This window comes from Carcharodon carcharias, chromosome 5 (genome assembly GCF_017639515.1).
Source record: "Carcharodon carcharias isolate sCarCar2 chromosome 5, sCarCar2.pri, whole genome shotgun sequence".
Taxonomy (NCBI): Eukaryota; Metazoa; Chordata; class Chondrichthyes; order Lamniformes; family Lamnidae; genus Carcharodon; species Carcharodon carcharias.
In genome coordinates this window covers 200,270,816-200,414,994 of record NC_054471.1, presented here as the reverse complement: position 1 = coordinate 200,414,994, position 144,179 = coordinate 200,270,816, and the positions used below count along the sequence as shown (strand labels likewise).

The 144,179-nt window shown below is 45.6% G+C and overlaps 1 protein-coding gene across 3 annotated transcripts; it reads left to right on the top strand.

Annotated features, from left to right (window-relative positions):
* The first annotated feature begins 37,979 nt into the window (after positions 1-37,979).
* On the top strand, positions 37,980-125,544 carry mtmr9 (myotubularin related protein 9). Of its 3 annotated transcripts, XM_041188062.1 has the most exons (11): positions 37,981-38,240; positions 45,530-45,638; positions 54,551-54,676; positions 67,938-68,111; positions 84,750-84,967; positions 99,886-100,047; positions 107,628-107,769; positions 108,607-108,827; positions 112,228-112,379; positions 122,182-122,347; positions 125,157-125,544. In XM_041188062.1, exons 1-10 carry the CDS (start codon positions 38,059-38,061, stop codon positions 122,343-122,345), a joined length of 1,650 nt encoding a protein of 549 aa, XP_041043996.1. In that variant the 5' UTR covers positions 37,981-38,058; the 3' UTR covers positions 122,346-122,347; positions 125,157-125,544. The 3 variants fall into 3 exon arrangements, with proteins under 3 accessions (XP_041043997.1, XP_041043996.1, XP_041043995.1); XM_041188061.1 differs by having other exon boundaries at positions 122,182-125,544; XM_041188063.1 differs by lacking the exon at positions 54,551-54,676 and having other exon boundaries at positions 37,980-38,240; positions 122,182-125,544.
* The last annotated feature ends 18,635 nt before the right edge of the window (positions 125,545-144,179 follow it).

Sequence of the window (144,179 nt, the reverse complement as noted above, 5' to 3'; positions counted from 1 at the left end):
ACTTTGCACACAGCGAGAGTCATCCTGCACTCACATGATACTTTGCACACAGCGAGAGTCATCCTGCACTCACATGATACTTTGCACACAGCGAGAGTCATCCTGCACTCACATGATACTTTGCACACAGCGAGAGTCATCCTGCACTCACATGATACTTTGCACACAGCGAGAGTCATCCTGCACTCACATGATACTTTGCACACAGCGAGAGTCATCCTGCACTCACATGATACTTTGCACACAGCGAGAGTCATCCTGCACTCACATGATACTTTGCACACAGCGAGAGTCATCCTGCACTCACATGATACTTTGCACACAGCGAGAGTCATCCTGCACTCACATGATACTTTGCACACAGCGAGAGTCATCCTGCACTCACATGATACTTTGGTCGGCGGGCGCGACCCACCAGCAATTAAAGGGCCATTAACCAAGATTTCATGTTGCCGGTGCGATTTTGCGCTCATCACATGGGCAAAGTGGGCAGGTGGGCAGCTGACATTTTGCAAAACCTCATCCAAGGGCAGGATAAAAAGGGTCAGCAGCATTGCCATTGTGAGCCATGAGGAGTTTTGGAGATAGTTTGCTGCTGGTTGCTTATTGACAGCTTCATCTGTGTTCAGGGCTTCATTCTTAGCATTTCTAAGCTGTATGTGAGGACTCATTGGTGTCTTTAAGACCCTTGGGGGAATTTGACCATGTGGACCCTTCAGGTATAAGATAGCCTTCTGTGACTCTGGTAATGGAATTGTGGTCTCTGCTGGAGGCATCTCCTCTGAGGAGGAAGAGAGGGACAGAAGGGAGAGGAGGCCAAGTGTCCCATTGTAGCTTCCAGGGGAGGGACCTGTGGGAGGAGAGATGCAGGTACAAGGGGAGCAGGGCCAGCAGGTAGTCCAAGGTGGAAGGGGCTGCAGAAGACATCACTATCCTGCTGCCAGGGTTTACAGGTGGCGAAGCAGCTACTTCAACATGTCCAAGGTGCAATGCCGAAGGAGCCTTCGCCTCTCTCTAGGGAGACAGTGACCTCCATTTGTCATATGATTGGGCCTGAGATCACTTCCAACTATGTGGGTAGACAGCCCATGCTAGTGGCTCTGAAGTGGCCCTCAACTTCTATGCTTCCGGCTCTTTCCAGGGCTCAGTGGGGGATCTGTGTGGTGTCTCCCAATCAGCTGTCCACAGTTTTGTCAAGCTGGTGACAGAAGCTCTGTTCAGGCAGGTACTGACATTTATTCTTTACCGTACGGTCGAGGCCAGCCAGGTTGAGCGAGCCAGAGGCTTTGCGGCCATTGCTGGCTTCCCCCTTGTCCAGGGTGCTATAGACTGTACACATCAAGGCACCAGCGGGTCAGCAGATGCCTTTATCAACAGGAAGGGCTTCCACTCCATGAACATACAGATAGTTTGTGACTACAAGATGCGTATTCTACAAGTCTGTGCAAGGTACCCTGGCAGCTTCCATGATGCTTATATCCTCAGGCACTCCCAGGTGCCAAGGCTCTTCAGTGCTCCAGCCCGGCTGGATGGATGGCTGCTGGGTGACAAGGACTATCCATTGAAAAGGTGGCGAATGATGGTCTCTGCCACCCAAGAACAGAGGCAGAGCAGCGCTATAATAGAAGTCATGCCACCACAAGGGCGGTAATAGAGAGAACCATAGCTCTTCTGAAGATGCGATTCTGATGGCTGGACTGTTTAGGGGGACCACTACAATATCCCCCAGAGTGGGTGTCACTGATCATGGTTGCATGCTGTGCTCTCCGCAATCTGGCTCTGACAAGGGGGGGACCCCTGGAGGAAGAGGATCTTGGGGCAGCTGCACAGCCCACAGAGGGTGAATCCAGTAGTGAGTCAGAAGAGGAGCACAGTGAGGAGAATGATGAAGAGGCGGAGGCAGACCTCTGTAACCTCAAGGGAGACAGGGACACCAGGACACCACTTCATGCCGCCTCCATCCCGGATGTCTGAAATGCCACTGTCATGTGAACCCAAAGTTCACTCAGTGCCTGTGCGATAAAGTTTAGAGCCACTCATGGCCAGCGTTACATACTGACATACCCTGCACCAAAAATAAAAGGTGTATCATACTCAGGCCATCACAACAAAAGCAAATTTAACGTTATTGTCACATTCAAATCACACTGACATGACCATTACTGGTGCTGATGCCCACACCAGTAGGCATATAAACCAAACATAACTGGACAGAAAATCATTCGTGAACAGTCTCATGGTGCCTTAAACTTACGTTTGTGAGTGTGCCCTCACCCTCCTCGCTGGCAGTGGCATTGCAGACAGCCTGCTGACTCTGGTGTCTTGTTGGCCTTGATGACCTTGACGCTTGTCCTCCGGCTAGTGGAGCCTGTGCTGGGCCCGCCAGGAAGGGAGCAGCCAATGCTATGGCTGACTTCTCCCCAATCATTGCAGCCCCATCAGATGCCACAGTCACTGGCAGAGGAGCTGCTGCCATCATCCGGAGCGCCGAGAGGAGCCCGCAGAGACGACAAGCAGGTTGTGTGCCAACATGAGGCTTCTCTGGACCTCCCTACTTGCCATGGATGGATGGGCAGCTAGCTGGGAAACTGGGTGCCTCATCCATTTCCCACATCCCTGTGTGAGGGCTGCAGGTTCAAGCACAACCCAGGAACCCCTGATTCCATCCCTGGAGCTGCTTCTCCATGATAGTCGCCAATCTCTTAATGGAGGAGGCAGTGCGCTCGGCTATGAGGGTCAACACAGTGCTTATGCTCTGCATGGACTCCTCCACAACAGAGACCATGGCACGCAAACCCTCATGGACCTTCGCCAGATCCTCCCACATCTCTTGCTGGATGTCCAGCATCTGCTGCCTAATGGACGACTCCAGAGGATCATCATCTGCCTTCGACCCAGCATCACCCTGGTCTCCAACAGTCCTTCGATAGCCGGCACCCTGGGCACTGTCTGCCTCTGCCTGCTCCTCAAGCGAGTGTAAGGTTCCCTTACCAAAGTGCACCGACAATGTAGCTGACGATCTAACACCGAGGTGCTGGTATCTGCAGAGACCGGGTGTGACACAGGTGCAGATGAAGCCCCATGGTCCTCTGGCATCAGGGGGCGTCCCTTCTAGGTCCTGAGAGTGAGTGCGTGCTGGCGAATCTAAGTGAGAACAAGGACATGTTATTAGTTAAAGTCATTACTCTGTCACTGTGCATGCCAGGCACCCTGGTGAGACAACGGAGATCTGCATTATGGTGCCATTGTCTTTCAATGATCAACGGGGACTCTAGGTTTGAGGCTCCCTTCAATTAAGAGACTACACTAGAATGGCTGCACAAGCCGAAAGTCTCACCTCAGTGCATTGCACTCTTACCTTCGTCTGACACCCCAGCCTCTCCATGACCAGTTGCACAGGGAGCGTGCAGGCTCTCCAGCTCCAGGGTGTTATGCTCAAACCAGCTGAGCAGCAGCAGGTTGGGCAGGTCTCCTCCTGTACATGACCACTCCAACTGGTTATGGCTTGTCTTCTCCTGAAAGGACAGAGGAGCATTGATTAGTCCACTCTCTACCTGCAGCGCCATTGCAGCCTGGCCAACCCCATCTGAGGAACATCTTGCAGGGCACATTCAAGTCGTGGCCCATGAGCCACATGGCACTCAGTCCAAGCAGCCAGGGCTCACCCCCTTGGCCAGCTCCAGCATCATTGACAGTTGGCACTCAGACTCTAACACCCCTGAGCTCCATGGGTGGACAGCCAGCCCTTAACACTTCAACACACTGATCCATGCCAACACAGTACTCACGTTTTCCAGATCGTTGAACCTCTTGCAGCACTGCACCCATGTGAGCCGCATGTCACGGCTGCTGACCTGTGCTACCACCTGCTCCCAGGCTTTCTTCGTCAGGTGTGATGGTCTCCTTCTTCCGTCTCTTGTTACAAGGGTGTCCCTCCTTGCAGTCACCTTCTCCAGGAGGACCGCCAGGCACTCATTCGAAAAACAGTGGGGGGCCAAGTGCCCACCCGACCTGCCTTCCTGCCTGGCATTTCCAGCCGCTGCTGAGGCTGTAAGTACCGCCTCCACAATGTAGACTGTATGCTTCTCACCGGCAACTTTCAAGGGGCTGCCTGAACTGGACGCCAAGTCACCACTGGACCGGGTGACGGACAAGCCCCAGCCTGGCCCTTCCCACAATTGGGAAGCCGTGTTTCACTCTGGGCGGATCTTAATTGGCCGGCCAGTGTGAAATCGCAGTCGTGGGCTGACCGTGGTCGGGGGCTTGTTGCTCAGCTGCTCCCCGGACCCACCGATTGTGCCCACCTGCCAGGTTGAAAATTCAGGCCCATGTGACTACCTTCCTTTATGTAGGTCTAATCCAGTTCGTTCTTGAAGCAGAACATGATCAGTGAGAGCAGAAAAATATGGGAGTGATGTCAGAAGTGAGAATGAGATTAGAGAGACAGTTTCTGCTTAAGAATAGGAGTTTCGTATTGTCTTTGCTATTGGAGAATAGTAGAGCAGCACAGCAAAGAGAGTGACAGGTAATAGGGCTAGAACTGGATAAATCAGGATTTGTCAATGGACTATAAGCCAGTGTTTATCTGTATGTGGTCATGTCAGAGGCTGTATTGAGTAACTCACCTTCTGACTCCCCAAAGCCTGTCCACCATCTACAAGGCATAAGACAGGCATGTGATGGAATAATCTCCATTTGCCTTGATGAGTGTGGCTGCAAAGACATTCAAGAAGCCTGACACCATACAAGACAAAGCAGACTGCTTGATTGGCACACCATCCACCAACTTAAATATTCACTCTCTCAGCTGCCGGCTCGTAGTGACAGCAGCGTTTGTATCATCTACAAGATACACTGCAGCAACTCGCAAAGGCACCTTTGACTGCAACTGCCACGTGGGAACAAGTTTCCCTCCAAGTCACACACCATCCTGACCTGGAACTATATCTCTGTTCCTTCACTGTCACTTGATCAAAATCCTAGAAATTCTATTGTTACAGGTCTGTGGATATACCTACACTAGACAGACTGCAGAGGTTCAATAAGGTGGCTCACCATGCACTACCTCCTCAAGAGCATTTTGGGATGGGCAACAAATACTGGCTTTGCCAGATTCACAGGAATTAATTTTTTAAATGTTGCAAAAATGGCTGTTTCAGGATTTTGTCCGTGTAGTGTAGGTACACCCACTGTGCTGTTAGGGATGGAGTTCCAGGATATTGTCCGTGTAGTGTAGGTACACCCACTGTGCTGTTAGGGAGGGAGTTCCAGGATATTGTCCGTGTGGCGTAGGTACACCTACTGTGCTGTTAGGGATGGAGTTCCAGGATTTTGTCCGTGTGGTGTAGGTACACCCACAGCGCTGTTAGGGAGGGAGTTCCAGGATTTTGTCCGTGTGGTGTAGGTACACCCACAGCGCTGTTAGGGATGGAGTTCCAGGATATTGTCCGTGTGGTGTAGGTACACCCACAGCGCTGTTAGGGAGGGAGTTCCAGGATTTTGTCCGTGTGGTGTAGGTACACCCACTGTGCTGTTAGGGTGGGAGTTCCAGGATATTGTCCGTGTGGTGTAGGTACACCCACTGTGCTGTGAGGGAGGGAGTTCCAGGATATTGTCCGTGTAGTGTAGGTACACCCACTGTGCTGTTAGGGATGGAGTTCCAGGATTGTGTCCGTGTGGTGTAGGTACACCCACTGTGCTGTTAGGGATGGAGTTCCAGGATATTGTCCGTGTAGTGTAGGTACACCCACTGTGCTGTTAGGGAGGGAGTTCCAGGATATTGTCCGTGTAGTGTAGGTACACCCACTGTGCTGTTAGGGAGGGAGTTCCAGGATTTTGTCCGTGTGGTGTAGGTACACCCACAGCGCTGTTAGGGATGGAGTTCCAGGATATTGTCCGTGTGGTGTAGGTACACCCACAGCGCTGTTAGGGAGGGAGTTCCAGGATTTTGTCCGTGTGGTGTAGGTACACCCACTGTGCTGTTAGGGTGGGAGTTCCAGGATATTGTCCGTGTGGTGTAGGTACACCCACTGTGCTGTGAGGGAGGGAGTTCCAGGATATTGTCCGTGTAGTGTAGGTACACCCACTGTGCTGTTAGGGATGGAGTTCCAGGATTGTGTCCGTGTGGTGTAGGTACACCCACTGTGCTGTTAGGGAGGGAGTTCCAGGATTGTGTCCGTGTGGTGTAGGTACACCCACGGCGCTGTTAGGGAGGGAGTTCCAGGATTTTGTCCCCTGTGGTGTAGGTACACCCACCGTGCTGTTAGGGAGTTCCAGGATTTCGTCCCTGTGGTGTAGGTACACCCACGGCGCTGTTAGGGATGGAGTTCCAGGATTTTGTCCATGTGGTGTAGGTACACCCACGGCGCTGTTAGGGAGGGAGTTCCAGGATTTTGTCCCCTGTGGTGTAGGTACACCCACCGTGCTGTTAGGGAGTTCCAGGATTTCGTCCCTGTGGTGTAGGTACACCCACGGCGCTGTTAGGGATGGAGTTCCAGGATATTGTCCGTGTGGTGTAGGTACACCCGCGGCGCTGTTAGGGAGGGAGTTCCAGGATTTTGTCCCTGTGGTGTAGGTACACCCACGGCGCTGTTAGGGAGGGAGTTCCAGGATTTTGTCCCTGTGGTGTAGGTACACCCACTGTGCTGTTAGGGAGGGAGTTCCAGGATATTGTCCGTGTGGTGTAGGTACACCTACTGTGCTGTTAGGGAGGGAGTTCCAGGATATTGTACCCTGTGGTGTAGGTACACCCACTGTGCTGTTAGGGAGGGAGTTCCAGGATATTGTCCGTGTGGTGTAGGTACACCCACTGTGTTGTTAGGGAGGGAGTTCCAGGATTTTGTCCCCTGTGGTGTAGGTACACCCACTGTGCTGTTAGGGAGGGAGTTCCAGGATTTTGTCCCCTGTGGTGTAGGTACACCCACTGTGCTGTTAGGGAGGGAGTTCCAGGATTTTGTCCCCTGTGGTGTAGGTACACCCACTGTGCTGTTAGGGAGGGAGTTGCAGGATATTGTCCGTGTGGTGTAGGTACACCCACTGTGCTGTTAGGGAGGGGGTTCCAGGATATTGTCCGTGTGGTGTAGGTACACCCACAGCGCTGTTAGGGAGGGAGTTCCAGTATTTTGTCCCCTGTGGTGTAGGTACACCCACAGCGCTGTTAGGGAGGGAGTTCCAGGATATTGTCCCCTGTGGTGTAGGTACACCCACAGCGCTGTTAGGGAGGGAGTTCCAGGATATTGTCCCCTGTGGTGTAGGTACGCCCACAGTGCTGTTAGGGAGGGGGTTCCAGGATATTGTCCGTGTGGTGTAGGTACACCCACCGTGCTGTTAGGGAGGGGGTTCCAGGATATTGTCCGTGTGGTGTAGGTACACCCACAGCGCTGTTAGGGAGGGAGTTCCAGGATTTTGTCCCCTGTGGTGTAGGTACACCCACAGCGCTGTTAGGGAGGGAGTTCCAGGATTTTGTCCGTGTGGTGTAGGTACACCCACTGTGCTGTTAGGGAGGGAGTTCCAGGATATTGTCCCCTGTGGTGTAGGTACACCCACTGTGCTGTTAGGGAGGGAGATCCAGGATTTTGTCCCTGTGGTGTAGGTACACCCACTGTGCTGTTAGGGAGGGAGTTCCAGGATTTTGTCCCTGTGGTGTAGGTACACCCACTGTGCTGTTAGGGATGGAGTTCCAGGATTTTGTCCCTGTGGTGTAGGTACACCCACTGCGCTGTTAGGGAGGGAATTCCAGGATTTTGTCCCTGTGGTGTAGGTACACCCACTGTGCTGTTAGGGAGGGAGTTCCAGGATATTGTCCCCTGTGGTGTAGGTACACCCACCGTGCTGTTAGGGAGGGAGTTCCAGGATATTGTCCCTGTGGTGTAGGTGCACCCACTGCGCTGTTAGGGAGGGAATTCCAGGAGTTTGTCCGTGTGGTGTAGGTAAACCCACGGCGCTGTTAGGGAGGGAGTTCCAGGATTTTGTCCGTGTGGTGTAGGTACACCCACAGTGCTGTTAGGGAGTGAGTTCCAGGATATTGTCCGTGTGGTGTAGGTACACCCACTGCGCTGTTAGGGAGGGAATTCCAGTATTTTGTCCGTGTGGTGTAGGTACACCCACTGTGCTGTTAGGGAGGGAGTTCCAGGATTTTGTCCCTGTGGTGTAGGTACACCCACTGTGCTGTTAGGGAGGGAGTTCCAGGATATTGTCCCCTGTGGTGTAGGTACACCCACTGTGCTGTTAGGGAGGGAGTTCCAGGATATTGTCCCTGTGGTGTAGGTACACCCACTGCGCTGTTAGGGAGGGAATTCCAGGATTTTGTCCGTGTGGTGTAGGTACACCCACTGCGCTGTTAGGGAGGGAGTTCCAGGATATTGTCCCTGTGGTGTAGGTACACCCACTGCGCTGTTAGGGAGGGAATTCCAGGATTTTGTCCGTGTGGTGTAGGTACACCCACGGCGCTGTTAGGGAGGGAGTTCCAGGATTTTGTCCGTGTGGTGTAGGTACACCCACGGCGCTGTTAGGGAGGGAGTTCCAGGATTTTGTCCGTGTGGAGTAGGTACACCCACTGCGCTGTTAGGGAGGGAATTCCAGGATATTGTCCCCTGTGGTGTAGGTACACCCACAGTGCTGTTAGGGAGTGAGTTCCAGGATATTGTCCGTGTGGTGTAGGTACACCCACTGTGCTGTTAGGGAGGGAGTTCCAGGATATTGTCCCCTGTGGTGTAGGTACACCCACTGTGCTGTTAGGGAGGGAGTTCCAGGATATTGTCCCCTGTGGTGTAGGTACACCCACAGTGCTGTTAGGGAGTGAGTTCCAGGATATTGTCCCCTGTGGTGTAGGTACACCCATGGCGCTGTTAGGGAGGGAGTTCCAGGATATTGTCCCCTGTGGTGTAGGTACACCCACGGCGCTGTTAGGGAGGGAGTTCCAGGATATTGTCCCCTGTGGTGTAGGTACACCCACAGCGCTGTTAGGGAGGGAGTTCCAGGAATTTGTCCGTGTGGTGTAGGTACACCCACAGTGCTGTTAGGGAGGGAGTTCCAGGATATTGTCCCCTGTGGTGTAGGTACACCTACTGTGCTGTTAGGGAGGGAGTTCCAGGATATTGTCCCTGTGGTGTAGGTACACCCACTGTGCTGTTAGGGAGGGAGTTCCAGGATATTGTCCGTGTGGTGTAGGTACACCCACTGTGCTGTTAGGGAGGGAGATCCAGGATATTGTCCCCTGTGGTGTAGGTACACCCACTGTGCTGTTAGGGAGGGAGTTCCAGGATATTGTCCGTGTGGTGTAGGTACACCCACTGTGCTGTTAGGGAGGGAGATCCAGGATATTGTCCCCTGTGGTGTAGGTACACCCACTGTGCTGTTAGGGAGGGAGATCCAGGATATTGTCCCCTGTGGTGTAGGTACACCCACTGTGCTGTTAGGGAGGGAGATCCAGGATATTGTCCCCTGTGGTGTAGGTACACCCACTGTGCTGTTAGGGAGGGAGTTCCAGGATATTGTCCGTGTGGTGTAGGTACACCTACTGTGCTGTTAGGGAGGGAGTTCCAGGATATTGTCCGTGTGGTGTAGGTACACCCACTGTGCTGTTAGGGAGGGAGTTCCAGGATATTGTCCGTGAGGTGTAGGTACACCTACTGTGCTGTTAGGGAGGGAGTTCGGGATATTGTCCGTGTGGTGTAGGTACACCCACTGTGCTGTTAGGGAGGGAGTTCCAGGATTTTGTCCCCTGTGGTGTAGGTACACCCACTGTGCTGTTAGGGAGGGAGTTCCAGGATTTTGTCCCCTGTGGTGTAGGTACACCCACTGTGCTGTTAGGGAGGGAGTTCCAGGATATTGTCCCCTGTGGTGTAGGTACACCCACTGTACTGTTAGGGAGGTAGTTCCAGGATATTGTCCCCTGTGGTGTAGGTACACCCACAGCGCTGTTAGGGAGGGAGTTCCAGGATATTGTCCCCTGTGGTGTAGGTACACCCACTGTGCTGTTTGGGTGGGAGTTCCAGGATATTGTCCGTGTGGTGTAGGTACACCCACTGTGCTGTTAGGGAGGGAGTTCCAGGATTTTGTCCCCTGTGGTGTAGGTACACCCACTGTGCTGTTAGGGAGGGAGTTCCAGGATATTGTCCCCTGTGGTGTAGGTACACCCACAGCGCTGTTAGGGAGTTCCAGGATATTGTCCGTGTGGTGTAGGTACACCCACTGTGCTGTGAGGGAGGGAGTTCCAGGATATTGTCCGTGTGGTGTAGGTACACCCACAGCGCTGTTAGGGAGGGAGTTCCAGGATTTTGTCCATGTGGTGTAGGTACACCCACAGTGCTGTTAGGGAGGGAGTTCCAGGATATTGTCCCCTGTGGTGTAGGTACACCCACAGTGCTGTTAGGGAGGGAGTTCCAGGATATTGTCCCCTGTGGTGTAGGTACACCCACTGTGCTGTTAGGGAGGGAGTTCCAGGATTTTGTCCCTGTGGTGTAGGTACACCCACTGTGCTGTTAGGGAGGGAGTTCCAGGATATTGTCCCCTGTGGTGTAGGTACACCCACTGTGCTGTTAGGGAGGGAGTTCCAGGATATTGTCCCCTGTGGTGTAGGTACACCCACTGTGCTGTTAGGGAGGGAGTTCCAGGATATTGTCCGTGTGGTGTAGGTACACCCACTGTGCTGTTAGGGAGGGAGTTCCAGGATTTTGTCCCCTGTGGTGTAGGTACACCCACTGTGCTGTTAGGGAGGGAGTTCCAGGATATTGTCCGTGTGGTGTAGGTACACCCACAGTGCTGTTAGGGAGGGAGTTCCAGGATTTTGTCCCCTGTGGTGTAGGTACACCCACTGTGCTGTTAGGGAGGGAGTTCCAGGATATTGTCCGTGTGGTGTAGGTACACCCACTGTGCTGTTAGGGAGGGAGTTCCAGGATTTTGTCCCCTGTGGTGTAGGTACACCCACTGTGCTGTTAGGGAGGGAGTTCCAGGATTTTGTCCCCTGTGGTGTAGGTACACCCACTGTGCTGTTAGGGAGGGAGTTCCAGGATATTGTCCGTGTGGTGTAGGTACACCCACTGTGCTGTTAGGGAGGGAGTTCCAGGATTTTGTCCCCTGTGGTGTAGGTACACCCACTGTGCTGTTAGGGAGTTCCAGGATTTTGTCCGTGTGGTGTAGGTACGCCCACAGTGCTGTTAGGGAGGGAATTCCAGGATTTTGTCCCCTGTGGTGTAGGTACACCCACTGTGCTGTTAGGGAGGGAGTTCCAGGATATTGTCCGTGTGGTGTAGGTACACCCACAGCGCTGTTAGGGAGGGAGTTCCAGTATTTTGTCCCCTGTGGTGTAGGTACACCCACAGCGCTGTTAGGGAGGGAGTTCCAGGATATTGTCCCCTGTGGTGTAGGTACACCCACAGCGCTGTTAGGGAGGGAGTTCCAGGATTTTGTCCGTGTGGTGTAGGTACACCCACTGTGCTGTTAGGGAGGGAGTTCCAGGATATTGTCCGTGTGGTGTAGGTACACCCACTGTGCTGTTAGGGAGGGAGTTCCAGGATATTGTCCCCTGTGGTGTAGGTACACCCACTGTGCTGTTAGGGAGGGAGTTCCAGGATATTGTCCCCTGTGGTGTAGGTACACCCACAGCGCTGTTAGGGAGGGAGTTCCAGGATTTTGTCCGTGTGGTGTAGGTACACCCACTGTGCTGTTAGGGAGGGAGTTCCAGGATTTTGTCCGTGTGGTGTAGGTACACCCACAGTGCTGTTAGGGAGGGAGTTCCAGGATATTGTCCGTGTGGTGTAGGTACACCCACTGTGCTGTTAGGGAGGGAGTTCCAGGATTTTGTCCCCTGTGGTGTGGGTACACCCACTGTGCTGTTAGGGAGGGAGTTCCAGGATATTGTCCCTGTGGTGTAGGTACACCCACTGCGCTGTTAGGGAGGGAGTTCCAGGATATTGTCCGTGTGGTGTAGGTACACCCACAGTGCTGTTAGGGAGGGAGTTCCAGGATATTGTCCGTGTGGTGTAGGTACACCCACAGCGCTGTTAGGGAGGGAGTTCCAGGATATTGTCCCTGTGGTGTAGGTACACCCACTGTGCTGTTAGGGAGGGAGTTCCAGGATTTTGTCCGTGTGGTGTAGGTACACCCACTGTGCTGTTAGGGAGGGAGTTCCAGGATATTGTCCCCTGTGGTGTAGGTACACCCACTGTGCTGTTAGGGAGGGAGTTCCAGGATATTGTCCGTGTGGTGTAGGTACACCCACTGTGCTGTTAGGGAGGGAGATCCAGGATATTGTCCCCTGTGGTGTAGGTACACCCACTGTGCTGTTAGGGAGGGAGATCCAGGATATTGTCCCCTGTGGTGTAGGTACACCCACTGTGCTGTTAGGGAGGGAGATCCAGGATATTGTCCCCTGTGGTGTAGGTACACCCACTGTGCTGTTAGGGAGGGAGTTCCAGGATATTGTCCGTGTGGTGTAGGTACACCTACTGTGCTGTTAGGGAGGGAGTTCCAGGATATTGTCCGTGTGGTGTAGGTACACCCACTGTGCTGTTAGGGAGGGAGTTCCAGGATATTGTCCGTGAGGTGTAGGTACACCTACTGTGCTGTTAGGGAGGGAGTTTGGGATATTGTCCGTGTGGTGTAGGTACACCCACTGTGCTGTTAGGGAGGGAGTTCCAGGATTTTGTCCCCTGTGGTGTAGGTACACCCACTGTGCTGTTAGGGAGGGAGTTCCAGGATTTTGTCCCCGTGTGTGGTGTAGGTACACCCACAGCGCTGTTAGGGAGGGAGTTCCAGGATATTGTCCCCTGTGGTGTAGGTACACCCACAGCGCTGTTAGGGAGGGAGTTCCAGGATATTGTCCCCTGTGGTGTAGGTACACCCACTGTGCTGTTTGGGAGGGAGTTCCAGGATATTGTCCGTGTGGTGTAGGTACACCCACAGCGCTGTTAGGGAGTTCCAGGATATTGTCCGTGTGGTGTAGGTACACCCACAGTGCTGTGAGGGAGGGAGTTCCAGGATTTTGTCCCCTGTGGTGTAGGTACACCCACTGTGCTGTTAGGGAGGGAGTTCCAGGATTTTGTCCCCTGTGGTGTAGGTACACCCACTGTGCTGTTAGGGAGGGAGTTCCAGGATTTTGTCCCCTGTGGTGTAGGTACACCCACTGTGCTGTTAGGGAGGGAGTTCCAGGATATTGTCCCCTGTGGTGTAGGTACACCCACAGCGCTGTTAGGGAGTTCCAGGATATTGTCCGTGTGGTGTAGGTACACCCACAGTGCTGTGAGGGAGGGAGTTCCAGGATATTGTCCCCTGTGGTGTAGGTACACCCACAGTGCTGTTAGGGAGGGAGTTCCAGGATATTGTCCGTGTGGTGTAGGTACACCCACTGTGCTGTTAGGGAGGGAGTTCCAGGATATTGTCCCCTGTGGTGTAGGTACACCCACTGTGCTGTTAGGGAGGGAGTTCCAGGATATTGTCCGTGTGGTGTAGGTACACCCACTGTGCTGTTAGGGAGGGAGTTCCAGGATATTGTCCCCTGTGGTGTAGGTACACCCACTGTGCTGTTAGGGAGGGAGTTCCAGGATATTGTCCCCTGTGGTGTAGGTACACCCACTGTGCTGTTAGGGAGGGAGTTCCAGGATATTGTCCGTGTGGTGTAGGTACACCCACTGTGCTGTTAGGGAGGGAGTTCCAGGATTTTGTCCCCTGTGGTGTAGGTACACCCACTGTGCTGTTAGGGAGGGAGTTCCAGGATATTGTCCGTGTGGTGTAGGTACACCCACAGTGCTGTTAGGGAGGGAGTTCCAGGATTTTGTCCCCTGTGGTGTAGGTACACCCACTGTGCTGTTAGGGAGGGAGTTCCAGGATATTGTCCGTGTGGTGTAGGTACACCCACTGTGCTGTTAGGGAGGGAGTTCCAGGATTTTGTCCCCTGTGGTGTAGGTACACCCACTGTGCTGTTAGGGAGGGAGTTCCAGGATTTTGTCCCCTGTGGTGTAGGTACACCCACTGTGCTGTTAGGGAGGGAGTTCCAGGATATTGTCCGTGTGGTGTAGGTACACCCACTGTGCTGTTAGGGAGGGAGTTCCAGGATTTTGTCCCCTGTGGTGTAGGTACACCCACTGTGCTGTTAGGGAGTTCCAGGATTTTGTCCGTGTGGTGTAGGTACGCCCACAGTGCTGTTAGGGAGGGAGTTCCAGGATATTGTCCGTGTGGTGTAGGTACACCCACTGTGCTGTTAGGGAGGGAGATCCAGGATATTGTCCCCTGTGGTGTAGGTACACCCACTGTGCTGTTAGGGAGGGAGTTCCAGGATATTGTCCGTGTGGTGTAGGTACACCCACTGTGCTGTTAGGGAGGGAGATCCAGGATATTGTCCCCTGTGGTGTAGGTACACCCACTGTGCTGTTAGGGAGGGAGATCCAGGATATTGTCCCCTGTGGTGTAGGTACACCCACTGTGCTGTTAGGGAGGGAGATCCAGGATATTGTCCCCTGTGGTGTAGGTACACCCACTGTGCTGTTAGGGAGGGAGTTCCAGGATATTGTCCGTGTGGTGTAGGTACACCTACTGTGCTGTTAGGGAGGGAGTTCCAGGATATTGTCCGTGTGGTGTAGGTACACCCACTGTGCTGTTAGGGAGGGAGTTCCAGGATATTGTCCGTGAGGTGTAGGTACACCTACTGTGCTGTTAGGGAGGGAGTTCGGGATATTGTCCGTGTGGTGTAGGTACACCCACTGTGCTGTTAGGGAGGGAGTTCCAGGATTTTGTCCCCTGTGGTGTAGGTACACCCACTGTGCTGTTAGGGAGGGAGTTCCAGGATTTTGTCCCCTGTGGTGTAGGTACACCCACTGTGCTGTTAGGGAGGGAGTTCCAGGATATTGTCCCCTGTGGTGTAGGTACACCCACTGTACTGTTAGGGAGGGAGTTCCAGGATATTGTCCCCTGTGGTGTAGGTACACCCACAGCGCTGTTAGGGAGGGAGTTCCAGGATATTGTCCCCTGTGGTGTAGGTACACCCACTGTGCTGTTTGGGTGGGAGTTCCAGGATATTGTCCGTGTGGTGTAGGTACACCCACTGTGCTGTTAGGGAGGGAGTTCCAGGATATTGTACCCTGTGGTGTAGGTACACCCACTGTGCTGTTAGGGAGGGAGTTCCAGGATTTTGTCCCCTGTGGTGTAGGTACACCCACTGTGCTGTTAGGGAGGGAGTTCCAGGATATTGTCCCCTGTGGTGTAGGTACACCCACAGCGCTGTTAGGGAGTTCCAGGATATTGTCCGTGTGGTGTAGGTACACCCACTGTGCTGTGAGGGAGGGAGTTCCAGGATATTGTCCCCTGTGGTGTAGGTACACCCACAGTGCTGTTAGGGAGGGAGTTCCAGGATATTGTCCCCTGTGGTGTAGGTACACCCACTGTGCTGTTAGGGAGGGAGTTCCAGGATTTTGTCCCTGTGGTGTAGGTACACCCACTGTGCTGTTAGGGAGGGAGTTCCAGGATATTGTCCCCTGTGGTGTAGGTACACCCACTGTGCTGTTAGGGAGGGAGTTCCAGGATATTGTCCCCTGTGGTGTAGGTACACCCACTGTGCTGTTAGGGAGGGAGTTCCAGGATATTGTCCGTGTGGTGTAGGTACACCCACTGTGCTGTTAGGGAGGGAGTTCCAGGATTTTGTCCCCTGTGGTGTAGGTACACCCACTGTGCTGTTAGGGAGGGAGTTCCAGGATATTGTCCGTGTGGTGTAGGTACACCCACTGTGCTGTTAGGGAGGGAGTTCCAGGATTTTGTCCCCTGTGGTGTAGGTACACCCACTGTGCTGTTAGGGAGGGAGTTCCAGGATTTTGTCCCCTGTGGTGTAGGTACACCCACTGTGCTGTTAGGGAGGGAGTTCCAGGATATTGTCCGTGTGGTGTAGGTACACCCACTGTGCTGTTAGGGAGGGAGTTCCAGGATTTTGTCCCCTGTGGTGTAGGTACACCCACGGTGCTGTTAGGGAGTTCCAGGATTTTGTCCGTGTGGTGTAGGTACGCCCACAGTGCTGTTAGGGAGGGAATTCCAGGATTTTGTCCCCTGTGGTGTAGGTACACCCACTGTGCTGTTAGGGAGGGAGTTCCAGGATATTGTCCGTGTGGTGTAGGTACACCCACAGCGCTGTTAGGGAGGGAGTTCCAGTATTTTGTCCCCTGTGGTGTAGGTACACCCACAGCGCTGTTAGGGAGGGAGTTCCAGGATATTGTCCCCTGTGGTGTAGGTACACCCACAGCGCTGTTAGGGAGGGAGTTCCAGGATTTTGTCCGTGTGGTGTAGGTACACCCACAGTGCTGTTAGGGAGGGAGTTCCAGGATATTGTCCGTGTGGTGTAGGTACACCCACTGTGCTGTTAGGGAGGGAGTTCCAGGATTTTGTCCCCTGTGGTGTAGGTACACCCACTGTGCTGTTAGGGAGGGAGTACCAGGATATTGTCCCCTGTGGTGTAGGTACACCCACAGCGCTGTTAGGGAGGGAGTTCCAGGATTTTGTCCGTGTGGTGTAGGTACACCCACAGTGCTGTTAGGGAGGGAGTTCCAGGATATTGTCCGTGTGGTGTAGGTACACCCACTGTGCTGTTAGGGAGGGAGTTCCAGGATTTTGTCCCCTGTGGTGTGGGTACACCCACTGTGCTGTTAGGGAGGGAGTTCCAGGATTTTGTCCGTGTGGAGTAGGTAAACCCACGGCGCTGTTAGGGAGGGAGTTCCAGGGTTTTGTCCTGTGGTGTAGGTACACCCACAGCGCTGTTAGGGAGGGAGTTCCAGGATATTGTCCCTGTGGTGTAGGTACACCCACTGTGCTGTTAGGGAGGGAGTTCCAGGATATTGTCCCCTGTGGTGTAGGTACACCCACTGTGCTGTTAGGGAGGGAGTTCCAGGATATTGTCCCTGTGGTGTAGGTACACCCACTGCGCTGTTAGGGAGGGAGTTCCAGGATATTGTCCGTGTGGTGTAGGTACACCCACAGTGCTGTTAGGGAGGGAGTTCCAGGATATTGTCCGTGTGGTGTAGGTACACCCACAGCGCTGTTAGGGAGGGAGTTCCAGGATATTGTCCCTGTGGTGTAGGTACACCCACTGTGCTGTTAGGGAGGGAGTTCCAGGATTTTGTCCGTGTGGTGTAGGTACACCCACTGTGCTGTTAGGGAGGGAGTTCCAGGATATTGTCCGTGTGGTGTAGGTACACCCACTGTGCTGTTAGGGAGGGAGATCCAGGATATTGTCCCCTGTGGTGTAGGTACACCCACTGTGCTGTTAGGGAGGGAGATCCAGGATATTGTCCCCTGTGGTGTAGGTACACCCACTGTGCTGTTAGGGAGGGAGATCCAGGATATTGTCCCCTGTGGTGTAGGTACACCCACTGTGCTGTTAGGGAGGGAGTTCCAGGATATTGTCCGTGTGGTGTAGGTACACCTATTGTGCTGTTAGGGAGGGAGTTCCAGGATATTGTCCGTGTGGTGTAGGTACACCCACTGTGCTGTTAGGGAGGGAGTTCCAGGATATTGTCCGTGAGGTGTAGGTACACCTACTGTGCTGTTAGGGAGGGAGTTTGGGATATTGTCCGTGTGGTGTAGGTACACCCACTGTGCTGTTAGGGAGGGAGTTCCAGGATTTTGTCCCCTGTGGTGTAGGTACACCCACTGTGCTGTTAGGGAGGGAGTTCCAGGATTTTGTCCCCGTGTGTGGTGTAGGTACACACACAGCGCTGTTAGGGAGGGAGTTCCAGGATATTGTCCCCTGTGGTGTAGGTACACCCACAGCGCTGTTAGGGAGGGAGTTCCAGGATATTGTCCCCTGTGGTGTAGGTACACCCACTGTGCTGTTTGGGAGGGAGTTCCAGGATATTGTCCGTGTGGTGTAGGTACACCCACAGCGCTGTTAGGGAGTTCCAGGATATTGTCCGTGTGGTGTAGGTACACCCACAGTGCTGTGAGGGAGGGAGTTCCAGGATTTTGTCCCCTGTGGTGTAGGTACACCCACTGTGCTGTTAGGGAGGGAGTTCCAGGATTTTGTCCCCTGTGGTGTAGGTACACCCACTGTGCTGTTAGGGAGGGAGTTCCAGGATTTTGTCCCCTGTGGTGTAGGTACACCCACTGTGCTGTTAGGGAGGGAGTTCCAGGATATTGTCCCCTGTGGTGTAGGTACACCCACAGCGCTGTTAGGGAGTTCCAGGATATTGTCCGTGTGGTGTAGGTACACCCACAGTGCTGTGAGGGAGGGAGTTCCAGGATATTGTCCCCTGTGGTGTAGGTACACCCACAGTGCTGTTAGGGAGGGAGTTCCAGGATATTGTCCGTGTGGTGTAGGTACACCCACTGTGCTGTTAGGGAGGGAGTTCCAGGATATTGTCCCCTGTGGTGTAGGTACACCCACTGTGCTGTTAGGGAGGGAGTTCCAGGATATTGTCCGTGTGGTGTAGGTACACCCACTGTGCTGTTAGGGAGGGAGTTCCAGGATATTGTCCCCTGTGGTGTAGGTACACCCACTGTGCTGTTAGGGAGGGAGTTCCAGGATATTGTCCCCTGTGGTGTAGGTACACCCACTGTGCTGTTAGGGAGGGAGTTCCAGGATATTGTCCGTGTGGTGTAGGTACACCCACTGTGCTGTTAGGGAGGGAGTTCCAGGATTTTGTCCCCTGTGGTGTAGGTACACCCACTGTGCTGTTAGGGAGGGAGTTCCAGGATATTGTCCGTGTGGTGTAGGTACACCCACAGTGCTGTTAGGGAGGGAGTTCCAGGATTTTGTCCCCTGTGGTGTAGGTACACCCACTGTGCTGTTAGGGAGGGAGTTCCAGGATATTGTCCGTGTGGTGTAGGTACACCCACTGTGCTGTTAGGGAGGGAGTTCCAGGATTTTGTCCCCTGTGGTGTAGGTACACCCACTGTGCTGTTAGGGAGGGAGTTCCAGGATTTTGTCCCCTGTGGTGTAGGTACACCCACTGTGCTGTTAGGGAGGGAGTTCCAGGATATTGTCCGTGTGGTGTAGGTACACCCACTGTGCTGTTAGGGAGGGAGTTCCAGGATTTTGTCCCCTGTGGTGTAGGTACACCCACTGTGCTGTTAGGGAGTTCCAGGATTTTGTCCGTGTGGTGTAGGTACGCCCACAGTGCTGTTAGGGAGGGAATTCCAGGATTTTGTCCGTGTGGTGTAGGTACACCCACTGTGCTGTTAGGGAGGGAGTTCCAGGATATTGTCCGTGTGGTGTAGGTACACCCACAGCGCTGTTAGGGAGGGAGTTCCAGTATTTTGTCCCCTGTGGTGTAGGTACAACCACAGCGCTGTTAGGGAGGGAGTTCCAGGATATTGTCCCCTGTGGTGTAGGTACACCCACTGTGCTGTTAGGGAGGGAGTTCCAGGATATTGTCCCCTGTGGTGTAGGTACACCCACAGCGCTGTTAGGGAGGGAGTTCCAGGATATTGTCCCCTGTGGTGTAGGTACACCCACAGTGCTGTTAGGGAGGGGGTTCCAGGATATTGTCCGTGTGGTGTAGGTACACCCACCGTGCTGTTAGGGAGGGGGTTCCAGGATATTGTCCCCTGTGGTGTAGGTACACCCACAGCGCTGTTAGGGAGGGAGTTCCAGGATTTTGTCCCCTGTGGTGTAGGTACACCCACAGCGCTGTTAGGGAGGGAGTTCCAGGATTTTGTCCATGTGGTGTAGGTACACCCACAGCGCTGTTAGGGAGGGAGTTCCAGGATTTTGTCCGTGTGGTGTAGGTACACCCACTGTGCTGTTAGGGAGGGAGTTCCAGGATATTGTCCGTGTGGTGTAGGTACACCCACTGTGCTGTTAGGGAGGGAGTTCCAGGATATTGTCCCCTGTGGTGTAGGTACACCCACTGTGCTGTTAGGGAGGGAGTTCCAGGATATTGTCCCCTGTGGTGTAGGTACACCCACTGTGCTGTTAGGGAGGGGGTTCCAGGATATTGTCCCCTGTGGTGTAGGTACACCCACAGCGCTGTTAGGGAGGGAGTTCCAGGATTTTGTCCCCTGTGGTGTAGGTACACCCACAGCGCTGTTAGGGAGGGAGTTCCAGGATTTTGTCCATGTGGTGTAGGTACACCCACAGCGCTGTTAGGGAGGGAGTTCCAGGATTTTGTCCGTGTGGTGTAGGTACACCCACTGTGCTGTTAGGGAGGGAGTTCCAGGATATTGTCCGTGTGGTGTAGGTACACCCACTGTGCTGTTAGGGAGGGAGATCCAGGATATTGTCCCCTGTGGTGTAGGTACACCCACTGTGCTGTTAGGGAGGGAGTTCCAGGATATTGTCCCCTGTGGTGTAGGTACACCCACTGTGCTGTTAGGGAGGGAGTTCCAGGATTTTGTCCGTGTGGTGTAGGTACACCCACAGCGCTGTTAGGGAGGGAGTTCCAGGATATTGTCCGTGTGGTGTAGGTACACCCACTGTGCTGTTAGGGAGGGAGTTCCAGGATTTTGTCCCCTGTGGTGTGGGTACACCCACTGTGCTGTTAGGGAGGGAGTTCCAGGATATTGTCCGTGTGGTGTCGGTACACCCACTGTGCTGTTAGGGAGGGAGTTCCAGGATATTGTCCGTGTGGTGTAGGTACACCCACTGTGCTGTTAGGGAGGGAGTTCCAGGATATTGTCCGTGTGGTGTCGGTACACCCACTGTGCTGTTAGGGAGGGAGTTCCAGGATTTTGTCCGTGTGGAGTAGGTAAACCCACGGCGCTGTTAGGGAGGGAGTTCCAGGGTTTTGTCCTGTGGTGTAGGTACACCCACAGCGCTGTTAGGGAGGGAGTTCCAGGATATTGTCCCTGTGGTGTAGGTACACCCACTGTGCTGTTAGGGAGGGAGTTCCAGGATATTGTCCCCTGTGGTGTAGGTACACCCACTGTGCTGTTAGGGAGGGAGTTCCAGGATATTGTCCCTGTGGTGTAGGTACACCCACTGCGCTGTTAGGGAGGGAGTTCCAGGATATTGTCCGTGTGGTGTAGGTACACCCACAGTGCTGTTAGGGAGGGAGTTCCAGGATTTTGTCCCCTGTGGTGTGGGTACACCCACTGTGCTGTTAGGGAGGGAGTTCCAGGATTTTGTCCGTGTGGAGTAGGTAAACCCACGGCGCTGTTAGGGAGGGAGTTCCAGGGTTTTGTCCTGTGGTGTAGGTACACCCACAGCGCTGTTAGGGAGGGAGTTCCAGGATATTGTCCCTGTGGTGTAGGTACACCCACTGTGCTGTTAGGGAGGGAGTTCCAGGATATTGTCCCCTGTGGTGTAGGTACACCCACTGTGCTGTTAGGGAGGGAGTTCCAGGATATTGTCCCTGTGGTGTAGGTACACCCACTGCGCTGTTAGGGAGGGAGTTCCAGGATATTGTCCGTGTGGTGTAGGTACACCCACTGTGCTGTTAGGGAGGGAGTTCCAGGATTTTGTCCCCTGTGGTGTAGGTACACCCACTGTGCTGTTAGGGAGTTCCAGGATTTTGTCCGTGTGGTGTAGGTACGCCCACAGTGCTGTTAGGGAGGGAATTCCAGGATTTTGTCCGTGTGGTGTAGGTACACCCACTGTGCTGTTAGGGAGGGAGTTCCAGGATATTGTCCGTGTGGTGTAGGTACACCCACAGCGCTGTTAGGGAGGGAGTTCCAGGATATTGTCCCCTGTGGTGTAGGTACACCCACAGTGCTGTTAGGGAGGGGGTTCCAGGATATTGTCCGTGTGGTGTAGGTACACCCACCGTGCTGTTAGGGAGGGGGTTCCAGGATATTGTCCCCTGTGGTGTAGGTACACCCACAGCGCTGTTAGGGAGGGAGTTCCAGGATTTTGTCCCCTGTGGTGTAGGTACACCCACAGCGCTGTTAGGGAGGGAGTTCCAGGATTTTGTCCATGTGGTGTAGGTACACCCACAGCGCTGTTAGGGAGGGAGTTCCAGGATTTTGTCCGTGTGGTGTAGGTACACCCACTGTGCTGTTAGGGAGGGAGTTCCAGGATATTGTCCGTGTGGTGTAGGTACACCCACTGTGCTGTTAGGGAGGGAGTTCCAGGATATTGTCCCCTGTGGTGTAGGTACACCCACTGTGCTGTTAGGGAGGGAGTTCCAGGATATTGTCCCCTGTGGTGTAGGTACACCCACTGTGCTGTTAGGGAGGGGGTTCCAGGATATTGTCCCCTGTGGTGTAGGTACACCCACAGCGCTGTTAGGGAGGGAGTTCCAGGATTTTGTCCCCTGTGGTGTAGGTACACCCACAGCGCTGTTAGGGAGGGAGTTCCAGGATTTTGTCCATGTGGTGTAGGTACACCCACAGCGCTGTTAGGGAGGGAGTTCCAGGATTTTGTCCGTGTGGTGTAGGTACACCCACTGTGCTGTTAGGGAGGGAGTTCCAGGATATTGTCCGTGTGGTGTAGGTACACCCACTGTGCTGTTAGGGAGGGAGATCCAGGATATTGTCCCCTGTGGTGTAGGTACACCCACTGTGCTGTTAGGGAGGGAGTTCCAGGATATTGTCCCCTGTGGTGTAGGTACACCCACTGTGCTGTTAGGGAGGGAGTTCCAGGATTTTGTCCGTGTGGTGTAGGTACACCCACAGTGCTGTTAGGGAGGGAGTTCCAGGATTTTGTCCCCTGTGGTGTAGGTACACCCACTGTGCTGTTAGGGAGGGAGTTCCAGGATATTGTCCGTGTGGTGTCGGTACACCCACTGTGCTGTTAGGGAGGGAGTTCCAGGATATTGTCCGTGTGGTGTAGGTACACCCACTGTGCTGTTAGGGAGGGAGTTCCAGGATATTGTCCGTGTGGTGTCGGTACACCCACTGTGCTGTTAGGGAGGGAGTTCCAGGATTTTGTCCGTGTGGAGTAGGTAAACCCACGGCGCTGTTAGGGAGGGAGTTCCAGGGTTTTGTCCTGTGGTGTAGGTACACCCACAGCGCTGTTAGGGAGGGAGTTCCAGGATATTGTCCCTGTGGTGTAGGTACACCCACTGTGCTGTTAGGGAGGGAGTTCCAGGATATTGTCCCCTGTGGTGTAGGTACACCCACTGTGCTGTTAGGGAGGGAGTTCCAGGATATTGTCCCTGTGGTGTAGGTACACCCACTGCGCTGTTAGGGAGGGAGTTCCAGGATATTGTCCGTGTGGTGTAGGTACACCCACAGTGCTGTTAGGGAGGGAGTTCCAGGATTTTGTCCCCTGTGGTGTGGGTACACCCACTGTGCTGTTAGGGAGGGAGTTCCAGGATTTTGTCCGTGTGGAGTAGGTAAACCCACGGCGCTGTTAGGGAGGGAGTTCCAGGGTTTTGTCCTGTGGTGTAGGTACACCCACAGCGCTGTTAGGGAGGGAGTTCCAGGATATTGTCCCTGTGGTGTAGGTACACCCACTGTGCTGTTAGGGAGGGAGTTCCAGGATATTGTCCCCTGTGGTGTAGGTACACCCACTGTGCTGTTAGGGAGGGAGTTCCAGGATATTGTCCCTGTGGTGTAGGTACACCCACTGCGCTGTTAGGGAGGGAGTTCCAGGATATTGTCCGTGTGGTGTAGGTACACCCACTGCGCTGTTAGGGAGGGAGTTCCAGGATATTGTCCGTGTGGTGTAGGTACACCCACAGCGCTGTTAGGGAGGGAGTTCCAGGATATTGTCCCTGTGGTGTAGGTACACCCACTGCGCTGTTAGGGAGGGAGTTCCAGGATATTGTCCGTGTGGTGTAGGTACACCCACAGTGCTGTTAGGGAGGGAGTTCCAGGATTTTGTCCCCTGTGGTGTGGGTACACCCACTGTGCTGTTAGGGAGGGAGTTCCAGGATTTTGTCCGTGTGGAGTAGGTAAACCCACGGCGCTGTTAGGGAGGGAGTTCCAGGGTTTTGTCCTGTGGTGTAGGTACACCCACAGCACTGTTAGGGAGGGAGTTCCAGGATATTGTCCCTGTGGTGTAGGTACACCCACTGTGCTGTTAGGGAGGGAGTTCCAGGATATTGTCCCCTGTGGTGTAGGTACACCCACTGTGCTGTTAGGGAGGGAGTTCCAGGATATTGTCCCTGTGGTGTAGGTACACCCACTGCGCTGTTAGGGAGGGAGTTCCAGGATATTGTCCGTGTGGTGTAGGTACACCCACTGCGCTGTTAGGGAGGGAGTTCCAGGATATTGTCCGTGTGGTGTAGGTACACCCACAGCGCTGTTAGGGAGGGAGTTCCAGGATATTGTCCCTGTGGTGTAGGTACACCCACTGTGCTGTTAGGGAGGGAGTTCCAGGATTTTGTCCGTGTGGTGTAGGTACACCCACTGTGCTGTTAGGGAGGGAGTTCCAGGATTTTGTCCGTGTGGTGTAGGTACACCCACTGTGCTGTTAGGGAGGGAGTTCCAGGATATTGTCCGTGTGGTGTAGGTACACCCACTGCGCTGTTAGGGAGGGAGTTCCAGGATTTTGTCCGTGTGGTGTAGGTACACCCACGGCGCTGTTAGGGAGGGAGTTCCAGGATTTTGTCCGTGTGGTGTAGGTACACCCACTGTGCTGTTAGGGAGGGAGTTCCAGGATATTGTCCCCTGTGGTGTAGGTACACCCACTGTGCTGTTAGGGAGGGAGTTCCAGGATATTGTCCGTGTGGTGTAGGTACACCCACTGTGCTGTTAGGGAGGGAGTTCCAGGATATTGTCCCCTGTGGTGTAGGTACACCCACTGTGCTGTTAGGGAGGGAGTTCCAGGATATTGTCCCCTGTGGTGTAGGTACACCCACTGTGCTGTTAGGGAGGGAGTTCCAGGATATTGTCCGTGTGGTGTAGGTACACCCACTGTGCTGTTAGGGAGGGAGTTCCAGGATTTTGTCCCCTGTGGTGTAGGTACACCCACTGTGCTGTTAGGGAGGGAGTTCCAGGATATTGTCCGTGTGGTGTAGGTACACCCACTGTGCTGTTAGGGAGGGAGTTCCAGGATATTGTCCGTGTGGTGTAGGTACACCCACTGTGCTGTTAGGGAGGGAGTTCCAGGATATTGTCCCCTGTGGTGTAGGTACACCCACTGTGCTGTTAGGGAGGGAGTTCCAGGATATTGTCCCCTGTGGTGTAGGTACACCCACAGTGCTGTTAGGGAGGGAGTTCCAGGATTTTGTCCCCTGTGGTGTAGGTACACCCACTGTGCTGTTAGGGAGGGAGTTCCAGGATTTTGTCCGTGTGGTGTAGGTACACCCACTGTGCTGTTAGGGAGGGAGTTCCAGGATATTGTCCCCTGTGGTGTAGGTACACCCACTGTGCTGTTAGGGAGGGAGTTCCAGGATTTTGTCCCCTGTGGTGTAGGTACACCCACTGTGCTGTTAGGGAGGGAGTTCCAGGATATTGTCCGTGTGGTGTAGGTACACCCACTGTGCTGTTAGGGAGGGAGTTCCAGGATTTTGTCCCCTGTGGTGTAGGTACACCCACTGTGCTGTTAGGGAGGGAGTTCCAGGATTTTGTCCCCTGTGGTGTAGGTACACCCACTGTGCTGTTAGGGAGGGAGTTCCAGGATATTGTCCGTGTGGTGTAGGTACACCCACTGTGCTGTTAGGGAGGGAGTTCCAGGATATTGTCCGTGTGGTGTAGGTACACCCACTGTGCTGTTAGGGAGGGAGTTCCAGGATTTTGTCCCCTGTGGTGTAGGTACACCCACTGTGCTGTTAGGGAGGGAGTTCCAGGATATTGTCCGTGTGGTGTAGGTACACCCACTGTGCTGTTAGGGAGGGAGTTCCAGGATTTTGTCCCCTGTGGTGTAGGTACACCCACTGTGCTGTTAGGGAGGGAGTTCCAGGATTTTGTCCCCTGTGGTGTAGGTACACCCACTGTGCTGTTAGGGAGGGAGTTCCAGGATATTGTCCGTGTGGTGTAGGTACACCCACTGTGCTGTTAGGGAGGGAGTTCCAGGATTTTGTCCCCTGTGGTGTAGGTACACCCACTGTGCTGTTAGGGAGTTCCAGGATTTTGTCCGTGTGGTGTAGGTACGCCCACAGTGCTGTTAGGGAGGGAATTCCAGGATTTTGTCCGTGTGGTGTAGGTACACCCACTGTGCTATTAGGGAGGGAGTTCCAGGATATTGTCCGTGTGGTGTAGGTACACCCACAGCGCTGTTAGGGAGGGAGTTCCAGTATTTTGTCCCCTGTGGTGTAGGTACACCCACAGCGCTGTTAGGGAGGGAGTTCCAGGATATTGTCCCCTGTGGTGTAGGTACACCCACAGCGCTGTTAGGGAGGGAGTTCCAGGATATTGTCCCCTGTGGTGTAGGTACACCCACAGTGCTGTTAGGGAGGGGGTTCCAGGATATTGTCCGTGTGGTGTAGGTACACCCACCGTGCTGTTAGGGAGGGGGTTCCAGGATATTGTCCCCTGTGGTGTAGGTACACCCACAGCGCTGTTAGGGAGGGAGTTCCAGGATTTTGTCCCCTGTGGTGTAGGTACACCCACAGCGCTGTTAGGGAGGGAGTTCCAGGATTTTGTCCGTGTGGTGTAGGTACACCCACAGCGCTGTTAGGGAGGGAGTTCCAGGATTTTGTCCCCTGTGGTGTAGGTACACCCACAGCGCTGTTAGGGAGGGAGTTCCAGGATTTTGTCCGTGTGGTGTAGGTACACCCACAGCGCTGTTAGGGAGGGAGTTCCAGGATTTTGTCCCCTGTGGTGTAGGTACACCCACAGTGCTGTTAGGGAGGGAGTTCCAGGATTTTGTCCGTGTGGTGTAGGTACACCCACAGCGCTGTTAGGGAGGGAGTTCCAGGATTTTGTCCCCTGTGGTGTAGGTACACCCACAGCGCTGTTAGGGAGGGAGTTCCAGGATATTGTCCCCTGTGGTGTAGGTACACCCACTGTGCTGTTAGGGAGGGAGTTCCAGGATATTGTCCCCTGTGGTGTAGGTACACCCACTGTGCTGTTAGGGAGGGGGTTCCAGGATATTGTCCCCTGTGGTGTAGGTACACCCACAGCGCTGTTAGGGAGGGAGTTCCAGGATATTGTCCCCTGTGGTGTAGGTACACCCACAGTGCTGTTAGGGAGGGAGTTCCAGGATTTTGTCCCCTGTGGTGTAGGTACACCCACTGTGCTGTTAGGGAGGGAGTTCCAGGATTTTGTCCGTGTGGTGTAGGTACACCCACTGTGCTGTTAGGGAGGGAATTCCAGGATTTTGTCCGTGTGGTGTGGGTACACCCACAGTGCTGTTAGGGAGGGAGTTCCAGGATTTTGTCCCTGTGGTGTAGGTACACCCACTGTGCTGTTAGGGAGGGAGTTCCAGGATTTTGTCCCTGTGGTGTAGGTACACCCACTGTGCTGTTAGGGAGGGAGTTCCAGGATATTGTCCGTGTGGTGTAGGTACACCCACTGTGCTGTTAGGGAGGGAGTTCCAGGATATTGTCCGTGTGGTGTAGGTACACCCACTGTGCTGTTAGGGAGGGAGATCCAGGATATTGTCCCCTGTGGTGTAGGTACACCCACTGTGCTGTTAGGGAGGGAGTTCCAGGATATTGTCCGTGTGGTGTAGGTACACCCACTGTGCTGTTAGGAAGGGAGTTCCAGGATTTTGTCCGTGTGGTGTAGGTACACCCACGGCGCTGTTAGGGAGTGAGTTCCAGGATATTGTCCAGTGTGGTGTAGGTACACCCATGGCGCTGTTAGGGAGGGAGTTCCTGGATGTTGTCCGTGTGGTGTAGGTACACCCATGGCGCTGTTAGGGAGGGAGTTCCAGGATATTGTCCGTGTGGTGTAGGTACACCCACGGCGCTGTTAGGGAGTGAGTTCCAGGATATTGTCCGTGTGGTGTAGGTACACCCACTGTGCTGTTAGGGAGGGAGTTCCAGGATATTGTCCGTGTGGTGTAGGTACACCCATGGTGCTGTTAGGGAGGGAGTTCCAGGATTTTGTCCCCTGTGGTGTAGGTACACCCATGGCGCTGTTAGGGAGGGAGTTCCAGGATATTGTCCGTGTGGTGTAGGTACACCCATGGCGCTGTTAGGGAGTTCCAGGATTTTGTCCCCTGTGGTGTAGGTACACCCACTGCGCTGTTAGGGAGGGAGTTCCAGGATATTGTCCCTGTGGTGTAGGTACACCCATGGCGCTGTTAGGGAGGGAGTTCCAGGATTTTGTCCCCTGTGGTGTAGGTACACCCACTGCGCTGTTAGGGAGGGAGTTCCAGGATATTGTCCCTGTGGTGTAGGTACACCCACTGTGCTGTTAGGGAGGGAGTTCCAGGATATTGTCCCCTGTGGTGTAGGTACACCCACAGCGCTGTTAGGGAGGGAGTTCCAGGATATTGTCCCCTGTGGTGTAGGTACACCCACTGTGCTGTTAGGGAGGGAATTCCAGGATTTTGTCTGTGTGGTGTAGGTACACCCACTGTGCTGTTAGGGAGGGAGATCCAGGATTTTGTCCATGTGGGGTAGGTACACCCACTGTGCTGTTAGGGAGGGAGTTCCAGGATTTTGTCCCCTGTGGTGTAGGTACACCCACTGTGCTGTTAGGGAGGGAGTTCCAGGATTTTGTCCCCTGTGGTGTAGGTACACCCACAGCGCTGTTAGGGAGGGAGTTCCAGGATATTGTCCGTGTGGTGTAGGTACACCCACTGTGCTGTTAGGGATGGAGTTCCAGGATATTGTCCCCTGTGGTGTAGGTACACCCACTGTGCTGTTAGGGATGGAGTTCCAGGATATTGTCCGTGTGGTGTAGGTACACCCACAGCGCTGTTAGGGTGGGAGTTCCAGGATATTGTCCGTGTGGTGTAGGTACACCCACTGTGCTGTTAGGGAGGGAGTTCCAGGATTTTGTCCCCTGTGGTGTAGGTACACCCACTGTGCTGTTAGGGAGGGAGTTCCAGGATTTTGTCCCCTGTGGTGTAGGTACACCCACTGTGCTGTTAGGGAGGGAGTTCCAGGATTTTGTCCCCTGTGGTGTAGGTACACCCACTGTGCTGTTAGGGAGGGAGTTCCAGTATTTTGTCCCCTGTGGTGTAGGTACACCCACTGTGCTGTTAGGGAGGGAGTTCCAGGATTTTGTCCCCTGTGGTGTAGGTACACCCACTGTGCTGTTAGGGAGGGAGTTCCAGGATTTTGTCCGTGTGGTGTAGGTACACCCACAGTGCTGTTAGGGAGGGAGTTCCAGGATTTTGTCCGTGTGGTGTAGGTACACCCACAGTGCTGTTAGGGAGGGAGTTCCAGGATTTTGTCCCTGTGGTGTAGGTACACCCACTGTGCTGTTAGGGAGGGAGTTCCAGGATTTTGTCCCTGTGGTGTAGGTACACCCACTGTGCTGTTAGGGAGGGAGTTCCAGGATTTTGTCCCTGTGGTGTAGGTACACCCACTGTGCTGTTAGGGAGGGAGTTCCAGGATATTGTCCGTGTGGTGTAGGTACACCCACCGTGCTGTTAGGGAGGGAGTTCCAGGATATTGTCCCCTGTGGTGTAGGTACACCCACTGTGCTGTTAGGGAGGGAATTCCAGGATATTGTCCGTGTGGTGTAGGTACACCCACCGTGCTGTTAGGGAGGGAGTTCCAGGATATTGTCCGTGTGGTGTAGGTACACCCACCGTGCTGTTAGGGAGGGAGTTCCAGGATATTGTCCCCTGTGGTGTAGGTACACCCACTGTGCTGTTAGGGAGGGAGTTCCAGGATATTGTCCGTGTGGTGTAGGTACACCCACTGTGCTGTTAGGGAGGGAGTTCCAGGATTTTGTCCCCGTGTGTGGTGTAGGTACACCCACTGTGCTGTTAGGGAGGGAGTTCGGGATATTGTCCCTGTGGTGTAGGTACACCCACTGTGCTGTTAGGGAGGGAGTTCCAGGATATTGTCCGTGTGGTGTAGGTACACCCACTGTGCTGTTAGGGAGGGAGTTCCAGGATTTTGTCCCCTGTGGTGTAGGTACACCCACTGTGCTGTTCGGGAGGGAGTTCCAGGATTTTGTCCCCTGTGGTGTAGGTACACCCACTGTGCTGTTAGGGAGGGAGTTCCAGGATTTTGTCCCCTGTAGTGTAGGTACACCCACTGTGCTGTTAGGGAGGGAGTTGCAGGATATTGTCCGTGTGGTGTAGGTACACCCACTGTGCTGTTAGGGAGGGGGTTCCAGGATATTGTCCGTGTGGTGTAGGTACACCCACAGCGCTGTTAGGGAGGGAGTTCCAGTATTTTGTCCCCTGTGGTGTAGGTACACCCACAGCGCTGTTAGGGAGGGAGTTCCAGGATATTGTCCGTGTGGTGTAGGTACACCCACTGTGCTGTTAGGGAGGGGGTTCCAGGATATTGTCCGTGTGGTGTAGGTACACCCACAGCGCTGTTAGGGAGGGAGTTCCAGTATTTTGTCCCCTGTGGTGTAGGTACACCCACAGTGCTGTTAGGGAGGGAGTTCCAGGATATTGTCCCTGTGGTGTAGGTACACCCACCGTGCTGTTAGGGAGGGAGTTCCAGGATATTGTCCCTGTGGTGTAGGTACACCCACTGTGCTGTTAGGGAGGGAGTTCCAGGATATTGTCTGTGTGGTGTAGGTACACCCACCGTGCTGTTAGGGAGGGAGTTCCAGGATTTTGTCCCCTGTGGTGTAGGTACACCCACCGTGCTGTTAGGGAGGGAGTTCCAGGATTTTGTCCCCTGTGGTGTAGGTACACCCACAGCGCTGTTAGGGAGGGAGTTCCAGGATTTTGTCCCCTGTGGTGTAGGTACACCCACTGTGCTGTTAGGGAGGGAGTTCCAGGATATTGTCCCTGTGGTGTAGGTACACCCACTGTGCTGTTAGGGAGGGAGTTCCAGGATTTTGTCCGTGTGGTGTAGGTACACCCACGGCGCTGTTAGGGAGGGAGTTCCAGGATATTGTCCGTGTGGTGTAGGTACACCCACTGTGCTGTTAGGGAGGGAGTTCCAGGATTTTGTCCGTGTGGTGTAGGTACACCCACTGTGCTGTTAGGGAGGGAGTTCCAGGATGTTGTCCGTGTGGTGTAGGTACACCCACTGTGCTGTTAGGGAGGGAGTTCCAGGATTTTGTCCGTGTTTTGTAGGTACACCCACTGTGCTGTTAGGGAGGGAGTTCCAGGATATTGTCCGTGTGGTGTAGGTACACCCACAGTGCTGTTAGGGAGGGAGTACCAGGATATTGTCCGTGTGGTGTAGGTACACCCACGGCGCTGTTAGGGAGGGAGTTCCAGGATATTGTCCGTGTGGTGTAGGTACACCCACTGTGCTGTTAGGGAGGGAGTTCCAGGATTTTGTCCGTGTGGTGTAGGTACACCCACTGTGCTGTTAGGGAGGGAGTTCCAGGATTTTGTCCCTGTGGTGTAGGTACACCCACTGTGCTGTTAGGGATGGAGTTCCAGGATTTTGTCCCTGTGGTGTAGGTACACCCACAGCGCTGTTAGGGAGGAGTACCAGGATTTTGTCCGTGTAGTGTAGGTACACCCACTGTGCTGTTAGGGAGGGAGTTCCAGGATTTTGTCCATGTGGTGTAGGTACACCCACTGTGCTGTTAGGGAGGGAGTTCCAGGATTTTGTCCATGTGGTGTAGGTACACCCACTGTGCTGTTAGGGAGGGAGTTCCAGGATTTTGTCCGTGTGGTGTAGGTACACCCACTGTGCTGTTAGGGAGGGAGTTCCAGGATTTTGTCCCCTGTGGTGTAGGTACACCCACTGTGCTGTTAGGGAGGGAGTTCCAGGATATTGTCCGTGTGGTGTAGGTACACCCACTGTGCTGTTAGGGAGGGAGTTCCAGGATATTGTCCGTGTGGTGTAGGTACACCCACTGTGCTGTTAGGGAGGGAGTTCCAGGATATTGTCCGTGTGGTGTAGGTACATCCACAGTGCTGTTAGGGAGGGAGTTCCAGGATATTGTCCGTGTGGTGTAGGTACACCCACTGTGCTGTTAGGGAGGGAGTACCAGGATTTTGTCCGTGTAGTGTAGGTACACCCACTGTGCTGTTAGGGAGGGAGTTCCAGGATTTTGTCCCCTGTGGTGTAGGTACACCCACTGTGCTGTTAGGGAGGGAGTTCCAGGATATTGTCCCCTGTGGTGTAGGTACACCCACTGTGCTGTTAGGGAGGGAGTTCCAGGATATTGTCCGTGTGGTGTAGGTACACCCACAGTGCTGTTAGGGAGGGAGTTCCAGGATTTTGTCCCTGTGGTGTAGGTACACCCACAGTGCTGTTAGGGAGGGAGTTCCAGGATTTTGTCCCTGTGGTGTAGGTACACCCACTGTGCTGTTAGGGAGGGAGTTCCAGGATTTTGTCCCTGTGGTGTAGGTACACCCACTGTGCTGTTAGGGAGGGAGTTCCAGGATTTTGTCCCTGTGGTGTAGGTACACCCACTGTGCTGTTAGGGAGGGAGTTCCAGGATATTGTCCGTGTGGTGTAGGTACACCCACCGTGCTGTTAGGGAGGGAGTTCCAGGATATTGTCCCCTGTGGTGTAGGTACACCCACTGTGCTGTTAGGGAGGGAATTCCAGGATATTGTCCGTGTGGTGTAGGTACACCCACCGTGCTGTTAGGGAGGGAGTTCCAGGATATTGTCCGTGTGGTGTAGGTACACCCACCGTGCTGTTAGGGAGGGAGTTCCAGGATATTGTCCCCTGTGGTGTAGGTACACCCACTGTGCTGTTAGGGAGGGAGTTCCAGGATATTGTCCGTGTGGTGTAGGTACACCCACTGTGCTGTTAGGGAGGGAGTTCCAGGATTTTGTCCCCGTGTGTGGTGTAGGTACACCCACTGTGCTGTTAGGGAGGGAGTTCGGGATATTGTCCCTGTGGTGTAGGTACACCCACTGTGCTGTTAGGGAGGGAGTTCCAGGATATTGTCCGTGTGGTGTAGGTACACCCACTGTGCTGTTAGGGAGGGAGTTCCAGGATTTTGTCCCCTGTGGTGTAGGTACACCCACTGTGCTGTTAGGGAGGGAGTTCCAGGATTTTGTCCCCTGTGGTGTAGGTACACCCACTGTGCTGTTAGGGAGGGAGTTGCAGGATATTGTCCGTGTGGTGTAGGTACACCCACTGTGCTGTTAGGGAGGGGGTTCCAGGATATTGTCCGTGTGGTGTAGGTACACCCACAGCGCTGTTAGGGAGGGAGTTCCAGTATTTTGTCCCCTGTGGTGTAGGTACACCCACAGCGCTGTTAGGGAGGGAGTTCCAGGATATTGTCCGTGTGGTGTAGGTACACCCACTGTGCTGTTAGGGAGGGGGTTCCAGGATATTGTCCGTGTGGTGTAGGTACACCCACAGCGCTGTTAGGGAGGGAGTTCCAGTATTTTGTCCCCTGTGGTGTAGGTACACCCACAGTGCTGTTAGGGAGGGAGTTCCAGGATATTGTCCCTGTGGTGTAGGTACACCCACCGTGCTGTTAGGGAGGGAGTTCCAGGATATTGTCCCTGTGGTGTAGGTACACCCACTGTGCTGTTAGGGAGGGAGTTCCAGGATATTGTCTGTGTGGTGTAGGTACACCCACCGTGCTGTTAGTGAGGGAGTTCCAGGATTTTGTCCCCTGTGGTGTAGGTACACCCACTGTGCTGTTAGGGAGGGAGTTCCAGGATTTTGTCCCCTGTGGTGTAGGTACACCCACTGTGCTGTTAGGGAGGGAGTTCCAGGATATTGTCCCTGTGGTGTAGGTACACCCACTGTGCTGTTAGGGAGGGAGTTCCAGGATTTTGTCCGTGTGGTGTAGGTACACCCACGGCGCTGTTAGGGAGGGAGTTCCAGGATATTGTCCGTGTGGTGTAGGTACACCCACTGTGCTGTTAGGGAGGGAGTTCCAGGATTTTGTCCGTGTGGTGTAGGTACACCCACTGTGCTGTTAGGGAGGGAGTTCCAGGATTTTGTCCGTGTGGTGTAGGTACACCCACTGTGCTGTTAGGGAGGGAGTTCCAGGATTTTGTCCATGTTTTGTAGGTACACCCACTGTGCTGTTAGGGAGGGAGTTCCAGGATATTGTCCGTGTGGTGTAGGTACACCCACAGTGCTGTTAGGGAGGGAGTACCAGGATATTGTCCGTGTGGTGTATGTACACCCACGGCGCTGTTAGGGAGGGAGTTCCAGGATATTGTCCGTGTGGTGTAGGTACACCCACTGTGCTGTTAGGGAGGGAGTTCCAGGATTTTGTCCGTGTGGTGTAGGTACACCCACTGTGCTGTTAGGGAGGGAGTTCCAGGATTTTGTCCCTGTGGTGTAGGTACACCCACTGTGCTGTTAGGGATGGAGTTCCAGGATTTTGTCCCTGCGGTGTAGGTACACCCACAGCGCTGTTAGGGAGGAGTACCAGGATTTTGTCCGTGTAGTGTAGGTACACCCACTGTGCTGTTAGGGAGGGAGTTCCAGGATTTTGTCCATGTGGTGTAGGTACACCCACTGTGCTGTTAGGGAGGGAGTTCCAGGATTTTGTCCATGTGGTGTAGGTACACCCACTGTGCTGTTAGGGAGGGAGTTCCAGGATTTTGTCCGTGTGGTGTAGGTACACCCACTGTGCTGTTAGGGAGGGAGTTCCAGGATTTTGTCCCCTGTGGTGTAGGTACACCCACTGTGCTGTTAGGGAGGGAGTTCCAGGATATTGTCCGTGTGGTGTAGGTACACCCACTGTGCTGTTAGGGAGGGAGTTCCAGGATATTGTCCGTGTGGTGTAGGTACACCCACTGTGCTGTTAGGGAGGGAGTTCCAGGATATTGTCCGTGTGGTGTAGGTACACCCACTGTGCTGTTAGGGAGGGAGTTCCAGGATATTGTCCGTGTGGTGTAGGTACACCCACTGTGCTGTTAGGGAGGGAGTACCAGGATTTTGTCCGTGTAGTGTAGGTACACCCACTGTGCTGTTAGGGAGGGAGTTCCAGGATTTTGTCCCCTGTGGTGTAGGTACACCCACTGTGCTGTTAGGGAGGGAGTTCCAGGATTTTGTCCCCTGTGGTGTAGGTACACCCACTGTGCTGTTAGGGAGGGAGTTCCAGGATATTGTCCGTGTGGTGTAGGTACACCCACTGTGCTGTTAGGGAGGGAGTTCCAGGATTTTGTCCCCTGTGGTGTAGGTACACCCACTGTGCTGTTAGGGAGGGAGTTCCAGGATATTGTCCGTGTGGTGTAGGTACACCCACAGTGCTGTTAGCGAGGGAGTTCCAGGATATTGGCCCTGTGGTGTAGGTACACCCACGGTGCTGTTAGGGAGGGAGTTCCAGGATATTGTCCGTGTGGTGTAGGTACACCCATGGCGCTGTTAGGGAGTTCCAGGATTTTGTCCCCTGTGGTGTAGGTACACCCACTGCGCTGTTAGGGAGGGAGTTCCAGGATATTGTCCCTGTGGTGTAGGTACACCCATGGCGCTGTTAGGGAGGGAGTTCCAGGATTTTGTCCCCTGTGGTGTAGGTACACCCACTGCGCTGTTAGGGAGGGAGTTCCAGGATATTGTCCCCTGTGGTGTAGGTACACCCATGGCGCTGTTAGGGAGGGAGTTCCAGGATTTTGTCCCCTGTGGTGTAGGTACACCCATGGCGCTGTTAGGGAGGGAGTTCCAGGATTTTGTCCCCTGTGGTGTAGGTACACCCACTGCGCTGTTAGGGAGGGAGTTCCAGGATATTGTCCGTGTGGTGTAGGTACACCCACTGTGCTGTTAGGGAGGGAGTTCCAGGATATTGTCCCCTGTGGTGTAGGTACACCCACGGCGCTGTTAGGGAGGGAGTTCCAGGATTTTGTCCGTGTGGTGTAGGTACACCCACAGTGCTGTTAGGGAGGGAGTTCCAGGATATTGTCCGTGTGGTGTAGGTACACCCACTGTGCTGTTAGGGAGGGAGTTCCAGGATTTTGTCCATGTGGTGTAGGTACACCCACTGTGCTGTTAGGGAGGGAGTTCCAGGATATTGTCCCCTGTGGTGTAGGTACACCCACTGTGCTGTTAGGGAGGGAGTTCCAGGATTTTGTCCGTGTGGTGTAGGTACACCCACAGTGCTGTTAGGGAGGGAGTTCCAGGATATTGTCCGTGTGGTGTAGGTACACCCACTGTGCTGTTAGGGAGGGAGTTCCAGGATATTGTCCGTGTGGTGTAGGTACACCCACTGTGCTGTTAGGGAGGGAGTTCCAGGATATTGTCCGTGTGGTGTAGGTACACCCACTGTGCTGTTAGGGAGGGAGTTCCAGGATTTTGTCCGTGTGGTGTAGGTACACCCACTGTGCTGTTAGGGAGGGAGTTCCAGGATTTTGTCCGTGTGGTGTAGGTACACCCACTGCGCTGTTAGGGAGGGAGTTCCAGGATATTGTCCCCTGTGGTGTAGGTACACCCACTGTGCTGTTAGGGAGGGAGTTCCAGGATTTTGTCCGTGTGGTGTAGGTACACCCACTGCGCTGTTAGGGAGGGAGTTCCAGGATATTGTCCGTGTGGTGTAGGTACACCCACTGTGCTGTTAGGGAGGGAGTTCCAGGATTTTGTCCGTGTGGTGTAGGTACACCCACTGCGCTGTTAGGGAGGGAGTTCCAGGATATTGTCCCCTGTGGTGTAGGTACACCCACGGCGCTGTTAGGGAGGGAATTCCAGGATATTGTCCGTGTGGTGTAGGTACACCCACTGCGCTGTTAGGGAGGGAGTTCCAGGATATTGTCCGTGTGGTGTAGGTACACCCACTGTGCTGTTAGGGAGGGAGTTCCAGGATATTGTCCCCTGTGGTGTAGGTACACCCACTGTGCTGTTAGGGAGGGAGTTCCAGGATTTTGTCCCCTGTGGTGTAGGTACACCCACTGTGCTGTTAGGGATGGAGTTCCAGGATTTTGTCCGTGTGGTGTAGGTACACCCACTGTGCTGTTAGGGATGGAGTTCCAGGATTTTGTCCGTGTGGTGTAGGTACACCCACTGTGCTGTTAGGGATGGAGTTCCAGGATTTTGTCCGTGTGGTGTAGGTACACCCACTGTGCTGTTAGGGAGGGAGTTCCAGGATATTGTCCCCTGTGGTGTAGGTACACCCACTGTGCTGTTAGGGAGGGAGTTCCAGGATTTTGTCCGTGTGGTGTAGGTACACCCACTGTGCTGTTAGGGAGGGAGTTCCAGGATTTTGTCCGTGTGGTGTAGGTACACCCGCAGCGCTGTTAGGGAGGGAGTTCCAGGATATTGTCCGTGTGGTGTAGGTACACCCACCGTGCTGTTAGGGAGGGAGTTCCAGGATATTGTCCCCTGTGGTGTAGGTACACCCACTGTGCTGTTAGGGAGGGAGTTCCAGGATATTGTCCGTGTGGTGTAGGTACACCCACTGTGCTGTTAGGGAGGGAGTTCCAGGATTTTGTCCCCGTGTGTGGTGTAGGTACACCCACTGTGCTGTTAGGGAGGGAGTTCGGGATATTGTCCCTGTGGTGTAGGTACACCCACTGTGCTGTTAGGGAGGGAGTTCCAGGATATTGTCCGTGTGGTGTAGGTACACCCACTGTGCTGTTAGGGAGGGAGTTCCAGGATTTTGTCCCCTGTGGTGTAGGTACACCCACTGTGCTGTTCGGGAGGGAGTTCCAGGATTTTGTCCCCTGTGGTGTAGGTACACCCACTGTGCTGTTAGGGAGGGAGTTCCAGGATTTTGTCCCCTGTGGTGTAGGTACACCCACAGCGCTGTTAGGGAGGGAGTTCCAGGATTTTGTCCCCTGTGGTGTAGGTACACCCACGGTGCTGTTAGGGAGGGAGTTCCAGGATTTTGTCCATGTGGTGTAGGTACACCCACGGCGCTGTTAGGGATGGAGTTCCAGGATATTGTCCCCTGTGGTGTAGGTACACCCACTGTGCTGTTAGGGAGGGAGTTCCAGGATTTTGTCCCCTGTGGCGTAGGTACACCCACTGTGCTGTTAGGGAGGGAGTTCCAGGATATTGTCCGTGTGGTGTAGGTACACCCACTGTGCTGTTAGGGAGTTCCAGGGTTCGATCAGTTCCAGGAAGCTGTGGCCTGAGAGCTGGGGGTGAGAATGGGCTGACAGCTGCCAGTGAGGGAGGTGAGGATGGGTCACTGTCAATCTCAGCGGCTGTTCCCGTCCCTCACATTCCCCATACACAGACAGCCGCGGCTGCCGCTCGGAACCATCTGGCCTGGACCTCGTGGCTCGGGGACCGCGCGCCGGGGTTACACAGGCGCCTATTGACCGGGAGGGGAGGCGGGGCGCCGGTTACTGTTGTCCGGGTGGGCGCGGCTTCCGGGTGAGGCCGGGTGTGTGGCTCCGGGAGGGGGATGGAGTTCGCTGAGCTGATTAAGACTCCCCGGGTTGACGGGGTGATTCTGTCCCGGCCCTTCCTGCCCCGGGTGGAGGGGACGCTGTGTCTGACCGGCCACCACCTGATCCTCTCCTCCCGGCAGGACAACAGTGAGGAGCTGTGGCTGCTGCACAGCAACATCGACACCATCGACAAGAGGTGAGTGGGTTCGGGACGGGTCCTCCCCGTTACCCCCTCCCCTCCCCGTTACCCCCTCCCCTCCCCCTTACCCCCCTCCCCTCCCCCTTACCCCCATCCCCCTTACCCCCCCTCCCCCCCTCCCCCTTACCCCCCTCCCCCCCTCCCCCTTACCCCCATCCCCCTTACCCCCCTCCCCCCCTCCCCCTTACCCCCCTCCCCCCCTCCCCCTTACCCCCCTCCCCCTTACCCCCCTCCCCCTTACCCCCCCCCTCCCCCTTACCCCCATCCCCCTTACCCCCTCCCCCTTACCCCCATCCCCTCCCCCTTACCCCCTCCCCTCCCCCTTACCCCCTCCCCTCCCCGTTACCCCCCCTCCCCCTTACCCCCCTCCCCCTTACCCCCATCCCCTCCCCCTTACCCCCTCCCCTCCCCCTTACCCCCTCCCCTCCCCGTTACCCCCCTCCCCCTTACCCCCCTCCCCCTTACCCCCCTCCCCCTTACCCCCATCCCCTCCCCCTTACCCCCTCCCCTCCCCCTTACCCCTCCCCTCCCCCTTACCCCCCCTCCCCCTTACCCCCATCCCCCTTACCCCCATCCCCTTCTTCTTCCCTCCCCCTCCCCCTCCCCCTTACCCCCCCCTCCCCCTCCCCCTTACCCCCCCTCCCCCTTACCCCCATCCCCCTTACCCCCATCCCCTTCTTCTTCCCTCCCCCTCCCCCTCCCCCTCCCCCTTACCCCCCTCCCCCTCCCCCTTACCCCCATCCCCTTCTTCTTCCCTCCCCCTCCCCCTCCCCCTTACCCCCATCCCCTTCTTCTTCCCTCCCCCTCCCCCTTACCCCCATCCCCTTCACCCCCATCCCCTTCTTCTTCCCTCCGTCCCTCCCCCTCCCCCTTACCCCCCCTCCCCCTCCCCCTTACCCCCCCTCCCCCTCCCCCTTACCCCCCTCCCCTCCCCCTTACCCCCCCTCCCCCTTACCCCCATCCCCTCCCCCTTACCCCCTCCCCTCCCCCTTACCCCCTCCCCTCCCCCTTACCCCCTCCCCTCCCCCTTACCCCCTCCCCTCCCCGTTACCCCCTCCCCTCCCCCTTACCCCCTCCCCTCCCCGTTACCCCCTCCCCCTTACCCCCCTCCCCACTTACCCCCTCATCCCCTCCCCACTTACCCCCTCATCCCCTCCCCCTTACCCCCTCATCCCTTCCCCTTCCCCCCTCCCCTCCCCCTTACCCCCTCCCCTCCCCCTTACCCCCTCCCCTCCCCCTTAACCCCTCCCCTCCCCGTTACCCCCTCCCCCTCCCCCTTACCCCCTCCCCTCCCCGTTACCCCCTCCCCCTTACCCCCCTCCCCCTTACCCCCATCCCCTCCCCCTTACCCCCTCCCCTCCCCCTTACCCCCTCCCCTCCCCCTTACCCCCTCCCCTCCCCCTTACCCCCTCCCCTCCCCCTTACCCCCCTCCCCCTTACCCCCCTCCCCCTTACCCCCCTCCCCCTTACCCCCATCCCCTCCCCCTTACCCCTCCCTCCCCCTTACCCCCTCCCCTCCCCGTTACCCTCTCCCCCTTACCCCCCTCCCCCTTACCCCCCTCCCCCTTACCCCCATCCCCTCCCCCTTACCCCCTCCCCTCCCCCTTACCCCCTCCCCTCCCCCTTACCCCCATCCCCCTTACCCCCATCCCCCTTACCCCCATCCCCCTTACCCCCATCCCCTTCTTCTTCCCTCCCCCTCCCCCTCCCCCTTACCCCCCCTCCCCCTCCCCCTTACCCCCCTCCCCCTTACCCCCATCCCCCTTACCCCCATCCCCTTCTTCTTCCCTCCCCCTCCCCCTTACCCCCCTCCCCCTTACCCCCATCCCCTTTTCTTCCCTCCGTCCCTCCCCCTTACCCCCATCCCCTTCTTCTTCCCTCCCCCTCCCCCTTACCCCCCTCCCCTTCTTCTTCCCTCCCCCTCCCCCTTACCCCCCTCCCCTTCTTCTTCCCTCCGTCCCTCCCCCTTACCCCCATCCCCTTCTTCCCTCTGCCTCCTCCCCCTCCCCCTTACCCCCCTCCCCTTCTTCTTCCCTCCGTCCCTCCCCCTTACCCCCATCCCCTTCTTCCCTCCGCCTCCTCCCCCTCCCCCTTACCCCCATCCCCTTCTTCTTCCCTTCTTCCCTCCCCCTCCCCCTTACCCCCATCCCCCTTACCCCCATCCCCTTCTTCACTCCGTCCCTCCCCCTCCCCCTTACCCCCACCCCCTTCTTCCCTCCGCCTCCTCCCCCCCCCCCACCCAGCCCCTCCGCCTCCTCCCCCCCACCCAGCCCCTCCTCCTCCTTCCCCCCCCCCACCCACTCAACCCCCCCCTCCGCCTCCTCCCCCCCCCCCACCCAGCCCCTCCGCCTCCTCCCCCCCACCCAGCCCCTCCTCCTCCTTCCCCCCCCCACCCACTCAACCCCCCCCTCCGCCTCCTCCCCCCCCCCCCACCCAGCCCCTCCGCCTCCTTCCCCCCCCACCCACCCACCCCCTCCGCCTCCTCCCCCCCCCCACCCAGCCCCCTCCGCCTCCTCCCCCCCACCCACCCCCTCCTCCTCCCCCCCCCCACCCACTCAACCCCCCCCCACCCACTCAACCCCCCCCCCCTCCGCCTCCTCCCCCCCCCCCCCCCCCCCACCCAGCCCCTCCGCCTCCTCCCACCCCCTCCACCTCCTTCGTTTTGGTCATGAGGACTCGAAACGTCAACTCTTTTCTTCTCCGCCGATGCTGCCAGACCTGCTGAGTTTTTCCAGGTAATTCTGTTTTTGTTTTGGCTTTCCAGCATCCGCAGCTATTTTGTTTTTATCCCAGTCTATCCAATCTCTCCTCATAACCAAAACTCTCCAACCCAGACAAAGTCCTGGGAAATCTCCTCTGCACTCTCTCTAGTGCAATCACATCCTTCCTATAATGCGGATTCCAGAACTGCACGCAATACTCTAGCTGTGGCCTAACCAGCATTTTATACAGTTCCAGCATAACCTCCCTGCTCTTACTTCTATGCCTCAGCTAATAAAGGCAAGTATCCCATATGCCTTCTTAACCAACTTATCTACCTGTCCCGTTTCCTTAAGAGACCAGTGGACATGCACACCAAGGTCCCTCTGATCCTCGGTACTTCCCAGGGTCCTACCATTCATTGTGTATTCCCGTGCCTTGTTTGTCCTGCCCAAGTGCAGGACAAAAACTCACGCTTATCCAGATTAAATTCCATTTGCCACTGATCAGTCAATCTGATCAGCCCATCTATATCCTCCTGTAATCTAAGGCTATCCTCCTCAATATTTACCACCCCACCAATTTTCGTGTCAACTGCGAACTTACTGATCAACCCTCCTACGTTCAAGTCTTAACTATTTATATATACCACAAACAGCAAGGGACCTAACACCGGTCCCTGTGGAACCCCACTGGCCATGGAAATCCAGTCACAAAAACACCCCTCGACCATCACCCTCTGCTTCCTGCCACTCAGCCAATTCTGGATCCAAATTGCCTTGGATTCCATGGGCTCTTACCTTCGTTATCAGTCTCGCATGTGGGACCTTATCAAAAACTTTGCTGAAGTCCAAGTAGACTACATCAAATGCATTGCCGTCATCTACACACCTGGTCACCCCTTCGAAAAATTCAATCAAATTGGTCAGACATGACCTCCCCTTAACAAAACTATGCTGACTGTCCTTGATTAATCCCTGCCTCTCCAAATGTAGATTAATTCTGTCCCTCAGAATTGCTTCCAATAGTTCCCCCACCATTGAGGTTAGACTGACTGGCCTGTAGTTCCCTGGTTTATCCCTTCCTCCTTTCTTGAATAACGGTACCACATTGGCTGTCCTCCAGTCCTCTGGCACCTCTCCAGTGGCCAGAGAGGTATTGAAAATTATTGCCGGCGCCCCTGCTATCTCCTCCCTTGCCTCACTCAACAGCCTGGGATACATTTTATCTGGGCCTGGAGATTTTTCTACTTTTAAGCCTGCCAGACCACTTAGCACTTCCTCCCTTTCTATGCTAATTTCTTTAATCATATCACAGTCCTTCTGCCTGATTTCCACATCCACATCATCCCACTCACTTGTGAACACCGACATAAAGTATTCATTTAGAACCCTCCCTATGTCTTCCGGCTCCACGAACAAATTATCACTATGCTCCTTAATGGGCCCTACTCTTTCCCTACTTATCCTCTTACTCTTAATGTACTTATAAAATAACTGGGTTTTCCTTTATTTTACCTGCCAATGTATCTTCATGCCCCCTTTTTGCTCTCCTAATTTCATTTTTAAGCTCCCCTCCACACATTCTATACTCCTCTAGGGCTTCTGCTGTTTTGAGCCCTTGGTATCTGCCATAAGCCTCCCTTTTTCTCTTTATCTAATCCTGTATGGCCCTCAACATCCAGGGTTCCCTGGATTTGTTGGTCCCACCCTTTGTCTTTACTGGAATATGTTGGCCCTGTACTCTCCCTGTTTCCTTCTTGAATGAGTCCCACTGCTCTGATGCAGATTTACCTAAAAGTAGCTGCTCCCTGTCCACTCTGGCCGAATCATATCTGATCTTATTAAAATTGGCTTTCCCCCAATTTAGAACTCTGATTTCTGGCCCATCCTTGTCCTTTTCCATAACAACCTCGAGTCTAACAGAGTTATGATCACTATCTGCAAAATGCTCCCCCACTGATACCTCTACCACTTGCCTGGCTTCATTCCCTAAAATTAAGCCCAGGACTGCCCCCTCTCTTGTAGGACCTTCTACGCACTGGCTTAAAAAGCTCTCCTGGATGCACTTGAAGAACTCTGCTCCCTCTAAACCTATCACACTATGACTCACCCAGTTAATATTGGGGAAGTTGAAATCCCCTATTATCTTACACTTCTCTGAAATTTGTCTACATATCTGCTCTTCTATTTCTCTCTAACTATTTGGGGGCCTATAGCACATTCCCAGCAATGTGATTGGTCCTTTTTTGTTATTCAGTTCTACCCATATGGCCTCATTTATAGAGCTTTCTAAGATGTCATCCCTCCTTACTGCTGTAATTGATTCCTTGATCAATATTGCAATGCCGCCTCTTTTACCTCCTTCCCTGTCTCACCTGAAGACCCTATATCCTGGAATATTGAGCTATTCTAGTTGGCAGGTGGTGAATAGTAGAATGCTGCAAGGATCAAGAATCAATGCTGGGGTCTCATCTATTTACAATCTATATTCATGATTTGGGTGAAGAGACAGAGTAACGTATCAAAGTTTGCTGATACCAAGCTTGGTGGGAAGGTAAGCTCTAGGGAGGACAGAGGCTGCAAAGAGATATGGGCAACAAGATGCCAGATGGTGTATAATGTGGTGCTCACTTTGGTCATAAGAATAGAAAAGTAGAATATTTTTTAAAGGATGTGAGACTTGTAAGTGTTGATTTTCAAGAGACTTGGGTGTGCTTGTACAAGAAATACAGAAAGATAGCAAGCAATTAGATGGCATTTTGGCCTTTATGGCAAGGGTTTGGGAGTACAAGAACAAGGAAGTCTTGCTGCAACTGTACAGGGTTTTGGTGAGATTTAAAGGATATACTTGCATTGGGGACAATACAACGAAAGTTCACTAAATTGATCCCTGGGATGAGGGGGTTGTCCTATGATGAGAGGCTGAGTAAATTAGGCTTGTATTCTCTGGAGTTGAGGCAATCTCATTGAGACCTACAAAATTCTGAAGGGGCTTGATAGGGGTAGACACTGAGAGATTGTTTCTGCTGGTTGAGGCGGGGGGAGGTCTAAATATTGGAGCATAGTCTTGGGATGAGGGACTAAGATGAAGGGGAATTACTTGACTTGAAGGGTTGTGAATCTTTAGAATTCTCTTGCCAGAGGGTTGGGGATGCTCCATCATTGAATACATTTTAAGGTTGTAACAGACAGATTTTTGGTTTCTGAGAATTGAGAGATATGGAAAGCTGACGAGGAAATGGAGTCGAAGCCCAAAATTAGCTAGGATCGTATTGAATGGCAGAGCAGGCTCGAGGGGCTGTATGGTCTACTCCTGCTCCTATTTCTTGTGTTCTTGTGAAGTTCCCTATTACAAACTCAAGTACCTTGGATGCCTTGGAAGCTGCGTGATGATTTTTGTACATTCAACGTGGTTACTAATTCGCATGATGTTGCATTTTCCCTATGTTAAATTTCTTTCCCCACATATTTGCCCACTTAAAGAGATTTAGATCTTCCTGAAGGCCTTGCCCACATGAGGCACCTTGCCTGCAGGAAGCCACATTTGCAAAAAAACTGCTTTAATATAAGATGCACAATTGTTGTCAGAGCAACTCTAACTGGCACACATCAAATTCATGTGGATTTTTTTGAAAATATAATACCTGTATTAAGGAGGAAGGGGCGATGGAGGTGATTGAGTGTTTGCAAGGGCTGTAGAGGTAGAAATAGGGTGATAGTGAGGAAGACAAGCAGAAAAAACTGAGAATGAAAAGGTCTGTTTGTGGAGGTGGTGCAGGACTCGTCCCATTAGCTATATCGGGAGAGATCAACTAGTTTGTGTTTATTTTTGGAAGCATTAATGTGACAACATGCTCAATAAAATTATCATTCAGAATGACTCCTCATTATATGTGACTACTCTTAACTTAGTTTATATATAGATGATGTTCAGTAACTATTGTCTGAGATCTAGCCCCAGAGGCAGAATAAGATTGTTCTGATGGCAGGCAGACCTATAGATCACACTTACTATGGATCTGCAAATCTATCTCCAGTGTAAAAGAACCAAATTAAGCAGCATAAAAACCAGTTGTCCAGAATCCTAATTAAAGCAGTGCCATTGTGAAAGCAGCCAGACCCTTTGGATCACTGCAGAATAATTTAATGCTTTCTTATTGAAGGAGAGAACAAATCATAATTTTTATCTTACCAGCTATAACAAAATCAAAATTGCTGAGACCTGGAAATAGGTCTTGGCATAACTAGTCATTTGGTTAAGAAATGCTATGTCATGCTGGAGAGCTAAACAATGAGAGAGAATTTTGGCTGTGCCTCTCGAGTCTGAAATGCCTTCTGATCATACAATGCTCCATCTTTAGATTAAGTCAGACCTGACCCATTCCACTGTATTCTGCAAAACTCCTTTGGGTGCTTCATTGTGGCACGAGCACCAATTCTCCATAAATCTGACTTCAACAATCTTGAATCCTAAAGGGAATGTTAGCAGGTATAAGGCCAGTTACTGAAAAGTGGAGCAAATAAAAAATGAAAAATGATCAAAACTACAATATTCTTAAATAGGTCTTTGTGCTTTAATTTCAGGTTTGTGGGAACATTGGGTACAATTACGATTAAATGTAAAGATCTGCGCATCATTCACCTGGACATTCCTGGCATGGAAGAATGTTTAAACATCGCCAGTTCTATTGAGGTGAGATTTTACTTTCTCTGTTGTTTTCCAAATTGTTGCAGATCATACTGAAACAGAGCTTCTCCAACGATTTGAATTTAGTGCTGAAGATCAGACATAGCATGAATTAGATACAAGCTGAATATTCCTCTATTTTGCCCCAAAGTATGCTTCAGTTCTAATGTCAGGTCCCGAAGCCAAGAGAGATCATAAACTGTTAGATCAAACCTTACCTTTTTGCTTCTTTAAAAGTGGACTTTGCTAAACCAAAAGATGGCTGCTACAGGTCACATGATTGACAAGTTGACTACAGTTTCTGGAAATTTCCAACAGCAGTTACAGGACAAAAGCTTAACTCTCATTCTTGTGGGATCTGACACCTCTCACTATGAGGTCGTATTACAATCAACGAAACCAGCGACCAGCAGATGACCTATCTCCCCAGCTTGGCCCTGTAACAACAGTGAAGCCATCAAAACTTGTTATACCTGTAGAAGCGCTAAGAGACACCATTTATCTCCTAAGGTTAACAATGGATTTTGACCAGAGGCAAAGAAACTGCTTGTTAGCCTGCAGCTGACTTATTAATGGACAACATCACATGACCTAAGCCTTTGGAAGGTTTTAATATTACATTTCTAGGCTCGCAATTCAGTCTGCTGTTTAAACTCCAGCCTGCAAACATCAAGGCAGAACTCCAGTCTGACCAACTGTCTGCATCAAGTCTAAGCCTCCTCAACAGCCTTTGGGGTTTGGCAAAAAGCAGGTTCACTTACTACAATCACGTTTAATCTGGGGCGAGCTTTGGATAATTAGTTCGAAATATGGCCTCGAAACAAAGGATAATCTTGCAAGTAGTAACTGAAATCCAATGGAAAGGACATGATTTTTCAGGACTTGAGGAAGTGAGAATAACAACAGAATCATATTGAACTTATTTTTTAATCATACAGTTGATTCCAAGGATAAATTTTCCTTTATTTATGCAGTTTACCAGGAACAAGGCTCAACAGCTTCCCATCCGTCCTGGTATGCAAGTTGACACTTTCTGTAGATGACTGAAGGTATATGACAACAGCAAAAAGAAGAATGTGCCAAAGGGCGTCTGTGCGAGATGACGACCTTTTTTGACCCCACTTTGTATCTAAGGGTTCCGATGTTACCCTGCCATAGCTGACGCCATTGTGTTGTCGTGGAAAGAAGACATCATTCTAAGATCGGATGGGCAATGGCCTTTTGCCCAAAAACCACCTGTACAGTGAATTGGCTACTGCATCCTGACCACCTGGTTGCCTGTGCCTCCTCTATAAGGACACCTGCAAGTGAGATATGAGGATGGCAGACATTGACACTGACAATTGGAAGGTAGCTGCCAACCGCTGTGATCTCTGGAGGCTGGAAGTTTAGAAGGGCATAGAAAGAGGTGAGCAGAAATTAAAAGCTCAGCTGGGTGAAAAGAGGGCCCAGAGAAAAGGTGGTCCGTAAATCCTGCACTTCATGAGCCCTGTGTCTTTCCTCTGCAGCAAATGTGGCAGAGACTGCTATGCCAGAGTGGGGCTCCTGAGCCACACCAGGCAATGCTTCAGACAAGAGTTGACCACCATGGTGCAAACCATTGTCTCATGAGATGGAAGGCTGCTGACCAACCAGGAATGGAAGTAAGCCATCTGGCCTTGCTTGCTCCGCTGTTCCATCGGATCATGGATGATCTGCACACTAACTCCATTTACCCACTTTGGTTTATCCATTTTCCTTGATATCTTTATCTAGCAAAAATCTATCTGTCTCAAACATGCCAATTCTCCCAGCATCCACAGACTTTTCGCAGGAAGTTCCAGATTTTTTTTGTTGGAAAAAGTGCTTTTTAAATGGCTTAGCTTTAGTTTTTGATTGGGGGAAAATTAGGAACAGGAAACAGAGATAATAGGTTCTCATTATCAATCTCATCAAATTCTTTTAACATTTAAACATGTTGATCAGATCACCCCTCAGTCTTTGATATTCGAACAATTTTACTTTGCAAGGTTAGAAAGTTCAGCTATAGTGAAGTGTGCATTTTGCATGACTTGTCTGTTGCTGGCTTGTTATTGCAATTGTGCTGAGCTCCAGATGTAAATGTAAACAGCGACAGGCTGTACTCTGGGAATAGAATGTTGTGTAGGTAAAATTTAAAGGAATGTAGACAATTAATTGAAGATATCTGGAGTAGGGGACAAAAGCCCTTGCAGCTCTAGGTCAAGTTGAAGCTCGAAACCTTTCAGCACATTGGCAACTAATGCTAAGGTTGAAGGGATGATGGTTAAGAAGTGACAAACAAAAACCATATAGGCAAGTTACAGAGCAGCCCAGCCCCTGACCCTCAGCTTAATGCCTACAGAGGCAGATGTGGTTTTGCATGAGGAAGGTATCCTTTTGTTCCAGCCAAACCCCCCCCACCCCCACAAGTCAGTGTTACAGTATGCCTGGAAGGAGGTATAGGAGGATGGAAGTTTCTGCTGACTGGCATTAATACTGGCTGAGTTTGCCCCATCTTGGTATGCCAGTTGCAGGTATCCTTAGAGCAGATAACACAACTCTGCACCTTGTTATCTGCTGATCCAGACCCTGTGAAGATCACTTCCTCACAGTTTACTTTGGATGGAACAATATATGGAGACATCGTTGGTGTCTTTGTTCGTGGAGCTAACTTTTGAACACTGGCATACTTTCTTTTATACTGTATTACTTGGACCGTGTTGTGGTAGAGCTCTGGAAGAAACATGCAACACTATGGCAAGTAATGCTCGTACCTTTAGATCTGTTTTCATAGTGCATTCTGGAATGATGGCCTCTGTTATTACTGACTATCTGATTAAGTGGAGTTGGGGTATCTCCTCAAGGCACAGGTACTGGTAAGTAGGCACAAAAACTCTCAGCTGCAGCATCCATTTATTGTTGTCCTTTTCTTTGTAAAAGCTGAGAGAGTAATTTTTGTTGGCAACGCTGCTGGTGGCTTAAAGATGTGGGAGTGAACATGGAGGGACAGAACAAGAGTCCATTGACAAGCGTATTAGGTAATGCTTCCTTTCAGTATTGAATCATATTTCTGATTTAAATCATAGGAAAATTGTCTGCCCACAATTCAGAGTAGGTCCCAGTCTGGGGTAATTACTTTGACAGCTCATTCTGCATCCTTTGAGAATTGGTGAGCGTCATCTGGAGTTGACGGCTTGTTGGGAAGAGACTTCATTTCACGGACTATATCTTGAGTGACTCATTTGCTGAGGCACAGTTTCAAAGTGTATGTGAATTTTGATATCAACAATGCTGTCTGCTGTAAAGCCAATTTAGCCACTGTAACCAGTTTAGCCTCAAAAGTGTTCAGTTGGTGGAAGTAGCCATTTGCTTCAGGGCCCCATGTTTTTTAGAAAAAATGTAGTGGCTTATTTTTTTTCCCCTAAAATGAGTTTCGGGAGGTATATATGCTCACTGTGAAAACTTCAAATACTTTGTGTTCATATGCCTTGTGTAAGTAAACTCTTGCTAGTTCAAAGGTAGTGTCTTGTTCCTGTCGAATTTTTACTTGGTTAGCCTTCCAAAGAGAAAGAAGACAGTGTTGACAATACTAGAAATGCAGGTCCCTTCAAGAGTAAACTAGGACAAGCTTCAGAGTGAATTGACAGCAGGCACTGGAAATGACAATGGCAATCTGACTCTTGTTGACCCTGCAAAGTCCTCCAAACTAATGCTTGGGTGCTAGTACCAAAATTGAGAGCTGTCTCACAGACTAGTCAAGCCTGATGTAGTCATCCTCATGGAGTCATACCTTACAGATAATGTCCCAGACACCACCACCACCATCCCTGGGTACGTCCTGTCCCACCGGTAGGACAGGCCCAGCAGAGGGGTGGCACAGTGGTATACAGTCGGGAGAGAGTTGCCCTGGGAGTCCTCAACGTTGACTGCTGACCCCATGAATTCTCATGGCATCAGGTCAAACATTGGCAAGGAAACTCCCTGCTGATTACCACTGACTGCCTTCCCTCAGCTGATGAATCAGTGCTCCTCCATGCTGAACACCAGTTGGAGGAAGCACTGAGGGTGGCAAGGGTGCAGAATGTACTCTGGTTAGGGGACTTCAATGTCCATCACCAAGAGTGGTTCGGTAGCACCACTACTGACCAGCTGGCCAAGTCCTAAAAGACATAGCTGCTTGACTGGGCCTGTGGCAGTTGGTAAAGGAAAACCACACTTGACTTCATCCTTGCCAACCTGAATGCCGCAGATGCATCTGCCCACGACAGTATCGGTAGGAGTGACCTCCACACAAGATGAAGTCCTGCCTTCACATAGAGGGTACTCTCCAACATGTTGTGTGGTACTACCACTCTGCTAAATGGGATAGATTTCAAATAGATCTAGCAACTCAAGACTGGGCATCCATGAGGCACGGTGGGTCGTCAGCAGCAGCAGAATTGTACTCGAACACAATCTTTCACCTCACGGCCCGGCATATCCCTGACTCTGCCATTTCCATCAAGCCAGGGGATCAACCCTGGTTCAATCAATTGCACAGAAGGGTATGCCAGGAGTAGCACCAGGCATACCTAAAAATGACATGTCAAGCTGTTGAAGCTATAATGCAGGATTACTTGCATGCCAAGCAGCATAAGCAGCAAACGATAGGCAAGACCAAGCGATCCCACAACCAACGGATCAGATCTAAGCTCTGCAGTCCTGCCACATCCAGTCATGAATAGTGGTGGACAATTAAACAACTCACAGGAGGAAGACCCTCCCCAAATATCCCCATCCCCAACGATGGAGGAGCCCAGCACATCAGTGCAAAAGATAAGGCTGAGCATTTGCTACAATCTTCAGCCACAAGTGCTGAGTGGAAGATCTTGGCCTCCTCTGGAGCTCCCTGGCATCTCACAGCCAGTCTTCAGCCAATTTAATTCACTCCACGTGATATCAAGAAATGGCTGAAGGCAATGTGTACTGCAAAGGCTATGGCCCCTGACAATATTTCGGCAATAGTACTGAAGATTTGTGCTCCAGAACTTGCTGTGCCCCTAGCCAAGCTGTTCTGGTACAGCTACAGCACTGGCATCTACCCAGCAATATGGAAAATTGCCCAGGTATGTCCTGTACACAAAAAGCAGGACAAATCCAACCCGGCCAATTACCGTTCCACCAGTCTACTCTCAATCATCAGCAAAGTAATGGATGGGGCCATCAACAGTGCTATCATGTGGCACTTGCTTAGCAATAACCTGCTCACTGACACTTAGTTTGGGTCCTGCCAGGGCCACTCAGCTCCTGACCTCATTACAACCTTGTTTCAAACATGGACAAACCAGCTGAACTCTCAAGGTGAGTGAGAGTGACTGCTGTTGACATTAAGGCAGCATTTGACCGAATGTGGCATCAAGGAGCCCGAGCAAAACAGGAGTCAATAGGAATCGGGAAAATCTCTGCTGGTTGCAGTCATACCTAGCACAACGGAAGATGATTGTGGTTGTTGGAGGTCAGTCATCTCAGCTCCAGGACATCACTGCAGGAGTTCCTCAGGATAGTGTCCTTGACCCAACCATCTTCAGCTGCTTCATCTATGGCTTTCCTTCCATCATAGGGCCAGAAGTGGGGATGTTCGCTGCTGATTTAGTTGAGCACCATTTGCAGCTCCTCAGATGCTGAAGCAGTCCATGCCCAAATGTAGCAAGACCCCTGGATAATATCCAAGCTTAGTGGTTGATTTGTCTAGGGAAGAGTGTGTAGATAGCCTGGATCAAAAAAGAGGTGTTAGGCATCTTGAAGAATATTAAGGTGGAAAGTCCCCAGGGCTAGATGGGATCTACCCCAGAGTACTGGGAGTCAAGGGAGGAGATTGCTGGGCCCTTGACAGAAATCTTTGTATCCTCACTGGCAATGGGTGAGGTCCCAGAGGACTGGAGAACGGCCAATGTTGTTCCATTGTTTAAGAAGGGTAGCAGGGATAATCCAGGAAATTACAGGCCGGTAAGCTTTACGTCAGTGGTAGGGAAATTATTGAAGAAGATTCTTCATGACAGGATTTACCATCATTTGGAAGCAAACGGTTATATTAGTGAGAGGCAGCATGGTTTTGGGAAGGGGAGGTCGTGTCTCACTAACTTGATCGAGTTTTTTGAGGAAGTGACAAAGATGATCGATGGAAGGGCAGTGGATGTTATACACTTGGGTTTCAGTAAGGCCTTTGACAAGGTCCCTCATGGCAGACTGGTACAGAAGGTAAAGTTGCACGGGATCAGAGGTGAGCTGGCAAGATGGATACAGAATTAGCTTGGTCATAGAAGACAAAGGGTAGCAGTGGAAGGGTGCTTTTCTGAAAGGAGAGCTGTGACTAGTGGAGTTCCGCAGGGATCAGTGCTGGGACCTTTGCTGTTTCTAGTATACATAAACGATTTGGAGGAAAATGTAACTGGGATAATTAGTAAGTGCAGATGACACTAAGGTTGGAGGAGTTGCAGATAGTAAAGAGGATTGTCATAGGATACAACGGGATATAGATCGGTTGGAGACTTGGGCGGAGAAATGGCAGATGGAGTTTAATCCGGACAAATGCGAGGTAATGCATTTTGGAAGGTCTAATACAGGCAGGAATTACACAGTAAATGGCAGAACCCTTAAGTGCATCGACGGGCAGAGGAATCTGGGTGTATAGGTCCACAGGTCACTGAAGGTGGCAACGCAGGTGGATAAGGTAGTCAGGAAGGCATATGGCATGCTTGCCTTCATTGGCAGGGGTATTGAGTATAAAAGCTGGGAAGTCATGCTGTAGCTATATAAAACCTTGGTTAGGCCACACTTGGAATATTGCAATTCTGGTCGTCACATTACCAGAAGGATATGGAGGTGTTGGAGAGGGTGCAGAGGAGGTTTACCAGGATGCTGCCTGGTCTGGAGGTTATTAGCTATGAGGAGAGGTTGGAGAAACTCGGATTGTTCTCAGTAGAGCAACGGAGATTGAGGGGCGACTTGATAGAAATTTACAAAATTATGAGTGGCGTGGACAGAGTAGATAGTCAGAAGCTTTTTCCCAGGGTGGAAGAGTCAATTACTAGGGGACATAGATTTAAGGTGAGAGGAGAAAACTATAGAGGATATGTGCGGGGCAAGTTTTTTATGCAGAGGGTAGTGAGTGTCTGGAATTCGCTGCCAGAGGTGGTGGTGGAAGCAGGTACGATAGTGGTGTTTAAGAGGCAGCTTGACAAATACATGAATAGGCTGGGAATAGAGGGATACGGACACCGGAAGTGCAAAATGTTTTAGTTGATGGTCAATATGATCGACGTAGGCTTGGAGGGCCGAAGGGCCTGTTCCTGTGCTGTACTTTTCTTTGTTCTTTGTACAAAATGCACTGCACGAATTCACCAAGGCTCCTTTGACAGCACATTCAAAACCCATGGCCACCACCATCTAGCTGGACAAGGACAGCAGATAGATGGGAACACCACCTGGAAGTTCCCCCCCAAGTCACTCACCATCCTGACTTAGATATATATCACCGTTCCTTCACTGTGGGTGGGTCAAAATCCTGGAACTCCCTTCCGAACAGCATTGTGGGTGTACCCACACCACGTGAACTGCAGCAGTTCAAGAAGGCAGCTTACCACCACCTTCTCAAGGGCAACTAGGGGTGGGCAATAAATGGTGGCCCAGCCAGTGAAGTCCACACCCTGTGACTGAATTTAAAAAAAACAGAAAAGGTGATGCTCATAGAAGCTTCCAGTAGTGAAAGGGGTTGCTTCTGGACAGGGAAAAGATCCAGAAGGAAAGAGTGGAAACTGGTATTTGTACTGAACTGAATAGTTTAACAATAAAACAGTTGTGGTTCACAGTGTGTCTCCTGCCTGATTCGGTAAATGGATATCCCACCTATTAGAGAAGCATTAGATCCAAGTAACTGATGTATGGAGTATCTAGCATAACACTGCAAAACTTTTGGCAAGCTTCATGTAGCACACATTTTCATGAATCTGATATAAAATGTTTTTGTGTTGAATGGTGATCAAAAATCTATTCCTGCTCGCCCATGCAGATAAGCTCATTAATATTGGTGAAATTCACTCTCTATGAAAAGCTTAAGCATGAATGTTGCCTTGTTTTGGTTTTGTCATAATCTGTAATGGGTTGCCAGTACCTGCAAAAGATGGCACAAGTAGTTTTAGTTAATGAAACTTAAACAAATTAAATGTTTTGTGGTATTTACCTTGGCAGTCTACACCACAGGAACTGCAGCAGTTCAGGAAGGGAGCTCACCGCCACCTTCTCAAGGGCAAATAGGGATGGATAATAAATGCTGGCCAAGCCAGCGATGCCTACATCCTGTAAATTAATTTTTTAAAAGTCTGGTTCAGTTAGAAATGCACTTGCTTTAGTATTAAAGACTATCGAAACATCATGGCGCACTCAAGGACTTGGGCTAAGAATCTGGCTGGTACTCCAGTACTGACAGTGGGCCGCAATGTTTGAGGTGCTGCTCCTTCAGATAAGGCATTAAACTGGCAATTAAGATAAAAATTCCTTTGGTTACTGGATAATGTTATCTAGTGTACCATTCAGCCCTTGATCCTAGGTTCAGTTCCTTGTCTGTGATAGTAAACAATCACACTTAGTGTGTTAGATGTTGGGATGCTGTTTCAATTGGCTTAAGGTCCGTAGAACAAATTGGCCAGGTTCTTGTTCCTGATTGTGTATGAAAAGTTTGCATGTGGGAGTTAGGTGCATTTCGGCATGATACAAAATGGCTGCTGGCACCAAACAAACTGGAGGATTTGATGCTTTCAGGCAAGGGGGGGAATAAAATTGAAGACTTTTTAAAAAAAAAATAATAACTTGGCCTACACATTTGCTGCGATAACCTAGCTGAATAATCTTGGAAATTATTATGATTTTTTTTCCTTGTTCAGGCCTTATCTACTCTGGATTCCTCCACATTGATGTATCCTTTCTTTTATCGACCTATGTTTGAGGTCTTGGAAGATGGATGGCACTCCTTCCTTCCGGAACATGAGTTTACTTTGCTTTCTGCAGTGGTGAGTCCAAGCTTGAGTAGTTGCAAATACAGCATATGAATTTGTGCCAACTATTTGCGTTTTTGAGTTTTTGTTATATATTATGACTTAGGTAGACAAGTTGCTGAAAGTGCAGAAACGAAATGGCAGTAATAGTCTGGGATTTCCACTATCCTGATATGATATTAACTGGGATAAATTAAGTGTAAATTGTACAGAGGATACAAAAATTCTTGATGTATTTGGGAGAATTTTTTTAGCCAGTATGTGACAAGCCTAACAAGAGAAGGAGCAGTTCCCTCAAAGCAAAAGGGTGGAACTCAAAGCTAGACGCCCCTGGATGTCAGAAAGCATAGCGTAGCTTTGTAGGATAAGGCAAAAAAAAGGCTTATGTCAGATGCCAAGAGCTTAATATTGTAGAAAACCTAAAGGAATATAGAAAGCGTAGGGGTGAAGTTAAAAAGGAATTTAGGAAAGCAAAGAGAGGACATGAAAAAAATATTGACAAGTATTACCAAAGAAAATCCAAAGATCTTTTGTGAATGTGTAAAAGAGCAAGATGATTAAGGAAAGAGTGGGACCTATTAGACCAAAAAGATAATTTGTGTATGGAAGCGCAAGATATGGGCATAGTTCTTGATGAACACTTGTCCCTCTCTTCTACGAAAACAGACCAAGGCAGACATTCTAGTGGAAGAGAGTGAAATATTAGATGGTATAAACATAGGAAAGGAATATTAAGGTGCTTAGCATCCTTGGGTCACCAGGCCTGGATGAAATGTATCCAGGCTATTAAGGGAAGAAATGGCAGAGGCTCTGATCATCGTTTTTTAATCGTGTCTGGCTACAGGCATGGTGTCGGAAGACTGGTGGACAGCGGACATACCATTAAAAGCGTGGTGGGTCTAGCCCATGTAATTATAGGCCAGTCGACCTAACCTCTTGGGTGGGCAAATTATATTTTTTTACAATATGAGACATATAGTTTAGAGGGCATGGATTAATGAAGGACAATCAGCATAGATTCAGTAAGGGTAGGTCGTTTCTAAATAGCTTGATTAATTTTTTATAGGAGGTAACAAGGAGGGTCAGTGAGGGTAGTGCATTTGATGCAGTCTATGTATTTGAGCAATGCTTTTGAGAAGATCTGTGTGGGAGATTGAGTAAATGAAAAGCTTATGGGACCCATTAGAAAGTAGAAAATTGGATCCAAAATTGGTTCAATGGCAGGAAGCAAAGGGTTATGGTTGGGTGTTTCTGTGTTTGGAAGGCTATTTCCAGTGGGGTTCAACAGGGCTCAGTAATGGTTCTCTTGCTATTTGTTGTATAGATTAATGATTTAGACTTAATCATGTCCCTTACATTTAAGTTTGCAAATAATATGAAAATTGGCCATGTGGTTGATAATGAGGGAAAAAGCTGTAAACTAGGAAGAGATCAGTGGACTGGACAGACGTGCAAAAAAGTGGTAAATTAAATTCAATCTGTAGAAGTGTGCGGTGTAATGCATTTGGGGAGGAGTGTGCGGTGTAATGCATTTGGGGAGGACAAGCAAGGCAAAAGAATGCACAATAAATGGTAGGACACTGAAGTGTAGAGGAACAAAGGGACCTTAGTGTGTATTTCTACAGATCCCTGAAGGCAACTGGATGGGTAGATAAATTGGTAAAGAAGGCATGTAGGATACGTTGCAATATTGGCTGAGACCTAGGGTATAAGAGCAGGGAGATGATGCTTGAACTGTTTAAAAGACTAAACTGCAGTTAATATTGTGTATAATTCTGGTCACTGCATTGCAGGAAGATATGATCAGAGGGGAGAGAAGAGATTTAATGAGGACGTTGTCGGGAATGGCAACTTTTAAACATGAGGAAAGACTGGGTAGGCTGGGTTTGTTTTCTTTGTAACAGAGGAGGCTGACAGGTGATTTCATTAAGATTTAGAAATTTGAGGGGCTGAGAAGAGCAGATATGAAGAACCATTAGCAGAAAAGTCAATAACCTGTGGTTAACAAAGTGGTCAAGGAGAGTATCCAGTCAAAAACTAAGGCATGCAAAGCGGTAAGTACTGCTAGGCCAGAGGATTGGGGTTTTTTTAGGAACCAGCAGTGATGACTAAAAAGCTAATAAAGAGGGAGAAAATTGATTGAAAGTAAATTGTCAAGAAATATAAAAACAAACAGCAAGAGCTTCTATGGGTATATAAAAAGAAAGCGAGTAGCTAAAGTGAGCGTGGGACCCTTGGTGGATGTGACTGGAGAATTGATAACGGGAACAGAGAAATGGCAGATAATTTAAACCAATATTTTACACTGGTCTTCATGGTGGAGGACACTATATAGAACCCAAAGATATCAGATAAGCCAGGAGCTAATGGGAGGAAAGATCTTGTAGCAGTCACTATCACGAGGGACAAAGTATTTGACAAACTAATGGCACTAAAGGTAGACAAATCACCAGCACCTGATGGGTTTTAAAGGAAATGGCTGCGGAGATGGTGGAGGAATTGGTTGAAATATTCCAGAACTCTCTGGATTCTGGGAGGGTCCCAGCAGATTAGAAAACTGCTAATGTGCCGGTTCAAGAAGGGAGGGAGACAAAAAGCAGGAAACTATAAACCAGTCAGCCTAACATCTGTCATTGGGAAAATGCTAGAGCCCATTATTAAGAAAGAAATAGCAGGATATTTAGAAAAGCTTAATGCAATCAAACAGGAATCAGTAGATGTCGTGTATTTGGATTTCCAGAAGGCTTTCGATAAGGTGCCACATAAAAGGTTATTGGACAAGATAGGAGCTCTCAGTATTGGGGGTAACATATTAGCATGAATTGAGGATTGGTTTAACACACAGAAGACAGAGAGTCGGGATTAATGGGTTGTTTTCAGGTTGGAAAGACGTAACCAGTGGATCAATCCTAGGGCCTCAATTATTTACTATCAATATTAATGATTTGGAGGGTGGGGCAGAGTGTAATGTATCCAAATTTGCTGACGATACAAAAATATGTGGGAGGGGCATGTAGTGATGAGGACATGAGGAATCTGCAAGGGGATATAGACAGGTTGAGTGAGTGGGCAAAAACTTGGCAGATGGAATTTAATGTAGGAAAGCGTGGGGTCATGTATTTTGCTTGAAAGAGTCAAAAGGCAGACCATTATTTGAATGGAAAGAGACTCCAAAAAAGTGCAGCAAAGGGATCTAGGTGTCCTTGTGCATAAAACAGAGTTAACATGCAGGCATAGCAAGTAATTAAGAAGGCAAATTAATTTTGGCCTGCATTGCTAGCAGGTTGGAGTTTAAAAATAACGAAGTCTTGTTACAACTGTACACCGTGTTGGTGAGGCAGCACCTGGAATGCTGTGTACAGTTTTGGTGCCCGTACTTAAAGGATATACTGGCATTGGAAGCAGTTCAAAAGAGAGTCACTGCAGCTGATCCTGGGATGAAGGAGTTGACTTATCAAGAACAGCTAAACAGGGTGGGCCTTTATTCTTTAGAGTTTAGAAGAATAAGGGGTGATCATATTAAAATGTACAAGTTCCTGAGGGGCTTTGACAGGATAGATGTCGAGAAGATGTTTCCACTAGTAGGGGAATCTCAAGCTAGGGGATTAGTTACAGAATAAGGGGGCACTCATTTAAAAATGAGATGCAAAGGAATTTCTTCTGAGGGTAGTGAATGTTTGTAATTCTCAACCCCAGAGAGTTGTGGAGGCTAGATCACTGAAAGGTTTTAAAGAGAGGGAGGTAGAGTTTTGAAATATCGTCGTTGAGGGCTGTGAGGAGCTAGCATGAAAGAGGAGTTGAGATCTGGGGTAGATCAACCATGATCTTATTGAATGGTGTGGCAGGCTTGAGGGGCCGAATGGCCTACTCCTATTTCTTATGTTCTTATAACCAGAGGGCATGGATTTAAAGTAATTGATGGACGGATTAGAGGGGAGTTGAGGAGTATTTTTTTTTCCTCCAGTGGTTGGAACCTGGAACTTGCTGTCTGAAAAGGTAATAGAGGCCGAAATCCAAATTATATTTAAATAAGAAATTGGATATGCACTTGATGTGCTGTAACCTACTGGGCTATGGACCAGGTGCTGGAAGGTGGGATTAGATTAGATAGCAATTTCTTGATTGGCACAGGCATGAAGGGCTGAAAAGCTCCCTTCTGTGGTGTAAATCTTTTTGTTTCTGTTATACAAAGGTACAATTTGCCATGACACTGATAGGAATTATTGGAATTTTTCAATGAACTATTGCTCTTGACAGGAAGTGACTGGGTGTTTGAAGAGTACTACAAACATTGCATTGTGTTGGGAAGTTCTGTTTTTAAATATTGAGTAACTTCCATTTTCAGAAATACTCCAGTAAACACACTCAACTATTTGATGATAAAATTCTTTCAGAATCTCTTTGTGCAACTCCTGGTAGTTCCATTGGAAACATGGGAACATGAGTGGGCCATTCAGCTTCTTTAATCACTACAATGCAAACTTCAAAAGATAGCTATTTTCTCAAACTATTATTCATTTTCTTAGCATATAGCTGGCTTCCATGTAATTATAACATGAAACACAAATCATGACTTGTAGGAGTTCTGTGCCTCCTAATTTATTTGTTTTGTTATTTTAAGTTTTGTCACTAATGAATGCAGAACCCAAAAGACATGCATTTACATAGGCTTGAATTTTTCAGTCAACGATCGGCTTTGTGCTGCCATTTTACGAGGGCGGGCCAACTAAGGCCCACCCAGTGTAAGACATGAGCCATAGCGCTCAGTGCTACCAGTGCAGACGGGGGAAGGAGAGAGAGCCAGGGCCAGTGCTACTTTGCGTATGCGCACGGAAAGAGCACTTCAATCTCCAAGGCATGGAGCTGTCCTCGGGGAGATTGAATCGCTATTCAAATTATTGAAGAAGTGGATTAAAAATTTATTTAAACATGTCCCCTCATGTGACTGCGTCACATGAGATGGGACCTGTTTTTATATTTTGGAATTTTTTAAAAAATTAATGGAAGCTTTAGGAAATCTCATCCTGTTCGTGGATGAGGCTTCCTGAAAAAACGCGAAGGCTGCTTGACCGTTTTGCCTGCCCACCAACCTTGAGGTTGAATGGGCAGCGTTAACAATTATATTAATTACTTCCTTAATGGCCTTAATAGGCTGTTTAAATATTGGTGGGCCCGCAGCCAACTCCGTGTGCCTGCCAAATGAAGCATCACGAGATTGCGTGATGATGTCGGGACGCACACTCGACATCATCGCGTGTCATTTTATGCACTGGTGTTTTGGGCCCACCCCCGCATGCTGATTGTAAAATTCAGGCCCAGCAATTTTCATGATGAGTGGATGGCTCAATGCTTTAGAGCCATTGAAGTAATTTCGGTGTAGTTACTGTTGTTATGTTAGAAAATTGTATCTGTTATCATGACTCCTTTATACACAAAAGCATTGCAATAAATGACTAACAGTTGATTGGCTACTCCTTTTATTTAGAATGTACAATAGGAGTGGGGGCAAATTGAGAAATTGTTCTGTGAAGAGTGTGGATGAAGATTGCAGAGATGATCGGGAAGCCATTACAAGAGGGAGATGCCAAAAGACACAGGGAATGTTGTTTTACATAGAAATATGACTGCATTCTTAGGCAGTGAAGGACCTTGTGGAAACTGGAAGAAGATAGTGGCATAGCTAAGGGAAAGCCTGTGAATGGGCAGATTGGCGAGTCAGTGAATAGTGAGTCACTGAATAGGCAGACAAACCAAGCGATCAGCTGAACAAGTAAGCAATTGAGGGGCATTTGACTGGTGACAGAACAGGATCAGCACTGTTTGAGGGCAGAGGAAGTAGCTGCTGACATTTTCAGCAACTGTTAATGACCAATGGTACATCCCAGGATGGTGGGGGTAGAGGCGCAAACCAGAGCAAGGGTGTGAATCGGAGAGCAGTTCAGGCGATCCCTACTGGTCCCACATTGAATGCTTGTTACTTTAACAGTTAACTGGCAGGAACATTTTTGGCCAGCTGTTCGACTCATGTTAACTGCTCAAGCGTTGCTGTCATGGAGCATTTTTTTGAAATACTGGCTGTAAGATCACTGCCCAACCAGTCATTTGCTTTTTTAACGTACATTGACCTCCAAAAACCAGGCAGGATATAGGTTCAGAGGAGGAAGTGAGAAAGCAATTAGGAGTCAAGAGAGATTATGAAAAGAGGATGGCAGCTAACCCGAGGGAATTTAAAAGTTTTTTTATAGGTGTATAAATAGTAAAAAGGTGATAAAAGAGAGGAGTAGGGGTAACTAAGGACCAAAAATGGGATTTGTGCATGGAGGCAAGATTGTGGCTGAAGTATTAAATGAATAATTAGCATCTGTCTTTGTATGTGCCTTTACCAAGGAAGAAGATGCTACTCTGGCCATGCTGAAAGTGGAGGTAATATAGACACTTTAAGTTTGAAATGGATAAGGAGGTGGTGTTGAGAAGGTTGTTTCAACTTAAAGTTGATGAGGCACAAGGATTGGATGAGATCCAAGGATATGGAGAGGGCATTGGCCATAATTTTTCAATCTTTCTTAGACTCTGGTGGTGTCAGAGGACTGGAGAATTGCAAATGTTACACCCTTGCTCAAAGGAGGGTGTAAAGATAAGCCCAGCAGCTACAGGCCAGTCAATTTAACCTCTGGGGTAGGAAAGCTTCCAGAAATGATAATTTAGTACAAAGTTAATCACTTGGGCAAATGCAGGTTAATTGAGCAATGTCAACATGGATTTATTTATTGACATGTTCGTCGTTTTGTTTTTAAAGATATTCCCTTAGTGATACTTGCATTCCAGATCTGTGGAGGGGGTGGTGTAGTGGTCTTGTCACAGAATCACAGAGCAGAAGAGGCCCTTTGGCCCATCGAGTCTGCACCTACACGAGAAATTTATAATCCAGAGACCCAGGGTAATGCTCTGTGGACCCGGGTTTGAATCCTGCCACAAATGCAGAGTTGGTGGTAATTGAATTCAATAAAAATTTGCAATTAAAAGTCTAATGATGGCCATGAAACCATTGTCAATTTTTGTAAAAACCCATCTGGTTCACTAATGCCCTTTAGGGAAAGAAATCTGCCATCCTTACCTGGTCTGGCCCACATGTGACTCCAGACCCACAGCAATATGGTTGACTCTTAAATGCCCTCTGAAATGGCCTAGCAAGCAGTTGTATCAAACCATTACAGTCCCAAAAAAGAAATGAGACCGGATGGACCATCTGGCATCGACTGAGGCACTGGCAACGACCCTGGCAAACACAGCCCTGTCGACCCTGCAAAGATGAAGGTGTAGTGGTATTGTCGCTGGACTAGCAATCCAGAGACCCTGGGTAATACTCTGGGGACCTGGTTTTGAATCCCACCATGGCAGATGGTGGAATTTCAATTTAAGAAAAAAAATCTGGAATTACAAACTTAGTGATGACCGTGAAAACATTGTCGAATGTCATAAAAACCCATCTAGTTCACTAATCCCCGTTCAGGGAAGGAAATCTGCCGTCCTTGCCTGGTCTGGCCTACATGTGATTCCAGACCCACAGCAATGTGGTTGACTCTTAAATGCCTTCTGAACAAAGGCAACTGGGATGGGCAATCAAAGCTGGCCCTGCCAGCGAAGCCCATATTCTGTGAATGAATTTAAAAAGTGATCCCACAACCAACAGGTCAGCTCTGCAATCCTGCCACATCCCATCGTGAATGATGGTGGACAATTAAACAATTCACTGGAGGAGGAGGCTCCACAAATATCCCCATCCTCAATGATGAGGGAGCCCAGCACATCAGTGCAAAAGATAACACAGGACTACTTGCATGCCAAATAGCTTAAGCAGCATTTGCAACAACCTTCAGCCAGAAGTGCCAAGTGGATGATCCATCTCTGCTGCCTCCGGAGATCCCCAGCATTACACATACCGGTCTTCAGCCAATTCAATTCACCACATGATATCAAGAGACGGCTGAAGGCACTGGATCGTGCAAAGACCATGGGGCCTGCCAATATTCCAGCAATAGTACTGAAGACTTATGCTCAGAATGTGTCGTGCCTCTAGCTAAGCTGTTTCAGTACAGCTACCACACTGGCGTCTACCCAGTTATGTGGAAAACTGCCCAGGTATGTCCTGTACACAAAAAGCAGGACAAATTCAACCTAGCCAGTTACCACCTCATCAGTCTACTCTTGATCATCATCAGTAAAGTATTGGAAGGGGTCATCAACAGTGCTATCAAGCTGCACTTGCTTAGCAATAATCTGCTCACTAATGTCCACTTCGGGATCTGCCAGGGTCACTCAGCTACTGACCTCATTACAGCCTTGATTCAAACATGGACAAAAGAGGTAAACATCCAAGGTGAGGTGAGAGTGAATGCACTTGACATCAAGGCAGCATTTGACGGAGTGTGGCATCAAGGAGCCCTAGCAAAGCTGGAGTCATTGAGAATCAGAGGGAAAACTCTCCACCAGTTGGATTCATACCTAGCACAAAGGAAGATGGGTGTTGTTTTTGGAGGCCAATCATCTCAGCTCCAGGACATCACTGCAGAAGTTCTTCAGTGTAGTGTCCTCGGCCCAACCAGCCTCAGCTGCTTCATTAATGACCTTCCTTCTATCATAAGGTCAGAAGTGAGGATGTTCACTGATGATTGCACAATATTCAGCACCATTCACGACAGTTCAAATACTGAAGCAGTCCATGTCCATATGCAGAAAGACCTGGAAAACATAGAGGCTTGGGCTGAAAAGTGGCAAATAACATTTGTACCACACATGTGGCAGGCAATGACCACCTCCAACAAGAGAGAATCTAACCATGATCCCTTGATTGTCAATGGCATTACCATCTCTGAATTGCCCACTGTCAACATCCTGGGGGTTACCATTGACCAGAAACTGAACTAGACTAGCCATATAAATACTGTGGTTACAAGAGCAGGTCAGAGCCCAGGAATCCTGTGATAAGTAACTCACCCCGACTCCCCCAAAGCCTGTCCACCATCTACAAGGCACAGGTCAGAAGTGTGATTGAACACAGTCCACTTGCCTGGATGAGTTCAGCTCCCATAACACTCAAAAAGCTTGACAACGTCCAGGACTAAGCAGCCCGCTTGATTGGCACCCACAAACATTCACTCCCTCCACCACTGACGCACAGTAGCAGCAGTGTGTACCATCTACAAGATGCACTGCAGGAACTCACCAAGGCTCCTTAGGCAGCACCTTCCAAACCCACAACCACTATCATCTAGAAGGCCAAGGGCAGCAGATAGATGGGAGCTCTGCCACCTGGAAGTTCCCCTCCCAGTCACTCAACATCCTGACTTGGAAATATCTCGCTGTTCCTTCAATGTCGGTGGGTCAAAATCCGAGAACTCTCTTCCTAATGGCACTGTGGGTGTACCTACACTACATGGACTGCAGCGGCTCAAGAAGGCAGCTCACCACCACCTTCTCAAGGGCAACTTGGGATGGACAATAAATGCTGGCCCAGCCAGTGAAGCCCGCATCCTGTGAATGAGTTTTTTTTAAAAAAATCATCATATCACAATCTTGGCAGTAGGAAAATAGAGCAAACAGCAGTTTTTAAAAAAAGGCAAGTAGAAAAATAAATGGGCTGATACGTTTTCAAGTTATGTAGCATTGCTTTGAACTTAAACTAGAATTTGTATATGTTTGAAAGAAAGAGCTTGCATTTTTGTTTGGAAGAGGAGCTCTTCTGTCAAGGCCGATTTGTCTACATGTAAGCGGAATTTTGTTTTCAAAAAATAATTTTCTGAAGAATTTGGGGTGGGAGAAAATTACAATGACAACCTGGATTCATATTGCACCCTTTAACATAAAACATCCCAAGGATCTTTACAAGAGTATCAAACAAAAATTGACCTGGAACCACACAAGGAGCTAGTAGGGCAAATGACCATGAGCTTGTCCCAAAGAGGTAGGCTTTGAGGAGCGTATTAAAGGAGAAAGAAAGAAAAGAAAGAGGCAAAGAGCCTAACAGAGGAATCCCCAGAGCTTCATGCCTTGGCAGGTGTGTAATATTATTTTGAAATCCACAAAGAATATTCGGTATGCAGTTAATTTTGCTATTGCAAGCGTATGCATTCCCTGAAATTGCTATCCAACTGGTACATAAGTTAATAAAGAACTATAACTTGTCAAAAACATAACATGGTCTATTGGATGAAACTTCTGAAAGATTTTTTTTGTTCCAAATAAGTTGTTTAACCTGTAAGGAAGCCTTTTGAATAATAAACATTTGCTCACTTTTGCCTTGCACTCACCAGGACAGGTTTGTAAAAATACCAATTGTAAAGGGCACAACAGTTTCTACAGCATGAGAAGAGGGTGCTGATCGGTTGGCAAGTGGACTCTGGTAGCAGTGTTGCCATGGAGAATGCACCAGGGAACTGTTAACTGCCGAGTTTTTGTTCAAATTCAAACCAGGAAGGTCGACTCTGGTCATATGTCAGGAAGGAAGAATAATGTTTTTAGAATTTATTTCAAAATAGTGTTATCTGTGTCTATATATGTGGCTGAGTGTGTGAATTAATTGGATTAAAGGCAGCTGGTCTGAAGGCTTTGATGTCAACATGGAGGAAGTTTAGAATGTAAGGTGTAAAAGGATATTTGCATTCTTAAATAAACCAGACCAGATTGTTTTCAAAAGAGGAAGTGAAATATTACACCTAGCCAGGAACAGTAAGAAATAGTGTTTATTTTTCCTAAAGAGTCCTGGTGAAACTTAGTACTATGAGAGATTTTTATTATCAGAAAGGTAAAGTCCAAAGACATAGTGAAACAGTGGAAATTTGCATTCAAAGGAGCAAATATGTATAAAAGAGCGAAGGCTGTGTGTATGGTTAGGCATTTTAGGATTTAACAAGTGTGAAAAGCCTTCAGCATCTACGCCTCAAGCTGCTGTCCACGAAGTACTGACGTTTAGAAGACTCACTTTGAGTTGGATTGTCAGGGTATCATGTTTATTCACCTGGGCCTTAAAATCTGTGCATCTTACTGTTGCCTTAATGAAAGTGTAACTGTCAGATCAAGTAGGGGATTTACAAGTTAATATAGTAGTAATTGTAGACATATCTGTGTTTTAAAATCATTTCTCTTAGTGATATAAGTTTTTACAAAAACTAGATTAAACATTTAAGACTTGGTGGTCTTATTACTATTGAACTCAAGGCACACATCTCAATTTACACAAATTACAAAACAAGTTGTGGCAGTTGTTTCAAGTTTACCTCTGGGATTTGAATAACTCAGCATTTACCCTCGGCTGTGCCACAAGATGGCATTGCTGTGGAGAATGAACCAGGGAATTACTGTCCCCCAATCTTTTTTTAGTTGAAAAAGGTGCAATGCATGGACATGCTCCTTCTGTCTTCAAAGGACAGAATCCTATGTGTGAATATTTGCAGTTTCTAACACGGATTAATAAGCCACACAGAGTTCAACTTGTTCCGTTTTAACAACGCCATGTATGCCCAAAATAGGTAGTGTTGCCATGAGATCCCCCCTAAGCTCAGCTCTGGCATACGTCCTGGTTGGTTTTAATGAGAAACGCGTTTTCAATGGAATGACACCTAACCTCCTCCTCATTGCATATTTCTGATACATTGATGATAGATTTGCTATGTTTGAATTCACAGCTGCATGTAAGAATTTCCATACCCAACTTAATGGGCTCTGTCCTCCCCTCAAATTCATCTTTGTAACAGAACAGTCAAATGGGCTCCCTTCTCAACGTGCTAGTTGGGAATTCTGCCAATGGGTTTTTGACTACTGTCAACTGCAAGCCTACCTTCATTGGTCAGTATGTGTTTGGATTCTCACAGTCCCATGCACTCTAAGATTGGCCTTATCGGCAACCTTTTAAGTAGGGCCTATTTTTATTATTTATTTGTTCATGGAATGTGGGCATCACTGGCTAGGCCAGCACTTTTTGCCCATCACTAACTGACCTTGTTCAGAGGCATTTAAGAGTCAACCACATTACTGTGGGTCTGGAGTCACATGTAGGCCAGATCTAGTAAGGATGGCTCATTTCCTTCCCTACAGGACATTAGTGAACCAAATGGATTTTTACACCAATCGGCAATGGTTTCATGGCCACCATCAGACCTTTTAATTCCAGATATTTTTATTGAATTCAAATTTTGCCACCTGCCATGGTGAGATTTGAACCCAAGTCCCCAGAGCTTTACCATGGGTCTATGGAATACTAGCCCAGTAATATTACCGCTATGCCACCGCCTCCCCTGAGCCATTTGCTCATCGTGCAAGCTTGATACGAGCATCAAAGCATCTGTGGGATAATGGCTACTCTGATCAGATCATTGCTTGCTGTATATCTCACAAACTCAAGAATGGGTTCAGTGCTGCCACTTTCAGCCCTGAAAAGTGCTCAGCCAACCTCAGCTTGAAGGGTATGGTGTCTCAAAAATTTGAACAACAAGTGAAGCTAGCTACTTCATGCTGCTACTATGCAATAGCAGCATGAGTGGAATTCTCCACTAGCAGGATGCTGTCGTCAAACCAAAAAGATGTTATGCCTATCACACAAATGAGCAATGTGGTACATGAAGTTCAGTGTCGCTGTGATGCCAGGTATGTAGGCTGTATGCCTCAATGACTGGCAAATTGTATTAAACAGCACATCAGTTTGGCTATTCACAACAGGCAAAATATTAGCCATACCAAACCAGCCTGTGTTTGCAAAACTCAAAGTATAGTGTCAAGCATTAGATCTGATTCCATAATTGGAAGCCACAATCCTGATGGTGTGCTAAGAATTGCAGTGACTGCCAATTCGTTTGTTGTGCTTGTAGTGTGGCTCACTTATACGTGCTAGAAGCTACATGTTCATGCACAGGCCCTGTCTTTTGCAGACAGAAGGAGCGTGTCTATGCATTGTACCTTTTTCAATAAACAAAAGCTCAGGACAGCCATTCCCTGGTCCATTCCCCATGGCGATGCCTTGACCAATCAGAGTCAACTGCCTGGTTTGAATTTAAACAAAAGCTTGGCAGTTAACTGTTCTCTGGTGCATTCTCCATAGCAGTGTTTCTACCAATCAGAGCCCACTTGCCAACCAATCAGCACACTCTACTCATGGAGTGTGAATTGTTGTTCTCTTTACAATCCTGATAAGTGCAAGACAAAAAGGTTCAACAGCGTGTCTCTTTTCTTTTTAACACTTAGTAGTTTGGTCGTACAAAAATTATTTTCTCATTTCTCTTCTTAGACAGATGAATGGAGACTAAGCTACATTAATAAAGATTTCACTGTCTGCCCCTCCTATCCTCCCATTGTCATGGTGCCAAAGTCAATCGACGATGAGATTCTGAAAAAAGTTGCTACATTTCGTCAAGGTGGTCGCTTCCCTGTCCTCAGCTACTACCACAAAAAGAACGGAATGGTGAGTATGAAATATGGTTACAGCTTTAGTATAGAATAGTAGTCTGTAAATACTGTCATCTAAAATTTTCTGTTAATATTTCTCATTTCTATTCGTATACATAAGCTAAAATTTCAGGTTTTGTATTGCAGGGAAAAGTGTTTTAAGATCAGATTTCGCCACATTTTTTGATCATACCACTCTTTGCGAAGTCCATAAAGATAGGGTTGGAAGTTTGAGTTATTGATAAAAATGCACAAATGACATGCCCATGTAATTTCCATACTTTTATTGTACCTGAAGCTATCCTCCGACGCAAACTCATCAATCTTGTAAGAATTTACATTATCATGTTAGATTGAGCTGGTGAACTTGTATCTAGATTTGTGTAAATTGCTCAAATTAACTGCACATAACTATTCACTTAATTGTACATATTCTTGTAATCTCTAAAACTCTACAGCATGCACTTCAGAAGTGACTTCATAAATTAATTTAGTGGATTTAAGCATGATATGAAATTGTTAACCATACTTGCTCTAGAAAAAATGGCATACGTGATCTTGTAGTCTAATCCCCAAATTAGCCAGAGTGCAATGGGAAATCTCGACCACTTGAATCATCGTGTTTATACAAAAGTGTGAAGCTGTTAATATTTCAATATGTCTTCTTCGTAGAATCATAGAAATTTACAACGTGAAAAATCCCACCATGTTCATGCTGGCCGACGAGGAACTATCCAGCCTAATCCTGCTTTTCAGCCTTGTAGGTTATGGCACTTCAAGTGCATATCCAAGTACTTTTTAAATGTTGAGGATTTCTGCCTCCACCACCCTCTTCAGGCAGTGAGTTCCAGATTGCCACTGCCCTCTGGGTTTAAAAAAAAAAATTCCCCTCTCATCACCTCTAAACCTCCAACCTCTTACTCTAAATATATGCCCCAGGTTAGGGATCTCTCAGCCAAGGAGAATGGGGCCTTCCACTCTTCTGGAGCCCTCATAATTTTATACACTTCAGTCAGTCCCCTATATTCTAAAGGAAACAATTCTAGCATATCCAATCTTTCCTTATAACTAAAATTCTCCACTCCAGCCAACATCCTCACAAATCTCTTCTGTATCCTCTCTGGAGCAATCATTCATTTCCTATTGTGTAGTGTCCAGAACTGCACTCAGTACTCCAGCTGTGGCCTAACAAGTGTTTGATACAGTTCCAGCATTCACTTTCCAACTCTTATAATCTGTGTGTCAGCTGATAAAGGCAAGTATTGCATATGTCTTTTTGACCACTTTATCTACCCATCCAACCATCCTCACCATCCTCCATGTGGATATGTACGCCAAGGACTATCTGTTCTGCTTTGCTTCTATACCATTTATTGTGTTCCCTTGTCTTGTTGGCCTTCTCCAAATACATTACCTCACGCTGCTTCGGATTGAACTCCATTTTCTGCTGTTCTTCCCATCTGACTATCTTCTTGCGGTCTGCAGCTTTCTTCACCATTATCAACCACATGGCCAATTTTTGTATCTTCTCCAAGCTTCTCAATCATAGCCTTGACATTCAAGTCCAGATCTTTGATATATACACCACAAAAAGCAAAGGATCTAGCACTGAGCCCTGTGGAAACCCCAATGGAAATAGACTCCAGTCAAACACGCACCCATTAATCGCCACCACCTTGTTATTTTTTTAAATAAAAGTGTAGTAAAAATGTTCTTCCACTATGCTTATTCCAGGCTACAGATTTCTGGTGTTATATTTTCATCCAATAAACTTTCCCTGAGTAAAATCAAATCTGTAATTTGGATTATTGTTATAAACTGTAACTAGTGTGGTAGTTGCTTCTATATTTAGGAAGCAGAAATATCAGCTTTAGACATATACCACATTTTCACACATTTGTTAACCTATGCAGAACTTCAAGTAGGTCTAGGTATAACTGATAGAAAAAGAAATGAACAAGAAATTTTGTCAAAAACCAATCAATTTGTTAACACAAACTGGGTCTTCCTACTGTTTTTGAAATGTGGGCCTTCATGAAACTCACTGTAGTTATGAGAAGTTGAGACCCTTCACAGATGATCTAAAACCTGTTTCACCTGCCTCCTCTTGGGGCTTACTATTTTATAATTACCATTCAAATCTTTTTAAAAATTCAAATTGTGATTTAAAAACCTTATGGAAAAAGCCTGTGGATATACGCTAATAACATTGAAGTAAGCATCTACTTTGGTTTTATTACCAATATGTGATGTTTTATTTTTATCATTTCTGTCTTTTGAATTTAGTTTTTTTAGGTCGAAATCATGACTGAAACATCTGTAGGTTTTCAGCTGTAATGTCCCAACATGAGCTGGCAAGGTTTATTGTCTCCTGATCAGAAACTGAGATCAATAAAACAGCTTATGCATTAAAAATGAGGTGATCAGTCACTTAACTGAGAGATCTCCCTGTCCTTTCCCTTCATCTTCTTTCTTTTCACTGCAACAATTTTGCATGTTGCTGCAGGATTTAATTATCTACCTGCTTTCTTTTGTTCAAGAAACCTGGATTTATTATTTTCTTTGTGTCTGTTTGCCTGAGTATAATGTAGACCAGACTGATATGTTAAATCCAAAATTTAGACGAAGATGGACTACAAATTCTTTATTTAGCATTAACCCTTGAGCATGGTAATATAAAATGCAGGTTCAACTTTGATAGTCATTTAAATATCATTATCTAAGAAATGTAATTCTTAAGTGTAAAGCACAGCAAATTATATTTTTTGTGTTAATTGGCTCTTACATCAGCCCTTGGCAGGTTGATGGGTGAATTGTTAGCATTCATTAAATTGAGAGAGATTGCAATTGTTTTTGCTTTTCTTTTAATTCATTCATGGGATGTGGGCATTGCTGACTAGACCAGCATTTATTGCCCATCCCTAATCCCCAAAGAAGGTGGTGTTGGTCGTCTTGAACTGCTCTAGCCCATGTGGTGTAGGTACACCCACAACGTTATTGGGCTGGAAGTTCCAGGATTTTGATCTTGTGACAGTTAAGGTAAAGTGATATATTTCCAAATCAGGGTAGTGTATGGCTTGGAGGGGATCTTCCAGGTGGTGGTGCTCCCATGTATCTGCTGCCCTTGTCCTTCTAGATGATAGTGGTTGTGTGTTTTGAAAGTGTGCCTCAGGAGCCTTGGTGAGTCCCTGAAGTCCATCTTGGAGATGGTACACACTGCTGCCACTGTGCGAGTGGTGGAGGGAGTGAATGTTTGTGAACGGAGTGCCAATTAGGTGGCCTGCTTTGTCCTGGATGGTGTCAAGCTTCTTGCGTTGTTGGAGCTGCACTCATCCAGGCAAGCGGAGAATATTCCATCACACTCCTGACTTGTGCCTTGCAGATGGTGGACCTGCTTCAGGGAGTCAAGAAGTGAGTTCCTCACTGCAGCATTCCTGGCCTCTGACCTCTTGTAGCCACAGTATTTAAGTGGCTAGTCCAATTCAGTTTCTGGTCAATGGTAACCCTCCCAGGACATTTAGTGCGGGATTTGGCGATGATAATGCTAATGAATGTCAAGGGATGATAGTTAGATTCTCTCGCTGGAGATGCCTGGCACTTGTGTGGTGTGAATGTTACTTGCCACTTGTCAGCCCAAGCCTAGATATTGTCCAGGTCTTGCTGCATTTGGACATGAACTGCCTCAGTATCTGAGGAGTTGCGAATGGTGCTGAACATTGTGTAATCATCAGCAAACATCCCCACTTCTGACCTTTTGATGGAAGGATGGTCATTCATGAAGCAGCTGATGATGGTTGGGCCTAGGATACCACTGTGAGGAACTCCTGCAGTGATGTCCTGGAACTGAGATGATTGATCTCCAACAACCACAACCATCTCCTGTTGTGCTCAGTATGACTCCAACCAGTGGAGAGTTTTCCCCCTTGATTCCTATTGACTCCAGTTTTGCTCGGGCTCCTTGATGCCACATTCAGTCAAATGCTGCCTTGATGTCAAGGGCAGTCACTCTTATCTCACCTCGGGAGTTCAGCTCTTTTGTCCATGTTTGAACCAAGGCTGTAATGAGGCCAGGAGCTGAGTGGCCCTGGTGGAACCCAAACTGGGAATTGGTGAGCAGATTATTGCTCAGCAAGTGCTGCTTGATAGCACTGTTGATAACCCCTTCCATCAATTAACTGATCGAGAGTAGACTGGGGCGGTATATGGCCGAATTGGATTTGTCCATAACTGGGCAATTTTCCACATTTCCAGGTTGATGCCAGTGTAGTAGCTGTACTGGACCAACATGACTAGGGGCGCAGCAAGTTCAGAAACACAAGTCTTCAATATTATTGCTGAATATTTCCAAAGCCCATAGCCTTTGCAGTATCCAGTGCCTTCAAACGTTTCTTGGATATCACATGGAGTGAATCAAATTAGCTGAACACTGGCACCTGTGGTGCTCTGGACCTCCGGAGGAGGCCAAGGTGGATCATCCACTCAGCACTTCTGGCTGAAGATTGTTGCAAGTGCTTCAGCCTTGTCTTTTGCACTGATGTGCTAAGCTTCCCCCATCATTTGTGGAGCTTCATCCTCCAGTGAGTCCACCACTATTCGCGACTGGATGTGCATCACCTCATCCGAATGAAATTTCAGCGGCAAATGGAATTTCATCTGGAAAGGTGTGAGGTGATGCACTTGGGCAGGACAAACAACGTACGGGAATATATGATGAATGGTAGGACCCTGGGAAGTACCAAGGATCAGAGGGACCTTGGTGTGCATGTCCACCGATCCTCTAAGGTAGCGGGACAGGTAGATAAGGTGGTCAAGAAGGCATATGAGATACTTGCCTTTATTAGCCGAGGCACAGTACATAAGAGCAGGGAGGTTATACTGGAACTGTGTAAAAGACTGGTTAGGCCACAGCTATGGTATTGCGAGCATTATAGGAAGGGTGTGATTGCAGTAGAGAGAGTGCAGAGGAGATTTACCAGGAGGTTGCCTGGGCTGGAGAGTTTTAGTTATGAGGAGAGATTGGATAGATTGGGGCTATTTTCCCTGGAGCAGAGGAAATTGATGGGGTCATGATTGAGGTGTATAAAATTGAGGGACATAGATAGGGTAGACAGGAAGGAACTTTTCCCCTTGGTGGAGGGATCAATAACCAGGGGGCAGAGATTTAAGGTAAGGGGCAGGAGGTTTAGAGGGGATGTGAGGAAGAATTTTTTCACCCAGAGGATGGTGAGAATCTGTAACTCACTGCCTGAAAGGATGGTAGAGGTAGAAACCCTCATAACATTTAAGAAGTATTTAGATGTGCACTTGCAATGCCATGGCATACAGGCTATGGGCCTAGTGCTGGAAAATGGGATTAGAATAGTTAGGTACTTGTTTGACCAGCGCAGACTCGATGGGCCGAAGGGCCTTTTTCAGTGCTGTAGACCTCTATGACTGACTCTGTGGCAGGACTGCAGATCTCAATCTGATCCTTTGGTTGTGAAATTGTTTAGTCTGTCTATCACTTGCTGCTTATGCTGTTTGGCACGCATGTAGTCTGTGTAACTTCACCCGGTTGACACCTCATTTTTAGGTATGCCTGGTGCTGCTCCTGGCATCCCCTCCTGCACTCTTCCTTGAACCAGGTTTGACCCCCTAGTTTGGTGGTAATGGTAGAGTGGGAGCTATGCCAGGCCAGGAGGTTACAGATTGTGATTGATTACAACTCTGTTGCTGCTGATGGCCGATAACGCCTCATGGATGCCCAGTCTTGACTTGCTAGATCTGTTCAAAATCTATCCCATTTAGTACGGTGGTAATGCCATACAACACGATGGGGGGTATTCTCAACCTGAAGGCAGGACTTCGTCTCCACAAGGTCTGTGTGGTGGTCACCGCTACCGTGTCATGGGCAGATGCATCTGCGGCAGGTTGGTGAGGATGGGGTCAAGTGTGTTTTTCCCTCTTGTTGGTTCCCTCACCACCTGCTGCAGACCCAGTCTAACAACTATGGCCTTTAGGACTTGGCCAGCTCGGTCTGTAGTGGTTCTACTGAACCACTCTTGGAGATGGACATTGAAGTCCCAGAGTACGTTCTGCACCCTTGCCACCCTCAGTCCTCCCTCCAAGTGGTGTTCAACATGAGTATTTAATCATCAGCTGAGAGGAGAATGGGGGGGGGGTAGTGCGCAGTATGTAATCGGGAGGTTTCCTTGCCCATGTTTAACCTGATGCTATGAGACTTAATGTTGAAGACCCCCAAGGCAGCCCCCTCCCAACTGTATTCCACTGTGCCTCCACCATTGGTGGGCCTTTCCTGCTAGTGAGACGTAGCATACTCAGGGATGTTGATGGTCGTGTCTGGGGCATTATCTGTAAAGTATGGTTCTGTGAGTATGACTATGTCAGGCTGTTGCTTAACTAATTGTGAGACAGCTTCCAAGATGTTAGGAAGGATGACTTTGCACGGTAAACAGGGCTGAGTTTGCCATTGTCGCTTCTAGGAGAAGCTTTGGGTCCAGGCAGTAATGTTTTTTAGTCATAGGAGAACCATAATTTATGCGGAAAATAACAAAAACACATTTTATATATATTTTATACTGCATGCTGTGTCTTGGGAGAGTGACCCCAGAATGCTTCTCTCCTGAATTTGCACTGCAGTCATTCTGGTCATGTCTTTAATTACCTAAGCCCTGAGATTTGGATTTGGATTTCTAAACCTCTCTGCTTTTACTTTCCAACTTTTGAGATGCTACTTTAAAAATTTTAAAAGTTTTGAGAAAATTGATTATCTGTCCTAATATCTCTTTAGGTGGCTTGTTGTCAAATTTTGTTTAGCTCTTTTATGAAGTGCCTTGAGATATTTCACTGTGTTAAGCAGACTGATTAACTGTTAACAAAGGGGGCAAAAATGAAAGTTACAGATCTCATTTGTAGCCTTATGAAGTAACTTGTTAAAAATAATTTGTTTGCACCTCCAGTGGAAAGTTTGCTGTTCCTGGATTATTATAAATCCCCTGTGCTTTAGCTGTTAAAGCATCTTGTATTTGATAACATAAACCCAGTCAGGTGAATTTGTATTTTCCTTTTGTTATTGTAACATGATTTTAAGACACAAGGAAAAAAAGCAATAACGTAGCCCTTTATTATCGTGCTGTTGAAACATCTAGAAGTGCATCATTCAATGAACTCCTTTTGAAGTGCAGCATCTGTTGTATAACTGTCTTTCAGTAACAATATCTAACGAACATTCAAATAAATGGACAGCTAATCTGCTTTTTGTAGTGATATTGGCTGAGTGAGGGATTTTGATCAGGGATTCGGTGAACTCCCTACGTTTCTTTGAACAGTGCCATGGGATTTAATACCACCTGAAACTTGGAGCTCAGTTTAGCAGCTGTACAATCCTAAGTACATTTCCTAAGGCACATTACAATATATAAGTATGATGCTTTAACAATTAAACAGTAGGCATGTTTCAGAAGGGTGGTTGGGCCAGTTGTCCACCATCTATGCACACTGTTATACCTTCTAACTGTCCTAAAAACTGAAATGGGGAATTCAAATTGGGAACTGAATGCTGCAATATTTTTGTAAATTTGATGAAACTCTGCTTCTCTAGCACCACATAGGATTTCATCCATAAAATTATCATCATATCCCAGTGTGCAACATAAATTGTTCAAATGAATTAGTGCTGCTTGGTATTGAATACCTCAACATTTGATTTCAAATGAATTATTCTAAAAATAAGCAGGACTTGGCAAAAGAAATTGTGAAGAACATAATTTCTATCAATTGACAGCCAATAGTAATGCCAAAAATTACTAAGGTTATTGAATTCTATAGTCATTATAGCTCTTTAGTTGCTGTTTTTGATGAATAGGGAAGGCCAGTTCATGGTGACTTGTATAAATTATTAGGATTTTTACATTATTTCTGTACACGGAGTGAACTTTGAGAAGCTTGGAAGGTACCCATATAAAAGATTGTACGGTCAATGCAGCAAAAACTATCTATATTCACCACATAGATGATGCTGCTAGCCAGCAGATTTATCATTAGAGCTGCTGTAAACTCGGGAAATAATTGCCAAGCAGCCCCATAGCCCAGGTATTCTGTAATTAGTGTTTTGGCAGCACTGTATAACTGAATATTTTAGTTTCTGTAGGCATTTTCCTTTGTACAGAGCGCTTTGTTCTAAACAGTTTCTTTTGATTAGTCTTAAGTGTTTTGTTCCTATTGGCTTTTGTCCCTTAAAGGGAAAATAAGTTGCTTCCTAGAGGGGTATAATTTCCTCTGCAGCATAATAAGAAGTGACACATGAAATTATGCCCATTTTGTCAATCTCAGTTCATGCCTAAACTTCGTGATAATCTCATTTAATGTATGCCAGAATATAAAAATCATTACTGGGGTAGGAAAGCACTTAACTTAGACCATGTATTTCTTCTGAGTTCTTGAATCATCAAACCATCATTTGAGCATATTAGACACAGCAGATTTAAAGAACATGCAATCGTGGAAACACTTCACTTTTTAACACTACTCGAGCCATAAATTATAGTTGAAGAAACAGAAAACATGGTGCCAGTTTTTTTCGAGGATAGACTTTTTTTTAAACTGCCTAAAAATCTCAAAATGCCAGAAAAAATAACTCTTGCTGTACATAGAACCCTAGCTTAATTAAACATCCATTTTAAACCTGTGTAATTGAAGGAAATATATTTGTGCAACTGTTTAGCCTGATGGTGGAGCCATTATAGCAAACCAGGGAGAAATCGGGGGAGGGATTGACATGCTGGCATAAAAGTAGAAGAAATTTCACCATAGAGTAACTCAGTGCATTTGTTTGCTCAATCTTTTATGCAGGGTTGCTTTGCAACCAGATTATGTATTTTTCTGGGAGCAAATTATTAAGAGATCCAAATTTAGCTCGTCGTCAGGTGGAGGTTGGGAATTACAAGTCCTGATACAGATCAGAACGGGGCTGCGCATGAACAGTGCAGCATTTGGAGTTCTTCGGGCTGAGGACAAGTGCCCAGTGGGCCTCCACGGGGAAAACCTGATCGTGGGACCCAGGAGAAGGGCACAATAACTGACGAAACCCAGGACAGGTGACAGTGAGCGGTCCCAAAGAGTGAAGCCAGGGAGAGGTCCCTGAGAGTGGGAGAACCAGGGAAAGACCCACCAGTTAGAGCCACTGGGGAGAGGAGTCCAGAAAGGGGCTCTGAGCAGTAAAAGTGCTGCAACTGGCAGGCTTCAAGTCGTCAGGGCGCAGGAATAGCTCTGGAGAGCTGAAAAGCAGCTCTGTGTCTCCATGCTTTTGACCACTGGGGCAAAGGTTATCCTTTGGACCAGTAGCCTTCTGCTCAGTGTGGCTGAAGAACTGATGTTGTGTTTGAGTTGGTACTGGAGTGCAGATTCAAGAATCCAGGGGAATGCAGTCCTGGGAGATGAGATTGAGACTCTAGGAGGTAAGCAGTCATTGAGACAGTCTGAGGCAGAGCGGCTTTTGGAAGAATTCTGAGGTTAGATCTTTGAAGTTGAAGACTGTTTGTATTGAGAGAGAGAGGGAGTGAGTTTCAACAAATTTGGTTGACTCTGATGTCTGGGTGGGTTGCTGAGAGATCGGTGGGATCTGTCTTCATTGCATCTGCCATTTATTGTGTAATGTGGTGTGGTTGACCACAGTTTGCACGTTAATTTACATGTGCCATGAATGTTAGAGTATAAGATAGATTTTGTAAATTGTTAAACTTTAAAGTCAGTCAAGCAGATTTTATTTGTTCAGAAACCATGGAATCTTGTGGCTTTATTCACTTAGTAAGGACCTTTTGATCTCAAACTTTACCTACTGGTCCCTAACTGGATTGTACCAAAAACTTGTAGGTCTGATCCAGGACCATAACAAAATACACAGGGAATTTCACCCCTCCAAATGTCTGTTTAAAATAAATTGACATTAATCAATACATGAAAATCTGTTGTGGCATTGCTCATGGATAGCCCTAGACCCGGATTGCACTTCCAAATTCCCCATCGGTGTAATAGAGACAATTGTAACTAATACATCACTTGACCAGTACAACAGGCCTTGCAGATATCATTAATGCTATTTACCCACTACTTTGCTATTTGCATGTTAAGTTTTGTATTGTTGTTTTTTCCATTATCTAGATTATGCATATTTTTGGGAGCAAAATAATATTTTATCAGATTGTAAAGCAATTGTAACCAGAGTGTTTTGCTGAGATTTTGGTTGGTTCAGTGTTGTTGAGAGCCTTGTAGTTGTGGTCTTGGGACTTGCATTGACCTGACATTGTTCTTTGTGTACTGCTGTGTGGGATGTTCACTACTTTGTAGTTCCTCTGACTTTCTTGAGGAGCAGCCTATCTTTGTGCAGAGAGTGTCTGAATTGTGAGGTATTCCAGATATTGCTTAGATTGAATGATATTTCCTAAGTTCAAAGCAAAAATTCAGTTCTTGCCCTTTCATATTGGGATATGTCTCAGATGTTTCACCAACCCCATCTCTGTTAAGAGAGCAGTGCCTCACCATTGTGACTGTAGTTGGCATCAGTATCTTTGGATTAGAGAAAAAAATGAACAGCATCCTCATTTTGGTTCAAATTATGTGTAAGATTGACATGAGGCATATTTAAGCATTTTAGGAGTGGCTTGATGTGGGCAAAATTGTACAAGACCCAATATATTGTCAGCTCAATGGTACTGCATTGTGGTGCAAGTTGTCATTTCATATTTGAATCTGGCCTGGGTTGAATCAGATGTAAATGTATTTTGTTATTTCTAATTGGCATTTTGTTTACTTAACCTAGCATGTTCCCAAACCTTGAGATGGATTTGTTTTGACATTTGGTGTTGCATTGAATTTGCAGGAAAACCAATAGCAAAGCAACTATATTTCTCTAGGTCTGATCCGAATTTTCCAAAAATAAGATCTAACGAAGCTCTGCAAAATAACAGAAATTTAATTTTTTTTTGAAAATATGTAACATGAAAAATAGGAGCAGGCGTAGACCATTTGGCCCCTCAAGCCAGCCGTGCCTTTCAAAGAGATTATGGCTGATCTCCCCTGGGCCTCAACTCCTCTTCCATGCCAGCTCCTCTTAGCCCTCAATTCCCTGATATTTCATAAATCTGTCTACCTCCTCTTTAAATACTTTCAGTGGTCTAGCCTCCACAACTCTCTGGGGCAGAGAATTCCAGACATTCACTACCCTCTGAGAGAAGAAATTCCTTCGCATCTCCATTTTAAATGAGTTTCCCCTTATTCTGTAACTATTCCCCTACTAGTGGAAACATCTTCTCAACATCTACCCTGTCAAGCCCCCTCAGAATCTTGTACGTTTCAAAAAGATCACCCCTCATTATTCTAAACTCTAATGAATAAAGGCCTAACCAGTTTAGCTGTTCTTGATAAGTCAACCCCTTCATCCTTTTGAACTGCCTCCAATGCCAGTATATCCTTTCTTACATATGGGGACAAAAACTGTACACAGTACTCCAGGTGCGGCCTCACCAACACCCAAGACTTCACTATTTTTAAACTCCAACCGCCTAGCGATACAGGTCAAAATTCCATTTGCCGCCTTAATTACTTGCTGTACCTGTATGCTAACTTTGTGTTTCATACACAAGAACACCCAGATCCTGCTGTGCTGCACTTATTTGGAGTCTCTCTCCCTTTAAATAATGGTCTGCCTTTTGATTCTTCCTACTAAAGTGCATGACCTCACACTTTCCAACATTAAACTCCATCTGACAAGTTTTTGCCCATTCACTGGACGTATCTATATCCTCTTGCAGATTCCTTATGCCCACATCACAACATGCCCTCCCACCTATTTTTGTATCATCAGCAATTTGGCTACATTACACCCTGCCCTATCCTACAAATCATTAATATAGATAGAAAATAATTGAAGCCCTTGGACTGATCCTTGTGGCACTCCACGAGTTACGTCTTTCCAATCTGAAAACAACCCATTAATCCCAACCCTTTGTCGTCTGTGTGTTAACCTCAATCCATGCTAGAACAAAAACAAAAATACCTGGAAAAACTCAGCAGGCCTGACAGCATCTGTGAAGAGGGTTACAGTTGATGTTTCGAGTCCCGCTCCACAGGTGCTGTCAGACCTGCTGAGTTTTTCCAGGTATTTTTGTTCTAGATTTCCAGCATCTGCAGTACTTTGCTTTTATCTCAATCCATGCTAATATATTACGCCCCCCCCCCCCCCCCCCCCCCTCCCAAAAATACTGATAGCTCCTACCTTGTGCAATAATCTTTTATGTGGCACCTTATTGAAAGCCTTCTGGAAATCCAAAGACACTAGATCTACCGGTTCCCCTTTATCAACTCTGCTTGTCATATCCTCAAAGAATTCTAGCCAATTTGTCAAATATTATTTCCCTTTCACAAAACCATGTTGTGACTCTGTTTGATTGCGTTAAGCTTTTCTAAATGTCCTGCTATTTCTTCCTTAACAATTGACTCTAGCATTTTCCCAATGACAGATGTTAGGCTGACTGGCCTATAGTTTCCTGCTTTTTGTCTCTCTCCCTTCTTGTACAGGGATGTCACATTAGTGGTTTTCCAATCCACTGGGACCCTCCTGGAATCCAGTGAGTTCTGGATTATTTTGACCAAGCCTCCATTATCTCTGCAGCCACTTCCTTTAAAACCCTTGGATGCAGGCATCAAACCCTGGTGACTTGCCTGCCTTTAGTCCCATTAGCTTGTCAAATACTTTCCCTGGTGATAGAGACTGTTACAAGATCTTTCCTACCTTTAGCTCGTTGCTTATCTGATATCTTTGGGATGTTTATAGCATCCTCTACCATGAAGACCGATGCAAAATATTGGTTTAAATGATTTGCCTTTTCTCTGTTCCCTGTTATCAATTCTCCAGTCACATCCTCCAAGGGTCCCACGTTCACTTTAGCCACTATCTTTTTATATACCCATAGAAGCTCTTGCCGTTTGTTTTTATATTTCTTACCAATTTGCTTTCATAATTTTTCTCCCTCTTTAATTGCTTTTTAGTCATCTGCTGCTGGTTCCTAAAGAAATTCCCAATCCTCTGGCCTACCACTAGTTTTCGCTGCTTTGTATGCCTTAGCTTTTGATTGGATACTCTCCTTGACTACCTTTGTTAACCAAGGGTGATTCATCCTTCTCATCGAGTCCTTCTTTTTGACCAGGATAAATTTTTGCTGCACATTATGCAATATCTGCTTAAATGTCTGCCACTGCTCATCCACTGACCTTCCCGTTAGTCGATTTTCCCAGCCCACTTTACACAACTCTTTCTTCATAACTCTATGATTGCCCTCATTTAAGTTGTTTCCCACAACACGTGCCTTTGGGCAAAAAAATGGGAGCTACGTTATAGGAGCTCGAGACAATCTCTAATAAGCTGCTAACACATTCATCAGTTTGTAAATTTATGGGGAGACGGTGGCATAGTGATAATGTCACTGGATTAGTAGTCTAGAAACCCAGGCTCACGGGTTCAAATCCAACCATGGCAGCTGGACGGACACTAACTCTATACTATTATTCTTCGAGAGGGTCCATTTTCGAAACAAATCTGCTATGTCTTGCAACAGGCCAGGAACCCCCTACAATTGCATTCTGCTGAAATCCTAATGGTTCCCCCCCCTTTAGTAACCTGTTAAAGTATGGCTGTGTGGACATGCTTTGAGGGCTAAGGATGGCTTTGATATCCTCTCGGGTGCAACACTCCACTGACCACATGAAAAGAATGGTTACTTGGGCCAAATACTGGATGGTGTTTCTGTATCAATGAAACCATATAGGAGAATATTGAAGTTTTTTTTTAAAAAAAAAGCTCATTTACTTTAGGCATATAGAAAATGCAGACACCTGCAGCAGAACTAAGAAAATGAGAAGTCTGCAAATTTTGCAGCTATTTATTTTCTAACAGTAATATGAATGTGATTTCTTGTTACTGTTAAGATTGAGAGGATTTGGTGATAACTGTCATTATCGCCCATCTCAAAATGATTTTTTTTAGAATTGCTTCACCATCACAATTGGTTGGCTCTGTCTGGAGCATTTGATTACAGTGAGACGTGCCATCAGTATGGCAATGTGGGAGCTGATGGACGCATCAGATTACGTTCATCTAGCCTAAGTGCTTCTTGTCTCCTTGGCAGCTTAGTTTTCGAGTAGGGAGCATATCTGTCTGTATGATATTCAGCTCTCTATCAAAAAATAATTACAACATCCTGAAAGATGAAACAACTGGAAGTATTTGAACTATTAATAGGCTTGTGTTGCCACTTAGATTTTTTAGCTCTTCTGCCTGTATTGTAATCAATATATACATGAGGTAACTTTCAAATTTTGTTTTTTTTTTCTTGGCTGCTTTTAATATTTTCTTCCTTAAGAGTTAAGTTTCTTGTTTCTGTCAAGGCCCAATCAGGCAGGTATGGGAATTTTCAGGCCCTGTCTTCAGTAGTGCCTTTGTGAAGGTAAAGCTAATTTTAAAGGTAGAATTTGATTTTAAAATTTTAACTACTTCTTACAATCCAGCAGATGGAGCTGTGCAAGAGTAGTTGTGGCAGGAGATTGAGTCCATCATGGAACCTTTGTGGGTAAATCATAAAATTTAACAGTGAAACTCCTGTTAGAGGTTGCTTTAACAGGGAGGTGTTGCCATTAAGATTGTTGTTCCCATAAGAAATGTTTTTGCAGGAATTTTCAATGGAGTCTGCAGCCTACAAAACAAGATCTCCTGTGACCACAAGACATGAGATTTTGGGTGAAGTGGACCTGTCTGTTGTGCAGTATTAGGCCAGAGCATACAGATGTAACTTCATCTCCGTTTTAAAGTTGCAATAGTATGTTGTTATTTTAATATTTTCACTGAGGGAAAGAGGTTTGGAGAGAGAAGGAGGGAAAGGGGAGACGAGGTAGTGAGGGGAGGTGAAGAGAAAAGAATAGAAAAGGAATGGGGAGAGGAGGCAGATGGAGAAGATGAAGAGGAGGCAGATGGAGAAGATGAAGAGGAGGCAGATGGAGAAGATGAAGAGGAGGCAGATGGAGAAGATGAATAAAGAATTGAAGAGGAGGGGTATGTGGAAGGTAGAAGGGTGTGTTTACAATTCAGAGCAGTGGATAAAGTAGAGGCTGGGGTTTTAGGGGTTGTGATGAGCTAACTATCTCTCCTACAGCAGCTGATTGGCAAGGGAGATTGCCTTTATCACTGTTGTAGATTTCTTGCTGGAGAGATTACAGTAAGATTTGGAGTTCAGTGAAATTGGGGGTTGTAGTTCAGTGCTTAAAGCTCAAATTTGCTCTAGGTCGGAAAGGCTAATCTAGCTTCTTGGATGGGGACAGAATGGCAGTTTGAACTCATATTGTAGAGCAGATTTTGATGTTGAATAGCTGAACATTTGGATAAATTACTCCTGTTATATAACTGAGTGGGAGATTGTTCCAGAGCTGAGTTAGATAGGTTTTCTGAGAAGCATAGGCATTGCTGGGTCGTGTGCCTTTCTTCTTGTCTTGGCTAGTCACGTCAATCACACCAGTTGCACACTCAAAATTCCAATTGATTTCATCTTGTGCCCTCAGTGTCCCATCGAGCTGTGTCTTGAGTCATTTTAACTAAGGAAAACCAGTTAGCCAAGTTTCAAGTTGCAGCAAAACTGCTTACATTAATAGTTTCCTAAAAGATTATGCCATAATATATAACCAAAGTTGGATAGTAAAGCTTTAACTGATTACTTTGTTAAGGGAGTTCAGATGAAAATTCAAGAAGGCAGCCACCTGGCACAGGTGACTTAAACTTTGTAATTATATTATTTGACCAAGTTTTTTGTTACATTTATTGTATTGCGTAATTTAAATATATGCATTTATTTAGTCTTGACGAGTCAAGGAACAGCTGGCTGAAGGACAGCAAACAGTAGCAGCCTACATCAGGCTTCAGGCAGGGATCAGCTTAGCATAATGGAAGCAGCTGACTAGCAGGGCCTCAAAGCTGCAGGATCAGGGCGGCAGAGACTGGCAGAAATGACTTGGTAATTGAACACTGGAGCAGTGGCAATCGAAAATCAGTCACAACACCAAAATTTGGAAGAGCAACTATTTCAAGGTGGGTGGATGAAAGACAATCCAATACATCTTTTTCTTCCTTCTCAGAGATGTGTTAATACTGTCCTGTGCATTTTACCTATTGTTGGCTCTGGTGGAAAGCAACCTGAGTACTAAACTTTGAAAGGCAATTTCAATGAGACCAATAATGCCAACTTTTTTTTATTGGTGTGTGCATATACAGCAACAGAAATAATATGCTAGCATGTCAGCAAATAGACTCCTCTGACTTGGGGAGCACTTGAGACCTGCTTATGAACACCTTAGTTTGAAAACCTGTTGCCCAAATTGCTGTTTTATTCTTGCTATGAGTAAGAAGTACTTCTTTCTGTACACAGATCAAAGTGTAAAGGTTCCTGTTCTGTCCATAAATTTCAAGCCCACATCTGACTATGCAAAATGGTTAGATTCCCATACTTGAGAGAGTTTTGTGCTTTATCTTGTCCTGAAAGCTAATCTTAATTTAGATGCCAATGTAAGGGGATAGCCATTCTTTCATTTTCAATTTAATAATGAAACAATTTTTTAGGTAATGATGCGCAGTGCACAGCCATTGACTGGAACCAATGGAAGACGGTGTAAAGAAGATGAGAAGTTGATTAATGCCACTCTGCGGGCAGGGAAACGTGGTTATATCATTGATACAAGATCAGCTAATGCCGCTCAGCAAGCCAGAACCAAAGGAGGTGGTTTTGAACAAGAAGCACATTATCCTCAGTGGAGACGAATTCACAAGTCCATAGAGAGGTAAGTGAAAACCACAGAAGTTAAGTTTATTACTGATTTTTATATCCTTAATTTACTTGGTGTTTTGCAAAGTAATCTTTTATTGGAACAATTTGGACATCAGGTTTACAGCATATCTAAGTTTTCAATTAAAGCTTTTATCGTGTCAAGCTATTTCAGCATGGATTCTCTAAAACATGCAAAAACTTCCAAGATTTCATTAAACAGAACATCACTCCTTCAGGTCTGGAGGCTGTTTTCTGGTAATTACTGAAGTAAAATTGTGAACACAGGAGAGATCCATCTTGCTTCATTCAGTATTTTATATATACAGTGTTAAGTCTTCCATGTGGCATACATTTCCTGTATGTTAATCTTCTATATGGAAATGCACTTCCTGTATGTTAATCTTCCATATGGCCATGCACTTCCTGTAAGTTAATCTTCCATATGGCCATGCACTTCCTGTATGTTAATCTTCCATATGGCCATGCACTTCCTGTAAGTTAATCTTCCATATGGCCATGCACTTCCTGTATGTTAATCTTCCACATGGCAATATACTTCCTGTATGTTAACCTTCCATATGGCAGTACATTCCTGTATGTTAATCTTCCATATGGCCATGCACTTCCTGTATGTTAATTTTCCATATGGCCATGCACTTCCTGTATGTTAATTTTCCATATGGCCATGCACTTCCTGTATGTTAATCTTCCATATGGCCATGCACTTCCTGTATGTTAATCTTCCATATGGCAGTACGTTCCTGTATGTTAATCTTCCATATGGCCATGCACTTCCTGTATGTTAATTTTTCATATGGCCATGCACTTCCTGTATGTTAATTTTTCATATGGCCATGCACTTCCTGTATGTTAATCTTCCATATGGCCATGCACTTCCTGTATGTTAATCTTCCATATGGCAGTACGTTCCTGTATGTTAATCTTCCATATGGCCATGCACTTCCTGTATGTTAATTTTCCATATGGCCATGCACTTCCTGTATGTTAATCTTCCATATGGCCATGCACTTCCTGTATGTTAATCTTCCATATGGCCATGCACTTCCTGTATGTTAATTTTCCATATGGCCATGCACTTCCTGTATGTCAATCTTCCATATGGCAATGCACTTCCTGTATGTCAATCTTCCAAATGGCAATGCACTTCCTGTATGTCAATCTTCCAAATGGCAATGCACTTCCTGTATGTTAATCTTCCATATGGCAGTACGTTCCTGTATGTTAATCTTCCATATGGCCATGCACTTCCTGTATGTTAATTTTCCATATGGCCATGCACTTCCTGTATGTTAATCTTCCATATGGCCATGCACTTCCTGTATGTTAATCTTCCATATGGCCATGCACTTCCTGTATGTTAATCTTCCATATGGCCATGCACTTCCTGTATGTCAATCTTCCATATGGCAATGCACTTCCTGTATGTCAATCTTCCAAATGGCAATGCACTTCCTGTATGTCAATCTTCCAAATGGCAATGCACTTCCTGTATGTCAATCTTCCAAATGGCAATGCACTTCCTGTATGTCAATCTTCCAAATGGCAATGCACTTCCTGTATGTCAATCTTCCAAATGGCAATGCACTTCCTGTATGTTAATTTTCCATGTGGCCATGCACTTACTTGTATGTTAATTTTCCATGTGGCCATGCACTTCCTGTATGTTAATCTTCCAAATGGCCATGCACTTCCTGTATGTTAATCTTCCAAATGGCCATGCACTTCCTGTATGTCAATCTTCCAAATGGCAATACACTTCCTGTATGTCAATCTTCCAAATGGCAATACACTTCCTGTATGTCAATCTTCCAAATGGCAATGCACTTCCTGTATGTTAATCTTCCAAGTGGCCATGCACTTCCTGTGTGTTAATCTTCCGTGTGGCCATGCACTTCCTGTATGTTAATCTTCCGTGTGGCCATGCACTTCCTGTATGTTAATCTTTCTTGTCATTATTTTTGAATCATACATTTTATCTCAACATTTGTAATGAGAGAAGCATAAAATCAACATGGACTCACACTGCGATTGTACACCCTTCGATAGTAGGCAGTTGCTGTCGCACCTTCCTCATTGTAGAAAGCATAGAAAGTTTACAGCGCAGAAGGAGAATGTTCTCCCGTATACTCTGCTGACCACAGAACGCACACCAGGAAACCAAACAACCTATTTGAAAACATGTTTATCTTTCCCTCTGGCCTTGCAGATGCCTTTGATAAATTGAAATAAGTAGGTCTGCAGCTCATTCCCTCCTGCCAGTCCTGTTGCTTTTTCTGATCTTAAATGGCTTTGTTCATGATACTCCTTTCCCTGATCCTATTGCCAAAATTCCATGTCATTTCTTTGCTGGGCCTGCTGCTTTTATGGACTTAAAATTGCTCTGCTCTTGTCTCTGCCCACAACCCTAAATGTTTTATTCACAAATTAAAATGGCTCCTTGTGGCCACATTTCTGAACTTTTCCATGCCTATTTTCAGGTCCCATTGTCAATATGTCTTTTTTTTAAGTGCAGAATGTTTCTTTGATACTTATACCTGCTATCCCTACATTAGAAAATTAATTGGAATGGTTTGAGTCTAATTTCCCCATGCTACTATATCTATGAATTGAAATGGTTCCATACAGCCCCTCTGACAAAATGTAAAATGCTTCCTGAAACTGGTCCTCCTGCCAGAAAATAGGTAAATTTTAAATGGACACCTCACATAATGAGGGGAAGATAGAAGAGCAAATATGTAGGCAAATTTGAGTACAAAAACAATAGAGTAATAATAGTTGAGGATTTCAACTACCCTAATATCAACTGGGAAGTGAGCAGTGTAATAGGCACAGAGGGCACAAAATTCTTAAACGACATTCAAGAGAACTTTTTTAGCCAGCATGTAAGCCGCCCAACGAGGAGTGCAATTCTAGATTCAGCCTTAGGAAATGAAGCTAGGCAAGTGGTTGAAATAGTCGTGGGTGACCTTTTTTGGAGATAGTAACTTTAATACAGTTAGATTTAGCATAATTATGGAAAAAGGATAAAGTTAGAACAGGAGTAAAAGTTCTAACATGGGAAAGACAAATTTTATGAAGCTGAAAGGTGATCTGGCAAAAATGGACTGGGTGTAGCTACTTGACAGGAAATCGGTGACAGATCAGTGGGAGGCATTCAAAAGCAAGATTCTATGGGCATAGTGTAGACATGCCCCCACAAAGAAAAAGGGTGGTCCTGCCAGATCTAGAGCCCCCTGGTTATCTCAAAGCATACGAGGTAAGCTTAAGCAGAAAAAGTAAGCTTATGACAGTCATAACAAACTTAATACTCTAGAAATCTTAGAGGAGTATAGAAAGTACAGGGGTGAAATAAAAAAAGTAATTAGGAAAGCAAAGAGAGGATATGTAAAAAATATCAGCAGGTAAAATCCAAGAAAAGCTAAAAATGTTTTACCAGCACATTGAGAAAAAGAATAACTAAGGAAAGGCTAGGGCCTATCAGAGATGTACATGGTAACTTATGTATTGATGCTGAAGATGTGGGCAGGGTTCTCAATGAGTACTTTGTCTCTGTCTTCACTAAGGAGGGGGATGATACAGATATTCTAGTTAAAGACTGGGACATATTAGATACAATAAGCATAGTGAGACAGGTTGTACTGGAGGGACTGATATCCTTGAAGGTGAACAAATTACCAGGGCTAGATGGTATCCCAGGCTGTTGAAGGAAGCCAGAGAGGAAATAGCGGATCCACTCAGGATCATTTTCCAATCCTCACTAGATACCGGCGAGATACCCGAGGATTGGAGGACTGCGAACATTGCACTATTTTAAATGGTGAAAGGGATATGCCAAATAATTACAGGCCGGTCAGTCTGACTTCGGTGGTGGGCAAATTATTAGAATCAACTCTGAGAGATGGGCTAAACTGTCACTTCGAAAGGAACAGATTAATCAGGGATAGTCAGTATGGTTTTGTTAGGGGAAGGTTGTGTCTTACTAATTTAATCAAATTTTTTGAGTAAGTAACAAGGAGGATTGATGAGCTTAGTGCAGTGGATGTTGTCTACGTGGATTTTAGTAAGGCATTTGATGAGGTCTGACATGGCAGACTGGTCAGAAAAGTAAAAGCCCTTGAGACATGGGAATGTGTGAGAGTTGGATCCAAAATTGACTTAGTTCTAGAAAACAAGGTAATGGTTGATGGATGGTTTTGTAAATGGAAAACGGTTTCCAGTGGCATTCCACAGGGTTCAGATGGGTCCCTTGCTGTTTGTTGTGTATATTAATAATTTGGACTTAAATGTAGACGACATAGTTGGGAAATTTGCAGATGACACAAAAATTGGCCGTCTAGTTGATAGTGAAAAGAAAAGCTCCAGAATTATATCAACGGTTTGGTTGAGTGGATGGATAAGTGACGGATGGAATTCAATCCAGAGAAATGTGAGATAATGCATTTGGGGAGGGCAAACAAAGCTAGGGAATAAATGGGAATATATTGGGAGGGGTAGAGGAAGTGAGAGATCTTGGAGTGCATGTCAGCAGGTCCCTGAAGGTGGCAGGACAGGTGGATAAGGTGGGAAAGAAAGCATATGGATACTTTCCCTTTTTGTGTGAGGTACAGAATACAGGAACTGTATAAAATGCTGATTAGGCCACAGCTGGAATTTGGTGTTGTGGTCGCCAGGTTACCGGAAGGACATAATTGCTCTGGAGAGAGTGCAGAGCAGATTTACAAGAATGTTACCAGGGCTTGAAAATTGCAGCTTTGATGAAAAATTAAATAGGCTGGGGTTGTTTTCCTTGGGACTGAGGAGGCTGAGGGGTGACCTGATTGAGGTGTACAAGATTGAGGGACCTGGATAGAGTAGACAGGGATGTCCTGTTTCCCCTAATGAAGTGGTCAATTACCAGAAACATAGATTTAAGGTGATTGGCAGAAGGATTAGAGGGAACATGAGGAAAAACTTCCTCACCCAGAGGGTGGTGGGTGTTTGGAATTTGCTTCCTCATTTGGTGGCGGAGGCACAAACCCTCAACTCATTTAAAAGGTACCTGGATGTGCTGAAACCTTCAAGGTACGGAACGGATGCCTGAAGGTAGATTAGAATGGGCATCTAATTTTTTTTTCTCTTTTACAGCCGTCACAGACATGATGGGCTAAATGGCCTCTTTTTTTTGTACAGTAACTTTTCTATGGTTCTGCATCAAGGTTGCGTTTGGTGTGACTACTGAACGATGAATGGCTCAGTCATGGGATACAACAAAATGTTCGACAATGGACTTCACTGATTCATTAAGACGGCCCTTGAATGTTGCCAAAAGAAAAAGCATATACCAACCCACACCTAGTCAGCCAGATATTCCACCCCCCAATGTATGTTGAAGGAGTGTCTCTGGACTATACTAAATATTTCCCTCACTTTGGCGGCCACCATTGGCGAGGAGACCCAACATTGGATCAGCTGCGCCAGCTCAGCCTTTTACAAACAAAGGCAGCAAATGTTTGACAATAAAGACCTCCACAAGTCAAGAAAAGTCAAAGTGTACAGAGCAGTTGTTGTCACCACACTCTGCACTACAGTGAAACCTGGACTGCCCGTCAGTGACATAAGAGCGCTAAATAAATTCCATCAACACTTCAACTGCATCCTCTGGATTCAATAGGCGGATCATTGAACAAATGCTCATGTCCTCCTTGAAGCCAACTCCATGGTGTTCAGGCAAAACTTCTGCAAAACCATCTTCGATAGGTTGGACACTGGCTGGATGGTTGAAAACAGTCTTCACCGTCCCCCACTCAGTCCTGTTTTCTCGACTCTCGATGGCCAATGTTCCGTTGGGGGGTGGGGGAGAAAGACAACTCTTCAAAGACAATCTGAAGCTCTCTTTCCATAAAAGCATTAACCTTAACAACTGGGAGGAGCTTGCTACTAATAAAGAATGGCGACAGCTAGTCCATCAAGCTGCGATATGCTTCGAGTTCCAAAGTCGTCTTGATGTAGCAGAGAAGTGAAGGATAGAAAAGTAGGACAGTCCTGCACTCTGGATCCCACTACCTCATGGGAGGTCCCACCCCATGTGACCAAATTGGTCTCTGCAGTTACATCAAGACCCATGGCAGAAGCTTGCGAGTAGATTTTACCCTCGAATTTACGGACAGCTAGCAACTGGACAGACTTTGGGGAAACGGGAGGCGAGTTATAGCCACAGAATTCCCAACCTCTGACCTGCTCTTGTAGCCAGAGTATTCATATGGCTGGTGCAGTTAAATTTCAGTGGCATTGATATCAGGATATTGATTGTTGAGGATTCGGCATTGGTCATCCCATCGCCAGACACTTGAGCAGCGCAAATGTTAGTTGCCACTTATTAGCCCAAGTCTGTATGTTGTCTTGCTGAATATTGGCACATACTGTTTCAGTATCTGAGGAATTGTGAATGGTATTGAACACTGGAATCATAAGCAAGCTTCCCACTTCTGACCTTTTATGATGTAGGGAACGTCATTTGAAGCAGTTGAAGTTGGTTGGGCTTAGGGCACTGCCCTGAGAAACTCCTGCAGTGATGTCCTGTGACTGACATGATTGGTCATCAACAACCACCAGTGATCTTTTGTGCTAGGTATGACTCCAACCAGTGGAGAGTTCTCCACCTGATTCCCATTGACTCCAGTTTTGCTTGGGCTTCTTGATGCCACAGTTGGTCTAATGCTGCCTTGATGTCAAGGGCAGTTGCATTCTTACCTCATCTTGAGTTCAGCTCTTATGTCCGTGTTTGGACCAAGGTTTTAATGAGGTCAGGAGCTGAGTGGCCCTGGCAGAACCCAGAGCGTCAGTGAGCAGGTTATTGCTAAGTAAGTCAACAACATCTATTACTTTGCTGATTGAGAATAGACTGATGGGGTGGTAATTAGCCACATTCAATTTGTCCTGCTTTTAGTGAACAGGATATTCCTGTGCAATTTTCCACATTGCCTAATAGATGCCAATTTTCTAGCTGTACTGGATCAGCTTGGATAGGGGCGTGGCTAGTTCTGGAGCACAAGTCTTCAGTACTATTGCCAGAATATTGTCAGGGTGCATTGCCTTTGCAGTATCCAGTGCCTTTAGTTGTTTCATGATATCTCAGTGAACTGAATTGGCACCTGTGATGCTGGAACCTCGAAGAGGCCAGGATGGATCATCCACCCAGAACTCCTGGCTGAAGGTCATTACCTTGTCTTTTGCACTGATGAGCAGGGCTCCCCCATCCTTGATGGGGATATTTATGGAGCTACGTCCCCCAGTTAGTTGTTTTATAGCCCACCACCATTGAGTGGAAGTGGCAGGACTGCATTTGATGTGATTTGTTTGTTGTGGGATTGTTTAGCTATGTCTGTTGCATGCTGCTTCAGGTTTTTGGCAAGTAAATAGTCTTGTATGAGAGCTTGACCAGGTTGACAGTCCAATTTTAGGCATGCCTGATACTGTTCCTGGCATGGTCCCTTGCACCCTTCGTTGCATCAGCAGCTCTCGAATGTTTTGAACTTGCAGAGTCCTGCAAATTTGATGCTATCTTGTGAGGTGATCTTCAAAAAATGTCAACCCTCAGAAGACCAGGAACCTCAGGATATACCTGAATGGTAAAATGGATTAATACTGTGATTATTTATCATGTCAGCAAGACTATTTCAATGGTATTTTCTTGTCAGGTACTCAAACTCCAGGAAACAAACAAAAATCCATGTACAATGATCATGTTCAGTTCATAGATTCTGAAAAAGGCTGGAAGATTTTGGGCATTTAATTATTTTCAAGGCACTTGAAATTGTTGTGCAAATCAACTATCGCTGACTATCTGATTTCTTTTTGGCTTTTATATAACTGCAGAATTCACATATAGTTATGACATGGCAGATGATGTGTGCCAGGTGGACCAAATCCACAAGGGAAACTTGGTTGCGCGATCACAACAGTTTTTCAATTTGTATTTATTACGAGATGTGCGCACTGAATTCGGAAGTAATGAGTCCACCAAGACCTTTAGAGATTTAAAAATTAAAATTAAAATATTTATGAACAAAAGAAAATATCTCAAGCACATACATAAGACTACCATTAAAACTGTAACAAATCCTTAAATTCCTAATGAACCTGACAGTCCAAAATTGATTTTAGATTTAAAACAAAACCAGCAAGGTAACACAGTACCCACTTGACAGTAGAAATTTCAAATGGCTTTCTCCAGCTTCAGTTACTGGACAGAGCCAACTTATGCATAAATGGCTGGAGGCTTCTTCATGGCTATTTCACACACTCCTGTTAGATCTTACATGGCTCTCAACATAGCCTTTCATTTGCCTTTATATATGTATATCTCTTTAATATCTAAGTTCTATTATTCCATATGTCTTTATTATTGGGAAAGGTACTATTCCATTAAAAACTTCCATGTTGCCAATATTGTCAGTAACCTTATTGTCAACAAAATAAATACATTCCTTCGCCTTGCTTATCTGGCTAGTTGTTAACAGATGAATGTCACTTTGAAATTCAATCAATCCCTTCACTTATCTAAAAATGCAAATTCCCTTCACCCCTTACATGCTAAGCCAGCATTCATGTTTACTCATTAGCATGTCAAGCTCATTTTTACACCTAGCTTCTTTTGATAATTCCAAGCTTGCAGTCTACTTGACTCCAAACGTAACTAAATCACACAGAACCAACTATACTCACCCGCATAAACCTACTTTACAATAAGCCTGAAAAATATGGAAATTATTATACTTTCATAACATAGTAATATGGTCTGACACCATACTGCTTCTCTTTCGGAGTAGATAGGAGTGCACAATGGTCAATTGGTGTTGCAGCATAAATGTGACAGTCTGATGTCAATCTTCACTTTGTCTAAACTAGCTATTGCATGTCTGAAAATGCAAGAGTTCAAAGAACAGATACATTGTTTTCTCTGATTTGTATTTGAAGACTTTGAAACATAACCCTATTGTTGTCATTAATAATGCTGTACACTAAATCAGATTACATATAATGGGCTGAAAGTGATTCTGTCATTTAGAAAATGTTTCATTTATAGATGTATATCAGCCTGAGGCTATGTTAATTATACAATAGTTTGAAACCTCCCTCTGGTGCATTGTGTTGGGAATAGTTCAATTTTCTTCTATTAAGGTGCTTAGCATACTGATAGGGAAAACTCGCATCATGGGATCTTCTTGTAGGATTGATATCTTGAGTCACGTGAGGAATCATTGTCAGACCTGAATGAGTCACTTGTGCAGGCTTGATCAGTGTGCATAAGACAGTAAATCAGTCTTGTGTAAATTAAATACACTAACCTCTCTAATCTGAAAATCTATTCTTCAGAAAAACCAGTTGTTCAGAAACTTTTTGAGCAGAATCATCTATCCCGTGATGTCATTGGCATCATTTTTGTACAATACTGTGGGAGTGGAAACATGGAAGATGCAGTACTTGTATAACTTTTTAATTGCTGCTTTGTATTTTATCACTCTTTTATGTTTCAGGTAAATATTAATAACTATAGAGTTTTCTGGTTCGCTCACTTGTGGTTAGGCATTCCAACATCATTCTATCTAAAGTCTAGAAAATTCCAAAATCCAAAAATGACTTGGTCCCAAGCATTTCAGACAGGAGAGCTTACAGTGTACTTTGTTAAATGTTGCACGCTACACTGGAAATCTTTTAGCCTTCTTCCAAATGTTCTGTTGTACATCTGTGCTACAGTTGCACAAAGGAAGAGTTTCTTTTGAAAGTTTTTTAAAATATATGCACCCAGTTGTTTATCTATTTCCAATTATAAGTTTTTAAACAAAGTGAAAAGAATTATATAAGCCAGAGGATGAAATAGTCATTGATAATGTAATTTGACTGGGATGCTGGTAATCACAATATTATTCGAAGCATCCATTATTCTGGAAAAAGCTGAAACTTAGGCTAATAGGAAAACTTGAGACTTATTCAGATTTTTTATTTATTCATTTGTTCGTGAATGAAAAAAGTATTAGCCATTAAGACCCTTGAGCCTTTCCTGCCTTTCAATGAGATCATGACTAATCTGTGACCTAGCTCATGCTTCATAATTTTACTCCTGACTGGTCTGGCTCTAATTTTTAGACTGTGCCTCTTGATCTTGACGACTCAACTTGGAAAATAGTTTCTATCTACCCTATAAGATCTCCTTAAGATCTTAAAAATGAGACATGGCCACTGCTAGAAAGCTAGCATTTATTGTCCAGCACTGATGCCCTTGAGGTTGTGGTGAGCCACCTTTTTTGAACTGCTGTGATCTACGTGGTGAAGTTACACCCTCAGTGCTTTTAGGGAGAGATTTCCAACATTTTGATCCAGGTATGGCACAGGAACAGTGATTTATTTCCACATTGGGTTGGTTTGACTTGGAGAGATATTTGGATGTGATGATGTTCCCACGTGCCTGCTACTCCTTGTCCTTCTAGGTGCTAGAAGTCACTGTTTTGGAAAAAGAAACCTTGGCAAATTGCTGCAGTGCATCTTTAAATGGTATGCACATGTTGCAGTGGTGGAAGATGGGGTGTCAATCAATTGGGCTGCTTTATCTTGGATGGTGGCCAGCCTCTTGAGTGTTGTCAGAACTGCAATCATCCAGGCAAGTGGAGAATATTTCAACATGATTAACTGCCTTGTGCCTGTGATATTTCAACAATTCTGATGACTTGCTTTAGTGGTAGTGGAACCCTACTGTTGTGGGTCTTAGGAGCTGCTTCCGAACTCTGCATTGACTTGTTGCCTGTTGAAAAATGGTGCGGTTGGGATTATAATTATGAAAGTGGAGGCCGAGAGCTCAGTACCACTGATCTCATGAAACTCGCACTGTGTAAATATATATTATCTAAAATGTGCTTTTTGAGGAAAGATCGAAAATTGAATGGACCAGATTTTCGGGTGAGGGCTGAAGGAACCGTGCTTGTCAGTTACCTTTGCTGACTGCTGCTGTCCACAAAGTTTTCACGGCCCGTCACCTTGGAGCTCCAGCTCATGCATCTGGGGGTACCCTAAAGATGCACTGGGACCTTTAAACTCGGAAGTTTGGGCCCCATATGTTTTAGCATGGAGACTTACTTCATTGGGTGTCTGATCTGGCACTGTCCTCTTTATGGAGGATTTGTGGCATTGGTGAGCAAAGCAAAGAACAGTGAGGCTCTTCAGCCAATCAGATCTCAAAAGTTTAACACCTATGTTTTGAGGATTATGGGTCCCGTTTCAGAGAACATGCAAGAAGGATCTCCATCAGTTTAAAGGCATCATCAACCATTTACTGGTTTCTTGTAGTTTGATTTCTTCTAGCTTTTGCTTTTAGAAGTTCTAGGAGGATTGTACTGTTACGTCAAGTTCAAATCTACAGCAAGTTGTGGGGCATGTGATTGGCAGCCTTGGTTTTCGCTTCGAGGACTCTGTTCATTGTTTTGATTCTCTTTTCCATTTTGCCTGCAGCATGAAATGGAGGATGAGCAGAGACAGCATGGAAAGACAAGCCAATCAAAGTGGGAGAGGGAGGTTAGAAGGGCTCTCATCAGAAGACCATATCTTCCCATCATTAGGGAGCAATTCCCTACCTGAGCCTGAGCCAAAAATGGTTGCATGCTATGCCCATTTCATTTTGAAGCTACGTTCAATAATTCACTTCTGGTCTTTGATCAAACATTCTGATCATAAGCATATTTCATTATATGGCACAAATTGGGTGTTCTCAAACATTTTTTTTCACTTAACTATCAAGCCCGCTGTCTGTTGCAGGCAGACCAGCAGTCTGAGCGGGCAAGGATGGCATTGCCAGTGGCCATGAAGATGATAGTGGTAATGAACACCTTCATTGGTTTTATTCCTGGCTGAAGCAGGTGGCATCAACATCTTGCAGTTCATTTTCCATAGTTGTGGTAGGGAGGTGATTGATAAGCTGTATGCAACAAGAGGGGAATACATTAAATTCTCCCTTTCCAGAGAATAGTAGGCTGAGCATCCAGGTGGCTTCCCCAGAACATTAGGCATCCTGATGGTGCAAGGTGCCATTGACTGTAAAGACCCAACTGTACTTTCCAGAGCAGATGTCTCAACTTGCGGTGGCCCGCTGCATTCTGCACAGCCTGGTCATCATGAGTGCATGTTCCTTGCCGCCAAGTATACAGTGAGCAGCTGAGTGGAAGGCAGGAGGCAGCCAACTGGGCTATCTGTATTTGGGTCATTCATCATAATCATAATTTACAATTTAACAACAGTCCAACATCTTACCTTTTGTCTGTTACTGACCATCACAGCATCCTCTTGATCACAAATCTGAAATAAATGCCACCACATCACAAACATTCCAAACGAACTTTGTAAATCGCATCATCCAATATTCTGTACAAAAGCTAATCACCCTTTTAATTCACAGTGCCTGTCTTACATATTCCATGCTTGGCTAATGGAAGGTTGCTGACATTCGGTGAGGGAGATTGTGGGTGTTCTTGTAGGCCGACCTTGCTGAATTCTGCCCCTTGAAGGCTTGCCTTAGGACTGCACAGCCATGGCATGGGTGGCAGCAGTCTGGACTTGTTAACTGATGGCAACAGGGGCACTGGCAGCATGGCACTGGTGGGAACATGAATGATATCATCCTGCAAGAAGAGAGCAGATTCATGTTTAATGGAACCACTACAACTCACCCAATACACCCACAGTATTGTTAAGGAGTGACTTCCAGGATTTTGAACCAGTAACAGTGAAGGAAAGGCAGTATGATTCCAAGTCTGGGTATTGTGTGACTTGGAGGGGAACTTGCAGCTGGTGGTGTTTCCATGTGTCTATTGCCTTTGTTCTTCTGGTGGTAGAGGTCATGGTTTTGGAAGCAGCCTTTCCCTGCTGACAAAGGAGCTTTGGATAGTTGCTGCTGTGAATGTTGTAGCTGATGCACACTGCTGTCAATGTGAACTGGAGGTGAAGGGAATGAATGTTTAAGGTGGTTGATGGTGTGCTGATCTAGCAGGCTGCTTTGACCTGGATGCAACCAAGCTTTGAGCGTTGTTTCACCTCTCTTCTATTTTTCCTTAGTTCTGTTGAAGAGTCATATGGACTCAATGTTAACTGTGTTCCTCTCCGCAGATGCTGTCAGACCTGCTGAGTTTTTCCAAGTATTTTTATTTTTGTTTTGGATTTTCAGCATCCGCAGTTTTTTGCTTTTAAGCTTTGAGTGTTGTTGGAGCCGCACTAATTTAATTAAGTGAACAGTACACCATTCACTAACTCACTTGTACCTTGTGGATAGTTGGCAGGCTTTGGGGAGCCAGGAGGTGGTTACTTGCCACAAAATTTCTTAGCCTATGACCTGCTCTTGTAGCCAGTGTTCACATGGTTGGACCAGTTCAGTTTCTGATCAATGGTAATCCCCTGGATGTAGACTGTGGGGGATTCAGCAATGGTAATGGCATTGAATGTCATGGGGAGATGGTTAGATTCTCTCTTGCTAAGGATGATCTTTGCCTGGCACAAATGTTAATTGCCACTTAGCCCAAGCCTGAATGTTGTCCAGGTCTTTCTGCACTTGGGCATTGACTATAGTGTTCAGTACCGATTGCAACTGAAACAATCATCAGCAAATAAAACCACTTCTGACCTTGTGCTGGAGGGAATGTTATTGAATGTTATTAAATCAAAGTATGTGCCTTCTTTAAAAAAAATCGCTTCTTCACTTGTTCTTTGAACCTGCTATGCCATTCACTATGATCATGGCATATTCTTCAGAAGAAATTGTAGGCTTAGGAGGAAGTGGGAATGCGAGAAGGGGAATGGCGTTACGCAAGGCCATGCCATAATCGTTGGTCCTTTGCATTATCTCTGCCATGTACCATTCTAATATCTTTCCCAGGTCAATATCACTCCTAAAATGATTTTCAGTACCTGCTCCAGTCAAAATGTTCCACACCTTTGAGGTGCAAGCTGGCTTGAACTTGTGGTATCCTCTTTTTTGCATCTCTTGCCCAGGTTTGCAACCACTTAATAGCATACTTTATGCTGGTGGCATCAGAAGCAATGGGCACAAGGTAATGGTACATCATGATTCCTGTGCCCGTTTTCAGGCCTTAATGAACTTTGTGGCCTAAACCACAAAATATAAAGCTGGAAATATAAATCGGGTTTGAATCCTGCATAGAAAGCAAAATAAATTTGGGAAATACAGGTTGGACTAAGGGGAAGAGGCAAAAAAGTGGGGGGCCAAAAAATTCATATTTAAAAATTTCCATTAATTTTCTTGGGGAACCAGACAAATTTGTAAAGTTACATTTTCAAGGCCAGAGGTGTTCCTCAACAGTAATTATCACTTATCAAGCTGTTGGGGTGGGGAAGAAACAAGTAACTTGCTCGCTCTTGAATGCAACAGCCCTAACCTTTTAGCTGTCGTTCGTGGAGAGTCTTCAGCAAGTGCAGCAAATTAACAGTGTTGCAGTTATTTCAATGCTGTGTTCATTGGCAAGGAGTAACAACGTGCCCAGTGAAGGAGCAGGATATCTCTGACACAGCTTCCAGATATTTAACTACAAACGTGCAGATACTAGTAGTTGCTGCCTGCTTTACCCCAGTATAATGGTGAGTGCTATTAGACTTACTGTTACTTTGCTCATAAAATCTGACACTGTCTCTCCACATTGTAACAACTATTTCATACTGGTAGATTTCTGACAGCAGGAAGCTTGCTCTTTAAATACTATTGCTTACTATCTTACCAGTAAAGGTATGAGCAACGTATAGAGAATTAATTTAGTGACTTTTTTTTTCAGGATTGAATTGTTAAATGAAAGTACTTTGATATCATAGACTTCTAAAAATGCCTTGCCCAAAATGTAAGAAACTTGCATGTTTACTTGTTTTGCACTTTTTTTTAACCAGGTACCACATTCTTCAGGAAAGCTTAATTAAACTGGTTGAAGCTTCCAATGATCAGTCCCACAACATGGATAGATGGCTCAGCAAATTGGAAGCTTCTAGCTGGCTGACTCATGTTAAGGAAATATTAACCACTGCTTGCCTGGCTGCACAGTGTATAGACAGGTAAGGACTTGTATAGAATGATTGGCCTGCTTCTGAGTTCTTTCAGCACTCTGCCAATGTCAGCTCTTTAGTAAAGCTATCCAATTAATCCCATTCCCCGATAATTAATCCCATTTACGATAGCCCAGTAAATATTTTCCCCTCCAGCATTTATCCAATTCTCTTTTGAATGTTGTCATTGAATGTGCTTCCACCTCCTTTTTGGGCAGCATATTCCAGATCACAACAACTCCTTTTTTTCAGGTTCCCCCTGTTGACTCTAGCTTTTTTTTTTTGCTAATCAACTTACCTGTGTGTTTACTGACCCTTCTACTGGAAACAGTAAATAAGAAGGAACTATCAAAATCAATCATGATTTTGAATCCCTTTACCAAATCTCCTCTTAATTTTTTCTGTTTAAGGAGAGCAACTCCAGCTTCCTGTCTCTCCCCATAACCGAAGTCCCTCATTCCCCATTCTTGCAAATCTCACCTGCACCCTCTAAGGCCATTACATCCTTAATGAAGTATGATCCCCAGATTTGAACACACAACTCCAGTTGAAGTTTACCCAATGTTTTATAAAACATATAGCATGACTTCCTTGCTTTTGTACTGTCTGCTTCAATTAATAAAGCCAAAGATCCCATATGCTTTTTTAGCAATCCTCAACTTGTCCTGTCATCTCTAAAGACCTATTTTGGCTCATAACTGGGCCAAACCATTTGAATAAGTTGACAGTGTGGCTTAATATAAGCCATCTGCCAAGAAATGAACCCTATCCCTATTATTGTACAGCACTACTAAAGTGTATACATTATCTAATGTCATTGAATTACAAATCCATTGGATTGTATGATGTAGTGTAGCCCAAAGAAGCATCTAAATGGCTCAAAAATAAATAAATATATTTTTGAAGTGACTAGTTAATTTGTAGCAGCAACTTCATTTCTGAACAACCACTTGAGAAATAGTTTGAACATCAAATCAGTGCAATTTATTCCCCTTTTTCTTGCCCTTGCTCTTTTGCTGTCTCTCCCTTTACCTTTTTCTTCCCCTTTCACTCATGTCGTCTTGCTTGTTTGCTCCCTCTCTACTTGCTCTTGTTGACCATCCCCTCCCAATATTACTTCTTTGTGCATGTATTCCAGCCCTACAACCAGATGCCACCAGGGAATTGTAGTCTTTACAATAGATGCAGACCTTTGCAGTTGTGTATTCTTTTTGCTCTATATGAGGCATAATACATTGACCTTTTGAAAGTGGGGAATCAGAACGGGAGTAGATCAGAAGTCCAGGGTGTGTCCAGGGTGTTTATGCTGGTTCTGGAGTTAGAGAGATGGGTGTTTATAATTTTCTTTGCGTATTGAGTAACAATTTCAAGGACTTATAGTGGCTTGGGTGAGAAAATCTAATGATAGCTGTTTATCATAAATTGGTTATGGACAAAAATACAGATCATGTACTATACTATGTAAATGGTGCTGCTTGGTTCCTGGTGTCATGTTTCTCTGGTTTTGCTCTAGAATCTGAAGGAACAGCAGCCCCTGAGATGCAGTGGTTTACAAAGTCTGTCACTTCAATTATATTTAGCAGAACTTTACAATGTGCACAGAATGACTGGCAAATTTGTTTTTATAACTGGAGCTCACTCATTGTGTGAAGCAGTACAGCATACTTGAGTAATGTGATAAAGTGTAACTTTTTTTTCATTCCTGTGAATCTTGCATAACCATTCAGGCTGTAGTGGTAGCTTTTTACCTTATTCTTCCTCTGGTCATCAATGTGTGTACTTGCCATTAGTCACCTATTGATATAAGAAATCATAATTGTAGCAATAAGTCAAGCTGACTAAGGGTGCCTTCACAAAAAAGTCAAAATACAATTTCCCATAAGACCATAAAACATAGGAGCAAAAATTAGGCCATTCGGCCCATCGAGTCTGCTCCGCCATTCAATTATGGCTGATAAGTTTCTCAACCCCATTTTCCCACCTTCTCCCCGTAACCTTAAATCCCTTTACCAATCAAGAACCTATCTATCTCGGTCTTAAATACACTCAATGACCTGGCCTCCACAACCTTCTGTGGCAATGAATTCCATAGATTCACAACTCTGGCTAAAGAAGTTTCTCCTCATCCCTGTTCTAAAAGGTCTTCCCTTTACTCTGAGGCTGTGCCCTCGGGTCCTAGTCTCGCCTACTAATGAAAACATCTTCCCCACGTCCACTCTATCCAGGCCTTTCAGTATTCTGTAAGTTTCAATCAGATCCCCCCTTCATCCTTCTAAACTCCATCAAATATAGACCCAGAGTCCTCAAACGTTCCTCATATGTTAAGCCTTTCATTCCTGGGATCGTTCTTGTGAACCTCCTCTGGACCCTCTCCAGGGCCAGAACAACCTTCCTGAGATATGGGGCCCAAAATTGCTTACAATATTCTAAATATGGTCTGACCAGAGCCTTATAAAGCCTCAGCAGCACATCCCTGCTTTTATATTCTAGTCCTCTTGAAATAAATGCCAACATTGCATTTGCCTTCCTAACTACCGATTCAACCTGCAAGTTAACCTTAAGAGAATCCTGGACTAGGACTCCCAAGTCCCTTTGCGCTCCAGATTTCTGAATTCTCTCCCCATTTAGTAAATAGTCTATGCCTTTATTCTTCCTACCAACGTGCATGACCTCACACTTTCCCACATTGTATTCCATCTACCACTTCTTTGCCCATTCTCCTAACCTGTCCAAATCCTTCTGCAGCCTCCCCGCCTCCTCAATACTACCTGTCCTTCCACCTATCTTTGTATCATCTGCAAACTTAGCCAGGATGCCCTCAGTTCCTTCATCTAGATCATTAATGTATAAAGTGAAAAGTTGTGGTCCCAACACTGACACCTGCAGAACTCTACTAGTCACTACCGCCATCCTGAGAAGGACCCCCTTATCCCCACTCTCTGCCTCCTGCCAGACAGCCAACCTTCTATCCATGCTAGTACCTTGCCTTTAACACCATGGGCTCTTATCTTACTGAGCAGCCTCCTGTGCGGCACCTTGTCAAAGGCCTTCTGGAAGTCCAAGTAGATAACATCCATTGGCTCTCCTTTGTCTAACCTACTTGTTACCTCCTCAAAGAATTCTAACAGATTTGTCAGCCATGACCTCCCCTTGATGAAACCATGCTGACTTTGCCCTATTTTACCATGCACTTCCAAGTATTCTGAAATCTCATCCTTAATAATGGACTCTAAAATCTTACCAATGACTGAGGTCAGGCTAATCGGCCAGTAATTTCCCATCTTTTGCCTCACTCCCTTCTGAAACAGGGAGGTTACATTAGCGATTTTCCAGTCCTCCCTGACTCCAGTGATTCCTGAAAGATCGCCACTAACGCCTCCTCTATCTCTTCAGCTAGCTCCTTCAGAACTCTGGGGTGTAATCCATCTGGTCCAGGTGATTTATCCACCTTCAGACTTTCAGTTTTCCTAGCACCTTCTCCTTTGTAATGGCCACCATACTCACCTCTGCCCCCTGACTCTCTTGAACTTTTGGGATGTCACTTGTGTCTTCCACTGTGAAGACTGACGCAAAGTACCTATTCAGTTCCTCTGCCATTTCTTTGATCCCCACTACTGCTTCTCCAGTGTCATTTTCCAGCGGTCCAATGTCCACTTTTGCCTCTCTCTTACTCTTTATATATCTAAAAAAACTTTTGCAATCTTCTTTTATATTACTGGCTGGTTTACCCTCATATTTAATCTTCTTCCTCTTTATTTCTTTTTTAGTTGTCCTTTGTTGGTTTTTGTAGACTTCCCAATCCCCTGGTTTCCCACTGCTTTTCGCCACATTGTATGCTTTCTCTTTAGCTTTTATGCTGTCCCTGACTTCCCCTGTTAGCCATGGTTGCTTCATCCTCCCTTTAGCCAATAATATGCCATTAACCATTCAGAAGAACATATCATGTGGGCTTCAGTTTAATTTCACACACCTTGTGCCAGTAAACAGTAAGTTTTCAAAAACCTGTTTGAGACCATCAATTGATTTTATTTCAATTTTTAGTAGCAGAACTTTTTTGCACCAGCAACACATACTTTATTTGGAATCGTAGCATCTTTTGTAAGATTACCATGGACTAATTTGTTCAAATAGCCCTTTTACTTATTTAGCTGATGTGTCATATTGCTTGACTTGGAACTTTATCAGTCTTCATTCATTGTCGTTGGGTCAGAATCCTGGAATTCCCTTCCTTGCAGCATTGAGGGTGTACTGATGGATTGAGCAGTTCAAGAAGGTGGCTCACCATCTGCTTCTCAAGGGTAATTAAGGTTGAGTAACAAATGCTGGCCTTCCTAGTGATGTTCACATCTCATGAAAGAGTTTATATATAATTAAAAAATTGCCTGCACTTATGATCTGAATGATTTTGGAAATGCAGCTGCTTGAAGGTCACTCAAACCTACACATTTGGACAAGAACTGTTGGCTTATTATGTAGACACATGAGTGATTTTTTAGAGAAGTGCTGATGATCCATGATTTATTTAAACTTTTGAACTGGATTGCTTCTGACTAACTGCTCATTCGAACCAATTATCAATCACTCAGCTGTCTAGTCAACCATCTCTCTAAAACTAAAAAGCCAAAAAGGGCGGAACAACAGCCAAGGGCCAGCCAAGATGTCACAGGAATTGAGGAAGTGTTTACAAAGTACGTGCAGCAAGGCACAGAAGTACAAGAGGATTTTTTTTGTGTTCATTCCTAGGATGTGAGCCAGCAATTGTGGTCCATCCCTTACAAAAACAGAAAATGCCGCAACTTTTTAGGTCAGGCAGCGTCTATGGAGGTAGGAACACAATGTTTCAGGGGTCAATAATCGAAGTTCTGATGAAATGTCATCAATCTGAAATATCAATACTGTTTCTTCAAAGATGCTGCCTGAGGATTTCTAGCATTTTGTTTTTATTTTGGGTTTTCAGCATCTGCAGTATTTTGCTCTCGTTTTGCTGTCCATTCCTAATTGCTCTTGAAGGTGGTGGTGAACTGCTCTCTTGAATTGCTGCAGTCCATGTGGTGTAGGTACACCCTTGGTGTTGGTTGGAAGGGAGTTCCAGGATTTTGTCCCTGCAACAATGAAGTAACGTTGATGTAGTTCCAAGTCGGGATGGTGCATAGCTTGGAGGAAAACTTACAGATGGTGATGTTCCCATGAGTTTGCTGCCCTTGTTTTCTGTGGTTGTGGGTTTGGAAGGGCTGTTATGGGAGGAATGTTGCATTGTTTCAGTGCATCTTGCAGATAGTGGCTGAAGTGTGCACTGAGTGCCATCTTGGGTGAAAGTGAATGTTGAAGGTGGTGGATGGGGTGCCAAATAAGAGGACTGCTTTTCCCTGGATGGTGAGGAGCTTCTTGAGTTATTGAAGCTGTTCTCCTTTAGGCAAGCGAAGAGTATTCCATCGCACTCCTGACTTGTGCCTTGTAGATGGTGGACAGGCTTTGGGGAGTCAGGACGTGACCAGGCTCTGCACTGCTTTTGTATCCATTATAGTCATATGACTGGTCCCGCTCAGTTTCTGGTCGGTGATAACCCCAGGATGTTAGTAGGGGATTCAGCAATGAGATACAACAGTATTACCAATGGGAAATGGACATTCTCTTGTTGGAGATGGTCATTGCCTGTCTGGCAAGTAACTTGCATGTCACACATCAGTCCAAGCCTGAATATTGCCCAGATCATGTTTTTTGCAGGCAAAGATTGTTTCAGCACCTGAGAAGTTGCCAATGATACTGAATATTGTGCAATCAACAGTGAACATCCCTAATTCTGACCTCGTGATGGAGAGAAGATCATTGATGAAGCAGCAGCTGAAGGTGATTGGGCCTAGGACACTATCCTAAGGAACTCCTACAGTGATGTCCTGGGACTGAAATGATTGATGTCCAACAATCCCAACCGTCTTCCTTTGTGCTATGTATGGCTCCAACCAGTGGGGAGTTTTCCCCCTGATTCCCATTGACTTGAGTTTTTGGTAGGGCTCCTTGATGTCCCACTCGGTCAAATGCCTTCTTGATGCCCAGAACAGCCAATTTCATCTCACTTCACCTCTGGAGTTCAGCTGTTTTGTCCATGTTGGGACATAAAACTGTAATGAGATCTGAAACTGATTGGCTGTTGCAGAGCATCAGTGAGCAGGCTGCTGCTGAACAAATACTACTTGATAGCACTGTTGTTGACACCATCTATCATTTAGCTGATGATTGAGAGTAGACTGATGGGACAGTAATTAGAAGATTGGATTTGCCCTGCTTTTTGTGGACCGGACATAACCTGAACATTTTTCATTGTTCTGTGGATACTGGTGTAACTGTAACAAAGCAATTTGGCTGGGGGCACATCTAGTTCTGGAGCACAGGTCTTCAGTACCACAGCTGAGATGTTGTCCAAGTCCATAACCTTTGCTACATTTAATGCCTTTAGCCATTTTCTTGATAACACATGGAGTGAATCAAATCAGCTGAAGACTGGCATTTGTGATGCTAGGCACCTCAGGAGGATGCCAAGATGGATTATCCATTCACCACTTCCAGCTGAAGGTGTTGCTAGTGCTTCAGCCTTGAGTTTTGCACTGATGTGCTGGGTTCCTCCATCATTGAGGATAGGAATGACTGTGGATCCGCTTCTTTCTGTTAATTGCCAACTCCCATTCGTGACTGAATGTGACGGGACTGCAGAACTTGATCTGATCTGTTTGTCGTGGGATTGTTTGCTCTGTCTATCGCATGTTGCTCCTGCTATTTGGCATGTATATAGTCCTGTGTTGTAGTTTCACCAGTTTTAGCACTTCATTTTTAGATATGCCTGATGCTGCTTCTGGCAGGCTTTCCTAAACTCATTGAACTAGGGCTGACCCCTGGCTTAACAATAATAAACTGAGGGATATGCTGGACCATGAGATTACAAATAGTGGTTGAATACAATTCTGTTGCTGGTCCACAGTGCCTCATAGACACCAAATGTTGAGCTGCTAGATCTATTCTGAATCTATCCCACTTAACACGGTGATAGCGCTAAATAGCACAACAGAAGGTATCCTCCGTGTGAAGACTGGACAAATGATTGGAATTGTCAAAGTGTTAAAGGAACAGGGGTGTAAGGAAGGTGAATGTCTAACTAAGGTCCAGTGATGGAAATCACATCACAAATTCTATTGCCTGAACAAATTTTGGCTGAAGCCCAGCACTTGCCTTGGTATTAAAATAGGGTAAAGGGTAAAAGAGATATGCACAAGAAGGAATAAGATGCTCTACTCAACCCAGTTCCCTCATGTCCTGTTTGGTACTGTAAATTGCTACCTAAATACTGTAATATTTTGATCCCTGCTGTGTGACAACAAAAGTGAATTGCTACAATTTGGTTGTCAGGTCCAATTCCCTAACGTAAAATTAATCTTGTGCTTCATACCAGCCATAATAAGTAATTTGGTTGTTTCAGGGCAAAGTGGAAATGGATCCATAATATTCAACTTGCCCCTTTCCTTCTGATATTGGATAGTATAAACTATACACTTTCCAAGCATGTTTTGACAGTGTTTATACTATTGTTTATGTTTTAGGGAAGGTGCGTCTGTGCTGGTTCATGGCAGTGAAGGGATTGACTCCACTTTACAAGTCACTTCTCTCGCCCAACTTATTCTAGATCCACAGTCCAGAACAATTAATGGTTTTGAGGCCTTGATCGAGCGTGAATGGCTACAGGTAAGTTCTGGAAACTGGATAGATTTCATTTGGCTGTGTGGCTAATGAAATTATCCTGATTTGAACAAGTGACCGGAATAGTGAATTAAGTTATGGTCATATTGTTTCTACTGATGGTTGGGTTGTAAGTAAAGAGAGTTGGAAAAAATTGAATTTGGCCAGGGTATATATGCTTCTAGATACAAGTTTGTGATGTTGCTGTGTGATCTGTTGAGAAGAACTAAATTTAGAGAGAGTTTTATCATCTTTCTGCTGCCCTCACCCCTTGAATGTACAGAAGTTGTCAAAGCAATGTATTTTTTGTAACACTTTCCCAAAAAGCATGATACCACGTGCAAATAATTTGCCTTCGGGAACAGTAAAAGCAGAAATATAACAAATCACATGATTTTACTCCATGTTGCTGGTATTGGGAACAGGGAGGAAAAACAGCTCTGGTTTTACATTAAAACCATGTAGAATTGATCTCTTCCCTCTATGAATCTTTTTTTTTTTTCAAACTTGAATCAGCATTCCAAATCCAGTGACCCAGCAGTACAAGTGAGTTACATTTCCTCCAGGTAGATCTCAGCAATTGTGCAGAACATCTTCATGTACAATAAAGGTATTGAAATGAGATGATTCAAGAATTCTGTGTAAGGCACCTCCTATTATGGTTGATCTTTTATTTCACTAATAGAATTCTATGTATTTTTGAAACTAATATTAAGTTCAGTTAGTTCTTAAAATGGATAGCAGTTGCTCTGTGCCCTGGTCACCTCCTTCATTGTTGACTCTTGTCTCCTACTTGTTCTTCTCTTGGGAAAATTGTATCCATGTTGGGTTTATTTGTTGCAGGCTGGTCATCCATTCCAGCAGCGATGTGCTCAGTCAGCTTATTCCAATTCGAAACAGAAGAACGAAGCTCCTACATTCCTCCTGTTTCTGGATTGCTGCTGGCAGATCCAGCGCCAATTCTCATGCTCTTTTGAATTTAATGAACAGTTTCTAATCGTGCTGTTTGAACATGCTTATGCCTCCCAGTTTGGAACCTTCTTGGGCAACAATGAAAATGAAAGGTTGGTAATGCTGCCTACATCATTGACGATAAAAATAATTTTTCTTGCTCTGTGTAGTTTTTGGGAATTGAACACTGAAGCAACAGCATAATTCTTTTTGCTTCCCTGGTGTCACATTCTTTTCATCTATGAGAGTCAGTCAAGTTCTCCACTGGTGATCAAGCTATCCGCATGCTTATTCAATGTGGGCTTGACTTTACCTGTTTTCTTGTAAGATCTATTAAAAGTCATTAGATGAAGGCAGTGAATTTAAAGACAACTGAAGATTGGATTCAAACTTGTAATCATGCTGTACTGTCAATGTGGCCACCATGGATTGCACATGTTTTTAGTACCGGGGCTGTGATATTTGTGATTTTTTTCAAGTTCCTCTAAGTTATTATTTTTCATTGGAATTCTTTTTTGAGCATTACAAATAAGTTTCCTTGATTAATTCAGTCATTCTGGAATGACTACTTGCAGATTCATGAACTGTGAAACTCACCTTTTTTTTAAGCTGAGTGAAGCCTAATAAGTTAGAAACACTTAGAAGCCCTCAAATTCAGAATTGTTACAAGTTTGCTCAGTGACCATTTAGTTACCATCACTGTTGTTCAGTAAAAGGGTATACAACAATATTGGGAAACCCTCCAAATACATGATCCATGTATGATCAGTACTTAAATGGTTGTTTAGTGGGGGAAGGAACTATAGTGCTTGCTGCAATTTTGGCACATTGTATTTACTCTTCTGAGTTATGTAGCCTTTTGAACGTAGGAGCAGGAATAGGCCATTCAGCCCTCAAGCCTGCTGTGCCAATGTGAAGTTCATCACAAGGGATAAAAGTGGCTATCTGCTTCCACCAGAGGGAGCCATTTAGTTACGATTTAAAAGTTTTTGTGCAATAAGTGAATCTTCCACAATATATGGCCTCAGTTTCTCTTGAAATTTTTAAGACCTCACACTGTATCATGAAATAAAATGATTTTATCAAAAATATTGCAACAAGCAGCTATTTTAATAGATGGTTCACCAATGCATTGGAGACAACTATCACAGCATTCTTTATATCTAATCTTTATGGCAGGTTTATTTGCCTAGGACTTCAATAGGTAAAGTTCAGTGAGCTTTCTCTAATCTTGTGTTTATATAATATATTACTTGAATGTTTGTTTCGAATTAAGCTCAAGAGTAAGTGGTGCACTTAAGAATGCTGTTGAGGTTCAAGTGAGGCAAGTTTCTAAACAGGGCAGTTGGGAGCTTTATTCTGGATTTCGTTCACATGTTGCCTGACATGGTAGCGTTTGAGTATTGAAAAGTGCTGAGAATTGTGCACCAAAACGAGCTGCCGTTGTAGCCAAGCTGTTCCAGTACAGCCGCAACACTGGTGTCTACTCAACAAAAGTATAAAATTGTCCAGGTATATCCTGTCCTCAAAAACGTAATGAAGTTATCAACTGGCTAGACAAGAAGCCAGACTGCTGAATAGGATGAGTATGAACATCAACACAAGAGCTGGAGAAAATCTGCAATCCTATCATCATAAAGCTGTCAGGATGCTGGTGAACCACCAGGGGGCTTTCCTGGTGCTGGCAGTGCTCCGTCTGGTCAAGGTGCATCACCTGGTCCAACAATTGAGGGGATTGATTCAAGTAAACAGCATTGGTTATTCGTGTTTGACTGGGGTTGGCTGATAAGTGCACTTACATCAGTTTACAAGACATATATTTTAAGACTCATGAACTGACTTCAGTTAAGTGCTGAAGTTTTTGATGCATATGAACGGCAATATAAAGAATACTCGTCAATCTTAATAAAACTTCATGACCAGAGGGAAAAAGCAGGGAAAATCCAATCTGGCCAATTTACTGCCCAATTCATATATTCTCAGTCATCAGCAGAGTGATGACATGTGCTATTGACAGTGCTATCAGGCAGCAGTTACTCAGTTACCTGCTCCCCAGTGTTCGGTTTGGGTTTTGCTATGACCGATTGACTCCAAACCTCATTGCATCCTTGGTCTAACCATGGACAAAAGAGCTGAACTGGAGGTGAGATCTGAGTAACTGCCCTTGACATCACGACAGAATTTGTCCAAGTGTGACATCAAGGAGCCTTGGTAAAATTCAAGTTCGTGGAAGTCAAAGAAAATTCTGCAATGGCTGAAGTCATACCTCGCACAAAGGAAGATGGCTGTGTCTCAAACATACTCAACTGCTTCATTAATGACCTTCTCTGCATCATGAGGTTAGAAGTGGGGATGTTAGCGGATACTTGCAGTGTATTCTGTGCTGTTTGCAACTCCCTAGGTGATGGGTAATCTTTGGCTGTATGTAGCAAAATCTAGGCAACATTCAGGCTTGGGCTGGTAAGTGGCAAGCAACAGCCATCTCAAGTGAATTGAATCACTGCCCCTTACTGTCACTGAATTCCCCACCACTGCCATCCTGGGGTGTCGTTATTAACTAACTGAAATTTAACTGGAGCAACCTCTTAAGTGCTGTGGCTACAAAAGCAGATCAGAGACTGGCTATTCTGCAATGAATAACTTGTCTCCACAGTTCCAAAAGACTGATCACAAGACAAATGTCAGGTATGTGATGGAATACTTTCCACTGCCTGGGTAACTGCAGCTCCAACAATGCTCGGGAAGCTGAAGACCATCAAGGAAAAAGTATTGATTCTTGATTCGCACGCCATCCATCACCTTAAACGTTCTTACCTTCCTCCACCCATGCACAAGGCCTGTATCTGTACTCTGTGCCGCAGCAACTCACCACCACTCCTTCCGCAGCACTTTCCAAACCCATGACCTCTACCACCTGGAAGAACATTGCAGCAAATGTTTGAGTGCCACCACCTGCAAGTTCTCCAAGTCACGCACCATCCCAACTTGGGAATAAATTGTTGTTCCTTCACTGTGGCCAAGTCAAAACCTTGAAGCTCCATAACCAGTATTACTATTGGTGTACATAAACTAGCAGGCTGCAGCGATTCAAGTAGGTGGCTCACTCCCCAATGTCATTTAGGTTTAGGCAACAAATGCTGGCCATGCTAAAGATGCCCAAATCTCAGTAGCGGATTTAAAAAAAAATTGCAGTGCCAAATCCTTTTAAGTTTAAACACACAATCATATTCACCTGCTTGAAATTATGGCCATATCGTCAAGTAGATGATTGTGATTAAAAGAGGCTTTAGCAGAGAACACTTTAGGGTGTCTGATGTAACCAAGGTACTGTACTGAAGTAAGACTTATGAGCAGGAATGCTCACAAGGAACCACTAAAATGATTAAGATTGAACTAACAACTGAGTTCATATTTACAATATAGTCAAACTCTAAGTGAATTATTTTATGGTAGTTTGATTTGATTTGTTTTCCTGAAGAAGGGGAATTGAAAGTTATTTTTCTTGTATTCTAGGCGAAAACTAAAGCTTCAACAGAAAACAGTATCTCTATGGTCATGGATAAATAGACCAAAAGAACTGGAGAAGTACTTTAACCCCCTCTATGAAGCCAACAGCCTAGTTATCTGGCCTTCAGTGGCACCACAAAGTTTGCAGCTGTGGGAAGGTGAGGGAAGGCTTGTGTTCCTTTTTCACTAGGGAGCGAATGATAGCTACTGTTTTGCTTCATTTCTTTTCAGGGCCACCACCTTCATGGAAGTTTTCAACACATGTTCTGTTTGTTTACACACCAGTGATGTTTGTAACACAGTATTGTGTCAAGGCATTACCTGTGTGATGCTTTAACGCAAATTCGACATTCCCTCACTATGCTCCTGATAGAGTTGTCTTTAAGTTCACATCTGATGTCCAGTATCTTAGATTGAATGGAGTGAGGGACAGAATTCATCTATTCTGGTTACCAATATTTACAAGTGTGAAGCACCTTCAGCAAATTCAGAAAGCTTCATGTCAGATTAGTTCAAAAAATATCCATCATTATTCAACTCGATGATTGAGTCCATAGTATTACATTTAAAACTAGGCTGCAGTTCTTGCCATGCATTTTGCCACAATTTCCTCTTCCCATCCCCAAAAGAAAAATAACCTTGTTACTGAGGACATAGTGTACTTCACAGATAGCGGGAGGCAGTTTAGAGAGATTTGTAACGAGAGCTGTAACGATGTGGTTCTTCAATCTTAAAATAGCTTGTAATGAATCATCCAGGAGTGTGACCTTAATCCATATGATGCCTGTCTCAGTTTATTGATGTAAGGAGTTGGAAGGTAGGATTACATTTAAGAAATATTAGTCAGAATCCAATTAAATTCAGATTGCAAAAGGATAAAGGAAAAGAATAGTCAAAGATTGGTTGATTTGAGTCTAAGGATGAAAGAACAAGCAACTTGTATTATTGAGCATTTTTAAGCAATTAAAATTCCCAAAATGCTTCACAGGAGCATTATAAAACATTGTCACCAAGTCACATAAGGAAATACTTGGGCAAATGACCAAAAGCTTGGTCAGAGATGTAGGTTTTAAGGAGCATCTTAAAGAAGAATAGAAATGGAGAAGCTTAGGGAAGGAATTCCAGAGCTTAGGACCCAGGCTGCTGAAGGTTCAACAACTAAAGGTGGACAATTAAAATCTAGAATGCTTGGGAGTCCAGAATTATAGCATCGCAGATACTTCTGAGCTGGTAAGGTTGGGGGAGACTACCCAGGAAGTTATAAAGTACAACTCAAATGGAGATGGAATTGAAATAAGTACTTCTGAGTTCGGTTTGAGTTGTATGTCTGTAAATGCAGAAGGTGTTGCGAATGTAGTTGGTGAGGTAGAGGCACAAATTGTTATAAGGGCATCATGGAATAACCAACAGAAATGTCGCTGAAGCTCAGGTGAGGCTGTTGAATATTCTAAAATGCAAAATATTCAGGAAGGTGGAGAAGGAAAAGGGGATATGGGGTGGCAGTGTTAATCAAGGATTTCATTACACTCCCAGAACATAAGAGTAATATAAACATAGGGTAAAAGCATAATCTTATTGGATTAGACGAAGAGAACTTCTATTCAATTGATAAATTATAGATTGGCAAGGAGGTGAAGACAATGTATATTAACAAATTAAGAATTGCAAGAATTGAGCCACAATAATGAGTGACCAGTTGGCATAATTGTATAAGTGGCTAATGAAGAAGGAGAGAGGGGATTTCTACAATCTCGCCAAGAGAAATAGAAAATTCAATAGCAATAGGTAATGTAGCAGTAGGGGAACATGGAATTAGCAAACATTAGGCTTGATAAAGAAAATCAACAGCAGGGAACAGTACAATGAGCCAGGAGATAACCTAAATAAATTGGGAAGAAAAACTGATAGAAGAATGTACACAAACAATGGAAAGCGGTTAAACAAGTGTTGAGTTAGGACAGTGGTTCTCTTACCTATTTGTTTGAAGGACCCTTTTTCAATTGAACTTGTAATCACTGGCCCTACATCTAAATTATAATGCTCTATACTATTCATGCTGTTCCCAGCACTCCTCCATGCAAACACCTGACCAAAGTGGTGGTGTTGGGGGTGGTGGCAGTATGCTGAGTTGGGAGGGAGGTGGTCTGTGGTAGATGCAGAAGTTAGGTGGTCAGGAGTGTAGCCAGTGGGGTGAGGAGTGCGCCAGGCAGCCTGTGATGGGGGGGTGGGGTGGGTGGATTGAATTTCCTAGGCAATTGCCATGCAATCCTTACATGGGGACTTCAAGGAGGGGAGGGAGGGGGTTCCCCCAGTGCATCTTCGGGGTTTCCCCCCACCCTGGGTTTGACACTGCAGAACTTGGAGGTTATAAAGAAAAGATGGTGCTGCAATAGCTTAAGTTTCTTAGATGGGTATTAAAACTAAAATGAATCATTAACTAGGGCGAGAACAAAATTAAATTGAATAACATATGGAAACTACAAAGGGAAGCGAAAATGTTAATTCTGCTTGGGTTATGGCTGGTAACAAAGGCGAGTGGTAAAGAATTTTATAAAAACTGAAAATATCAAGGTAACGAAATGTTAGTGCTGATTACAGACAAAACAGGCATCCCTTTGGGGATGAAGGAATTACATTTCCTTGGTTTTGAGTAGTGGTAGTGGGAATGTAAGAGGAGGTGGTGTAGCAATTGATTTGAATAGCTCAAAATAAGGAAGTAGCACTGGAAAAAATGGTTCAATTCAAAAATAGAAAAGCTGCCAGGCTCTGATGGTATGTGCTTTACCCTTGAAATGTAGATGATCAAACTGAGTTGCCTTGAAATGGTGATGCTAGTGAACTTGAAGGTGGTGGTGTTATGATGTTGTTGCAAAAATCACCAAAAAACAGATCAAATGATCATTTATCTTATTGATCTTTGTGGAACTTTGCTTTGTACAAAATACTCATCTTTGCTTATGTTGCAGCAATGACTGCTCCTCAAAAGTAGTTCAGTGTGTGCAAAGCACTTTTGGACATCCTGGTACTCTGTAAGAAAAGGCGCTTTAAGAATGCAAGTTCATTATTGTAGGTCAAATTTGTAAGTTGACGCTGTAACATAAAAAACCTGAATTACCATACCTTGGTCAAAAATTCTTTTAATTTTGTGATATTTTTAAACTTGTAAATTTGTCCCTTAAGTGTCCATCTACTTTGGAAAAATTAATGCGAGATATGTAAACTCTGAATTTGTAATCTTAAAAACAATAAAGGGCGGAATCTTCCATGCCCACTGGTGTCGGGTGTGAACAGACAATATGGCAGGAAGGCCAAAAATCGGTTTCACGCCGTTGTGAAACCAGCTTGCAATCGTCAGCTCCACCCGTCGATGGTGGGCTGTGTTTCTCGCTGTCGCACATCAGGAACTTCATTGTTATGTGTTTACATATCATTATCAACCCAGCTCACCAGAATCATCCCCCCACACTGCATCGTCCGAGCACGGGCCAACATGTTTCACAACTGAACATGAGCGATATGCAGTTGGCGAGCTGCACTTCACTCGGAACTTGCGGTTTGTTTGCCTAACTTGCTTTGGGCATCACTTGCAGTCATCAGTGCCAGGCTTTGCAGACAGCACCACATTACTTTTACCGGCAGCCCTCTACCTACCGGACCAGCTGTAAGGCGGGGGCAACTTTTCAATGGCTGCAGGGCTATGGCTTGCTTGGTGCTTGGGGAAGGCAGAGAATTGGTCTTGGACAAGGGAAGAGACTGCATGGCTAGAGCATTACTAGGGAAAGAGGGTTAACCCAGGATGTGTGTGGGGACACATGTTGTTCTGTGCAAGTGGCCTCAAGGATCAGGACTGAGGAGGCAGTCTCCAGAGGAGATGAGGCCAGATGGAAATGTGAGGGTTTGAATGGGAGTGAGTCACGATGTCCCTTGAGCTGGCAGTGAGTGAGATGCCAGTGAATGTGTAATGTGCTTGTGAGTGAGAGTTTAGAGTGATGAGATGGTCGCCTTACCATGGCTGCACGGATGAGATTATTCGTCCTCTTTCTGCATTGGACGGCCAACCTCTTCTGTGCAGCATTGGCAATGACACCCTCTGCCACCCTCTCCCAAGCCAGAGTGGTGACACTGGGCCTCTTGCGGCCAGAGCTGAGACAGAGGACATCACAGCAGGTTCCGTCGGTGTCCAGAAAGCGTGCCAGGGATGTCACTGAATCGGGAATTTGCAGTCGTCTTGCCTTTCGGCTCTTCTGTGCAGCAGTCCTGGGCTGGAAGCACTGAGAGGTGTACGCCTGGCTGCGTTTACTTGGCGCCCAGTGTAAGAAAGCAGTGAGGTGATGGCATGGCAGGTGAATCAGAGGTATCTGCCTTGGAAACAGCATGTTTCCTGGGAATGCATAATTAATAAGGCGGGATTGGGACGACGCGGCAGGTAAAATGCTCTTTTTCCCACCAGCTACTGCACTTTGGGCAGAATCGTCCCAGATTTGCACTAAGGCTCAATCACTCTAATAAGGGTAGCTCAGAGACCAGCTAATCATGGAAGGGAGGTGGACAAAGAAATTTGGAATCAAATTAAGGAAATGAGTTTTAAAAAATTGACTAATTATGAACAATTTCAACTATCCCAAAATTGATTGGCAAGAAGAGGAAGATAAAGAGATGGAATTCCTACAACGTGTACAGGACTCTTTTTTTCGAGTGCAGCTTTTAAATAACCCAACATGAAAGGATTTGCTGTTGAGCCAAGTAATGAGAAATGAAGCAAAGCAATAAGAACAGTAAAAGCTGGGTGATATTAGGCAGTCGTGACCATAATTTATAATACTTTGAGATCATTGAGATAGACTGAGCATGACAAAGACCAAAGTAATAAATTGTAGAAAAACTGATTTTAAGAGGCTCAGAATAGAACTTGGAAAAATAAAATGGACAACACTGGCAAACAATGTAGAACAACAGTGCGAAAGAACAACAGTGCGAAAGAACAACAGTGCGAAAGAACAACAGTGCGAAAGAACAACAGTGCGAAAGAGTTCAAATGCTATTCAGCAGAGCCTAGGAAAAATGTTTTTTTTTTAAAAAAAAGAACAACTTAAACTCTAATGAGATATCATGGATAAATAAAACAAGAAATTGCATATGCACCGACAGGGAAGAGCACAACAAGGGAGAATAAAAAAAAGTTTAGGAGAAAAGTTTTTCAAAAAGCAATTAAATATTCACTGTTCACTTCATATCTGTAAACTGAATCCACATGGGAACCTCTGGAGACAAAACTTCAGAATTTTGATTGGCTTCAATATAAACAATTCTAGATCTCTGCCCTTGATAGGAATTAGTGTTTGAATAAGTTCATGCTTGTATGTGTTTTCACTTCGTAGCTTTAAAGGGGCCTGTGCACTTAGCCTCAGAGTAATACATTGCAACGGATTGTCATGGGAGAGGGGTGTATACTCTACATTTGTTATGATACAGTTGGAATCGGAAAATTGCTGTGTAAATGCAGGTTTGTCCTTGAAGATTAAGCCACAACTTAATATAGCGTTTTCTTTAAGTTTAGTGTTACTTAATTTTTTCTCTTAACATGCGTACAACTACTTTTAGAAGATCAATACAGTGTATGTAAACTAAAATGTTTCATAGGCTATACTTAATGCAGCAATACATGCATGCAGATCAGAGGTGCCTAGTATAATATTGAAATTCTTCAGTTGTTTGGTCTAGCCCACTAAATGCTCCTTAAGCTTTCCGATGAAAAGTGGGGGTTAGTTACAAAATGTAACTAGAGAATTATCTGTGGAATTTTGGAGATAATTGATAAGAGATGGCTGAAGGCACACAGTGCACCTTATGGTGTCCAATGCATAAACTAGTAAATCTTTTTTTTGTGCTGTACGCATGACTCAGATTGGAGGAAGTTGAATATGTGGCTCAGAGATTAGTGTAAAAGAAATGGGTTTCGATTCATAAGACACTGGCACCAGTACTGGGGAAAGTGGGAGATGTATCATTGGAAAAGTCTTCACCTGAACCATGCTAGCACAGTGTTCTGGTGAGTCATATAACTCGGGCAGTAGAGAGGGCTTTAAACTAAATGGTAGGGTGGGAGAAGGGAGGGATCATGTGAGGGGTGATGTGGTAAATTAAAGAGAAAGGGCAGGGCATTAGAGCAGGCTAGCAGTTTGGGTAATGATAACCAGAATGTGGCAGGAAGGGACAGAGGGTACAAACCTAACAGTGTACCCAGCAGATAAGGCCAGGGATTACAAAAACGGTCCAAAGACAGTTAAATGCCTTGTACCTGAATGTGAGCAGCATTCAGAACAAAATGGATGAATTGTTAGCACAGAAATATGTATGACCCGATAGTCATTTCAGAGAAATGGCTGTAAGGTGACCAATGTTGTGACCTAAATATTCAAGGGTAGTTGACATTTGGGAAGGACAAAAAGCTAGGAAAAGGTGGTGATGTAGCTTTGTTAATAAAGGATAACATCAGTGTCATAGTGAGATGACTTATAGTTCAGAAGATCAAGATGTAGAATCAGTTTGGTAGAGATAAGAAATAGACAAGTCAAGCAGTCACTTGTGGGCGTAGTTTATAAACCCCCTAACAGTAGTTACACTGTAGGACAGAGTTTACAAGAAGGAATAATGGGGGCTTCTCAAAAAGGTCCTGCAGTAATAATTTTAATCTTCTTATAGATTGAATGAAACAGGCAAAGGTAGCCTGGAAGATGAATTGTCCTGCATTTGGGACAATGTCTTAGAGCAATGAGTTCTAGGGCCAACCTAACACAGTCTATTTTAGACCTGGTGATGTGCAATGAAACAGGATTAGTTAATGACCACATAACACAGGAGCCTCTAGGCACAGTGATTATAACATGAGAATTTCACATTCCATTGGAAGGTTGGTAGTCTGGCTCGAACACGAGTGCAGAAGCATTGAACAGGTATTTTGTGTCTCTTCACTGTAGCAGACAAAAAAATCCCCGGAATTCTTGAAAATAAAGGTAAAAGGAAAAAACTTAAATCAATCACAATCACTAAGGAAAAAGTACTGGGAAAACTATTAGACCTAATGGCTGACAAGTCCCCTAGACATGATGGACTGCATCTTATGGTCTTAAAAGAAGTGGTTGTAGAGATAATAGATTTATTAGCTGTGATCTTCTAAATTTCCCCATAATAAGGAAAGCAGATTGGAAAATTGCAAATCTAACGCTACTATTCAAGAAAGGAGGGAGACAAAAAGATGGAAATTATAGTCCAGTTAGCCTAACATCTGTCATAGGAAAAACGCTATAATCCATTATTAAGCAGGTAATAGCAGGACATCTAGAAAATCTTAATGTAATTAGGCAGAGTCAACATGGTTTTGTGAAAGAGAAATGGTTTTTGACTAATTTATTAGAGTTCTTTGTGGAAGTAACATGGTGGATGAAGGGGAACCTGTAGATGTGGTGTACTTGCATTTCCAAAAGGCATTCGATAAGTTGCCACATTAAAGGTCATTGCACAAAATAGGAGCCCGTGGTGTAGGGGGTAACATATTAGCATACACAGGTTAACAGGAAGCAAAGATTAGGGATAAATAGGTCACTTTTGGATTGGCTAGCTATTATTTGTGAAGTGCCACAGGCCTCAGTGCTGAGCTTCAACTATTTACAGTCTACATTTACGACTTGGATGAAAGGACTGAATGTATGGTGTGAGAAACCCATTTTTGGAAAATTTAAAGGGCATTGAATTTTGGACATTCTTCCTCCTGAGCTATTTTCAAAAGTTTGCAATATTCATTTGCAACTATGAAAATGCCATTCTTTAAGAAACATTGGGTCAAGATAGATGTCCAACAGGGAACACCTGCTTTGGGAAGAGATACTTTGTCTGTCTAAGGTAACAAAGAACTTTTTTTTGCCAGGCTAAAGACTCTTGCTTGAAAACACCTGGCCTGAGAGAAGTATTCTTTGAATATCTTAGCCTTTACAACTCGGAGTGTGAATGTGGGGTGCCTTAGAAGCAGGTTGCAAGAAAGACTTTTTTCCCCCACTCTCTCTGCGCACCCCCCCCCCCTTGTTATATGTGGTCTCGAGTGAGTTAAATTTTCTTCAAACGTCTTATCAGAATAACTCGACTGTTTTACTTTGAAAGTCTGCCAAGTTATGATAAGTGAGAATCATCAAGGACAATTTCACCAGAAAATTTGTCATAAGGAACTTCCAGATCTATTGTGACTAGAATCCTGTTTGATCAACAGTATTGACATCTTCTCAAACTTTATCCTTTTAAAAAGAAACTTTCCCATATTCCAGTCTCTGCAAGGGATTGTTTGTTTTGTCCTCTTTGGTGTTTTTTATGAGGTTATGGGTGTTCGAATATCTTTTTAAAAAGGGAGAAATGTTACACTTCTGAACTACAACTTGTATGTTAGCTAGTTTATTAACTTGTTTTCAAAGAGTAGCTTGTTTTATAATTTTTTTTGTGTTTACTGAAAGAAGCCTGATTATAGTCTTTTAATGCTGGGAATAAGTGTCAGAGGCAAATAATTGGCCAGCTTTGTGGGCCAATTATTGTTATGACCTGTGGAGAAGTGGGGCTAGAATTAACTGCGCACTCCTCCCATCACGGTCAGTAACAATGGTAGCTAAATTTGCTGATGACACCAAGGTAGGTAAGTCCGTAAGTTGTGTAGAGGACATAGTCTTCAAAGAGATTTAGATAGGTTAGCTAAGTGGGCAAAAAATTGGCAGATGGAGCATGAAGTGGGAAAATGTGAACTTGTCCACTTTTTCAGGAAGAATAGCAGTATGTTATTTAAATGGAGAGAGACTGCAGACATGAAGATCTGGGTGTCCTGGTACATGAGTCACAAAATGTTAGTATGCAGGCACAGCAAGTGATTAGGAAGGCAAATGGAATGTTAGCATTTATGGCAAGGAAAAGTAGGGAAGGGTTGCTACAAATGTCCAGGCCTTGGTGACACCACATCGGGAATACTGTGTACAGTTTTGGTCTCCTTTTTTGAAAATGGATATAACTGCATTAGGAGCAGTTCAAAGAAGGTTCACTCAACTAATTCCTGGGATGAAGCGGTTAGCTTGTGAGGAGAGGTTGAGTAGGCTGGGCCTATACTCATTGGAGTTTAGAAGAATGGGAGGGGATCTTATTGAAACATGTAAGATCCTGAGGGGGACTTGACTGGGTGGATGCTGAGAGGGTGTTTCCCCATAAGGGGGAGGTCTAGAACTAGGGGAGACAGTTTAAAAATCAGGGTCTCCCATTCAAGACTCGGGTGAGAATTTTTTTTCTCGGAGGGTTGTTAGTCTGTGGAATTCTCTTGCCCAGAGAACAGAAGAGGCTTGGTCATTGAATATATTCAAGGCTGAGTTAGATTATTGATCACAACGGGGTTGAGGGTTATAGGTGGAGTTAAGGCTACAATCAGATCGGCTCAAGAGGCCAAAAGACCTACTCCTGCTCCTAATTCTTGTGCTCTTCTGTGTGTTTTCACTTTCCCCCAGTGTTGCAATTCTCATCTTGTGTAATTGATACAAATCTTGATCTGAAATTTGGCCCTGCCCCATAATGGAATCTACGGTATGTTTGGTCATCATACTGGTGCAGCCGCATTTTATGTTGCAGGCTGTTATATCTGAACAAGTATATATTATAGCTGAACTGAGCAATGTACCTAGAAGCCCACTGGTCAAGTGCATTCCATCTAAATACAGTGCAGCCCATATGCACCATTAACCCACATCCTCAAGTCATGTGGTCTCTTCGAAAAGGCAACTATCTTATTGACTTAGGCAGAGTTTATTCCTGTTGTATTAAAAGCCTCAATTATATTGTGGTGTATATTTTCCCAATGAAAGAGCTCCAGTTCTTTGAGCCCGAGCTTGGAAAGATGGCTTTAAATATCCTGAAGACTATTGATCGTTTCTTTCTAATTAAAAGGGGTGTTTCTCCGATGGAACCGTTCCTCAAAATACTTGGATGATGCCTGGGATGAAATAATTCACATCATTGAATCCAATAAAGATCTACAGGCAAAAGTAAATGCACTTCGACGCCAACTAACTGAGCTACAAACGGGAGATGGCGAACTGAAAAGCCCTTGAATGTACTTGGCAAATTTTTAATCCATTACATTTAATATATTTAGAAGTAACAATTTGTATATGATATGTGCATGTCTTTAATCCCTGACTATACAGGCGCACAGAGTTCTCTGCAGTGAGAAACTTTAGTTGAATTCTAGCTATTAGCAGCATGACGATAATACAAATGGATCCCTAAACGGTTTTTGTGGACGGGTGTTTCAGTATGGTTTTAAAATAAAATTGGCTGCGCAGATTGAGGAGCTGACCACCCTGGGGAATAAATGTCTTTTTACATTTGCATTTATTTCTAGGTTTAAGCACTCAGAATCAAGTACTGCACAAGTCATATGAAAAGAAATTTCCGTAAATTACTTGGCATGTAAATCTCACTCCACCTTAGAGTACACTGTACTTTCACTAAAGGAATACTTCCACTTACCATACTGTATCCTTAAGCCCACTGTGAATAAATTGTTGAACTGAGATGAGTTTCATATTGTGGGCTCATTGGCACTGGCATATATATATATATATAATATATATGGATATATAATAGGGTGAGAGTAATTAAATGTCAACTTAGTTTGTCAAATAGAAAGTTCACCTAATTTATTCTCGTGTTTGTTGAATTTCATAACACATTGAGACAATTTATCCAGCTGCATTGCTTTATAGTTTACAGTTAAGGTTCAGAAATTAAACTGTGGGATGCTATTGTGTACTTTTGTGTTCAGATTTTTAAAGGAGCATTAACAGTAAAGTAATTGGGTTAACAATTCTACCAAAATAGTCGATGGTGAAATTTAAGGTAAATATGAGTACTTCAGGGCCTGAATCTTTGGCTAATATACCTAGGGATTTACTGATTCTAGTTTCTGTTGCCATTAGTTGTTAAACTGTCTTGTATCTACACTTGGCCTTGGCCGAAGCAGCTTTCCTTAGAAATTGTGATTTGACAAGAAGCAGTTGACATTTCCTTCGATGGAAATACTCAACCCACTGCCTGTCACAAGCAAAGGTCACTGCAAACGCTGCCAGATGGTTGTCTGCCTGTAGACACCAATATGTAATCATTTAAAGCCTTAGAAACACTTTTTGTGTCAAGGAATTTACTAAAATATAGAAGAGCTCGGAATGTGAAGGGTGAACCAAATTCTGATTCTGTTGAAATGTGTTTTGCAAATAGAATTTTTCAGCCTGGCATGTGTAGATTGTAAATGATTTGTAATTGGTCTCAAGTGCATTTATAACAAAATGAAGTTAAACGAGCAGATCATTTTTATTTGTGGAAGGACCGAAGACAGGCAAATTAGTTCTTAATCTGGGAAGGAGGTAATGTTACATTTCCTTAATGCACAGTAATAGCACAGTAAAATGATGCAGAAACCGTGCCTCTCTAGAATATTACACATTGTTCATCAAATGAACAAAGGCATCTAAATACATGGATCTAATCTGAGATTTGAGTTCTGATAGCATTGTCTGCACCTAATGAAGAATATACTTTAGCTATATAATCTTTTGTATTGCCTGATAGGTTTCATAGAGCAGTGTTACCATTCCTAAATTTCTTTAAAGGTATTTCAAAGAAATTATAACTACTTTTAATAGAGTATATTTTCAAGATTTAATGATGAATTTAACAATTTAACTGAGTGAGCTGCAGTCTTCTTTAAATAATAGAGGTTGCAGAATGAAATTTGAACTTAAAATATTACCAAGTTTTGGCTGGTAACAAAACAGAATCGTTTCCAGTCTTTATTTGGAGTAGCACTTTATGTTGTTCCACCAGATTAGGTTCCTGTTGAAACTTTAACTTGACTTTGTTTGCTCCTCTTGTGTTTGAGAGCATTGTTTCTTGTATGGGCTAACGTTTGAAGTGAGCTTGGAGTAGTCACCGCTGATACCATGGAGTAGTCTTCACAGGAAGTTAACATCAATCAGTGTAGATCCTTAGCTGCACAGGCATATGCATAACTATTGTACTTGTAGATACTTCTATAAAATACATGATCATGCCAACTTTTCAAAATATATATCTATTACACTACATTACATTACTTGAAAAAGGTATTTTGGAATGTAACAGGTGAACAAAGTTAATGAAATAATGGTTTTTAAGTTGTTGTGTTGGGTAGCACATAACCTTGTTTCAGGACATCCTGCATCGGATGAGTGATTTAAGCATTCAGAGATGGAAACCATATCTAGTTGAAACAAGAGAATGAACCAATGAGTTTAATAACCTCAATAAAAATTGATGTGTATCTGCAATTGAAATGAGTGCCTTTCACACTTTTTCCCCTTTTCCCAAACCCCACCCTACCTCTCTAGGATGAAAAGAATGTGGCCTCTTTGTCTGAAAGCAACCATTCCAAATGTTGTCAGATTTTTGGACCACAAGTACTTTTAATATCAGATAACTGCCTCCTTATCCTAGAGGTGTGGTTGTTGCTGATAGAATTTTGTGATGGACCAGATTAATGCTTTTAGTAAAGTGAGATCCCATTCTTCATTGAAGCTAGGGTACAATTTGTCTGTGCCAGTCACACTGTTATTACGAAGCTGGAGACATGAATACTAATTGTTTCAAAAAAAAAATCTCTTGGTGTGCTACCAATTTGCCCCTTTACCTTTCTTTTATAGTGTGGTGAAGTTCATTTATCAGTGTCAGTGGTAAATCTATAGAAGCATGTAATTTATTCCCATAACTCTATTTCCATGGACTAGAAAAACTGGTGTTAAACATGTTGCAGTGCCATAATTTAATGCTTTGTGAAACATTTTATACTAAGCCTGGTAACAGCGTTCAATCATTCTATATTACAGGATGCACATTGTCATGCCTGTGTACTAAAACGCTGCTGGCTTCAATCTGTCCGATTACGTGAACCGGATGTTTTTAAGTATATTTAAAAACAAATCCAAATTGAAAACCTTGCTACATATTCAAGTCCGTGTTTCCTTTTCTAATGTGGAAATTGTAAACTTTGGGCGATGAATTTCATGAATCATGTGATGCTGTGTGAACTGCTGTAATTCGGTGTGTGCTGTATAAATTGTCCAGTGCATGCATTGGCTTGAAATTTTGTACTTTTACTGACATCAAATGTTTGAGTATATGGACCCCATCTGCAATGCTCATTAACTCTTGTGTTAAGCAAAATCATCATGCATTGTTTTAATTTGACTTTTTTGAAATAAAACCTAAAATTATGCTGAGGAGTTACGTGTGTTACTTTTAAAGCTTATGGAATCGTGGAATGCTTACAGCACAGAAGGAAATCATTTAGCTCATTTTGTCCACCCCAGCTCTGTAAGAGCAGCTCAGCTAGCCACATTCCCCACCTTATCTCCATAGCCCTACAAATTCTTTTCTCCATGCTCTTATCCAATGCCCTTTTGGAAATCCTGATTTATACCTGCCTCTACCACTATCTTGGGTAGTGCCTTCCAGATCCTAGCCACTTTTTGCTGTGCTTTTCAAGAAAAACATTTTTCCTCATGCCACTGTTGATCATTCTGTCAATCACCATAAATTTGGTGCCCTCTGGTTCTTTGACCCTTTCACCAAAGAGAACAGTTTTGCTATCTAAAACAAAAACAGAATTACCTGGAAAAACTCAGCAGGTCTGGCAGCATCGGCGGAGAAGAAAAGAGTTGATGTTTCGAGTCCTCATGACCCTTCAACAGAACTTGAGTTCGAGTCCAAGAAAGAGTTGAAATATAAGCTGGTTTAAGGTGTGTGTGTGGGGGGCAGAGAGAGAGAGAGGTGGAGTGGGGGTGTGGTTGTAGGGACAAACAAGCAGTGATAGAAGCAGATCATCAAAAGATGTAAACAACAATAGAACAAAAGAACACATGGGTGTTAAAGTTAAAGTTGGTGATATTATCTAAGCGAATGTGCTAATTAAGAATGGATGGTAGGGCACTCAAGGTATAGCTCTAGTGGGGGTGGGGAGAGCATTTTTTTATTATATAATGGAAATAGGTGGGAAAAGAAAAATCTATATAATTTATTGGAAAAAAAAGAAAAGGAAGGGGGAAACAGAAAGGGGGTGGGGATGGGGGAGGGAGCTCATGACCTAAAGTTGTTGAATTCAATTTTCAGTCTGGATGGCTGTAAAGTGCCTAGTTGGAAGATGAGGTGTTGTTCCTCCAGTTTGCGTTGGGCTTCACTGGAACAATGCAGCAAGCCAAGGACAGACATGTGGGCAAGAGAGCAGGGTGGAGTGTTAAAATGGCAAGCGACAGGGAGGTTTGGGTCATTCTTTCGGACAGACCGCAGGTGTTCTGCAAAGTGGTCGCCCAGTTTACGTTTGGTCTCTCCAATGTAGAGATCACATTGGGAGCAACGACTGCAGTAGACTAAGTTGGGGGAAATGCAAGTGAAATGCTGTTTCACTTGAAAGGAGTGTTTGGGTCCTTGGACGGTGAGGAGAGAGGAAGTGAAGGGGCAGGTGTTGCATCTTTTGCGTGGGCATTGAGTGGTGCCATAGGAGGGGGTTGAGGAGTAGGGGGTGATGGAGGAGTGGACCAGGGTGTCCCGGAGGGAATGATCCCTACGGAATGCCGATAGTGGGGGTGAAGGGGAGATGTGTTTGGTGGTGGCATCATGCTGGAGTTGGCGGAAATGGCAGAGGATGATCCTTTGAATGCGGAGGCTGGTGGGGTGATAAGTGAGGACAAGGGGGACCCTATCATGTTTCTGGGAGGGAGGAGAAGGCGTGAGGGCAGATGCGCGGGAGATGGGCTGGACACGGTTGAGGGCCCTGTCAATGACCGTGGGTGGAAAACCTCGGTTAAGGAAGAAGGAGGACATGTCAGAGGAACTGTTTTTGAAGGTAGCATCATCGGAACAGATGCGACGGAGGCGAAGGAACTGAGAGAATGGGATGGAGTCCTTACAGGAAGCGGGGTGTGAGGAGCTGTAGTCGAGATAGCTGTGGGAGTCGGTGGGTTTGTAATGGATATTGGTGGACAATCTATCACCAGAGATTGAGACAGAGAGGTCAAGGAAGGGAAGGGAAGTGTCAGAGATGGACCACGTGAAAATGATGGAGGGGTGGAGATTGGAAGCAAAATTAATAAATTTTTCCAAGTCCCGACGAGAGCATGAAGCGGCACCGAAGTAATCATCGATGTACCGGAGAAAGAGTTGTGGAAGGGGGCCAGAGTAGGACTGGAACAAGGAATGTTCCACATACCCCATAAAGAGACAGGCATAGCTGGGGCCCATGCGGGTACCCATAGCCACACCTTTTATTTGGAGGAAGTGAGAGGAGTTGAAGGAGAAATTGTTCAGCATGAGAACAAGTTCAGCCAGACGGAGGAGAGTAGTGGTGGATGGGGATTGTTCAGGCCTCTGTTCGAGGAAGAAGCTAAGGGCCCTCAGACCATCCTGGTGGGGGATGGAGGTGTAGAGGGATTGGACGTGCATGGTGAAGAGGAAGCGGTTGGGGCCAGGGAACTGGAAATTGTTGATGTGACATAAGGTGTCAGAGGAATCACGGATGTAGGTGGGAAGGGACCAGACAAGGGGAGAGAGAAGGGAGTCAAGATAACGAGAAATGAGTTCTGTGGGGCAGGAGCAAGCTGAGACGATCGGTCTACCGGGACAGTTCTGTTTGTGGATTTTGGGTAGGAGATAGAAGCGGGTGGTCCGGGGTTGGGCGACTATCAGGTTGGAAGCTGTGGGAGGGAGATCCCCAGAGGAGATGAGGTCGGTGACAGTCCTGGAAACAACGGCTTGATGTTCAGTGGTGGGGTCATGGTCCAGGGAGAGGTAGGAGGAAGTGTCTGCGAGTTGACGCTCAGTCTCCGCGAGGTAGAGGTCAGTGCGCCAGACAACAACAGCACCACCCTTGTCAGCGGGTTTGATGACAATGGCAGGGTTGGACCTGAGAGAATGGAGTACAGTAAGTTCAGAGAGAGACAGGTTAGAATGGGTGAGAGGAGCAGAGAAATTGAGACTACTAATGTCGCGCCGACAGTTCTCAATGAAAAGATCAAGAGAAGGTAAGAATCCAGAGGGAGGGGTCCAGGTGAGGGAGAATATTGGAGGTGGGTGAAAGGATCTGTTGAACTAGGAGAGGACTCCTGCCCAAAGAAGTGAGCCCGGAGACGAAGACGGCGGAAGAAGAGTTCAGCATCGTGCCGAGCCTGAAATTCATTGAGGTGAGGGCGTAAGGGTATGAAACTAAGTCCTTTGCTGAGCACTGAACGTTCAGCATCGGAGAGGGGAAGGTCAGGGGGTATAGTGAATACACGGCTGGGGCTGGGATTGGAAGATGGGGTGGGGACGGAGGGACGGGCAGGGGTGGAGGGCCCTAGATGGGTGTTGGTGTTGATGAGTTGTTGGAACTTGCGTTCCTTTGCATCTGAAAGAAAGAGAAAAAGTTTCTTGTTGAGGCGTCGGATGAACCGAAGAATAAAATGAAACTGGGGGCACGCGCAGCTTTGAAAAAGGGTACGGCGGTGCTGCTGGAGGGGGAGGTCGAGTGTGTTCATATGGCGGCGCATGGCACTGAGTGTGGATCTCAGAATGTGACGGGAACAGCAGTCCGAGAAACGTTTTATGTCCCGGAGATACCTGTAATCCTGGGTGGGTTCGAAACATGAGGGGTGGAATTTCAGTTGAAATCCACGTGGGGTAAGTCGGAGATGGAGACAGTCACTGAGAAAGGAGATGTGGCTGTGAAAGCGGGTTTTAGTAAACACCTTGTCAAACACCAGGAGGGAAATGGAAAGCAAGGAAGGTGAGCAAGGCAAAAGAGAGGAACGGAAATCTTGTCGCAGAGAGGAACAGAACTTCTTCAAGGAGGTAGGCATTTCTTGAAGAGCAGTGGCAGTCAATTAAACACTCCCTTCTCTCTCCCCTTGTCCAGTCCCTTCCCACCTACATCCGTGATTCCTCTGACACCTTACGTCACATCAACAATTTCCAGTTCCCTGGCCCCAACCGCTTCCTCTTCACCATGGACATCCAATCCCTCTAAACCTCCATCCCCCACCAGGATGGTCTGAGGGCCCTTAGCTTCTTCCTCAAACAGAGGCCTGAACAATCCCCATCCACCACTACTCTCCTCCATCTGGCTGAACCTGTTCTCACACTGAACAATTTCTCCTTCAACTCCTCTCACTTCCTCCAAATAAAAGGTGTGGCTATGGGTACCCGCATGGGCCCCAGCTATGCCTGTCTCTTTATGGAGTATGTGGAACATTCCTTGTTCCAGTCCTACTCCGGCCCCCTTCCACAACTCTTTCTCCGGTACATCGATGATTACTTCGGTGCTGCTTCATGCTCTCGTCGGGACTTGGAAAAATTTATTAATTTTGCTTCCAATCTCCACCCCTCCATCATTTCCACGTGGTCCATCTCTGACACTTCCCTTCCCTTCCTTGACCTCTCTGTCTCAATCTCTGGTGATAGACTGTCCACCAATATCCATTACAAACCCACTGACTCCCACAGCTATCTCGACTACAGCTCCTCACACCCCGCTTCCTGTAAGGACTCCATCCCATTCTCTCAGTTCCTTCGCCTCCGTCGCATCTGTTCCGATGATGCTACCTTCAAAAACAGTTCCTCTGACATGTCCTCCTTCTTCCTTAACCGAGGTTTTCCACCCACGGTCGTTGACAGGGCCCTCAACCGTGTCCGGCCCATCTCCCGCGCATCTGCCCTCACACCTTCTCCTCCCTCCCAGAAACATGATAGGGTCCCCCTTGTCCTCACTTATCACCCCACCAGCCTCCGCGTTCAAAGGATCATCCTCCGCCATTTCCGCCAATTCCAGCATGATGCCACCACCAAACACATCTTCCCTTCACCCCCACTATTGGCATTCCGTAGGGATCGCTCCCTCTGGGACACCCTGGTCTACTCCTCCATCACCCCCTACTCCTCAACCCCCTCCTATGGCACCACTCCATGCCCACGCAAAAGATGCAACACCTGCCCCTTCACTTCCACTCTCCTCACCGTCCAAGGGCCCAAACACTCCTTTCAAGTGAAGCAGCATTTCACTTGCATTTCCCCCAACTTAGTCTACTGCATTCGTTGCTCCCAATGTGGTCTCCTCTACATTGGAGAGACCAAACGTAAACTGGGCGACTGCTTTGCAGAACACCTGCGGTCTGTCCGCAAGAATGACCCAAACCTCCCTGTCGCTTGCCATTTTAACACTCCACCCTGCTCTCTTGCCCACATGTCTGTCCTTGGCTTGCTGCATTGTTCCAGTGAAGCCCAACGCAAACTGGAGGAACAACACCTCATCTTCCGACTAGGCACTTTACAGCCATCCGGACTGAATATTGAATTCAACAACTTTAGGTCGTGAGCTCCCTCCCCCATCCCCACCCCCTTTCTGTTTCCCCCTTCCTTTTCTTTTTTTTCCAATAAATTATATAGATTTTCCTTTTCCCACCTATTTCCATTATATAATAAAAAAAATGCTCTCCCCACCCCCACTAGAGCTATACCTTGAGTGCCCTACCATCCATTCTTAATTAGCACATTCGTTTAGATAATATCACCAACTTTAACTTTAACACCTATGTGTTCTTTTGTACTGTTGTTGTTGACATCTTTTGATGATCTGCTTCTATCACTGCTTGTTTGTCCCTACAACCACACCACCACCCCCCACCTCTCTCTCTCTTTTTCTCTCCGCCCCCCACACACACACCTTAAACCAGCTTATATTTCAACTCTTTCTTGGACTCGAACTCAAGTTCTGTCGAAGGGTCATGAGGACTCGAAACGTCAACTCTTTTCTTCTCCGCCGATGCTGCCAGACCTGCTGAGTTTTTCCAGGTAATTCTGTTTTTGTTTTTGTTTTGGATTTCCAGCATCTGCAGTTTTTTTGTTTTTAGTTTTTCTATCTAGTTTGTCTAGACACCTCGTGATTTTGAACAATTGAATCTTTGTTTGAAGTAGTTTTCCATCTGGCTTTGTACATACAGGTAAGCTCATTTAGTTGAAGAATAACGTTATTGGATTCCTTTATGAATCATTTCACGAAGGTAGTATAGATGAACCCGAGTCACACCATCTAGTCTGAGGTTGTCCATTCTGTGGCCTTAAGATTGTGTGGCCTCTGAACCAGGCAGTCTGGCCCTCAAAATCAAGGTGACTTTGTCCTGTTTATGCATTTATGATGTTCTGGCCTGTCATGTTTGATTGTTCGAAAAAAGCTGTTTTAACATGGATTTTATATTATTGGATACATTCTAAATCAACCGACTATTATGGGTCATTTTTAGTTGCTATTTATTTGGAAGAAACATGGAAACCTTTGTGTTCTGGTCCTAAATGTTTGCAGAGTATAACAGGACCTTTTGAGTATATACAAATGTTTTCCAGCTGAAACAAAGTATTTATTTTTGAGGCATCGCTGCAGAGAACATGCATGAACTAATTTTAATAGATAAATAATTTATTTAATAAATGCTGGAAGTGATTTAAATATACAAATAATGTTCAAATAGTGAAATCTCATTTATAGTGCTTGGATAATCACTACTAAATGAAATAAATAATACTGTTGTTAACCCACTTCATTTAAAAATGGTTATATTAGTATTAGAAACATTTTAAGTGTGCTTATTCATCAGCGGACATGTGAAACCAAATTTCTAATTCTATTTTGAAAGCTTTGGTTTGTGATGATGTTTTACACATGTTTTTAAATGAACTGAAACATTGCATAATTTATGGAAATATGTTTGGTACATTTAACCTATTCTGCTTCCAAGTTGCAATCATTCTCCTTACACAAAAGAACAATATATTACAATTTTTTAACTTCAATCTATTTAAAGTTTTAGTATTTTACTTCGATTCACTATTTTCATGAATACTGTGGAAATTAAGAACTGTAGTACAATGAAATGCATTTTTATAACAAATGAAATTATTCAAAGGAAACACAATTTTTTTTCTTACTGCCCATATGATTTTTCTCTTGGGCTGCTCATAATAATCTGGGAAGTTAATTTTTCATTCCTGCAGACTGCAGGACTGCAGGACCATCCTGACGGGTTAGCAACCTCTTCAGTGATTCCAAAGGCCAAGTGGAGATGGCTGGGTTTTCCTTAGTTTGAGATGGTGAATACTGAGCACTTAATTGATGCAAACATTGCCTGCCACTTGATGGTCCAATTGTGGCCTCCTGTCAACTGGTGGTGCCATACTTGGTTAAATATTGCCTTGATGTTGAGGGCAGCTTATTCTGGATCATCTTCCCTTCTGGCAAAGACGTTATAGATTGTGGTATTTTACAATTCCACCATTGGCCTCCTGTTTATTGTCAGCTGTGGCTCAGGGAGTAACATTCTCACATTTGAGTCATTAAGATTCCAGGTTCAAGTCCCGTTCCAGGGCTTGAGCACAAAAATCAAAGCTGACACTCTAGTGCAGTGGTGAGCTAGTGCTGCACTGTAGGGGATGCCATTTTTCGAACATGATAAACTAAGGACCCATCTGCCTTTAGGGTGTAAATGATCCCATGGCACCATTTCAAAAAAAGCAGAATAATCCCTGGTGTCTTGGCCAATATCTATCCTTCAATTAACATCACAAAAAAAATGATGGTGGTCATATTGCTGTTTGGGGGAGTTTACTATTTGCAAATTAGCTGCTGTGTTTCCTACATTTAAACAATGACTATACTTCAAAAATACTTCATTTGGTGTAAAGCGTTTTGAGACTTCCAGTAGTCCTGAAATGCGCTATATAAATGCTGGTCCATTTTTTTTAATGCAGTTTTGGGTTGCTAGGATGTCCTCTTGAAAATTCTTGGAGCTATCCACAACCAACCACCTACAGTTTGCCTACTTCTGGTCTGTCCATGTTCTTGATATGGCATATCCAGCGATCACATTGATGGAGTTTGGGATGTTGGCTGATGGGTATGATCTTGAGAGTACTACTTTGTCAAACTATTGCTTGACTTGTCTGATGACCCTCCCAACTTAAGCACCTGCCTCAGACATTGTTAAGGATTTGCAAGGTTACCTGGGCTGCTATTGTTGATACTGATTGCAATACTAAGATAAAAGCAAAAAACTGCAGACGCTGGAAATCCAAAACAAAAATAAAAATACCTGGAAAAACTCAGCAAGTCTGGCAGCATCTGCGGAGAGGAACACAATTAACGTTTCGAGTCTGTATGACCCTTCAACAGAACTAAGTAAAAATAGAGAGGTGAAATATAAGCTGGTTTAAGGGGGGGTGGGACAAGTAGAGCCAGTGATAGGTGGAGATAACCAAAAGATGTCACAGAAAAAAGGACAAAGAGGTGTTGAAGGTGGTGATATTATCTAAGGAATATGCTAAGTAAGGGTAGAAAGCAGCCTCCATCATTTTCACATGGTCTATCTCTGATACTTCCCTTCCCTTCCTTGACCTCTCTGTCTCAATTTCTGGTGATAGACTGTCCACCAATATTCATTACAAGCCTACCAACTCCCACAGCTACCTCGACTACAGCTCCTCACACCCCGCTTCCTGTAAGGACTCCATCCCATTCTCTCAGTTCCTTCACCTCCATCGCATCTGTTCCGATGATGCCACTTGCAAAAACTGTTCCTCTGACATGTCTTCCTTCTTCCTTAACCGAGGTTTTCCACCCACGGTAGTTGACAGGGCCCTCAACCGTGTCCGGCCCATCTCTTGCGCATCCGCCCTCACACATTCCTCTCCCAGAAACATGATAGGGTCCCCCTTGTCCTCACTTATCACCCCACCTGCCTCTGCATTCAAAGGATCATCCTCCGTCATTTCTGCCAACTCCAGCATGATGCCACCACCAAACACGTCTTCCCTTCACCCCCCTTGGTGGCATTCCGCAGGGATCGTTCCCTCCGGGACACCCTGGTCCACTCCTCCATCACCACCTACACCTCAACCCCCTCCCACGGCACCTTCCCATGCAACCACAGAAGGTGCAACACCTGCCCCTTTACTTCCCCTCTCCTCACCGTCCAAGGGCCCAAACACTCCTTTCAAGTGAAGCAGCATTTCACTTGCACTTCCCTCAATTTAGTCTACTGCATTCGTTGCTCCCAATGTGGTTTCCTCCACATTTGAGAGACCAAACGCAGACTGGGTGCCCGCTTTGCAGAACACCAGCGGTCTGTCCGCAAGCATGACCCAGACCTCCCTGTCGCTTGCCATTTTAACACTCCACCCTGCTCTCATGCCCACATGTCTGTCCTTGGCCTGCTGCATTGTTCCAGTGAAGCTCAACGCAAACTGGAGGAACAGCACCTCATCTTCCAACCAGGCACTTTACAGCCTTCCGGACTGAATATTGAGTTCAACAGTTTTAGATCATGAACTCTCTCCTCCATCCCCACCCCCTTTCCAATCCCCCCCCTCCTTTTTTCCAATAATTTATATAGATTTTTCTTTTCCCACCTATTTCCATGATTTTTAAATGTATTTCCATCCATTGTTTTATCTCTACCTTTTAACCTATTTCGATCCCCCCCCCACCCCCCCATTAGGGCTATCTGTACCTTGCTCATCCTGCTTTCTACCCTTAATTAGCACATTCCTTAGATAATATTACCACCTTCAACACCTCTTTGTCCTTTTTTCTGTGACATCTTTTGGTTATCTCCACCTATCACTGGCTCTACTTGTCCCATCCCCCCTTAAACCAGCTTATATTTCACCTCTCTTCTATTTTTACTTAGTTCTGTTTTAAGGGTCATTCGGACTCGAAACGTTAACTGTGCTCCTCTCCGCAGATACTGCCAGACTTGCTGAGTTTTTCCAGGTATTTTTGTTTTTGTTCTGATTGCAATACTGTTAGGTATTTCCAATTTAAATTTTTTATAATGCTGGAAGATGCAGTCAGATGGGATGGTGAGGCAGGGACCAAAAACATGAAAGGATTTGGGCTGGTGCAGGAACTGGTCTGTAGTTCTGAGCAAAGGATTGTTAAATTGAGGACCAGCATAGCACGTCATGTGAAAAGGCAGGGGAAAGGCTGTGGAGCCCAGTAAGGTGATGGATGAGGGCTGCTAAAACGCAAATGGTAGGGAAGAGAAGAACAAAAGCCGTGAAAAAGAAAATGGGAGTTGGGAGAGACGAGGGAAACCTACTCCACAAGTCAATGCCCAGAGCCTACAACTACATTGTGTCAAGGAACTGTATCTACAAGATTTCTATTTTAACTAAATCTGCAATCTCAATGCTAAATGTCTCAATACCTGGAGACATTGTGCAGCATGTGGTATAACCCAGCATAACCTCTGGCTTGCCTTGAGCAATGAGGGGAAGAACCACTGGCACAAAAATTTTTGCTGAGAATCTGTCATCTTTTGAATGCAACTGCCTTTCTTTCCAGTATGATGATCACTGTTGTACTGCAGTTTTTTTCATATGAAGGGGAGTTAATATTTTAACAAAACGTATCTAATTTATTTAATTAGGGTGAATTAGCTGAATGCTATGCTATTTTTTCAAAGTTTTAGCCCCAAAAGACACTTCAATCAAATTGCTTCTAAAAATGTAGCTATTTTCAAAAGTCTAAATTTGTTTATTATATAGCATGATCAGCAAAGTAAATATCAGTTGCCAATACATCAAGCACTAGGTAAATGGATAAAAGCAAAATTTGAAGAAGGGTCATAAGAACTCAAAACATTAACTCACTCCATAGATGCTGCTAGACCTGCTGAATTTTTCCAGCATTTTCCATTTCTGTACCAGGTAAATAGAATTCTATTGCAGCAATAGTTACCAAAGATGTTGTAAAAGCATAAACTGCATGGTTATTTTGTAAATATAATAGCTAATTTACTGTGGATCAAACAAGCTCCAAGCTTCTAATTGCTGATCCATAATTGTTTCCATTTCTGCAGCCCAGAGAAGGCAAAATGCAGAAAAGCTTTTCTCTAAATATGGGGAAATTGGCAGATCAGAAAAAATAGCTCATACAAAATGAGCTTATTTTAAAAAAAACTTGACAATATTTGTTCTTCTCAAACTGGACATATCTAACAAGACTGGGGCAGCTTGATGAGCATACCTTCAAACCCATCTTTCAAACAGGAATCTACCTACAAATTTCATTATAATTGAGCCCCATCAGACCCTAAACCAGCAGGATTAATTTGTTGGTTTTCTTTGGCACTGTAAATGGAATACTGATACACCTTTATGATTTGACTTGAGATATTGTAAAACAACTTTCAACACTAGTTTTTGCCTGCTTTTGCACTGCTTCTGAAATCTTGATCACATTTACAGTGGCACTTGAATATTTCTGAAACCAGATGATCAACTGTCATAGATATCATTTCAGTTCCTGCTGTTTAATGCTTTTAACATAATAAGTGACATTTAGGAGTAAAGAGCAAGTGATCTGTCAGCCTCAACTTGGTTGGACTTTTGTCTCTAAATCAAAGTCATTGTTTGAGCCCTGCTCTCAACTTGAGCACACAATCAAGGCTGATACTTTGATGTAATGCTGAAGGAGTACTGCAATGTCAGAGGTGCCTTTCTTCCTGATGAGATGAATTAAATTGATCTAATTGAAATGCAGCCCTGTTTGCCCCCTCAGGTAAAATAATCCAAGTCACTATTTGAAGAAAATAGGATTTCTTTGTGACTTGGCCACTGTTTATCCCTCAATGATACCACCAGAAACAAATTAACTGATTATTTATCTCATTGCTCTTTGTGGAACCTTGCTGTGTACAAAATGGCTATTATGTTCGCATATGTTACAGCAGTGACTACATATTAAAAGTACTTTATTATCTGCAAAGTACTTTGGGACACCCTGAGGATATGAAAGGCATTGTACAAGTGAAAGTTCATTCTTGTAGATCCAACTTGAAAAGCTTATGCTGCAATATGCATTGATCCACATTATCATATTGTATACAAACATTTTCTTTAATTTTGAAATGTTACTTTAAGTTTTTCTCTAAGTGTACATCTATTTTTTAAAAATGTGGTATTGGTAAATTGAACAGTAAGCTAAAATATTTTGTACGGACTATACTTGATGCACAACTATATTTGGGAGTTGAAAGGTGCCTAGCACAATTATCAAAGTCACAAATGGCATTTTGTGAGACTGTGACAAAAATAAATTATCCATCCCTGTCATTCTCAACTTGTCTGCAACCTTGAGCACACCATTCCCTTCCAACACCTCTCTTCCTTCATTGTCTAGTTAGCTGGGAAGGCACTTGTCTGGTTCTTACTTTTACAATTGTGGTGAGAGAATCATCTGCAATGGCTTCTTTTCCCATTCTAGCACAGTTAGGTCTTGTGTCCCCAGGGACCTACATTTGCCTCTGTCCTATTTCTCATCTACGCACTGTCCCATGGGAACATCAGTTTCCACATTCCACTGAAGAACACCTAATTCTGCCACCTTTCTTGATCCCTCCACTGTCTCTAAAATGCCATACTGCTTGTCCAACATCTGTAATAGGTGGTCAGAAGTTTCCTCAGGAAGTCATTGTCTTCGGTCCCTGCCACAAACTCATTCTCTGGCCACTAACTCATCTCTTTCCCTGGAACTGACTGAGGCTAAACCAGAACCTTTGTGCCCTGTTTGAAGCTTCAATAGGCTTCCAATCACAAGTCCGCCATCAATAAAACCACCTATATCCACCACTTTAGCTGATGACTCCACCCTGCTTCATCTCATTTTAACTAGCAGAAGTAGTTCCTCTTTATTTATCCCTATTAGTTCTCCTTAATACCTTGACAACATCAATCAACTCACTCCTGAGATCTCAATTCTAAGGAATACAAACCCTAATTTGTGTAATCTCTCCTTGAAATTTAACCCAAGTAGTCCAGGTATCATTCTGCTAGCTGGCAACTGTCTGAGACTAAACCAGATTGTTCTGGATTCAACATTTGAGTACAATAATTTTAAAGTTTAAAACAGCGAGAGGAGAGCCAGGATTTTCAGTTTAAACTGCAAGAGGACAGCCGGGATTTTCACAGTTTAAACTGCGGGAGGAGAACCGGGATTTTCACAGTTTAAAACAGCAAGAGGTGAGCCAGGAGCACACTGAGAACAGGCCTGTGTGTGAAGGGCAGCGGTGATAGGAAATAAAAACTGGCAGCAGAGAAGCCCCTTCAACTTGTTTCTACCTGTCAGAGCCAGTGTGTGACATCACAGGAAAACAGGTAAGTGATTGGTGGGTAGCTCTTCCATGTCTCTTTTGATTGGCCAAGTAGTTTAAATCAGGAGACGTTATTACCCCTGAAGAGTACAGTTAAGAAATTCACTTTTAAAATATTTAACAATCAAATTAATTAATTAAATAGAATTGAGATGACAGGGCAGGCGATGTGTTGCAGCTGTAGTATGTGGGAGCTGGTGGATGCCGGTTTGATCCACGGTGACCACATCCGCAGCAAGTTGAGGAACATTGGCTCAGAGTTGATGAGCTGGAGTTCGAGCTGTGGACACTGCAATACATCAGGGCAGGGGAGAGTTACCTGAACACGTTGTTCAGGAGGCAGTCACACCCCTTCGATTAATTTCATCAAATTTGATCCGTGGTCAGGGATAGGAGGGTGTGACTGCGAGTGAGGCAGATATGGGGATCCAGAATTTAGCTTTGGAGAAGCCTTAGCCAGTGCCCTTGTCCCAATTGGTTCGATATTCTTCCTCCAGGTATGGATAAGGGCACAGACTGCAGGGAGGATGAGCGAACTGATCGCAGCATAGTGGTACAGAGCGCCATTCAAGCGGGCGGAGAAAAGAGAAATATAGTAGTAATAGGGGATAGCATAATTAGGGGAATAGATGCTGTTCTCTGCAGCAAAGACAGAGTCCCGAAGGTTGGGTTATCTACCTGGTGCCAAGGCTAAGGACATCTCTTCTGGGCTTGAGAGGAACTTGGAGTGGGAGGGGAAGGATCCAGTTGTCGTGGTGCATGTAGGTACCAATGACATAGATATGACAAGGAAGGAGGTTTTGCTGGGGGACTATGAGCAGCTCGGGGCTAAATTTAAAAAGCAGAACCACAAAGATAACCTCTGAATTACTAGCTGAACCACATGCAAATTGGTATAGGGTAAATGAGTGGCTCAAAGATTAGTGTGGGAGAAATGGGTTCCGAGTCATGGGGCACTGGCACCAGTATTAGGGAAGGAGAGAGCCGTTCCATTGGGATGGGCTTCATTTGAAGCATCCTGGAGAATCATATAACTAGGGTTGTAGATAATAGGACCTTAAACTAATTAGTGGGAAGGAGGGTTCAATTGAAGGGAAGTTTAAAAATCAAAAAGAAATGAGAGAGCAGAGGTGCAGAGTAGTGAAGAGGTGAATAATAACCAAAGTGTGACAGGAAGGGGCAGGAAATATAAGCAGAAAAGTGCAGCAGAAATTAGAATCATTATGAGTGATAATGGTAAAAAGTCTAAGCTTAAGACCCTTTACAAATGCTGCGTGCATTCAGATAACAAGATAGATGTGTTGACGGCACAAATAGAAATAGATGGATATGGCTTGATAGCTATTACAGAGACGTGGTTGCAAGACTGGGAACTCAATATTCAATGGTATTCAACATTCTGGAAAAATAGGCAAAAAGGACAAGGAGATGGGGTAGCTTTGTTAATGAAGGAAGATATGAGTGCAGTGGTGAGCAGTGATATAGGTGGCATAGATTGTGATGTGGAATCAGTTTGGGTAGAAATAAGGGATAGCAAGGGGAAGAAGTCACAGGTGGGAGTCTCCTATAGTCCCACATTGAGGCAACTTTTTGGGGGCCTAAGTATAAATTGGGAAATAATGGAGGTGTGTAAGAAGGGTGCTACAATTGTCATAGGTGATTTTAATCTGCATATTGACTGGACAAATCAGGTTGGTAGAGGTAACCATAGAACCATAGAAAAGTTACAGCACAGAAGGAGGCCATTCAGCCCATCTTGTCCATGTCAGCCCGGGGACACTCTGGTGCCCTTTCTAACCTCACCTTGCTGCACCCGGCACAAAGCCCTGCAGCTTACAGCACTTTAGGTGTAGACCCAGGTACTTTTTAAAAGAGTTTAAAGTTTCTGCCTCTATCACCAACTTGGGCAGCGAATTCCAGACATCCACTACCCTCTACATAAAAAAGTTCTTCCTCCTGCCTTCTGCCACTTATCTTGAATCTATGTCCCCTGGTTCTAGAATTCTCCATCAAGGGAAACTATTTTATCCTGTAACATGGAAGATGAATTTGTCGAGTGCATCAGGGATTGTTTCTTAAAGCAATATGTTGAAGAACCTACCCGGGAACAGACTATTTTAGATCTAGTAATGTGTAATAAGGTGGGATTAATAAGAGACCTCTTAGTTAAGAATCTTCTAGGGGGTAGTGATCAGAACATGGTAGAATTTCAAATTCAGTTTGAGGGTGAGCAACTGGGGTCTCAAACCAGTGTCCTCAATTTAAACAATGGCAATTATAGGGATATGAAGAAAGAGTGGGCTGGGAAAATAGACTAAGGAGAAGGTCAGTGGATGAGCAGTGGCAGATATATAAGCAGATGTTTCATAACGCTTAGCAAAAATTTATCCCGGTCAAAAAGAAGGACATGAGAAGGATGAACCACCTGTGGTTAACAAAGGCGGTCAAGGAGAGTATCCAATCATAAACTAAGGCATACAAAATGGCAAAAACTGGTGTAGGCCAGAGGATTGGGAATTTTTTAGGAACCAGCAGCGAATGACTAAAAAGTTAATAAAGAGGGAGAAAATTGATTCTGAAAGTAAACTGGAAAGAAATATTAAACAAACAGCAAGAGCTTCTACGGGTATATAAAAGGAAAGAGAGTAGCTAAAGTGACCATGGGACCCTTGGATGATGCGACTGGAGAATTGATAACGGGGAACAGAGAAATGGCAGATAATTTAAACCAATATTTTGCATTGGTCTACACGGTGGAGGACCTATAAACATCCCAAAGATATCTGATAAGCAACGAGCTAATGGGAGGAAAGATCTTGTAAAAGTCTCTATCATGAGGGACAAAGTATTTGACAAACTAATGGGACTAAAGGCAGACAAGTCACCAGGACCTGATGGCCTGCATACAAGGGTTTTAAAGGAAGTGGCTGCAGAGATATGGAGGCATTGGTCGAAATATTCCAAAATTCACTGGATTCCGGGAGAGTCCCAGCGGATTGGAAAATCACTAATGTGACGCCTCTGTTCAAGAAGGGAAGGAGACAAAAAGCAGGGAACTATAGGCCAGTCAGCCTAACATTTCTAGTTGGGAAAATGCTAGAGACCATTATTAAGGAAGAAATAGGATATTTAGAAAAGCTTAACCCTATCAGATTCACTATGGTTTTGTGAAAGGGAAATCATGTTTGACAAATTTGCTTGAGTTCTTTAAGGATCTAACAAGCAGAGTTGATAAATGGGAACCGGTAGCTGTGTATTTGGATTTCCAGAAGGTATTCGATAAGGTGCCACATAAAAGGTTATTGCACAAGATAGGAGCTCATGGTATTGGGGGTAATGTATTAGCATGGATTGAGGATTGGTTAACACACAGAAGACAAAGTCAGGATTAATAGGCCTTTTTCAGGTTGGAAAGACGTAACTCGTGGAGTGCCACAAGGAACAGTCCTAGGGCCTCAATTAATTTACTATCTATGTTAGTGACTTGGAAGAGGGGATAGAGTATAATGTATCCAAATTTGCTGATGATACAAAAATAGGTGGGAGGGCATGTTGTGATGAGGGCATAAGGAATCTGCACGGGGATATAGACAGGAAGCGTGAGTGGGCAAAAACCTGGCAGATGGAGTTTAATGTTGGAAAGTGTGAGGTCATGTACTTTGGTAGGATAAATCAAAAGGCAGGCTATTATTTAAATGGAGAGACTCCAAAAAAGTGCAGCATAGAGGGACCTGGGTGTTCTTGTGTAGGAAACACAAAGTTAGCATGCACGTGCAGCAAATAATTAAGGCGGCAAATGGAATTTTGGCCTGTATTGCTAAGGGGCTGGAGTTTAAAAATAGGGAAGTCTTGTTACAACTGTACAGGGTGTTGGTGAGGCCACACCTGGAGTATTGTGCACAGGTTTGGTCCCCGTATTTAAGAAAGGATATATTGGTATTGGAGGAAGTTCAAGAGATTCACTAGGCTGACTCCTGGAACAAAGGGGTTGACTTATCAAGAATGGCTAAACAGGTTAGACCTTTATTCATTAGAGCTTAGAAGAATGAGGGATGATCTTATTGAAACGTACAATATTCTGAGGGGGCTTGACAGGGTAGATGTTGAGGTGATGTTTCCACTAGTGGGGGAATCTCAAACTAGGGGACATAGTTACAGAATAAGGGGGCTCTCATTTAAAACTGAGATGTGAAGGAATTTCTTCTCTGAGGGTAGTGAATGTCTGGAATTTCTACCCCAGAATGTTATGGAGGCTAGATCACAAAGTATTTATAGAGGAGGTAGATAGATTTTTGAAATATCAGGGAGTTGAGGGTTATGAGGAGTTGATGCCTGGGGCAGATCAGCCATGATCTTATTGAATGGCGGGGCAAGCTTGAGGGGCAGAATGGCCTCCTCCTCCTATTTCTTATGTTCTTATGTCCTACTCAGCTCAGTGCTACTCCTAATCCTGCTGACACTTCTGCCACCATTACAAGCTTGATTCATCTGTGGTTAAACCCAAAGCTATACTCTGCTTGTCTCAGTTTACTGCCAAGGTCCTAATAAGGTACTATTTACTACTTTCTCACTATTTTGCCATACACTCATGACCATCATCCAGCCTATTCTCAAACATCAAAAAGTAATGAAAAGTGTCATCAGCAGTGCTGTCAAGTGGCTCTTATTCACCAATAACTTGCTCAGCGATGCTGAATTTATGTTCTGCCAAGACCAAGCAGCTGCAGACTTCTTTGTCTAAATGTGGATGGAAGAGCTGAATTCCAGAAGTGAGGTGAGAGATGCTGCCCTTGATATCAAGGCACCATTTGCATCAAGCAAGCCTAGTCAAATCGAAGTCAATGGCAACAAGGGGGCAAATTCTCCACTGGCTGGAGGTATACCTAGAACAAAGATGGTTGGTTGTACTTGTTGATGGCCAATCATTTCAGCTTCAGAGCATCACTGCAAAAGTTCCTCAAGGTTGTGTCCTAGGCCCAACCTCTTCAGCTGCTTCATCAATGACCTCCCATCCATCATAAGGTCAGAAATGGGAATGCATTTTGATTACAATGTTTAATTGCATTTGCAGCTTCTCCGTTAATGAGGCAGTCTATGCCTGCATACAGCAAGTCCCGAATAACATTCAGGCTTGGGCTGATATGTAGCACAAATGTTACTTGTTGCTTAAGTGCCAGACAATGATCATTTCCAACAAGAGAGAATCTAACCAGTTCCTCTTAACATTCAGCATCATTACCATTGCTGAATTTCCCCACTATCAATGTGGTGTCAATCAAGTGGACTACTTGTCCTGGACAGTGTGCAGCTTCTTGAGTGTTGTGGGAGCTGCACTCATCCAGGCAAATGGAGAGTATTCCATCACACTCCTGACTTGTGCTTTGTAGATGATGGACAGGCTTTGGGGAGTCAGGAAGTGAGTTACTCGTCACAGAATTCCTAGCCTCTGACCTGCTCTTGTAGCCACAGTATTTATATAGCTAGTCCAGTTCAGTTTCTGGTCAATGGTAACCCCCCAAGATGTTGATAGTGGGGGGATTACGTGATGGTAATGCCATTGACATTCAAGGGGTGATGGTTGGATTCTCTCCTTTGTCTCCACCTATTGCTGGCTTTCTATCCAGCTTCATCTGTCCCTGCCCCCTTAAACAGTATATATTTCACCACGTTTCTACTTCTCTT

What these genes read in the sequence shown, in the direction of transcription:
- mtmr9 (XM_041188062.1), top strand. Translation starts at nt 38,059, where the DNA reads ATGGAGTTCGCTGAGCTGATTAAGACTCCCCGGGTTGACGGGGTGATT. An exon ending in GCTGCACAGTGTATAGACAG is followed by an intron (nt 100,048 to 107,627) that starts GTAAGGACTTGT and finishes TTTATGTTTTAG; the next exon opens with GGAAGGTGCGTCTGTGCTGG. An exon ending in AAGTTTGCAGCTGTGGGAAG is followed by an intron (nt 112,380 to 122,181) that starts GTGAGGGAAGGC and finishes TCTAATTAAAAG; the next exon opens with GGGTGTTTCTCCGATGGAAC.